Consider the following 132,549-nt stretch of genomic DNA (forward strand, 5'->3'; position numbering starts at 1 on the left):
GAGGAAATGGTTTATTTCACTTTATACATTACAGTCCATCGCTGATGGAAGCTAGCGAAGCAACTGAAGACAGAAAGCTGGAGGCAGGAATTGAAGCAGAGGCCATGGAGGAATGCTGCTTACTGTCTTCCTCTTTAAGGTTTGCTCAGTGTGCTTTCTTATTCAGCCCAGGCACTCCCTCACGCTAGTGGCACCACCCACAGTGGGCTGGGCCTTCTCACATTAAGCATTAATCCAGAAAATGCGCTACAGATGTGCCTACAGGCAATCTGATGTTGATAGTTCCTCAACTGCAATTTCTTTCTTCCCAGATAACTGGAGCTTGTTTCAAGTTGACAAAAAAAACTAACTAACACTGTGTGTGTGTGTGTTTGTGTGTGTATGTGATAGACAGTTGTTTGTGTTTCTATCATATGCCTGTATTGTTTGTGTGTATGTGTTGGTGTATTGTTTGTGCATCTGTGTTGTGAGCTGGGTGCACACATGAGTGTATGTGCTTTGGTTCTGTACGTGATATCTACTTTTTTTTTTTCATCTTCTCCATGTCTCTTAACTGTCCTCAAAGCTCTGACTTTGGATCTTATTATTCTCTTTGTTTCCTCCCTTAACTCCTCTCCTTTGCTGTTACTTCATCTTGTATTTCGCTTTGATGCTCCTCTCATTTCTCTGCAGTATGACAAAGAGAGAGGGAAGGAGAGCAGAAAAGACAGAGGCAGAGGGGACAGATAAGCTCCAGTCTTTCTCCCTTCACTGCCCCATCAGTCTTGGCCCTGAGTTCAAGTGCTGAGCTCTACCCACTGAGAACTCCAATGACTCAGTCAGCCAACACAGCAGGAAGCACAGCCTGCTCTCGGTACCCAAGTGCATCGGGTGTGAGCAGCCAAGGCTGTTAAACAGACTGCAGTTCTCCCAGGGACAGGCTGATCTTTCTCCAGAAAAAGAGGAGAAAGAACTGCTCGATGTCCCCATAAGAGTGCTGTGTCCCCATTCACAGTCAGCACTTTTACTGTTAACTTTCTCCATGAGGAAAGTCTGTCATTCCAGAACTGAGAAGCCAGATTGGAAGGGGAAAGGGAAAAAAAAAAAAAAGAAAGAAAGAAATAATTATGTGCCCAGCTCTTGGCAGTTGCACATTTTTTCTTCCGTTTTATGTTCCAAGTCATAATCCTACACATATAAAATTTAACCACCACTGCATTGTTAGCATTTTGCAGAGAGAATTCTTCAGCTATAGCACCAACCAATTTACTTGAAAGAATTGCAGGAGTCTGTTTACAGCCAACAGGCCCAGGTTGGCTTGTAATACTCCCGATGTACCTGGTGACAGGCACCCTGGCTTTTCCTCATTTGCTTCCTCGTCTATGTAGCTTGCAGGCTTATAGACGTGGTGGCTCTTTGATGAAAGCCCTCTCATAACTTCTTCTCAGGGAAGGCATCCGGGGTATTGCCATAAGAAATAGAAGAGAGATGCTGTTCTGGAAGCTCCCAGGCTGGGGTCAATCTAGCTCTTCGTTTGCTGTGTGGGTTACTTTTGGCCAGTCACTAAACCCCTCTGAGCCCCGCTTCTGATCCCTTCCATGGTAGATAGGAACAGCAGCCCATCTCTCAGGCTGTTGTGAGGATGGTACGGAATGTTAATGTTATATGTCCAGCACAAACAAGAGGCATGTCCTGTGCAAGACAGTATGTGTCTGTTTTATTCTTCATTGAACTCAAAGGCTGGAGTCTAGCAAGTATTTAGTGCCCATAAAATGGGTAAAAAAGCATAGGAGTCTTATATGGGTTATGGGTGAACCAGTTCCCTACGTCTGGCCTGAGATCAGACTCCACAGAGAATTCCCAGCTATGACTTTAAAATATTCCTTCTTTCTCCCTGCTTCCTAGATGTTCACACATCTTGCCATTGTGGGACTTTGAGAGCAGGGTACTGCAGAGAGTCTCCAGCAGTTAAGACTCTTTGACAGCAAAATCCCATTTATATTACCTTGAACACCAAACACTGAATGACACAATTGGCATGTCCATACCTGCAGTCATGGCTGCATCCAGGCTCCTGAGCCCATTATCACAGCTTTTTCCTTGACTTCTGCTTCCTGAACTGGTCTCATGATGGCTATCTTCAGAAGCAGTCCTACAGTCCTATTCCCAACGGTTTCAACTCAACCCAAGGGCTGACCAAAAGCTGCTCTGGTCTTCCTCTGTAAATAAAGTGTAAGGGGAGCACAGACACGTCTACTCAGTGGTGTGTGGTCAATGGCAACTTTTGCAAAGCAAGGACGGAATTCAGAAGCTTCAATAGACATAGGCAGGAAAGAAAGAAAGAAAGAAAGAAAGAAAGAAAGAAAGAAAGAAAGAAAGGAAGGAAGGAAGGAAGGAAGGAAGGAAGGAAGGAAGGAAGGAAGGAAGGAAGGAAGGAAGGAAGGAAGGAAGGAAGGAAGAGAAAAAGTCACCATGGTTATCACCATTGAAGCCATCACAAAAAAAAAAAAAAAAAACTTGCGATCCACTGATACTGCTTTTGGCCTGTGAGAGTGGCAGTTTGAATAAGAATGGGCCCCACATAGAATTATATAATTGAATTCATGGCCCCTAGTGTGTGGAACTGTTTGGGGAAGGTATGGCCTTGTTGGAAAGAGTGTGTCACTGAGGGCAGACTTTGAGGTTTCAAATACCTATGAAATTCCCAGCTATCTGTCTCTGACAACTGTTTGTGGATCAGATGCAAGCTTCCAGCTACGTACTGCTCCAACACCATGCCTGCCTGTCTGCTACCATGCTCCTCACCATGAGAGTCACGGATTCACCCTCTGAAACTATAAGAAAGCTTCCAATTAAATGCTTTCTCTTTTATACGTTGCCTTGGTCATTGTGCCTCTTCACAGCAATAGAAAAGAAGATAAAGTCTTTTAAAAGGGGTATAAAGTCTCAAGGTTCAGAGAATTGGCTGTCCCTAAACCATTCCCTGGGGCCTGAAAACTCTAATAAGCCTGCCTTCACTCTATGAGCTCCCCTCCACTGGAAGGTGAAGCCAGCCAAAGAACCTTGATTGAAATTCCTCCCCACCAAGGTACTGGAAAACAGGAGAGGGGTGTGCTCCCTAGGAGAAACAGGGGCAGTTGCTTGAGGAAGAGGAAAAGAGTGAAGTCAGGCAAACAAGGGAACCTCATTCCACAGCTTGGGTGAGTGAGCATAGGCATCAGGTAGGGCCTCGGGCACAAATGCAGATTTCAGCTCACCAAAAGCATTCTGTTTCCAAAGAATCTGTGGATACACATTTCCAGTCAACAAGCACATGCTTCTCTTCTGGAAAAAGCACTCATGTAGATTCCTATGTCAGAAGTTCCAAGCTATCCTGTACTCACCTCCGATGATTAAGCAGAAAGCAGAGAAAACCAAGTAAAATACTATTGATCCTTCTGTTCGAGATACTGCCATAGCGAAGGCTCAACAACACAAACCTCTTGAACCAGAGGCAGCATCTGAAGCTGGAAATGACCCTTCAGACCCTGCCCAGGATTGCTGCTTTTTATTCATCAGGCCGTGAAACCCTCCCAGCTCTACATAGCATCCCATGAGCACAGGAGACAAAGCCAATCAATCACAGAACTCTTTCCCCAACTCTTTAATGCTGCAGCCACGTATGCACTCACTGTCCACGATGGCTGTGTTAAGCTTCCTTATGTGCCCTGGCTGTCCAGATTCCAGGGTACTCATCCAGACACAAAGAAAAGCCTGCAGTGCCTCTCTCTATTCTAAATGCAGGCCTCCTCATAATACTCCCTCACTGAAATATATCAAGAAACCAAATGTCTTCCAATATATAAATGAATAAACCTGAGTAATATGTATGTACAATGGAGTATTGTTTAGCCTTTTAAAGGAAAGAAATTCTGGCATCTGCTGTACCACAGAGGAAACTTAAGCTCTAAGTGAAATAAGCTGCACACAAAATGATAAATAGTATAACTCACTTTAAATAAGGTCCCCGTGCAGACAGAAAAACACATGCTATCAGAGTCTGAAGGCTGAGAAAATGGAGAGTTCATATTTAATAGGCCTGGAGTTTCTAAGTGAAAGTTCTGGAGGTGGATAGGGATGGTGGCAGCTTCCCAGTGGTATCAGTGAATTGTGCCCAGACCAACGGAAACATCACAGAAGGGGAAGCCCAAAAGAATGTAAGAGCCAGAGCATAGAGGTGGGGGGGAATGCTGTGAAATTCTGTCTTCTGAACATGAAAGGGCTGCAGCTGGGGTTGCAAGCACAAAACTTGCACAAGATCAGCCAGGATATGGTGGAGCACATCTTTAATCCTGGCACCAGATCTCTGAGTTCAAGGCCAGCCTGGTCTGCAGAGTGAGCTCCAGGGCAGCCAGGACTACACAGAGAAGCCCTGACTTGAAAAACAAACAAACAAAGGCTTGTACAAGATCAAGCTAGCTAAAAGTCCAGCATGGGTAGGAAAGGGGCTGATGAGTCCCCACCCTGGCTGAGGAGTTCCACCCCTACCTGAGGCACAGTTACAGCTACTGCGGGAGGAAAAGTCACTTTTCTTTGGGCATATGGCCACTGGTAGGTTGTCTATTCCCAAGTGGTTGGCCCCATAATCATGCGCAGATGGGCACCACTAACTGGACTCAGGTGGGTATTTCAAAGGGTGGGGAGAATAGGAACTTAGTAAGGAAATGTGCTTTGGGGACTGTGGAGAGATGGAGGAAGGAAGGAGGAAGATATGGCCAAAATATATAATGTATGTATATATGTATGTATGTTTGTTTGTATGTAATTTTCAAAAAAAATAACATATTTAAAATAACTCATGGAAAACAAATTATCTTTAAGGTGATACAAATGACTTTGTATCATCAGCTTGGTATTCAAGTTCCTCATTGTTTCTCTCTGGCTTTGTCCCACTGTCTCTCATGTTTTCCCCTTACCCCCTTACCCTTGCTTCCCTCAGAAATGGATTGTGATAGCTACATGCCTTCTTTCCCGGGTCCTAGGAACACTTGATTCTTCTCCATCCTTGGGGTTCTGATCTTATGTTTACATCCTGCAGCTCTTCCTGTGAATACCCTTTCTTCTGTAATACTGGCTAGATTCCACGGAAGTGGAATATCTCACTTCCTAAGTTTTCATTCAGCACTTTGCCTTAGAGGCTCATCTGCATTCCCATTGTTCTAAGATGTCTTTCTCTTCTGCCATTTCACCTTGATATTGCAAAGTCACACTAAGCCCAGTGCACATAATCCATAAGAAATATTTCTTCATCATGCCCAAGTATCCAGAGTATTTGACACCAAACATCAGTAGGCGTGAGTTAACCTGAAAGTTTGTTTTAAAATGCAGGTTTTGGGGCCAGTGAGTTGGCTCATGGATAAAGGCACTTACTACCAACCTAGCCGCCTGAGTTTGAGTTATGGATCCCACTGTTGGAAGAAAAGAATCAACTCCTAAAGGTTGTCCTCTGGCTTCCACACATGGCATGTGTGAGCACACACAGAGACAGGTAAATAAATAGATGTAAAAAAATTACTTTAAATATAAGTTCTGGACCCACTCAGAAATTCAGATTGTTTGTCCAATATAGATGAGAAATACCATTCTAGAACCTAGAACTCTGTATAACTTTTAAACCCTAATCTATGAAAACATCAGCCTGAGGTTGAGAGAAACAAACCTCCAGCTTTAAGAAGAGTGCTACAGTGTGTATCCAGGTATAATGTTTCTTTAGATTGCACTGCATCTTTTATTTCACATCCAATCTACTTTATACTTAGTCCCAAGCAATTACTGTTAAATATTGTCATTGTGTAGCTTGTTTTCCTATAAATAGCATAATTATGAAATTTTCGCAGATGTTGCCACTTTCTACTTAATTGTCTACACCTGGGCTATTTTAACCACTGAGGTTATAAAGAGAGAACAGGCTCCTCTGCACTCAAGGAACAGCAGCCATGAAGTGAAACCTACCTGAGCCACCGATAGGTAGTTCTGCCCAGACGGTAACACCCAAACACTCATCTACTCATCTATTCGTTCAACTAATATTTGATGAGGTTTTTTTTTTTCCCCCGTATGTCATTACTGCATGATGCAAATGTACCCTGGGAATCTGGCTAAGGAAAAAGTTAATCTGCCAGTTAGAGCAGCAATGTCCATGATCTTAGAGGTTAATCTAGTAGCACTTGATAGAGGAAATTTCCAGTGAGATCTAAGGCAGGGAAACCTCCTGGTGTCTACTAATTACCCATGGTCTTTATGACTCCTCATTGTCTACCTGCTCCAAATCCTCTTGGCCATTGCTGGGCCAGAGTGACTGAGAAAAAGAAGTATGCTGACCCACCAGCTCTAGGCCATGTGTTATCTCTGGAGATCAGAAGAGGAGGCAGAGCCAGTTCTAACCCAACTATAAACTGAAAGCCGAGTGGAGGTAGCCACTAATGGACAGTTAACTGTGGAAACAAACCTCTGCTCACAGGCATGAAATAGTCTCTACTTTGGGTTGGCTGAGTAAGGACCACCTTTGATGTCTACAATGCCATTTGGGGTCCTGGATCAGGTAAAGAGCAGAGAGTGAACTGCACACCAACATTTGTTGTTCCTTGTTTCCTGTGGATGCAATACAACCAGCTGCCTCGCGCTCCTATTGATGTGCTTGGGACACCATGATCGATGACACCCTCACACTGTAAGCCAAAATAAACCCTTCCTTCTTTGAGATGTTTTTGTTGGGCATTTTGTTGCAGCAGTGAGACAAGTAACACAGGTTGTCATCAGAAGATGGGTGCTAATGCTGAAGAACCCCCAGGAGTGTTCTTTTCAGAGTTCTCATTTTCTTCTGAGCCCAGCTAGGTAAAACCACTGCTCTAGGGGATTATGAATTGAAAATATCACACTCCATCCCGATCCTTAGCCCTGGCCCTCCAGCTCCCTGGGACTCCAAACCTGTCCTTGATATATTCCCACATCTGGCATGACAGGATGAGGAATTGAGGACTGGCTGCATCTGACAGAAGAGGCGAAGAATCTCTGCTTGTTCCCATAACAGATGGGCACCTGTCAGAAAAGCCCTCAGGAAAAAAATGTGGTCTCTCAAGGTCTCCTGCCTGTAGACTTTAAATTTTTCCACTTCACCATGGCATGGCTATTAATTAATATTATTATTATCTTTCATTGAGATGGATGGGAATACTAATTGCTCCTCTCATTCAAATCTCTCCATAGTCATACTTATCTTTAGACAAATAACAACATAAAGACAAATGATTGATGCTCAGCATTTAGCACTCATTTGTAATTGAGTTGTCTGTGTTGATCTTCCTGCCACTGACCCAGGCTCTTTGCTTTGTTATTCTTCTTCACCATGTCTCTTTCCTTCTTCCACATTGCCTCCTTTCAGTGACCATAAGGTGATTTTCTTGGTTGGGAGCAGAGAAAAGGCGAAACCTCTTTGAAATAAGGCATGGCATAGTGGAAGAACAGTAGCTTTTTTCTCATAATATCAAATATAAAGCCAAGACCTAAACCTGTTTCTCCTCTTCCGTAAGTGTATGAACTTGAGATACTATTAGTTGTCCAAAGCTGCCTCCATTTAGTTACTAGCTTGACTAGTTACTTTTCTATCGCTGTCATTAGACACCATGACCATGAAAACATATAGAAGAAAGAGTTTATTGGGGGGCTTAGGGTTTTAGAGAGTGAATCCATCACCATCATGATCTCGAGTATAAAGCAGTCAGGCAGGCACAGTGCAGGAGCAGGAGCTGAGAGTTCACATCCTGATCCACAAACATGAGGATAACTGGGAATGGAGGCTCTTTCAAATCCCTACTCCTGTGACACACCTCTTCCATCAAGGCCACACCTCCTAACCTTTCCCAAACAGTTCCACCAAACACTCGAACATATGAGCCTGTGTGGGCCATTCTCATTCAAACCACCCCTTGTAAATACACAAAGACCCCTCAAATATGAACAAATAAAAGCCATTTGTTCAAGGTTTTCTATAGTTATGGGGATAGTCACCAATGCTTGCACCCAATTGAGATGCAGAGGAAGGCAGAGGGATGGGGGAGATTTAGAAGAGGAGAGTTTAGGAGCACCCTGACTGGGATTTAGCAACAGATACTGGAAGAGGCTCGCTCTCTTACTGAGTATCCTGTATGCTGTACGGATCCTGTATACTGCATGCTCTGGCAGGCACACACTTGAAGTTCTCTAGTTGGTCCTGAGCCCAAAGCAGGAGCAAACCTGTTCCTTAGAGAAGCTGTTTGTTGACTGAGTCCTGGCAGTTTGGAGTCTGAGTGATGCTGTGCTACGTGGTATGACCATTGTCTGTGTGAATGTTTGGTCTCTCAGGCACCTCTCCAATAAATTGAGGGTAAGAACAAAGCCTAACAGTGGATACGGAGAGAGCAACAAGACATGATACATAAACTTCTTAGTTTTACACCTAGCATCTGTTCATCCATTTAATAAGTGGCCTTTTTGTCTCTATTCTGATGATGGGAACACCATGGTAGACAGACAAGAAAAGTCTCTAAGCTTACATGGCTCCTCTTCTAGTGTTATTAGGACAACCCATAGAGTATCAAACAACAAAATAATGCCATGCCAAGATAAACGCTGGGGAAGAAATAAGGGATTGTGGGGGTGTATTCTACTGGGGAGTGAGAGGTTGTCACTTAGCTATAGAAAAGACCTTATATAAGTCATGGAGACAAACTTAACCACACAGTGGCCTCAGAGAAGAACCATCAAATAGCAAACTGGGCACATAGGCCCAACACATGGCATTTCAAAAACACTGTGAAGGCCAGGGTGGTTGCAATGTGTGTAACCATTGAAGAATAGTGAAGACAAAGTCTCAGAAAGGCAGGCATGCACAGATAGGCTACTGTGCATGCTCCATGGCTTTTACTTTAAAAGCAAGGGTTAAGAAAAGCCTTGTTGGTTGAAATGGTGCTGCCTGATTTTCCTTGAGGAGGCATCCACCCCAGAAAAGTCAGCAATATCAGAACAAAAGAACCATTCCAGGCATGTCTAGTTCAGCGGGTGACTGACTTTATTGGACTTCTCTGTGGCTGTGAGAAATACCATGGCCAGAAAGCAACTTAAAGAGGAAATGGTTTATTTCTTCTTATAGTTTGTAGTTCATCATTAAGAGAAGCTAAGGCAGGAATACACGGATGGAACCTGGAGCTACAAACTGAAGCAGAGGCCAGGGAGGAATGTTGCTTACCAGTTCCCTCTGGCTGTTCATCTACCTTTCATATAAAGCCCATGCCCACCTGCCCAGGTGTGACACTGCCCACAGTGGGCTAAGTCTTCACTCACCAGTCACCAATCAAAAAATGCCCCACGTATAGTCTGAAGGAGGCAGTTCCTCAATTGAGGCCCATTCCTCCCAGGTGACACTAGTTGATACTAGATGATAAAAACTGAACAGCTTACTTCCGAGAGCATGAGTGATTTGTATACAGCGGCAAGAGTGACCTCAGAGCAACTACACCACAAAACAAGTCCCAACATGAGTGACAACCTCCCCACAACTGCAAAGTTGAGGTGCCCCTGCCACCACCTTCATACCCTAGCACCATGTGCATCTGGAGCAGGATTATATGCATGTAGGGGACTGCTGTCAGGATCTGATGACCGCTCCCCTCCCCTCCTCCTATGAGGGAACATCCACTGGCTCAGTCTCGTGAGGACCCTGTGAGATCAACCACAGCTGCTGGTGGAAGACAGCATTGACCATGCCATGTCCCGAGGACAATGTCCACAGCAGATTCAGCAGTGAAGGAAGCCCAATCTGCAATTTTCATGCATGCTCCAGAGCTGTCGTGGCAGTCCAGCTTACCGGTAAGCTGCACCGGTAGCATCAGACATGGATGGGCATGACACAGTGCCTGTGGTAGAGGCTGAAGCCATAGAATCTGCCCGATGGGCAGGGCGCTCTGGGTTTGGCCAATGGAGGGGCCATAATTTTATCTTAATAGCTGTGCTCACCAACTGTGGGAGAGTTTGGAAATGAAAGAGGCAAACAGGAAAGGACTGTGGCTCGAGGGAAGGAGAGAAGACAACCTCAGCCAGCCTCTAGCTTATTTTAAAGACAGACAGGAAATAACTACAGTCCAGAGTCCTACATGCACACCTTCCCTTACTTTCCTGCCCTCTCCCTTCATACCTCGGAGCTATGCTTTTTCTCCCAGCTGCACGGCGCAGGCAGCTGCTGGGGGTGGAGAGAGGCATCCACAGGCCCTTCATCACCCCTCTTTCTCTTCCACGGAGCAGGAGACCAGGGTCTCCATGGCCAAATTTCCTAATTACCTTCACAGCAGCTCTCAGATGGCTGGTTGACACTCCTGGAAAAATGAAATGCATCTAGATGAGGAGGCCAAGCGGGGAGCTGGGCTGCTATTGGTCAGAGATAACTAGGCTGTTGTCCGAATCTCTCAGAAGGGGCTGTTGAGGAACATTAGCTAGATCTGCTGGCATTTTGCAGGCTGCAGCATGCAGAGAGATGGAATGAGCCAGGCGGGGGGACGTGGCGGTCATCAGAAACGAACTCTGCTGGGGCTGGGGCTACATGGGTGTCCTGGAGGCAAGGGGAGACAGAGATTGCAGCAAGTCTAGAAGCTACAGCAGATGTCTGATCTGTTTCTTTAGACAAAAGCACTCCTCCCTTGGGGGTGTAGTGAAAGAGCAGTTAACACTTCATTCTGATAGCCCAATTCGCCTCCCTGACCCTCCATTTCTCACTTGTAAGATGGATTACCAATGCTTTCTTGATGGTTGTGCTAAAGGCTCAGGGAATTCTTGTATATGAAAGCATCCCACAGGACTAGAGAGATCGCTCAGTGCTTAAAGCAGTTGCCACCCAAACTTGAGGACCAGAGTTCAGATTTCCAGAAACGCATGTTCCTGACAGTTAAGCATTGCAGTCTGTATAAAATTCCAGCTTCAGAAAGCACAAACTGGGGAATCCCCAGAGCAAGCCAAAATTAGCCATACCACTAAGCTCTGGGTTTGACTGAAGAACCCTGCCTCCACACATATGTGTACAAATTTGCGTGCATGCGGGCATACACATATGTGCACCCATATGCATACAAAACAACATGGATGTATACATTCATACCACAAACAGCAAATAAAAAATAGTAAAAAAAAAAAATAATATCTCATAAGTTTCTTGGGATGTTGACAGACGCACAGTAAATATGGCTCCATCTACCCTGCACGAACTCTTGTCTTTTTTTCCTGCTACTGTTGTTTGTTTTATTTTTCATTTTTGTTTTGTTGTTGTTGGGGGGGGTTGGTTTGGGGTTTTTTTTTTTGGTTTTTGGTTTTTGGTTTTTGGTTTTTCATTTTCTGGGGTTTTTTTTGGGGGGGGGAGAGTGGCTTGGTTTGGTTTGTTTTTTTGCACCATGACAGTATTTTAGGCTTTTATTTCAAAATCAAAAGAAATTCGTAGGTGGGTAAAGGTTCTGGATAGTGATAGGCACTGGTGTGCATGCAGTGCAAGGCCCTGCTGCTGCCCTTTACCCTGCCCCCGTCACTCACTCTCACTGGAATCATTCCTGAGAGGCCACCATGCCTTCATACCAACTCAGTATCCCAGATCCATCCTGGACTCCTGCAGCCAGAAATGGTTCCTGGCTGCATCTTCCAACCTCACTGTCCCCCAACCTCCCTGATGCCTCCCAATTCTTTGAAGCCATCAGAGGGATGACTATCAAGATCCTGCTTCAACACAATAGTAGCTAACGCTTGTTAGGTGTTTGCTGGGCACCAGACATTGTGTGGAGCATTTTCCATCCACTCTCCCACCTCATCATCAAATACACCCACAAAACAGGTCTTGTTAGGCTCCTTATTTACAAATAAGAAAAATGAGGCTCAGAAGAACTCAAATATTCCCTGAGAATGACAGTGAATAAATGGTTTCACACTCCTCACCTGCCTAACACAGCATGCTTAACCTAATCTCCATGTTGCGCTTGTATAATACCATCTCCCTACCATGTGTTCTGTACTTCCTCCAGTCTTATTTTCTTCTCCAGAGTTCATAATAACCCAGAAAATGAGAAAATTTCTTCTTTCTGCCATGCCCATTTCTCCACCACCAAGAAATGTGAATGACAAGTATGACATAAACTTAGCTTTACAAGAGGTCAAAGATCAGACATGGTATAGCAATAGAGCTTCTTCCCATCGACACAGACTCACCTACAGAAGAGAAATATCTACTAATGCTGTATGAGAACTTCTCTCTCTCTCTCGCTCTCTCATGCTTTCCCTTGTGCTCATACTCTCTTTCACTCTGTCTCACTCTCCCCCTACCGTGTGTGTGTGTGTCTGTGTGTGTCTGTGTGTGTATGTGTGCATGTCCATATGTGGGCATAATCTGTGTATGAAGATGCACTTGTGCCTGCATGGATAATCAATGAGCAACTTCTGGTATCATTTCTGAGGCACAGTCCACCTACCATTTGAGACAATGGCTCTGTCAGCTCAGAGCTTCACCAAGTATGCTAGGCACACTCACTTATTTCTACCTTGTCATCGTGACGTGCTTTTCCTGTGGGTCCTAGGGATTAAACCCAGGTCTCATGCTTACAAAGCAAGCACTTTACCAACTGAGCCACCTTCTTAGCCCTCACAGATTTGTTTCTGATTATGAAGTTAAACATTCACCTTTGGAATTAGAGTAGGAGAATTAACAACTGTCCATTATTGCCCTGACACTTATGGTGGTTTTTCTGAAGGATGAAGTGAAGGTACCTTCCCCAGATCAGTGCTGAAAACCCAGGAGAGAACAAAAGAGCTTTCTGAGCTGTCAGTCAAAACTCCATTTGGATCTCTGTCATGAACGCCTAGCCAAGATCTTGAGATGTGGTGGTCCTGAGTATAGCAGAAGAGGAAAGGCAAAAACTCATGGTCAGTAAGGACACAGCCTGGCTGTCCACTGGAAACTGGCTGGACCTGACACCTGGGTTTCACTGTGTAACCTTAAACAAAGAACCTTAGCCCTCTGAAGATAAACATTCTCCTTTGAAAAAATAGTGGTAGAACACATTTACAACACAAAACACACAGATGTACAACACAGCACACAAACACACACAACATACACATACACACGAACATGCATGCATACACTACCCTGTCATGAATACTGGAGGAAGTACAGAGTGTAAAGAATTTAGCCAGGTTCCAAATCAGGGAGAGCTCAGGATATGGTACCTTACAAGTCAGGAAGCTCCATTGGAGATTAAAAAAAAAAAAAAAAAAAAAATAACAATGAAGATATAGAAAGACCTAGACAAAGTATGGGCTTCTGCGTGATGTATCAGCAATGAAATGGATCGGAAAGGCCTAGCTTAGATTCCTAACCACCCCAGGTGCCCAGTGACAAGTGTCCACTGTTAAAGCCATGAAAGGGCTTTATGAGGAAAGTAGCCAGGCTACAGCAGGCTGCTCAGTCAACTTTGGGAATCTCTCTCCCCACCCACAATATCCTACCTGGAATTCCACAGTAGGACTAGAAGATTAACTGTTGCCCCCACATTCAATCTGTTTCCTCTTTGATGGCTTTCCTCTTCCCAATAGCTTCCTCCGTCCTTCTCCATCATCTGCAGGCTCCACCCACACCTAGCCACTTTCTGCCTTCTAACTACCTCCTGGCTCCCTGAAGATCCAGCTTTTAATCTTTCCCATTGGTTCATTTTCTTCTTATAAATTTAGCTCTGCCACCCTCTCCTAGGAGCAGTCTCAGAGGCCCCTCCAAGACAAAGATTAGAATGTTTTCAATATGGCCTAATTGTGCTTTGGGGAGCTGTGTGGGATGTCTCAACCCTTCCTCCCACCTCAGTGATAAACAGCAGCTTCTCATTTTCTCCTAGAGTTCCAGAGACCAACTCCCTCTCCATCCCAGAAGGCAACCATCCCCTCCAAACTGCTTCCTTCTCACTGAAGAGCACGTTGTTTCCTCTGTGCTCAGGTGTGGGCATGTCTGACCACTGCTACCAGAGCACACTGCTAACCATTGCACTCAGGTGTTGAAAATACCCCCAAACGGCAGTGAACAGCCTCCACCTCTGAGGCTGGCTGTAGAACTGTGCTGTTTCTGAAGTGGGTTCTGTAGGAATCTCACCATATTTCAATATGGAAGTGATTTCATTAGGGTGTCAGAGAAGAGATAAGATGTTGGCGAAAATATGAGTTGTGGTGGAAATTAGGAGACAGCGCCCATGTCGTCATTTCCAAGAGTCAGATTGCAAAGTGAGGTTACAGAGAACCGCTCTGAGCTGGCATGCGAGAAATAAATTGAAAATGAGAAACAAAAACGAGATAGGTGAGTAAGTCATCAAAAAGCTTAAGGGGTTAGCATTACACCCTCATCAGAGCCCACCATGCACTTGTCTTCCTTGCTCTATCACTTCATGTGAGTGAAATTAGCTACAGCAAATTGTTTACACCATCGTCATGGACAGACACTATAGTGCAGTTCTTACTTGAAAACTCGCTACTAGCCTAGATGTCCATCAAAAGATGCATGGTGGGGGCTGGAGAGATAGCACTTCAATTAAAAGCTCTGTTTTGGTTGTTCTTGTAGAAGATCCAGGTTCCATCCTCAGCACCCACATGGGTAGCCCACAATCCTCTGTAACTCTAGTTCCATAGAGTCTGATGTCCTCTTCTGGTCCCCATCGGCATGCACATGTGCAACGGGTCTGTACATGCAGAGAAACATCCATATACATAATTTTTTAAAAACCTTAAAATGCAGGATTTTTAAAATATGTTCTATCATAACATGAAAGCAAAAGGGTGAAGATTTGGGGGGTAAGTAAGAAACCAGCATGATGGGGACAGAAGAGGTGAGGAAGGATAGCAAGAGAGATAAATTTGAACAAAGTTCAATTATATATGTATATATGTGTGTGTGTGTGCAAACTCTCTGATAAAATAACTTTAATATTAATGTAGTATGTATACACATGGAGTTTTATTAAACCATAAAAAAAGAATGAAACTACTGTTTGTAGAAAATGGAGATCATCATCTTACATTAAGTAAGCCAAATGTCAAAAAAAACCCAAATAACATGTTTTTTTCTTATATGAAGAATGTGTGTGTGTGTGTGCATGTGTATGTGTGTGTGTGTGTGTATTGAAAGTTTATGAGTGATAGTGCAGAGAAAGAACAAGAGAGAATAATGGAGGCAGAGACAGAAAATAAGTATCACATGTTGTCTCTCATGTGCAGAATCTAAATTTTTTAAAACCCACCTAACAAATAAGAGTATAATAACCACTTGGGGACAGGAATGGGACTCATGGGAGAGGAGTTGGGAAATGGGAAGTAATAGGGGGTGAAGGTTCAGGATATCTGTGTGCTGTGCAAATACATTGAGGTTCATCATCTTTACTCATCTAAACCATAAAAAAAATAAACATTTTAACTATTTAAAACTGGGGAAACCTGGCCACTGAGTATTTGCTAGTGTACCACAGAGGAATGGTGGGGTGGTTATGAACACAGCGCCTATGCAAGGAAGCTTGGCAAGCTGTGGTTCCCTGCTGAGCCTCAGGTGCACAACCTGTATTAAGTAACCTTCAAGGAATTCATCCAGATGAAATGTTCTTATAGTTTATAATAAAATGTTCAACCTGTGGATGGGAAAGATAATTGTGAAATGCTGACTTCTGGATGTGGCACAGCCAGTCGCTGTGGTTATCTGCACAAGGTCAAGCCAGCAAAGTGTCATCATGGATAAGGGAAGGCTGTCCCAAAGGCCCCACCCCACAGTGGATGACCCTATGCCCATGTGCATATAGGAAGACTAATTGATTCAGGATTATTAATAATATTTTTTAAAAAGGGCATGGTACCCAGAGACAGGGTATGGGAGCATAAGGATGGTTGGGGAGGTAGTGATGTGTGTCATGTACAAGATACATTGTCAAATGTGTGGCATCTTCAAAAAATAGGTAAGATAGTATCTAAAAATAATTAATGAAGCTTATAACTCAAAAACATGTTCAACACAGTGTCAGGCCAAAGGAATAGAGCACAATAACCACCTCAGATGTCCTAGTAAGAGGCTGAAGGGCTCTTTTCCTGATATCCAGTCCAATTCACACTTGATCAGGTTAAAAGAGATGGGCAGGACACACAGCCGAGAATAGGAGCAAAGTAAAGTTGGAGGAAATATCTTCTCTCTCCTCTCTCCTCTTTCTCTCTCTCTCTCTCTCTCTCTCTCTCTCTCTCTCTCTCTCTTTCTCTGTTGGGGGGAGGGGGTTAATGAATATGTTTATGTGAGTTTGTGTGTTACAGTTTATTTCAGAAATTACCAAAATCAAGAAGAAAATCTCTACTATTTCTCATCTTTGCCAACTTACTATTAGAGTATTTATTTAAAAAAAAATAGAATTCAGAAACACAACTTATTCTAAGTGGATTCTTTTTCAATAACTGCCTGGTTTTGTTTTGTTTTGTTTTGTTTTGTTTTGTTTTCCTCTTCAGATGTTCAGAGGTGATTTCTACCACCATGAAGACACAGATAAAAAGAAAGTCGGTGTTTGGGTGTGAGCCCAGCCCGCCTTGTGAGCAGGGCGGTTATAAGGAGAAGATGGCTGTCGGCGAGGAAAGCTAATCCGTCGCCTTCCTGTCCAACCTTTACAAATTGTGCCCGTGTGGCAGACTTTGAATCACTTTCTCTAACAGCCTCCAAAAACAAATGCAAAATCTTTCAAGTTCATTCAAAGTCATTACAACACTTTCCAGAACTGAATCAATTACCATAACCTCTGTGGGTGTGTAAAATATGAAATTACCAGCACCCTTGCAGAGCTTCAGAATTGGTAAATTAGCAGAAATTGATTATGGGAGTTTGGGGAGCAGCCCCGGGTGGACTGAGTGTCTTGATGACAAACAGCGATGTATTGTTTGTGAGATTTAGTTTGATGGAATCATCTTGTCCGCTAATGACACTCTGCTTCGCTTGTCTCGGATGTCGCACTCTGACAAATTGACACCAAGGCTGATGTTTCCATGCTGTGATGGACAGCAACAAGGAGCTCTGATTGTCCTTGCAGACCTAGTATCCTTCTGTGTGGTAGCACAATCAAGATGAGAGCTTGCCCTCTTTAGCTGAGCTTACTGTGGCTTCTCCTGGACACTGCAGAGTCACACATTCAGAACAGGGGATATTTAGATTTTCAGCATGGAATAAATTTTTATTGTTTTGGTCGGTTGGTTTTGGTTTTTTAAGACAGGATTTCTCTGTGTAATATCCCTGGCTGTCTCAAACTCACTCTGTAGACTAGGCTGGCCTTGAACTCACAGAGCTCTGCCTGTCTCTGTCTCCTAAGTGCTGGATGTGCGCCACCATGCCTGGGAGTTTTTATTGTTCTTATTACTCATTTCTCATATCCTCTCCTTTGCTCCCACTTCTGTTTATCCAATTTCTATGTGTGTGTATTCACATGTGCATGTGGTGTGTGCATGCATAGTATGTAGAGACATCGGTGTCTTCCTCAATCACTATCCACATTAATTTTGAGATAGAGATCTCTCACTGAACTTGGAGGTCACTGATTTGACTAGACTGGCTGGCCTGCAAGCTCTGCTACCCCAATGATCAGATTACAGATACAAATCTACCTTTTGTGTGCCTACTGGGTATTAAACTCAGGTCCTCATGCTTGCATGCCAGGCACTGAATCCACTGAGCCATCTCTCTAATCTCTGTATTCACTATCTGAACCAAGCTTATCAGAGAGGGCAGGATCACTGTACCTTTAAAGTCCATATTCCCAGTGAATCCTCTCTTCAGGTCTCTACATTCTTGTTTTGATTTGTCTCAAAACAAGAGCATATACTCAAAGTTGCCATTGTGAGAGGTGAAAAACAAAAAATGGTGGCAAAAACCTTGAAGAATTAGAATCCCAAGACCTGTTGGATGTCTGGAGGGCTCCCCCTTTTTCATCCAGCCATAGCTGAATGAATGGTGCCAACCAGGAGCACTTTATTGAAACTGGAAAAGTCAGATCCTCCATTGGGCCTTTAACATTTGGAAGATGGGGATTTAGATCTGTGTGTCACGGGAGCTAAGTCACAGCATTCCACCACAAAGCATCACCGAGTCTTTAGGTCATGTCTCCAGAGCAGACCTCGTTCTTTCTCTTAAGATGTGTTTTTATTACTTTGAACGGTGTGTGTGTGTGTGTGTGTGTGTGTGTGTGCGCGCGCGCGCGCGCGCGCGCGCATTTTTCTATCTGCGGTTATGTGGATGTGAGTGCAGATTTTTTTTCATTTACATTTCTTTATAATTTATTCACTTTACATCACGATTGTACCCCCCTTCTCCTCTCCTCCCAGTCCCAGCCTCCCTCTCTCTTTTCCCATATTCCCTTTCCCTATTCCTCAGAAAGGGGGAGCCCTCTTCCCCTACCATCTGCCCCCAGCCTATCAAGTCTCATTAAGACTCCTTGTATCCTCTTCCTCTGTGGCCAGCAATGTTCCCCCTCCCCCAACTAAGGGGACGTGATTAAGGAGCAGGCAACAGAATCTAAGTCAGAGGCAGCCCCTGCCCCCTTTACTAGGAAAACCCACATGGAGGCTAAGCTGCCTATGGCCTACATCTGAGCAGGGGGTCTAGGTCCTCTTCATGCATTGTCATTGGTTGGTGCATCAGTCTCTGCAGGGACCCCTGGGCCCAGATTTGTTCACTCTGTTGTCTTCTTATGGAGCTCCTATCCACTCTGGGTGCTTCTTTTTCCCCACTCTTTCCTAAGACTCCCTGTGCTCTTCCCAAAGTTTGGCTGTGAGTCTTAGCATCTGCTTCAAAGAATGGCTACAGAAATTGTGGTACATTTACACAACAGAATACTACTCAGCTATTAAAAACAAAGAAATCATGAAATCTGAAGGCAATGGATGGAACTAGAAAAGATTGTCCTGAGTGTGGTAACCCAGAACCAGAAAGACACACATGGGACATACTCACTTATAAGCAGATACTAGCCATACAGAATAATCATATGACAACCCACAGACCTAAAGAAGCTAAATAAGGAAGACCCTGGAGAGGATGCTTAATTCTCATTCAGAAGGGCAAACAGAAGAGACACCAGAACTGTTGAAGACAGGGAACAGTACAGGCATGCAGATTCTTATGGAGGCCAGAGATGAGGGATCCTCGAGTTGTAGGGAGTTGTGAGCCACCTGACATGGATGCTAAGAATTGATCCTCTGGTCTAAGCTATCTTAACTCTGAGCCATCTCTCACCCAAAGATTTTCCATTTTTAATTATGTGTTTGTTGGGTGGAAGGGTCAGAGCACAGGCTCTCTCAGAGGCCACAAAGGCATCAGATTCCCCGGTTGTGAGCTGCCCATTGTACAAGCCCTCTTCAAGAGAAATACACACTCTTAACTGCTGAGCCATCTCTTCAGCCCCATCTTTATCAATCCTTCATTGTCCTGTACCATCTGAATAATCCTTATCTTTCCTTAAATGTCTCACTTTTAATCTTAACTTACTACAGTCCATTCCTGTGCTTACAAGCCAAATAACTTAAAAACAGTAAGCCCAGAGACTGTCAAAGCAATCAAACTGCCCTGGATAACAGGATCAGTATCCTCCACACACCCCTACTTTCTGCATGCTGAGCAGGAAGGGTCTAGGATTTGAAATCAGACCCAGATTTTAATTTTGACTCAACTACATGAGAATTTATTAGAGTCAGCTACCTCGTACTTCTGTGCCTTGACTTGCTCACCTGAGCAATGAAGATAAAACTGAAAGCCTTTCGGGCACATTTTGAAATGGCTCTGAGACAACAATCATAATCACAGTATGAGGAGAGAGAAATGGCTCAGTGCTTGTTGTACAAGCATGAAGACCCAAATGCAATCCTCAGCACTCACGCAAATGCTGAGAATAGTGGCCTGAGACTGTGATCCCAGAACTGAGGAAGTAGAAAGAGAGAGAGATCACTGGAGCTCTCTGGCCAGTTAACATAGATCAGGAAGCTTCAGGTTACTGCGAGACACTGACTCAAAAACAAGATGGAGCAATAGAGAAAGACAAGCAGTGTTTCCCTCTGATACCTATCCAAATGATCATTCATAGACACACAAGAACACACAAAAAAGCACAGCATAGGCACATAGTCGGTACTTAGTGACACTTTCCAAATCAGAAGACTATGACAGGATTGGGACTGTCCTTGCACAGTCCCACTGCGGGACTACTCATGGTGGGTGTAGCCACAGCCCACCTAACTTGATACAGAGCTGAAGTTCCTTGACCATCTGGAAAGCCTCATTTTCAGAAGAACTGCATGACTGGTATTGAAACCTGACTGTGTTCCCGTCCAGCCCTAATACATCCCTGATAGAGAGAACATCGAGTACCTCTAGGCAACAACCGGAAGCAGAAGGACAGACTGGAAAGATGCATCCCTATCAGCATGTGCACAAACAATCTTCCCCATCACTGCAGTCCCCACATCCCACTACCATCCAGCCATACTAAATCATGCCATCCCATGCCTGGAATACAAGAAAAGTCATAAATACAAGTTGAGTGATTCCCCACTGTCCTGATTTCGTCTCTATTGCAATGACAAACACGGTGGAAAAAAAAAAAGTAGAAGGAAAAGTATTTATTTTGGGGGGGGGCTTACAATTCCAAGTTACTTTCAGTCATTTTGAGAAATTTAAGGCAGGAAGGAACTCAAGCAGCCAGTCACAGTTTATCCACAGCCAGAAGCATAGAGAATATGCACTCTTGCCTTCCGCTTGCTTGCTTGCTTGCTTGCTTGCTTGCTTGCTTGTTTGCTACTCATCAAGATTTCTACATTCATACAGTCCCCGGCCCAGACCACAGAAAGGTGATTCCCAACACTGGGAATCCTACAACAATTAGCAATCAAATCAATCCCACAATAGACATGCCCACAGGCCAACCTGATCTAGTCAATTTCTCAACTGAGGCCTTCTTCCCAAGTGATCTAGGTTTTGGCAAGCTGGCAGTCAAAAGCTTCCCATCACACACACCAATTCACAAGCATTCTCCTTTCCCTAACAGCTTGAAGTTTAATAGACGTAGGAACACAATAACAGAAGAAACCATACAAAAAGGCAACCTATTGGTTGACCTTATTCACTGAATGCCAGGCAAGAGCTAGGTTTCAGGAGGACATGAGCAAGGTTGTTAAGGGCATAGACTGTCTTTCTGGAATGTTGGGAAAGATTAGATAGTAGCTACATTTAGGCAATGGTGAGAAGATGGAGGGAAAATGGAATTGGAGGTAGGCCTTGGAATGAGTTTCTCTGAGAGATGTTTAAGAAAGGGATTAAGAATGTGGATTCACATGACCTGTGTTCAAGACCTCATCCTGAACCCAGATGGTGAGGGAGAGCATTATCAGATGGATGAGCCAGCAAGCGCAAAATGCAACCAGCTCCCTTTGCTGGGGAGATGGTTCAGTTGATAAAATGCTTGTTTCATAAATGCAAGGACCTGAATTTGAGCCCCAGAACCCACATTAAAACAAAAGCACAAAAGTTAGGTGTGGTGCTATGCACTTGTCATCACAACACTGGGGAGATATAGGCAGATGGACCCTTGGAGCCCACTGGACAGCCAGCCTAGCCTATTTGGTAAGTTCCAGGCCAGTGAAAAACCTAGTCTCAAAAAGCAGAGTGGACAGTTCTAACAAAACAACATTTGGGCTTGGTCTCTAGCCTCCAAGTGTGTAAATGCACATGCAACTGACATACACACATATGCTCCACACCCATAAATACACACAGGCAAAGAAGCATTGCAATAATCCAGAGACCAAACTGTCAAAACATGAGCCTTCACAGCCATCTGCAATTACAGCTCAAGGGAATCTGAAATGTCTGGCTTCCTCAGACACCTGTATCCCCTCAACTCACCCCACAACACACACACACACACACACACACACACACATACACACACACACCTACATATAATTCAAAATTAGGGACTGAAAAAATACTCCTGTGATTCAGAGCACTTGTTGCTCTTCCAGAGGACCTGGCTCAATTCCCAGCACCCACATATTGGCTCACAACTAACTATAACTCCATTCCAAGGGATCTGATGCCTTCTTCTGGCCTCCGTGGGCATCAGAAATGCACACAGTGCACAGACATACATGCAGGCAAAACATTCATATGAATAAAATAAAATTAAAGCATTTTTTAAAAAATAATTCAAAAGTATTATGGGTAATAAAAGGTAATAAAAACGTAATAAAAATGTGCTACATTTATACAATAAATATTATTCTGCTGTTAAAAAAAATAAAATTTTTGAATTTTCAGGTAAATAAATATAGAATTATCCTGAGTGAAGTAATCCAGACTTTTTTTTCTTATATAGAGGGTGTTAGCTTTTAAGCTTTCCATTTGTCTGCTACAACCTGAATAACACAGAGATTATGTACATTGTAAGAGACTTGTTGAGCGTGGGATCTCAAGGAAGGGGAAATAGAATACATTGTTATGGAGAGACAAGAGGAAACTAGAATAGAAGAATTAAATGGAGAAGAGGGTGGAAGAGAAGAATGAAAGAGGGATACCTAACACTAACGGCCATTTGAAAAACCGTATGGAAACCAGATGACTGTAGAAACTTCCTAAAGGAGTAAAACCTACAATGCCGGACACTGAATGGTAGTTTGAATGAGAATGGCCCCCAAAGACTATTATATTTGAATGTTTGGTCCCCAGGGAGTGGTACTGCTTAAGAGGAATTTGAAGGGATCTTATTGCAGTAGGTGTGGTCTTGTTGGAGAAAGTGTGTCATTGGGTTGGGCTTTGAGGTTTCAAAAGCTCAAGTCAGTGCCAGTGTGTGTCTGTCTTCCTGCAGCCTGCAGATCCGGATGTCTAATCTACTTCTTATCTACTTCTCTAATACCATGTCACGTGAACCATGCTCCCCTCTATGATGGCGATGAACCAAACCTCTGAAACTGTAAAATGAAATAAAACTTCTAATTAAATATTTTCCTTCGTAAGAGTTTCCATGGTCTTGTCACAGGAATAGAGCAAGGACTAAGACACGTGGTAACATCTTATCAAGTTGTTGGCCAAACGGGCCTCATGGAAACTCCCAAACATCACAGACTATTGTCAAGGCTACTAGTTATTTTCTGAAACCTGGTGGTAAGGCTTTATTTATGAAGACAACATTTACACATTTCATCAATCACAGAGAAATCAAATTGGTGCCTAACTGTAAGCTTCACTCCTACTGACAAGTGTTCATGGTCCTGGAAGGTGTTCTGCCTGCTGGTAGGGGATAAGGGTAATTATTTGTATCTTCTAGTTGCAAACCCTGCGACCTAGAACAGTGGCCTGCCTGCAACAGTGGCACAAATGCTACAAAAGTGACCGACCACTTTCTGATTGAATTGAACTCTAGCTCACTTCATGAGCTAGAACCCACAGCTGACACTGATAAGTTGGCTAAGAACCTACGGCCTGGTGGGTCATGGCTATAGTAATACTACTATTTATTCTTCTAAAGGAGCATAACAATAAAATGACTCCTAAAGATATGCTGTTATACACATAGATCAGTGCATGCACAGCTAACAGAAAGCTTCTTCCAGTGGATAAGAACTCACTGAGAGACCAACAGCTGAATAACATGCAAAGAACAAGAGACTTTTGAGCACTCAGTCCTAAATGAGATATATTCATCAAAGCCCTATACCCAACGCCTGGGGACCAAAGCAGAAGTAGAAAGATTATAAGATCTAGAGGTGATAATTGACTGCAATAAAACAATGTCTTCCAGATACAACTGGACTGATGCATATACAAACTCAGAGAGACTTTGACAGCATGCACAAGGCTTGCACAGGTTCAAGCCAGATGTAGTTCTGGCAATGAGAGGGGAGAAGGAACATGGACTCCCACCCCATTGATAGCCACTGGCAAAGAAAAACTTCACTTTTCTTCAGTGGAGTCTCACTGCGTGTATTAACCAAACTTCAGGGCATGCCTATACTCAAGAGCAGTTGGCCAACACAAAACAAACAAAACAAACTTAATGGTATTTTTGTGGAATTTTTCTCATTTTGCTGTGGTTGGGATTTGTTTATCTTATTGACCTTTTGCTTGCTTATTTTTAATTTCCATTTTTGTATTTTGTGGAGGTTTGTGTATGCATGCTTCTTGTTTGTTGTTTTGGGTTGAGTTGGGCTGGGTTGGGTTGGGTATGTTTTTAAGAGAGAAAGAGAAAGATCATAAAATTAAGTAGGTAGGGAGCTGGAGAAGATCAGGGAGAAATTGGGGGAGGAGAAAGCATGATCAATACGTTGTATGAAAATAATTCCAGACAGGGGTTCTCTTTGTAGACTTGGCTGTACTGGACTCACTCACTTTGTAGAACAGGCGGGCCTCGAACTCACAGAGATATGCCGCCTATGCCTCCCAGAGTGCTGGAATTACAGGAACATACCACCCTGTCTCAAAAAATAATAATAATAATTCCAATAAAAATAAATCAAAAGAAAACAAGAAACAATACACATCTATGGGGCCCTTCCCATAAGCTCTCCTAAGATGGCGTGGGTCTGGGAGCTACTTTCTACAAGTTGTTCTTTCCCCTTTGAAAATCTAACTTTAGGACACTTTCTGATATAATTACATTCACTCCAAATGCGTACACACACCCCCAAGACACACACACACACACACACACACACACACACACATACTTTCAAGGAATTCTTAAGTTCTGATAGGGAAAAGCATGTGCACTTTGCCCTTCTGCTGTGGAGGCCATGTGACGCTCTGCTCTAGTTAATAAGCATCGTCTCCCTGCCCCCTACCTTCTGCCTTGCTCCTCTGAACACACTGCCTCTTCCCAAAGTATCCAATCACAGCCCTTTCCACCCTTCGCACCGTGGGGGAGCAGCCCTAGAATCTAGAGCAGGGACATGGTGCTTTCATCAGGAGAAACTCCACGGGCTCCTGACAGATCAGAGGGAAGAACTCTCTGCCTTTTCTCTCTGCTAACATAATGAGGGGATAACCTGGTATTTAAATTGCAGCCACAGTGGTAAATCTGCATTGTCAGCCTTCAATGTGATTTACAAAATAATTTAAAAATGCATGAGTCTTCTTCTTTATAAAACATAGGGGTGTGAAGTTAAATTCTAAATATTTTATCACCCAAGGTGAGCTCTTTGCCCCATGGCCATCACTCACGAAGCTTACTCCCTGGGAATGATGCTGAGACTTTCTGTTATCAAATGTTCAAGGGCTCTAGGGAAGTTGATTTTGCCTTTGGACATTGGAGTGCTCTGGTTCACCCTCTCTGTGGGCAGTGATGTCTGCAGGTGTCCCAGGAAGAGTCTAGTTCTTCATTAGAACTGAACAAAAGTCCGTTGACTTTTGAAGTTTCTCTGGCAACATGAGGTGAACCCAGGAAAGAGAACTTTAAGGACCCTTTGTTTTGCAGGACATAGCAAAAGCCCCAGCATTGTCACTACCTAAATAAAAAGGTTACATTTGGGCAAGGAGTGGCTAAGGACCTTCTTCAATCAGCAAAAAAAAAAAAAAAAAGAAAAGAAAGGTACTTGCTGCTTCGCCAAAAGGACCCAAATTCCGTTCCCAGGCAGCTCACAAGTGCCTGTAACTTCAACTCCAGGGGATCTGACATCTTCCAGCCTCCTGGGGCATGAAAACATGTGACATACGTTCACATACATACTACACATAAATAATTTTTTTTAATCTGGGAAGAAAGAAAATGCTGGGCCTAAAAGAAGCTTATTCTTTACATAAGCCTCCTACTCAGCAGCCAGGATTATCAGCCATTGAATAGAGCCTTTAGGATCAAGCTCCTACTTGGGAGAAAGCTGCCCACCCCACCTCTTTACGCCTTTTGTTTCAGCTAAAACTCCTAAGAGGAGCCAATCAAGATTATCAAGGCAATAGGTATCCTAGAGTGAATCTAGCTTATTACAATACTGAACTGAGCATGCCCAGAAGTGCTAGAATCTGTCAGCTTTCATTCTCAAAGACTTGTGACTTATAACCCAGAACAGCTTACACCAAGGAAGCTCACAAATGTGCCTGCCCCCACATATGCTTTCTTATATAAAAACCCATAGATTCGGTGCTAACGACCCTTACACTGCCCTCATTTGGAGAGAACAGTGCTCTGTGAGTAACCCCACTGCTCGCTTTCCTGCTGCAGGTCCCAACACTGTCTTCTGTCACCTTCTAGGTATGCTTTACCTTTCCTCATCCCCTCCAAGAGGTACAGCATTCCACTGGGTCACATGATTGTGTGCATGCACCCCTGAAGGAGCTACCTTGTATGTGGTGTTGTGGCCAGATGAACCTCGTTGGGACTCACAAAGTCATCTGGTGATGTTGGCTTGCTTCATAGCTCTGCCACTGAACCCACCAGTGGATCAGTCTCTTGTCACATCAAGAAGTAATGCGGTGTGTGGACACGTGGGGTCACCTGCTGAAGAGAGTGAAATAGCCCACTCAAGTGGAACAGGAGATGTTTCTAAAACTGTGGTCCTCACACCAGCAGCACCATCCTGGTCCCCAGGCCTCCTCCAAATGAACTGGGTCCGAATGTGGAGACAGAGGAAGAAGCCAGAAACCAACCTTGGTGGTTAGATTCCTTGGTGGTTTCTAAATACGGAGGAATAGAAACACAGAACTGCAGTGGTAGTCCAAAATCCTAATTCTCCAGTGAAATTCTTAAAGAGAACTCCTCAAAACACTGCTACGCACAAGTCCTACTCCCTGAGAGTCAGACTTAATTGAATAGCTGTGCATTGTGGATGTGGAAAGTCTTCTCTTATTCATTGTTCTAGTGCTGTGATGAGACACAATGACCAAGCAGCTCTTACAAAAGGAAGCATTTAATCTGGGGCTTGCTTACAGTTTCAGGGGTTTGTCATCGTGGCTGGGAGCATGGCAGCATGTAGGCAGACACAGTCCTAAAGAAGTGGCTGAAAGCTACATCCTGAACCGTAAGCAGCACAGAAAGAGAAAGACACTGTGCCTGGTGGGGGCTTTTGAAACCTATGCAAGAAGGAGGACCCTGGGTATGATGCTCAATCCTCATTCAGAAAAGCAAAAGGGAAATGGAGAAAAGAGGGAACAGGACAGGAGCTTACCACAGAAGGACTCTGAAAGACTCTACCCAGCAGGGTATTAAAGCAGATGCTTAAACTCATAGCCAAACTTTGGGCAGAGTGCAGGGAATCTTATGAAAGAAGGGGGAGATAGAAAGACCTGGGGGAGGGGGAAACAGGAGCTCCTCAAGGATGGCAACAGAACCAAAATATCTGGGCCCAGGGGTCTTTTCTGAGACTGATACTCCAACCAAGGCACAGATATAGCCCATGGCAGCTCAGTGTCCAAGTGGGTTCCCTAGTAAGGTGAACAGGGGCTGTCTCTGATGTGAACTCAGTGGCTGGCTCTTTGATCACCTCTCCCTGAGGAGGGAGCAGCCTTGCCAGGCCACAGAGGAAGACAATGCAGCCAGTACTGATGAGACCTGATAGGTTAGGGTCAGAAGGGGAAGAGGACCTCCCCTATCAGTAGACTGGGGAAGGGGTATTGGAGGAGAAGAGGGAGGGAGGGCAGGTTTGGGAGGGAATGAAATAGGGGGCTACAGCTGGGATACAAAGGGAATAAATTGTAATAAATAAAAAAATTAAAAAAACCTCAAAGACCATCCCTACCAATGTACTTCCTCCAACAAGGCCCTACCTCCTATTCCTCCCCTGACAGCTCATCAACTGGGGACTAAGCATGCAAATACATGAACCTTTGGGGGCCAATCTCTTTCAAACAAACAGGACTTCCCTAAATGATTTCCAAGTGCCTCTGTGCCCGACCACAATAACAGTACAGCAATGTTGGGTCCTTAGATGAGAGTGAACTTAGACCCACACTCTCCTCTGAGTGATTAGGTGCTCACCATTTCAGAAAATAGTTCATATTGGCTCTAAAAGCTGTATCTCCAAAGACACTAAAATTTCCTCCCGTGCTACTCCTCTTGTCATTAGAGCTGTCTTCAGATCAATGAAATCATCAGTTGTTTGACCCAGCTACAACCTTTTTTATCCTTCACTGTGTTACGTCTTTCCCACTCTCTCACCCATGCCCTAACCTCTCTCACTCAATGAAACCCCACTATAAGAAAATTGTCTAAGCCAGGTGTGGTGGTGGACACCTGTAATTCCAACAGTCAAGGAAGCAGAAGCAGGCAGTTCTCTGTGAACTTGAGGCCAGCCTGGTCTAAAAAGTGAGTCCAGGACAGTCAAGGCTACACAGAGAAACCCTGTCTTGAGAAAAGAAAGAAAGAAAGAAAGAAAGAAAGAAAGAAAGAAAGAAAGAAAGAAAGAAAGAGAAAAGAAAGAAAGTGTCTGAGATTAGTCAATCACACAGTAGCATGAATGTAGAGATGAGTATTGAATGCCAGATACCTAGCTCCACTTTCTGTACGCTCATAGGACCTGGGACAAGTCTCTCTGGGTCTTGGGGTATTCATCCCAAATGACTGAGAGTGTCACATTCTTAAGACTTCTCTAGCCAGGTGCAGTGCCACATGCTTGTAATCACAGCACTCTGGTGGGCAGAGCCAGGGAGATCTCTGTGAGTTTGAGGCCAGCCTGGTCTACAGAGTGAGTTCAGAAACCCTGTCTTAAACAAAAACCAAAAAATAAAAAATAAAAATAAAAAAACTTCTCTAGATCTCTCAGTCTAACCTAGGAAATGACTGCCTAATTGAAGTCAAGAACAAAAACAGGAAGGCAAGGAGGGAAAGAGAGGGTGGAAAAAGGATGGAGGAAAGAAAGAGGAGGGGATGAAGAGAAGAAAGAATAAAGGTGGAAGGAATGAGGAGAAGAAAAACTGGAAAGGGAAATTATAGAGTGGGAAGAAAAACAGGAGACAGGAGTAGAGAAGGGGAGGATGGAAGGAAGAAAAAAAGAAAGGAAGGAAGAAAGGAAGATTGGTTGGCTAGAAGGAGGGATATCAGAAAAAGATGGAGGAAGAGATCTTAAAGGCTTTTAAAAACTTTGTAATGCACCAAGCAAAATATTTTGAAAATCTAGACAACAACACTACTCTTTATATAGTTACTTATTACACAGCGCTGGTGTGCTGTTTGAATCACAAATTGCATGCTAATGGCCTAATTCATAAACCATTGACATTCTTTATGAGTCCTTAGCATTCAGAAATGAAGAATTTGTGTTCAAAATATAATTTGCATTGCAAAATTCAATAATTTAGTTTCTCATATTCATTAATGCCTAAAACCACAACACATAACTTATCCCATTCCAACTCCCTTCTTAGGACACTGGAAAAAGAAGTGTTGCAGCTGGGAAATCAAGCACCGCTTTTTATGGCTGTGTTTGGAACTGCACAGAGAGTCATCTCCAGGAGAAGTCATGCTGCCTTTTCTCTGGAGTCACTACTGAAGGATACTGACTGCCGCAGAGCCCAGAGACCTCACAGACAAATGTGATTTACTTAACCTTCCTGATCTCCGAAACCCCACCTTACACAAAATATCCTACAGAAAGAGGTGCGAATTTTCCAGAAACATGGTGGGGAAACTCAGTGAAATTGCCAGCATTATGTTGGTATAACAACTGTGAACCACACAGCTGGACACACTATAGAGCACTCAGTGAAAGGATGCTCTCACAGCCATGTGCGTATTGACAGCTTTAAATGGACTCGGTGAATTATAAAAAAATAAAAATAAAAAATAAAAAATAAAAAAGAGGGGAAGGAGGAAGTAAGAAGGGGGACCTATTGGATAGAACATAGATGTTTAAAGGTAGAAATGAAGGGTATGGATACGATACATTTCATTGTATATGTGTATGAAATTCTCAAGAACAAAGAAAAATTACCCTTAGAAAATGTTTGAGGCAAGTCTGAGTTATATGCCAAGATCTGGGATAACCTGAGCTACGTAGTGAAACCCTGTCTCAAATTTTTAAGAGTAAAATAAATTTAAGAAGTAAAAGCTCTAAGTACTCAATGTCTGACCTCAACATTATGACCAAAAATGGAAACTGATCATGGCTGGCTGTGTCAGGATTCCAGACTAGTGCCCAGCTTTCTGGAAATCCAAGAAGCTGTGCGCCTGCTACTCAGTTCCCAGCACCCAGCAAATCTCCACTTCTCAGAAAATCACCACTCACTCGTTCAACAGGAGTTTTCTGAGCACTGAGAATGGATGATCTATACCCAGGCAGCAGGGTTCCCCCATGACCAATGGAGCATTAGACTGAACAAGATCAATGACAAACAGGGAAATTACACAAAGATAAATAAGGCAAAAGTTAAATTGTGACTAGAGTTGCTACAATAAATACCAGGGTAGAGACTACTTGAGATGCAGGACACTGGATGAGCTGGTGAAGAACAGCCCCTCTCAGGACTGGAGACAACACTCAGTAGTTAAGAGCACTGACTCTTCTTTCTTTCTTTCTTTTAGTTCTTTAGTTTATTTTTTTAGTTCTTTATTTTATTTTTTACAATTTATCTTATATCTCTATTGTAACCCCCTCCCTCATATCCTCCCAGTCCCACCCTCCCTCCTTCTTCCTCCCTGTCCCCTTCCTCTAGTCCCTGAAGGAGGGACTCCCCAAAGCACCTGTACCTGCTTTGCTTCTATTCACTGTGCTTCCTTTCACTGAAGGGGAAATCTCCTTCCCTGCCCTCTGACCCTAGCTTGTCAAGTCTCTTCAGGACTGGCTAGATCCTCTGTGGCCTGGGAAGGCCACATTACCAAGAGGAAGTGATCAAAGAGCAGGCAACAGAGCTCATGACAGAGGTAGCCCCTGCTCCCCTTACTCGGAGACCCATGTGGAAACTGAGCTGCCTATCAGCTAAATATAGGCAGATGGTCTAGGTTCTCTCCATGCGTGGTCCTTAGTTGATGCCTCAGCCTCTGCAGGGCCCCCTAGGCTCGTATTTTTTAGCTATTGTGGTCTCCTTGCGGAGCTCCTGTCCCCTCCGGGTCCTTCTATCCACTCTGTGCCCTTCTTCAAATTCCAGCACCCACATGTGATTCACAAAACTGTCTGTAACTCAAATCCCAAGGCCATCTACTGGCCTCTTCTGGCCTCCAGCAGCACTGCATGCACATGTGTAAGCAGAACACTCATGCATACAAAATAAATAAATCTTTAAAAAAAAAATCTCAAGACAATCTCCCTACCATCTGAGGGAACATATGAACGGAGACCTAAAGGACTAAAAGGAGCCAGCAATCTGAAGATCCCAAGATGGAGCAGGCTGAGAAGAGGGAGGAGCAAATGCAGAAATTCTGAGGAAAACCCGCATTGGTGCCTTCATGGAAAACAACAGCCCTGTGGGTGGGCATGCTATGAGTGAGAGGAAATGAGGAGATGGGGGAGTGCTCGCATAGGGTCTTATATCACACTGTCAGGAAACAATGCAATATTTTCAGTAGGTGTCTTAATTACTTTCTCCTTGTTGTGATAAAATCCCCTGACTATAGCAGCCTAAGGAAAGAAGGTGCATATTTTGGCACACAGTTCAAGGCTCCATCCATGCTGGAGAAAATCAAGGCGACGGGAGCTTAAAGCCGCTGGCTACAGCATGGCATCCGCAATCAGGACACAGAAGTGAATGTGTGTAGAGCTGCTCAATTCTCTTGCTCCATTTTATACACGCCAGGAGTGAGAATGGTCCCAACCACAATCAAGATAAACACTCCCAAATCAAGTAATATAACCAAGAAAATCACCAATATGCTTGCCCCAAGGCCTGTCTCCCCGTGACTCTAGATTCTATCAAGTTGACAATTAACAGTAATGTCACAGTGGATAAGAGACATGATCTAATCTGTAGCTTTAAGATTCTCGCTGGGTACCTCACGGAGTCAAATTCTTAAATAAACTATAAAGCGCCTAATAAGAGCTCCTTGGAAAGGGGTCAGCTTGGGAAACCCACCCACAAAGAAAGCAGACTGTCTCCATTGCAGCCCCCGCCATGGGGTCCAGGCCAGAAAGCCGCTGCGCATGCCTCCCGCCCAGCGCCTCCCTAGAAAGCCTGAAGGTGACTCTCACTTTGAAACTTGTTCAACTTCTTCCTCCTTCTGTCCCTGCAAACTCGGCAGCCTTGCCGTGAGAGCAAGTCATTCATCAGCAAATCTAAAATATTTATTGTGCATATTTTAAAGGCCAAAGTGCTACATCATCGAGCTCTGCCCAGATGGGGACAAGGTTTCACAGTGCCAATGACTGAGATGAGGATGTGCCGGACAAAATTGCAGGCAATTAATCTGTGCAAATGGGATTCTTCAAAGGGGACTAGAGGACTCGCTTCAGACCACAGACAAACCAGCCCATAATGACCACCATTAAAATTTAACACAATTTGCTTATTTTAAGGAAACAGAATTCCTCATGTTCTTCACAGCAATCACTCATCCTGCTCCCACAGGGAAAACAGGAGAGGTCACAATGTGGAGGAAACAGGTTTGCTTGGAGAATGAATCTCGAGCCAAATCCCCGAAGGAGGGACTCCCCAAGCCACTGCACCTGACTTGTTTCCTTTGGAGTACAAAATGGGATGGCACCCATCAGTGTTTTTGTGGGTGCTGGATGAAGAGGTGATAATGGGCATTCATTTGGTCTTCAAAATCCTCCCTTACAAAATCTATGACTCTGTCAACACATGCTCAGACTTGGGATTACGCTGCTAACATCATCATCACCGTTGTTATTGTTGCTGTGGTTATGACTGGTCTTTGGGATTTGGGGAAATTGATTTCCATAAGATGGGATTCTTGCACTATTGTGTGTCTTCCCCCATTGGGTTCTTAAAGAAATTTGACATAGTAGCATGTGCTCACTACTCATAGCCACAGTCAAAGTCATGAGACAGCTACTCCCTTTGTGGTCAGCATCTTCACCATGCTCAGTGATTGACGTCATCTGTAGGTCAGGGTTTGCCTTAAAACTAAGGCTGGAACAAAGATGCTCTGAGGAGGCTCTGCAGGAGGGGATGTAGATAATAGAGGGTGGTGATCTGAGTGTTGCCTCTGCCCAGTCCCTGAGTCTTTCTGTCCCAGTGTCCCCTATCAATAAATTAGGAGACATACGAAAGGCATTTTCTTAGCATGGTGCTGAAACTGAATGCAGTCATGGAAACTAACGTGCCAGGAAGGGTTAAAAAGTACTGCATAAATACAAAGTATAGATCATTATTGTTTATTAAGTGAGAAAGAATATATTTTATTATTATTATGACTCATCTAGCCCTGAGGTGGTGGATAAATCAGAAAAATGTCAAATTGGAGTGAAACATGAGCCTCCAGAAACCAGGGTGCAGAGCTTCAATGGGGTATCTCTATATGTATATATTTTTTTCTTCTGCAATCTTTGCTGAAAGACATTTGAAGTGAAGTTAATAATTGAAATGTAATGAATAACTGCAGTTTAGGGTCCATAGCACAATCATAATTGCCAGTTTATTACTTTTTTAATATATTTGCCAAGTATTAATAATATTGAAATAATGCAAGAAGATCATGAGGAATAAATGAAATATATCATTTGTCAAGGAAAAAGGATTTCCAAACAGTAGGCACTGCGCTTATGAGTGCGGTGATGAATGCAGCATCGCCCTGAATCCTTCAGCGTGGGAAGACACCTGGAAGTTTGGGTCTCTACATAATTCTGGTGAGTCAAACAGAGGGGAGGAAAAGGTGGAGAAGATTTGCCCAATGTCAAGTTCCGGATCTAGAAATGACTTTTAATAAAAAGTCCCAGGCTTTTTGCTCAAGATCTTTCTGCTCTCAAACCTCTTTTTCCTTGCCATAAAAGAAAGAACAAAATATATTTACATGATGACACACATCTTTAATGATAGCACTGAAGAATGCCTAGGCAGAAGAATCATGAGTTCAAGGCCAGCCTAGGCTATATAGTGGGTTCAAAGTCAAGCTGGGCTACAAAGTATGACCATTTCTCAAAAATAAATAGATGAAATAAGATTGATATAAAAATATGAGAAGAATATGAAGAGATTGGAATAGGTCCTAAGCCACTACTCTTTTTATTATTTTTCTTGCCTAGGGACCAAATGTTCTGAAAGAGCTTCACCTGTATGCCTGTGTGTGTGTGTGTGTGTGTGGTGTGAGAGAGACAAAGACAGAGAGAGAGAGAGAGAGAGAGAGAGAGAGATTTTTCCAAGTCTTGTCCTCTGCTCAGGGAACATTGATCTGGGTGAAGAGGCTCCATTTTTCTACCTTAGCATCAGGCCATGAAATGGGCAAAGTGGTAGAGAATCTGTTACTAAGACTGGCAACAGAAAGGATGCCTAGTTCTGCAGCAATTTAATGTGCCAGGGCAGGATTGTACCGATGAGGGACCTCCACCTTCTTGAAGAGAAGGAGATGAGAGAATGGCTGGAAAGGATGTTGGAAACAGGACTGAGAAGAAAGGGGGGGGGGGGCGGCAATCAGGATGTAAAGTGAATAAATAAAATTTTTTAAGAACTAAAAGGAGGGGTCAGGCAGACAAACATCACTGTTTTTCAAACTGGGACCCCGCTATACCTGGGCCAACAGGAGGTACAACACTCCCTAAGGGAGGGTCTTCCCTCAGTCTTCTGTGGGAATGTTCCCCACAGACCTGCCCAGAGGTATGTCTACTAGTTGATTTCAGAATCAATCAAGTTTTTAACCAAAGTCAACCATCACAGGAAGACCCTTCACCAATCTGAGCCAGACACAGGAATGAGTCATCCCCTCTGGAAGGAGCTGTGGAACAGCAGGATCAGAGGAGAGGCAGCTGCAAAGCCAGGGGCCCTGGACAGATGCTCCACCAAGTGTGACCAGGTTGAGCATAAGAGATGCCCTAAGGACACAGTAATCAGCTCTTCTTTTGCCATCACCTCACCAACAGTGGCAGGACCTATTTCGGGTTGGAAAGTGGGATAACTAAACTGAATGCAGACTTTATCAATAGGACTAAGACTATGGCCTTAAGATAGAACCCTACAAGGTGGTGCTGGATAATATCTCATGGGGTGGGTGTGGCCAATTAAATCTCCAGAGAAGCTGGATGTGATAATTACAGAGACTCTGTAATCCCTACATCCAGGAGGTACTACAGGGTAATTAAGCATTTAAAACCAGCCTGCTACCGCAGATTCAAATCCAACCTCTGCTACCTGAGACTTTGTATCAAATAAATAAAGGGAGAAGAGGAGGAGGAGAAGGCAGAAAAGGCAACAGGGAGAAGAGAAGAAAAAAGGAAAAGAAGAAGGAGGAGAAAGAAGAATGGAAGGAGATGGAGAAGCAGAAGGTGAGAGACAGTTTAGCTGTTGGTGAGTTTCAAGCAAAGAAGGGGTCTTGACATAGCCAGGAAGTGGCCTTTTAAAACAGTTCCTCCCTTTGTTACCAGACAAAGCCACAGTATTGCATCTCACATCTTAAATGTATTTGACATTTCAGAAAATAATTAATGATGTTGCTTTTATTAATGTTTTAAAATATAAATTTAAAACATGACAAATGAGAAACAACAATCTGTTTTAATGAAATTTTTACTTCCGCCATCAATAAGTCATAGATCATAAAGAGCCCCGCGTGGGTCACAGCATCCTTTTCCTGTCTGTGTAGGAAGATCGTCTAACACAGGGAATGGTGTGGGAAAGATTTGGGGAGTCTGCAGGACTCAAGGAGACAGACTTGGGCTTCAGTGGGATGGGCCACCATGGAGTTGGCTTTGTTACTTTCTTTTGACAGTTTTCAAGAGATGCTTCATACAACTCCTGGGTAGAAATAGATCAATTCTTCTCTGCTTCCATTTTGTACAGAACTCAAGAAGATGGGTATTTTGTAATTCCAGCCCTTGGGATCATAAACCTGGACTGTATAGCAATCCCTGTCTCAAAAGAAAACGACAGTGGCTGGAGATGTAATCTAGTAGGTAGAAAGCTTGCCTGGCACACACAAAGCCTGGATCCGGTCTTCCACATTACACAAGCAGCCATGGCAGACCATACCTGTTAGCCCAACACTGGAGAAGTGGCTGCAACAGGATCAGAATTCAGCTCATCTTCTCCTACATAGAGAGTTTGAGACCAGCCTGAGCTATGTGAGACCCTGTCTCAAAACACAAACAAACAAAATCCAACATCTGAGGAAGCTATGGAATCCCTTGATGACTCACGGTAAAGTGACAGGGAGAGTACTGGAGTTTTAACCTGAAACCTCATAAATGCCAGGTGAGAGACGTATCCTCAGTTGCCACTCCCAGACCTCCTTCTCACTATTTCGAGACGGGGTCTCGGTAAGTTGTCCCAGACTTGTCATGAATTCACATTACACCCCAGATGGACCTTGAACTTATGATCTTACTGTCTAAGCTCCCAAGAAAGCTGACTTACCTTGTTTTAAATACATGAGGAAGAGGGAGAGGAGGAGAAGGGGGATGTAGCATAAAGAAGAGAGAGAAGGAAGAGAAAGAAGAAGAAAGAGGAGGGAAGAGAAGGTAAAAAACTTAAACCACCAGGCAAATGTTTAAAATTTTATTTTTACGTAATTCATAATAATTATCCATATTTATGGATTGTAGTGTGAATGTGATACACAAAGTGCAAATGATCAAGCCAGAATAACTAGCATCTTATTTCTTTACTTACTATAAGTTTCAAACTACTGTCTTCTAGTTGTTTATATCATCTATATGATAAACCTCAGTTAAACTCGCCTTTCTGCACTGTGGAGCATCATCATCTCAGGTTGTTATAAATCCCATGTCTCTCCTCTGACACCATCTTGGAAAATGTCTATCTTCAGTCTGGGATTCACAAAGAGCTGGCTTCCCTCCCTGTGAGCTAATGTGCAAAAATGTTCAATATGTAAGAACTCCTGACGGGGGTCCAACATTAAAAATGAATATTCCTTCTTCAGAATCTTCTCAAGCTGGTTCTGAGTGGGACAGGGTAGTGAGGTTATTAATATTGTCAATGTAACGGGATATAGCATCCCCCTAGAGACACACCTCTGTGCACATCTATGAAGGATTGTCTAATTAGCTTAGTTGTAGAAAACACACCCTAAACATTGGCAGCATCATTCCCCAGCACAGTCGTAGACTGTCTAAAAAGAAGGAACTGAGTTAAGTGCCAACATCCATTGCTCTCTGCTTCCTGTCTGTGGGCACAATGTGCCCCCTACTGCTGCCCTACACTCTTGATGCCATCTCTGTCATGGGTAGTATCCCCTCTCTCTAGTATCCTTCTCTTTTAAATGGCTTCTTGCCAGCTGTTTGGTCATAGCATTTCCATAGTGATGGAAAGTCAGGGTCTCTCAAAAGCACCCGCATCCTTGCATCTTGAGGAGTGGGGTGGGTAGTGAGGAAATTAAGCCTGGAGTTTGCAGGTGCTTTGGAGAAACTGGGAAGCCACAATCTGGAGTCACCTCGGGTTCAACTCCTCAATCCTTGCGGCTCTTCCCTGAATCCTCCCTCTGCACCAGAGAATCACAAGCTCTTGTCTTCTGAGGGCAGATTGGAATGCCAGAATGTATGGAGATTAATCACAGAATAATACAAACTGCCGCTTATCATCGCTCATATAGTTGACATAATTACCCTACAGGCAACATGAAAACGTTGTACTGCAGTAACTCCCAGCCAGGAGAAAAAGCAGCGTTGCTGATAACACAAAAGAGAGAAGAATACTGAACACAGCCCTTTGAAAACTTTTAATTAATTTTCACCCTTGCAGCGTAATTGATGTCAGTTCAAACTTCAGTGTTCCAAAGCCCTTGGCCTTGTTGCAGAGAAATCTAGGACCAGCATGAGCTGCTTACAAAGAAAGCCAGACCCTGGTCAGGGGTGAGAAGGGGGCAATAAAGTGGGTATTTTTTCATCTTTAAACACAGAATTTAGGCTGTGTCACTTGTCTATTTAAAATCCTTCCATAGGTCTCCATGGTCTGCCCTGTGAAACTGAAGACTAAGAGCTTTTGGTGTGGCTGAGACCCTCACAAGGGCTGGCTTGCCTTGTGCATTAGTGAACATCCCTGTTGGTGTGACCAGAGATCTGACCAACGGAAGCAAGGATTAATTTGTTTCACTGTTTGTGAAGACACGGTCCCTCACAGCAGGGAAGGCAGGAGAAGGCTGTTAAGACTGTGTCTTCAGCCTATAAGACTATCAAGCCTCCAGGCCTGCCCTCAGCGACCCTCTTCTGCCAGTGAGGCTCCACCTCCTAGAGGTCCCACAATCTGCCAAAGCAGCACCACCAGCAGGGGACCAGATGTTCAAAACGTGGGCCTATGCACATCTCACATTCAGGCCACACCTTACCCTCCACCACCCACATCAGACTTAATGGATTTCCTGCCATTTCTCCAATGCACCATTCTCCCAAACACTGCATAAGTGGGAGGCTGCCCATCCCCCTCCCAGACCCTTCACCTCCACCCACCCAGATGATATCATTGTTTTAATTACCCAGCTACCAGCTCCTCCCCAAAGCCCTCTCCTGCTCATCACAGACAAGGCTTCTGCCTAGGGCTCTCTCAGCTTTGTAGTTTCTTCTCTATCTCAGAACACACCGGACTATTGCATGAGGGTGTGGACTCCTTCCCCTCCTCTGCAAAGACATCCGGTGAGTGAAGCCCAGCATCTACAGTGTGTCCACAATTGAGTGTGTGTCCCTAGAATGCACTACATAGATACAAATCTGACACTTTGTTGAGGCCAACGGTAGAGGATCCTATGTTGTAAACCTCTTTGAAATGCTTTATCTTCCTTAGGGAATTACTCTAAGTCTTTAGTCAACTGACATACGTAACCCAAAAGTCTCTTTTTAACCTAGACTACCAGGAAGCCTCAAGCTAAATCTCCCGTTGCCAAAATATTGCAGAAGTATTAGCCTAGGGGTGGTGGTGGTTGTTGTTGTCATTAGTATTATTTTTTTCTCATTCAATTTATTTGTTGTTGATATTTTTTAGTTCCAATTTTCTGATCTCCTACTTATCCACCTTCACTGTTCAAGCTGCTTTAGACACAAGAGCGTGTTTTATCTCTCACTTCACAGAGAACATAGCAGTCAGATAAATAGCAAGTATGAACAGCAAACAAGGACTGAGCAATTATCTGTTGAGTATTAACTATGATCCTGGCATTACAGTGAGTCCCTGTATATGCAGAGGAGAAAAGGCATGGCTCCTTCACTCCGGGTCACCTCACTGTCTATCAGGGAGTGATTGCAACACAGAGCAGACACCACCATCACAGCCAAGTGCCCCGGGGTTTCTTGGAAGCAGGAAAAGTAGAACATTAGACTTCCTAGATAAGTAGGGGGAGTTAGGCTGTCTTCCATGGGCTTGAATACTTTGTCTCCAGCTGGTAATGGTATTTGTAGTGGTTGTGGGCCCTTTAAGAGGTGGGGCCTTACTGGAGGAAGTAGGTCTCTAGGAGCAAGACTTAGAGTTGCTGAAACCTTGTTCCACTCTCAGTCCTCTGTGCTTCCTGGTCAGCCAACATGGGAGCTGACTCAAGGTCCTGCCTCCACTCCAGCATCATGCCTTTCACATCATGAGACCATAAAAATAAACTTTTTCTCTCTTAATTTGCTTTTGCTGAGTATCATGGCACAAGAATAAGAATAGTAATGAAGATGGATAATATTTGAGCGAGGTCTTCATGGATGTGTGTGAGCTCACAAGGGGAAAAAGTAATATGTGCTGAACTTCAAAGATGCTGAGTGATTTGATCATAGAAGGACAGATGTGAATAGTGTGGATCTATGAATGAGTGACCTGTTGAGACAAAGAAGGGCCAGTGCCGAGACACACCTGGGCAGATTTTCCTCTCCAGGACCACTGGCCCTGTCTTCTTACATAAGGGGACCTCTTTCCAGCACTCAGAAGTTCCGTGGTAGCTGTTTCTGTGCCAAGAGTCTGAGAAAACACATCACAGCAAAAGTTATGGGAAGTTCAACGATGCGTTTAAATTAATTTGTACTTTTTTTCAACCCAATCAAGTCTACAGACATTTGAAAAATAGCTTCTCCTGGAAACATCCACTGTTCTCCTCCGAGATGTGAATAAAATATGAGTGTGTCTCTCCCGCACACTTACTCTGATCCCCAGCATTTGGGTTGCGCTCTCTCTCTCTCTCTCTCTCTCTCTCTCTCTCTCTCTCTCTCTCTCCAGCATCTTCCCCTGTGATGTTCATCATGGAAATGAAGCCTTGGCGACATGTATTCCCACCGGTGCTCTTGAGAGCTTCTCCCTCCATTAAGTCCATGTTGCTTCTTCCTTCTTTGGTCCCTCATTATTCCTTTCCTTTTGCTGTGTCCTCCACTGATAACACACTACCCAGTTTCTCTTGGCATGTTCACCTACTTGCATGTTCCTCAAGTCTTGCTCTGTATTGGAATCACCCAGAGTGTCAGCTGAAGCACAGGCTTCTTGGAACATCTCTTGAAGTGTCTAATGCAGGAGATCTTTCTAATGTGGAGCCTGAGGACTTGCATTTATTAAGAGTTCCCTGGTCATGCTGAAGCTTCTTGGCTAGGGACCACATTTGGATAATGACCAGCCTACATTATAGTTTTACCTTCCTTAGAATTTTCTTTGTTTTTGTTTTTTTTAAATTTGGGTTTTATTAATATGGTCCGGGCTGACATCAAACTCACTATGTAGCCAAGGATGACTGTGAGCTCTTGGTTCTCCTACCTCTACCTCTCAGGGGCTGGGACTGCAGGCATGTGCCACCATACTTCTCTTTATAAATAAAGATTTCAGAGACCGACATAGTTGGCACTTAAGAACTACTGACCTCGAATCAGCACACTATAGAAGCTGTGTTAGTTAACTTTATCATTGCTGTAACAAAATACCAACCAATAGCAACTGAAAGGGCTGTTTTGAGGGCCATGGTTTTGGAAGGAACAGTTGGCAAGGTTGGAAAGGAATAGTGGCAGGAACACGAGACAGCAGCCATGCTGGCTCTGCAGTTGGGAAGTAAAGAGATGGCTGCCGGTCCTCAGTTGAGTTCCTCTTTTCCCCTCTGTATCCATCTGCAATCTCACTTCACAAAGTTGTATTGGTCACACTCTGAGTGGCTTTCCCTTCCTCAGTCAAACCTATCTGGAACATCTTCACAGACACCCAGAGGTGTATTTATGTGATGATTCTAATCTGATAAAGATGACAATGAAGAGCAATCATTTGGGAAGTGTAATCTGGAACCCAGGCATGGTATTCTCAGAGTTTGTGCCTGGGGCACACCGTTGGGCCCTCTAAATGCGCCATAACAGCCCCAAGAGCAGGGTACACACCCTCTTCAGGCAGGGCAGCTAAGTGCAAGCTCATTCAACTGTCCCCAGTTCCTAAGCCTCCCCAAGGTACAGGGCTTAGACTGAAACTCAAGGACATGACTCAGTCCTTGGAGACCAGGCTTTCCTTCCTGTCTTATTTACAGCCAATTTCTGAGGGTGCAAGGTGCACTTCCTCAGGAAATTGAAACATTTTGGCTAACTATTCTGAGCAAATGTCGTGACCCAGGGTTTTCTGTCACCCAGCCTAGCACAGAGCCTTCAAGAGTTCACCTGGAGGACAGGACAAGAAGGAAGAAGACCATGGCTCTCTGGACAGTGGCGATATATTTGGGAGCAAGAAGGAGCTTTTGTGGAGACAGGATCTGGGCTGGGTGCCCCTTTCTGGGCCCTAAAAGTACCCAGGGCTTAGGGATCTTATCTTTCTTTCAACTTCATCCTCTGCACAGCGGGCTATGGAGGAGTTCGTAGCAACCTTCAAAACTTATGTTTCCTAGTTTTTGTTGCCCCTTGCATAAAGTGTGTGTGTGTGTGTGTGTGTGTGTGTGTGTGTGTTATCTCTTCGGAGGCTAAAGTCAAGTAACTTTCCTCAATTTCTTTACTTTTTTGAGACAAGGTCTCTCGTTAAATGTAGTACATTGATTTGCTGGCCAGTCACTGAGCTTCAGAATTTGCCTGTGTCTCCTCCACCGAAGGCTGGGTTACAGTCATATGCTTGCTACCAGGCCCAACTGTTTCATGATTTCTGGGACCTGAACTCAGGTCTCCATGATTGTGGGACAGTCATTTCACCAAGACATTTTCCTAAGCTCCTTACCTGTGAAGGTCTAATGGGACCTGTCCACGTATTGTGACTCTTTGTTGGGTAGGAGAGAGGCACAACCCACTGTTCAGAGTGGGTCTCCCCATCTTCACCAACCCAACCTAGAAACGCCCTCAGAGAACTTGCCAGAAGTCTATTCTAGCTCCTGTATTTAGCATCACGATGGGTCTCCAGCCCGTACTAGTAGCAGGACTTTAGAGTATGCATTTCGTACTTGAAGAAAAGTTTTCCAGAAAACCGCGAGAGGCCGGGGCCTCCGGAGCAGTGGTCCCACAGCCACACCCTTCCCTGCCTGTCCTGCCATCCTGAATCCTGGAGCATGTGTATACACAAACTGGCCTGCAGAGGGCTCTCGGCCCCGGCTGGCATAAGCACATTCTGCCATTTCCGCGAGGTAATGTCTAAAAACACACTCCTTAGAGCGTGCCCCCATCGGAAGCAGTGTGCGGCTGTGCGTGGATCTCTGTACCTCTCGTTTTCCTCCTTGTAGCCCCATCTCTCATCTCCCTCTTTCCTCTCCTCACAAACTCCCCATATGTTCCCAGGGGATCCTCTCCGGTAAATATTTGGAAAGGCTCAGGCTGTTGACAGAACAAGGCTCGCATGACGACTCGGCTCTGATACCATCCCAGCTGTTGGGTGTCGAGTGTCTAGGAAACAACAAACGAGAATCATCACCGGGCCAGCTGAGACCGCGGATCACACCCTCCGTTGCCCCCCCCCCGGGGAGGGGTGCTGTATGGGTGGTGCTGGACCCTTTTTCTGTTGGAGGGTGTGGGACCCTGTCACCACTGAAGAGCTTCCCAAAGCAGGACCCACCACAGTCTCAGGCTATGGCAGCCAAGGAACGGTCCCTCCCTGTGTGAGAAGGCTGGGGGCCCTTCATCGTGCCAGAAGCCTGGCCATGCTCTAGTGAGAAAAGTCAGTGGTGACACCAAACCCAGGCAGGGTAGTTTCTAGCTCTGAGCACTGTCTCCAGGGAGGCTCCCTTCCCTGTGGCAGGGCTCCGGTGAGCTCGGAACCCTCTACTCTTCGTGTGTTATACAACACAGTCCCTCTAGCAAAACGGCCTCCATTCTTCAGCAGCTCAGCGTTACCAGCTTGCAAGAGGCCATGTGGATCCTGCTGCTGACTGCTGACAGTCTCTTATGGAAGGAGGCGGGTGGGGAGGGCCATCGGATTTTCACCCGAGATTCTAACCACTCCTCCATTTGTGTGCAACTCTGTGCTCCTTATCAAAAAGCATCATCCAGGCTGGGTGAAGACTTTCCCGTGCAGCTGTTTTAGGTCTCCCCCCCACACCCTCCGTCAGGAACCCCCTCACCGATGCTCTGTAAGGAAGCTCCATAGTCAGGCACTGAGCAAGCACCCAATAAATGAACTAGTGACTAGATAAATCTTCACAGCCACAGTGAGCACGCTTACTCAGGAGGGGACTATGTTTTCCGAGCTGTGTCCATGCCAAGGCTCCGGCCAGGTGCAGACCCAAGCCTCCGAAACAGAGGGGCATGCTGCCACCCGTTCCTCCCTCCTCCTCCCTCCTTTGATGATAGAAACCTCTTCCCTCAGTACAGAGCACACCAGGATCCCAGCACACTTCCCAGGGCGCCACCCCAAGCTCTCCACAGATTTATACCCACTCTTCCCTGCCATCCACTCTACACAGCAGACCAAGGGCCCTTAAAGCCACCCTTCTCACCTGCTGAAGAACAAAAGGGGAAGAGCAACATCTGTGCCCAGCCTTAGAATGTGTATTCTGCAGAGCTGGAGAGACGGCTCGGCCGTTATGAGCACTGCTTGCTCTTCCAGATGATGCGGGTTCAATTCCCAGCACCCAACTGGTGGCGAACTCCAGTCCCCAGAGATTCAGGTCAATCTTCTGGCCTCTGCAGCCACCAGGCGTGTGTGCGGTGAACAGATATACATACAGCAAAATATTCATACACGTACAGTAAAATAATGTTTTAACTTAAAAATTATTTTAAAACTTGTGTTCCACTGGGCACTTCTGAGGCCCAAGTATTATGAGTTTGGGGTCTTTCTGTGAAGATGTTAGATGACAGCTGTGGAAAGAATCTGAATGCAGACCCGGGACCTGGCTGCCAGAAACAGCCAACCACAGGCTCTCAAATCCAAATGAAATTACAATAAGACAAAACAGAAGAGAACGGAGTATCAGCGGAACCCTGACATAGATTAAGTAGCCTTCACGTCTGGCTGTGATTACAGCATCTGCCCCTTCTCTCTCACATCATTCCCTCAGCTCCCTCTCATTGCCTTCAAGCACGCCGCTTTGTCCCCAGAGCAGGGCCTTCCTCCCGTGCCACCTGCCTGGTCTGCTGTTTCCCTGAACAGTCACCTACCACAAGACATGTCTCTCCTGGCATCACCTTACCACTGTGTCTTTCGCCTTGGCATTACCCACCGCCTGGTTTCTGTGTGCTCCTGGATCTTGTTCGCGGTCTGCTTCCCTATAGCGTGCTGAGGGTAGGGTCCTTTCTACCATCCCATCTTGTTCGAGGTCTGCTTCCCTGTAGTGTGGTGAGGGTAGGGGCCCTTTCTGCCACCCCATTCTTCTCATTGCATTTCCAGTCTGTGACAAAATTATCTGGAAAAAAAGCAATTCCAAGTTCTGATCCATTGTCGCAGGGAAATTAAGGCAGGAACTTGAATCAGCCAGTCACATCACAATCAGTCAAGAATCAGTCAATGAATGTATGCATGTGTGGGCTCAGCTCAATTTCTCTACTGAAATACATCCCGCTTTGGGGCTGGGTCATCCCACATTAACAGAGGCATTCAAGAAAATCAGCCACAGGCCAGCCTGATCCAGACAGTCCCTCAGAGATGGACTTTCCGGGTGATTTCACACTGTGCCAAGCTCACAAAACCCTGGCCCACTAATGTACCCCCAGGCGTGATGTCTTTCTTGACACATTACAGTCTGTAAACACTCGGTGAACAAATGAATGAATGTCTTTTCTTCAATGCTGTTGGTCCAACGGCTGTACACTGCTTGGTATAGTCCTTTCTGTCCACTCAGGGGGCTCCTCAGCCTCAACTCTATTGATATGTAGACCAGGAAGGCACTGCCTTCAACTGCTCTCCTCTACCTGTCCGTAGCACTACCGCCTCCAGCTGTAAGAACCAAAATCGTCTCTAGACAGAACCAAGAGCCCTAGTGTGGAGAGCAGCACCCACGCTGAGAACATCTGCACTGTCTCCCTACCTTGAGATACTCCATGATTTTAACAAATATCCTTAGCCCTAGTTATTCCTCCAGCACAATTCCACCATGTGACCAGCAGATGGCAGCAAAGACCATCCTTCTACTAAAATAGCCTCAGCAAAAACTTTCTGCTGCTGGAGAGCTGCCAGCCTCTGGCAGGGTTTGTTGGCTGGCAGGGGCTACCTAGACTCTGTGTTTATACTTTTCCTGAAGAAACAGAAGATGCCTCATATCCTAGATCCAGGGACAAAGAAGTGAGTGGTATAGGTGTTGGCAGGAAAACATTGAATTGTTTTGGAATTCCTAGAGTTTCACTTCCATTGCAACCCTTTGCTTCTATGTGCCTCTGGGGCAGTTAATATAAGCTGCCTGTGCCTGAGTTTCCTAATTTATATCTTGCTAATTCTACATCCATTGTAATACCTGTTTCCCATGCCTCTCTCCTATCCTGTCAGCTCAGCGACCAGGACTGGTCCATAGTCATTGCCCCTCCGTCTTTCAAGTGTCTGCTGACTGAACGGTTTGTAGTAAGTACTCACTGAGCATCAGCTGTGAAGATAATGTCACCATGCTGATGTCATATGAGGGATAATGACATAAGGATGAAGACGTCATGTTGAGGATGATGCTATTATGGCTGAAGATTACAGTGCTCTGATAAGGCTGATGTCATGCTGAGAATGACAGTGATGTCATGGAGTTGGTAGTGTCACTGTAGCTGTTTGAATAAGAATGGCCCCATAGACTCGTATGTTTGAGTGCTTGATCCTCAGTTGGTGGAACTGTTTGGGAAGGATTAGGAGGTGTGGCCATGTTGGAGGAGGTGTCATGGGGGGTGAGCTTTGGGGTCTCCAAAGCCCACCCCATTTTCAGGTAGCTCTCTCTGCCTTCTACTTTTGAAAAAAAATGTAAGCACTCAGCTACTGCCCCATTGCTATGCCTGCCTGCCTGCCCACCTGCCTGTCACCATGCTTCCTGCCATGATGGTCACGGACTCTAACATGACCATCACTCTGAAACTGTGAGCCCCGACCTTAACATTTCCTTTTGTACATTTCCTTGGTCGTGGCGTTTTGTCACAACAATAGAAGAGTAACCAAGACCGTCCTTAGGATGCTGGTGTCCCGCAAGGGCAGTGATGGCACTGGTGGCTATGATGGTGTCATTTGATGTCATGTGAGGATGGTGACAGTGAGATATGATGTCATGATGCTGAGAGCGGTGTTGTCATCCGATTACCCCTGCTGATGACTCACTGGCAACTCCCAGAGCACCTTCAGCCCAAGGCTCCCCGCCTCCCATCTCTGCCAGGCCCCACCCACACAGAGAGCTCCTCCTGTCAGGCTTGTGGACGGCTCATGGCTGGCCTTCAGGTTGAGCACAGACACAGAGGAGACCATCCAAGCGGTAGATTTCAGTTTTGAGAGCTGTTACTGACTTTGGCTGCCACCTGCCCCTCTTCTTCTGGGGATCTCTGGGCAACCCTGGAGAAGACCAACACTGCCTGCCTGAGTGGGCCAAGGGGTCTCTAGTGTCTGGGAGTTAGAATTAGGCAGGACTCTTCTCAACTCCTCCACTTCCCTCCTCCACTCTCCATTTCCCTCTTCTACTCCCCTATTCCCTCCTTCACCCTCCTCCACTCACCTCCTTCACCCTCCCCACTTTCCTCCTCCATCCCCTCCCTTGCTCCCCTCCCTCCCCCAGCCTCTCTGCTGCCCCCTCCTTTTGAGCCCAGGCCACCTGCAGCCCTAGGCCCACTACAGAGGACACCCCAGGCTGAGGCAATCCCAAGCCTCGGCCATCCCAACCAGCCCCAAGGCATGGGGTGGCCCACCAAGCTGAAGTGGTCTGCCGCCACAAGCTATCCTGATGCCCCACAAGCCGTGGTGACCCGCTGTCGCCCCTCCAACCCCTTTCGGCAGAGGAGAATCCGAATGGCGCGCGCACGCGAGCGCACACACACACACACGCGCACACACACACACACACACACACACACACACCCTAAGAGCTATGTTTAAGCCAATTAAATACATACTAGCAAGGGGCTGCCAGTTCCCTGTCCTCTCTCAGGGCAGTCAGTCCCTCCTCTCCCTACGGCTCTGGAGGCAGGAGACAAAATGGCCTCTGCGGCTCAGCAGGAGCTGTCCATGGTGACCCTTCCTCCCTCAGCCTGTGGGAATCAGAAACTTTCCTGCCTCAGAAAGCCTAATGCCTGCTGCCGCTCTCCTGCAAGCTATCCATAAGGCAACTCTTTCTACTTCAGCCTACTGCCTCCACAGTGGACTCTTTGTAAAGTTTGGACACATTGTATACTTTATAACCCCTCAAGGCAGAAAAGTGGCCAGACCGCTGCCTGAGGAAGCTCCAGCAGCCCAGCTCTTCATCCCCCGACCTCTGTAACTGTCATCTCCAGCCCCTCAGCAGGACTCATCCCGGATTATGCAAACATGAGGTGACAAGAACTAGACAAAAACACACCAATCACTGAGCAGGAAAACTGACCAATCCCTGAACAGCAAAGCCCACCAATCCCTGAGCTCCCCAAAGCTCAGGACTTGGAATCCATACTCCAGAAATCCCTGCCTCGGAAAGCCCCGCCCCGTAAGGTTTCCTATACAAAGGCTATATCTGTCCAGTTCCCCGCTGCCTTCTCCCGGGAGCAGAGGCAGCCACTCTTGGATTCATCCCTCCTTTTCTGGATTCTTCCCTTTCTCTTTTAAGAGATTTACTGCCTGCTATGACTCACTCATAGAGGAAGAAGAAGAGAAGAAAGAAGTAGACGTGGAGCTTAAGCTCCTTGGCTCCTCAGCTCATCAAGCGTTTCGGCAACCCTCCTCTGTGAGCTGCAACAGCTGGAGAAGGGGAGGAGCTCAGGCTTCTTGGCTCCTCAGCTCAACAAGGGCTGGGGCAACGCTCCTCTGGGAGATGCAATGTCTCTGTTGGGGAGGCCTTCTCTCAGAGCTGTGTGGTTCCTGGGCTCCCGTAGGACACCCCTGGGACTCTGTCCCACCTCAGAGCTGGAATACCTTCCCAGCACTTGGAGCTGTGACTCAGATTTGAGGCCTTGGAGTTGTGAGTTTCCCAGACACCTTCCCACCCAATCAGGAAGCAGGCCAACAAAAAATAACATCTTTTTCCCCTTCCCCACACCTTCTCCATCCTCCGCCATCCCTACTTCCCTCCTCCACTTCCTCTACTTCCCCCTCAACTCCCCTCTCCCCCCACACTGGCTGGTGTGACCCATTCAGGGGACCTTCTCTCCCTGGTGCTGGGACCCCACTGTGCCCTCCGGTCTGTGTCCAGGTTGTGTGAAGTTCAAGGCAGCATCTCAGATCCACCCAGCATTCTCTCACAAAGAAGCTGATACAAAGGGCGGGGCTGAGGACAAAATGAAGCCGGAGGAGGCAGTGTAGGGCAGAGTTGCAAAGCTCCAAGGATTGGCATTTATTTCAGCTGATATGGGTTCCACACTCCCTCTCCTCTTCCGGTCCACCAGACTTACACTCATGCACACATCACCACAGAGTGGACAGCCCAGATAGCACAAAGACAGCATCGAGAGATTGCTCAACCACTACAGGCCACCAGTGGCCTTCAAGTCAGTGCAAGAAAAGGTTGCCATCCACTGAGACAGGTCCAAAAGACTGTGTCTCCCGGGCTGACGAAACTCAGATGGCTTGGTCCTGCTTCTGTCGCAGGCTGAGCACACGAGCAGCTGTCAGAAAGGCCACCCCAGTAAGCAGCTCAGATACAAAGCTAATCCAGCCCAGGGCCAGGGACCAGCCAAAGCGTATGTCCACCTGATCCAGCAGGGCCCTCTCCTCCAGGAGACATACTGCCTCTCGGAAGGCGGCCGCTGAGTATGCAATGTAGATGCTGATTCCAGTGAGGGTCACCATGGCTGCAGAGAAAGATAAGGACAGTCATTGAGAGCCTCCTGACCAGCTCCTCCTCCACCCAGCTCCCTCCTCTTCCCTCCTCCACACCTTCAGCTTCCTTCCTCCTTCTTCTTCTATCTCCTCCTCTTCCTCCTCCTCCCTCTTGCTCCTCTAACGTTTATCTCCATTGTGAATGAGAACTAGAAAGAAGCTTTGTCTTCAAAGGCTGATTGGCTGATTAAAACTTCAATAATGTGGAGGGTTGTACAAAAGGACTTACAGTATCATCAGGGAGCACCCAAGTCCTGTAGCAGCATTCTCCCCATCTTGCTATAACTCACCTACCCAATGGATTAGAAAAGTGTCTTGATTCGTGGTTTTATTTTGTTGCTATAAAACGTTCCTGGAATTGCTACTTCACTGGAACATGATATTTGTGAAGACCTAAATCTATGTTCCCAGATCATGGCCATTAAAATTCAGCTCCAGAAAAAAGAAAAGAAAAAACAACCCACACATATATTCTTTTGACATAAGAGCTGGGGTTTTTTTTTCCCATATACCTCCTTTTTCTCTACCTCTGTCCTCTCTCAACTCTTACCTTCCTCCTTTTCTCCCTCATCTTCCTCCCCTCTACCTTCATCTCCCTCCTCTTTCTCCTTTACTTCCTCCTCCCTCTCTTCTTTCTCCCCTCCTCCTCCCCCTCTCTGTTGTGAATGACTATCCTTCACAACAGCTAAACTGCTGCCATCATCAGGAATTCTTCTGGGCCTGCTCCCATAAGATCACCACAGCTGGGCTGGAGAGGCAGGCAGGGGCCTAGGACCATCATCTGAGTATCTAGCCATCACCACTGTATACAATTCTACCCTAATTGCTTATGGTCGTGGGGGAAGGGCTAGAGGATATTGGGAGAGGGGAAAGAGGGAGCTTCATCCACACAGCCATGGGGAGAGTCTCCAGTCAGACCTTCCAACGTGTCTGCTTTAAGGTCATCTATGCTCCTGTCTATAACCCCTCACCCATGGTTCTGTAGTAAGCCTCATAAATTCACTGGTTCCCCTAGTCAACTTCCCCTGGTGGACTCAGACCTCATTGGGACCTAAGAAGGAATCCCAGGGAGAAATGTTAGCAACACCCTCCTGTCTCTCTCCCCCTCTTCCTTCATATTCTCCACACTCTATAACACATGCACACCACACACACACACACACGCCTTTATCTTCTCATCTTTTTCTCCCCCCTTTACCTTTCACCTCCTCCCTCATCCTCCTCCCCTCTACCTTCCTCTTTCTCCCTCACTTCCTCTTCTTTCTCCCCTTCTTCCCTTCTTCTCCCCATCTCCCTCTGTTGTGCAGGACTGTCCTCCACAACAGCCAAACTGCTACCATCATCAGGAGTTCTGCTGGGCCTGCCTTCCCTCACCTATCCTATTCCCCCAACCCAGCCAGGGGTCTCCCCAGAACTGTCCCTGCCTGCTGCAGCCCCCTTCACCCCTCCCAGAATGAACACTTCCTGGCTACCTCTAGATGAGCCTGAGCAGGATGAGGCTCCTGCAATGTCACAGCTTCACAGGACATGTCACAGTTTGCAGCTTTCCTTTTGGGTCTCTCTTCAGGCTGTGAGTCCTAGAGGGTGGTCCCCAAGCATGCTTTTCTCTCCCATGGCACCTACTGTGCTGACAGCACAGTAGGTCTTCATAAGATAGTGGCTCAGTGTTGCATGGTCCAGGATGGTGGTAACTGGCCACACCTTGGTTCTGACATTTTGTTTTGGTTTTGTAGTGCTGGAGATGGAACCCAGGGCCTTGCACATGCTAAGCAAATGCTCTTACTAGCTCCATTCCAGCCTCTTATGTGGCATTTTACTTTGAAGTATCATTAAGTGAATAACTCATTCTTTGATGGTACGAGCCATACAATCTGGTTTGTGCCTCCAGATCAGAAAGGACCACCATCAGAGTCTTACCTGAGGGTCCTGATGTGAGAATTAGCCACTGAGCCAAGACCATGAAAAACCATGGGTGGATAATCCGTCACATTTTCTGTACCTTCCTTGATTCTCTTCCTCGAAGGTTCCCAAGGAAACATCTTTCTTGTGTTCATGCTCCTGCCCTCGAGCCCTTGATCCCTCACATGCCCACATAGCTCTCTCTCTTCTCTCTCCCTCTGTATCCTCTGTATGTGCGTGTGCATGTGTGTGTGTGTGTGTGTTTGTGTGTGTGTGTGTGTGTGTGTGTGTGTGTATGGTGGAGCAGCTTAATAAGCCATTGAACACATGTCACCACACACAGCCTTCACTCCATAAGTGAAACACCTAGATCTACCCCCTTAGCCACATTTGAGTGCAGGGTCTATGGGTGCTACCTGTAATCGCAAGAATGGACAACAGGTCTCTGAACTGATTACCCCTGCTGAATGAGGGGAGGGCCATTCAACCAGCACACCCCCAGACCCAGAGGCATCTCCACTCATGTTTATTGTCCCACTGTGAGCTCTGTTCACTGAGAACCTGCAGCCAAGTGAAATCATGTACAGCACATCCTTCTGTGCCGGGTCAGTCTGATTTCCCACGTCAGAACTGCTGCTCAGCAGAAGGAGCAAAGGCAGTAGGTGCCAGAAACTGAACCAGAAGCCAAGGCCATCATTGGAGGACCAGGCAGAGGTGGCAGACAGCTTTGCAGCAAGATGCTAGAGATGGCTCCCAGGGCTGTGTCCCCTCACCTTTCTCTTCCTTCCCTGGAACCACAGACCTGAGGAGCTCAAGACTGAAGCCACTGCCCTTTCCACCTCCTCTCACAAGGGGGAAAGCCCTTCCAGAAGCTGAGGCCTGCCCTGAAGAAGGCTAGGCACAGCACTTGCCACCCATGGAGCTGCAGAGCCTGGGCCCCCGACAGGTTGAAACCTACCTCCAAAGAGAAAGAGGATCCCAGTGAGAAGCAGAAGGAGGTGGGCTCGGAGAAGGAAGCTCAGGAACCCAGTCATCCCCCCAAACACCATCACGATCAGACTGAATGGCAACAAGATCACAAATGTCCCGTGCATAGCTAAGGAGGAGAGGGGAACAGGCACGGGGGTTACTCATATTTAGTGTTCAATCATTTATATACATTTACCACAAACCCACAATAGCAGGACTACCACAACTAGTTCTGATAAGAACGGCAGGGATTCCTGTGTGCATGGTCTGTACTGCGAGATCATTGGACTTTCTATGACCCCTAGAGGGCAGTGTTATATTATTTACTTATTATCTCAGTGTGAAATCAAGGACCTGATATTCTAATGAGTATGCAAATAAACAAATAAGTCTCCGAAATAAACATCAAGGCTCCTCCTAAGTTGAGGGCAACGGCGAATGGGTGAGCCAGTGAGTAGGCAGAGGAAATGGAGAAAGGCCATTTTATAAAACCCCTATACCCATATTCTGGCCCTGTCCCCAAATTACAGACACCTCGTAAATCTGAAGCACAATGACTCATTTTATTTGGGGAGGTGGATCTAATTTCATCCCACATCCCAGAAGAAATTACACACCCCAAAACCTTGGTGATCTTAATAATAAACAATCACACAGGACCAGAGAGATGGTTTCGTGGGAAAAAGCACCTGCCACATGGGCCTGAATTTTATATTTGACATAAACATGGAAGGAGAGAGCCAGCTCCACAAAGTTGTCCTCAGGCCTCACCACACCACACACAGCACACATACAGAGTAATGAGAAAGATTTTAAAACTCCATAATACAGGCAGTCTCTGATGATCTGGGGGCTTGACTGTGGTGTGAAAATTACCCTTTCAATTTTGACCTTTTATGTGGGTGCTAGAGATTCGAACTCAAGACCTCACACTTGTGCCAAAAGCTCTTTACTCACTAAGCTAGCTCCTCAGCCCTTCAGGACGTATTAAATTCAGCAGATGAATACACAGTGTCTGCTATGAGCCTAGCTCCATGGTCCAGGAACAAAAATGAACAACTCACAGACAGTACCCCCTGTGGATGAACTGACTGACTGCACACAGAACTATCATCTAGACTGCAGAGCCGTACAATAAACAAGGCCATTAAACCAACCACCTCAGCACAGGCCCACACCAGCACCGAGCCGAGCTGGGATGAGGGTGCCCCTCAATTGTCTGAGGATCTGCCAAGCACCGGGTGCCTGCACTCCCCTTCCCAGGGCCTCCAGCGTCTGCCCCATCGTCTGAAAGCCCAGGGGCCATGGCAAGCTGGGATGTAGCTTTGCAAACCTCAGTATTCTCATATGTCAGAGGGCCAACAAAATAACCCAAGCTGTGTGTTGAGGACTCAGTACATAAAAATAAAAAAAATAAAAATAAAAAAGAACCAAAAGAAAATCATCCAGGGGGCGGGGAGGTAACTCTATCCACTAAGCGCCTGCTGTGCAAACATAGGGACCTGAGTTTGGAAAAGTGGGGTGCAGCAGCATGGATCTGTAACCCCAGCACTGGGGATGTGGAAAGATGGATTCTCTTTTGTTTTGTTTTCTGAGACAGGGTTTCTCTGTGTAGCCCTGGCTGTCCTGGAACTCGCTCTGAAGACCAAGCTGGCCTCAAACTCAGAAACTTCATTGCCTCAGTCCCTTGAGTGCTGGGGTTACAGGTGTGCACCACCCCTGGCAGGTTGGAAAGATGGATTCTTGCAGCTGGCGGCCAGTCAGCGGAACTAGATTGGTGAGCGTCTGAGTCAATGAGAAACTGTCTCAGAAATCCGAGGTAGAGAGCAGGCCAGAGCCTGAGAAGGACATGCGTGGCAGCAGGGGCTGGGGACAGACGTGGAGACAGCTACAGGTGCAGATGGGCTTCTGAGGAAGCCAGCACGGTGAGGCCCAAGTCAAAACTTACTCTTTGAAAACTGCCTGCAGCTTCCAGATCGAACACCCACCAGCTGCATAGCAGAAAGGCTCGGGTGACAGCTCTGGGGATGCAGATCTGCACAAGGCTTCCTGTCAGCCGGGAAGCTGTGCTCCTTCCCCAGCACCAAGTAAAATTAGGCACGGTTCTCAAAAATAAATAAAATAAATAAATAAATAATAAAAAAATAAGGAGTGTGGCAAACTAAAACGATAACTCAGCATTTAAGAGGAGCAGCAGCTCTTCCAGAGGAGCTAGGTTCGAGTCCAAGCACCCACATGGCAAGTACCAACCATTTGTAACTCCAGTTCTGATGGGGCCCAACCCCCACGAGCACTGCACACAGGTCAAAACACCCAAATGCAAAATAAAAATCATCATCATCATCGTCTCAAAAAAAAAAAATAATTAAACCAGGCATCGTGGCACATGCCTATAATCCCAGCAGCTGGGAGGTAGAGGGAGGATCAGAAATTCAAGGTCATCCTCAGCTACATACTGCATGCCCGGCCAGCCTGGGCTACACAAGACCCTGCCCAAACAGAAAACATCAGGGATTTATTTGCTATGCTTCAGAGTCAGGTGTGTTTGGAAACACAGTCCCTGTTCCCACTGCAGGGTCAGTCCCACCTCAGAGCAGCCACTTTCGGGCAGCGACCCTGGCTGACAACACTGGCTGAACCTCCACCTTCCATCTCTTTGCTTTTCCTGCTGTGAGTGTTTTTGCCACTTAACGTGGGTTTCACAGCCCATCACGTAACCTGAGGACCTCAACGTGAGATCTGCAACCTGGTCTTCAGTGTTGCTCTTTCCAGATAAAGTCATTCACACATTCTGAGGACATGGGCGTGTCTTTCTTACTTAAATGTATCCATTTAATGTAGGGGTAGCATGCTGTGGTGAACCTGGAAGTCAGGGGTCAACCTCGTGGGGTTGGTGCTCTCCTCCTGCCGATACAAGGATGTTGTGGTTTGAGTACGAACTGCTCCCCCACAAGCTCATTTGAACACTTTGTCCCCAGCTGGAGGCAATGTGTGGGAAGGCTGAGGAACCATTGGAAGGTGGAGCTCTGCCAGAAGAGGTCCAGTGAGCTTTGAGGTTTTCCAGCCTGGCTCCATCTTCTACTCAGTTTTTGCTTCTTTAGGTGGGTGCTGTGTGACCAGCCAGCCTCCTGCTCCTACCGTCACACCTGCCTGCCTCCACCCCTGCCTGCTGCCTCCATGCCTTCCACATCATGATGAACTCTATGCTCCTGGAATCGTGAGCCAAAGTAAGACTTTTCTCCAAGTGGTCTTTGTCGTGGGTATTCTAGTACAACGGAAAAGAAACTAATGCTCATGGGTTCTAGGGATGAAACTTGGGTCACAAGGCTGGTGAGGCAAGTGCCGATGCCCACTGAGCCATCTCTTGGACTCAGGCATGTTTACTTGTTAATTGCATCATTTACCACACTACCATACCTTGGGTGATATAGAGTATGAGTATGTATATACCAAGAGTAGGTGCCCAGTAGATGGTAACTATGGTGACCATGCTATCATTACATCACAGACGGTTGTGTGCTGTGACTATAGACACTGGCTATGGTTAGGATAATTGTCTCTAAAGCTTGGTCCCCAGCTTGGCCCTGGGTGATGAGAACAGTGGGATCTAGGGTGTGGGGCGAAGTGTGAAATCAGTGAGGGTGTGCCTTCCAAAGACCCTGAGGGCCCCAGCCTCTTCCTCATTCTTACATCCTGGCTCTGAAGTGAGCAGTTTCTCCCGGGCAAGTGTTCCCCCCACAGCTCCCAAATGATGGGCCCAAATGAGAGCACAGTGTGACCTTCAAATCCATGAGCAAAAGTAAATGAGTAAATCGTGTCAGGTGTCCTAATAGGGGAACGCTGACTAATCCAGCTGAGTGACACTGCAAACAGTGCCACGTAACACTGTGTAAGTTCCATGTCCATTCCTCCTTGCAGCTCGATGTTCTAGCACATTAATCTTTTCTTCTTGCAGGCTACATAATTTTCCTTAACGTTATGTACACACATAAATGTCTAGTCATTCTCTATCCAACAACGCACTTAGGGTTTCCTCCCCACACCCCCCGCAGCTTCAGATAAGCACAGAGTACCTCAATCTAGAAGCATCACAGACATCCTAGAAGTGAGCCAACGTTTTAAGTTTTTTAAACATGGGATTAGTTGTCTTTCCAAAGACACCCCAGAAAGGCTGCCTTCACACCCAAGCCCTCAAACTCCCAAAGAATTGAGGTGCTGTGCTAGTCAGGTCTCCACTGCTGTGACTAAATATCTGAGAGACAGAAAAAAAGAAAAAAGGTTTATTTGAGCTCAGAGTTTCCAAGGCGTTAGTCCATGCTCGCTCCCCTGGCTCCCTGGCTCTCAGGCTGGTGACTGGGCAGAACAGTCATAGCAGAGAAGAGCTACTCATCTCTGGGCAGCCAAGAAGCAGAGGGGAAGGAAGAAGCCAATGACACAGCACTCCACAGCCACTTCCTCCAACTGTTTCTCTTAAAGCTAATTCAGCTCAAACCCATCCCCAGATTCATCCACAGATCCAGCTGCTGCCTTACCATTTGTGACCTCTCTGCCCTCACCATTCAGCGACCTCTCCCTACCCTCACTACTTGGGGAATCTCTCCATAGACTAAGACCATAAGAGAAGGTTCTGTATTTAAACCAGGACACTGCTGGCCTCTGGCCTTGCCCACTGTCTGCACACCCCTTGCCTGCAGTGTCACTCCAAGGAAATCACACATTAATTCCCTCCTGGGCCCAGAGTTTCTTGACATTACATGTTTTATGTCCTCCTCTCTGGTTCTGTGCCCACAGTTCTATTCTCATTTTACACCCCAGCTTCATTTTAATTTTCCACTCTACTGCAGCAGCCCTGCATCCAGAATGCCAGGAAACCAACCTGGTGATTTGTTTTCCCCTAATCTCACCTCCTCAAAGATGGCCAGGCCAGGCCCCTAGCTCTCAGTTAGCCTCCAATGCCAGCCTGTTTTGCCAGGGAAGCATTTGGTCCTCTGAGTACTCATCTGACCAGCTTGATCATGGTCACCGCCTCAAAAGAGACACAGCTGAAGACAGGCCTGGCAAGAGTACATGTGTGTACCTGTATGTGTTTACATGTTTCTGTGTGCACAGGTCTGAGTGCACCTATGTAGTGTGTCAACCTCAGGTGTCATTTCTAAGAACATCCTTCGGTTTTGTTTATGAGACGGGTTCTCTCGTCAGCCTGGAACTCAGGGATCAGCTAGGCTGGCTGGCCAGAGAACCCCAGGGTCCACCTGTCTCTTGCCTGTCTGCCTACCCATACTAGGATGACAAGCCTGTGCCACAGCTGGTGGAGGTTTTTAAAGGGGGTTATGAATTCTGTTTTGGTTTGGCTTCGGTTGTTGTTTGGGTTTGTAGGTTCTGGGTATCGAACTCAGGTCCTCACGCTGTCATGGTAAGTACCCTACCAATTGAACCAGCTCCCCAGGCCTCTGGTCTTCTTGTACACACGTTGTACTGAAATGTGACTCACCCAGCACCATTCCAGTGAGTAGAGGTCAATGGCCAGGGTTCAAAGTCCCAGATCTGCCGGCTGCTGTGTACACTTAAGTGACTCGCCTACCCTCTCTCTGCCATATGTTTCTGGGTGTGATAATATGTATATTGACCACCTCATGGGTGGGCTGTTGTGGAGATTAAATTAGTTGATATGTGTGAAGAGATCAGAGAAGTATTTGTCCTAAAGAAGTTAGCTATCACATGATAGTCAATGTCGGACAGATAGCCCAATGGTAGGAGTAAAACAAGGATATACTAAATAAATCAGTGGATCACGGTGGGGAGATGGCTCAGTGGGTGAAATGCTTGCTATGCTAGGGCGAGGACCTGAACCCAGCACCCAGCAATCCACACCAAAAGCAGGTGTGGCAGCACCCACTTGAACCCTATAGGTTGGGCAGGTGGGAAATCTGGTGGGAGGGGCTCGCTGCCAGCCACCCAGCCTAAACAGGAAACTCTAGGTTCAGTGAGAGAGCCTGTCTCAAAAACTGAGGTGTAAATAGATAGAGGGGAAAACCCGACATCAACCCTTGGCCTCTACAAGTATATGCCTAGCGTGGACATCTTACCATGTTTCCATAGGCTCCAGGGACAAAACTCAAATCCTCAGGCTTGCACAGCAAACACTTCACCCACTGAGCCATCCTGCCAGCCCCAGAAATCTCTACAAATAAATAAATCTCCAATTATTTCTTTCGTTTTACAGGTGAGAGCTTGAGGCTCAGGAATGTAATAAAGATCTGGCATTAACTGGGCTCCTTCTGTATACCCTTCTGTATAGAACTATGCCTGGACCTTTGCATACAGGTTTTCACTTCCTCCCAGAATAGCTCACTTAAGGACATGGGTAACTGCAAAGAATTCACATGGCTGGGTAAGTTGAAGTCAAGAGTCCCGACTTGCTATGCCTTGTCTTTGAGGGGCTGATTATTAAGAGTGGCCATAGGTTCATGCCTTTAACCCCATCACCCAGAGGCAGAGGCAGGAGGATTTCTGAGTTCATGGCCAGCCTGATCTACAGAGTGAGTTCCAGGACAACCAGGACTACACAGAGAGACTGTCTCTGGGAGGGAAAAGAAATAAAGAATAGTAATGGCTACATACCAGCCATTACTAAAAAGATACATAGTGTCTTTTTAGCTTTGGCCAACTGGCTCAACACACAGGCATATGACCCAATCTGGCCCAATGAGATACCTACAAGTTTTTGTGACGCAGAAGCCCCTCCCTGCTGGGCTACAGGACTCAGCTCCAAACAAACCCCCATTCAAAGCAAAGCTCTCAGAGGGAGGAAAAGAGAGATAGTTCCAGCTATCCCAACATAGTGGGTCTCCTCAAATATGTGGGCCAGCCATTCTCCCCTTTAAGTTGGCATAATTGCTGTTTCTGGCATTTCTACTGAAATATTCCTGGCTGACATCCCTAGTTCATTCTCTGTCCACTGAGCACTTGAAGAGCAAAAGCACTTGCCCAGGGTAACAAGCCTCTGACACGAAGGGTTGTGACCCTGAGTGCTGAACTGGTTGGTTTTCATCTGGGAAGAGTCTTAATAAGGAATTATCTAGATCTGTTTTGCCTGTGGGCCTGTCTGTAGGGATTCATCTTGCTTGTTGGTTGAGGGTGAGAAGATCCACCTGAATGTGGAAAGCATTATTTCATGTATGGGGTTCTGGATGATATAAATGAGAAAAAGCTAGCTGAGTACTAGCAAGCAACCAAAAATCCACCCATCCCTCTTTGATCTTGACTGTGGACGCAATTCTCTAAGTTCCTGCCTTGACTTCCTCTCACAACCATAGACTGGAAACTGGAACTGTAAGCCAAATAAACCCTTTATTCCCTAAGCTGCTTTTTGTCTGGGTGTTTGTCACAGTAACAGAAATCAAACTAGAGCAGATGGCTTTTTCGGTCCCCTGGATGGAAGAGGTAAGGAGTTAGGCCATCTGTTCCTGGACTGTATGAGTCTGCTCACAATCCTCCTCCCAGATGGCCAAATGGAAGCAAGAGGCAGTGGTGCTGGGGTCAAATGCAGTGGCCCCTTGGCAGGCTTGGGTTTTCTGCCCACTAGGATGAGCTTAGGGGGTGACTAAGAACAACACTGTTGTCAGCCCGTCTCGCTAGCCTGTGTAGCAGATCTTTAAGTGGCCGAAAAATCTTTACATCATAGAGAGCTTGGACCAAACACAAAATTCATTTATGAGGAAAAACCAATTCTGAGAAAAAGCTCTCTCTGGGAGTGATTGCAATGAGTGTGCAGTCCAAAGGGGCAACTTGCCCTCATTCCTGGATAATACAATGGAAACAACAGCAGCCTCAGCTCCTGGATGTATATGTAACCAAGCACCCAGTACCCTGGACTTATTAAAAGCAACTCTCAAATTCCATCCTCACCATAAGATTAGAAGGCGGCCATCGAGACGGCTCAATGCGTGAAGCGCTTGATATTGAAACATGCTGACCTGAGCACAATCCCCAGAACCCACGTAAAGGTGGGAGGAGAGAGCCAGTTCTTGAAGCTGTCCTCTGATCTATACACACACAATAACAATAAACATAACTTTAAAAGCTCTCTGTGTAATGGGAAGGTTTAAAAAAAAAAAAGATTAGAAAGGACATGACATGAAATAGCTTAGGCCCAGACAGGTGGATGAAATGCTCAGGGTCACACATATAGCTGGTGCTTAGACCAACATCCAAGCTGAAGAGCTAAGTAAAGCCAAGAAGCTGCGGAGTGACACTCCTGCCTGTTTCTCAAGCTCAGGGAACAAGTAGGGCTGTGGCGGCAGCAAGTGCAAAGGAAAGCCAGCCCAGTGTCAGCAGGGCAAGATGACTGAATGACAGCACCCAGCCTTTGAAAAGGGTCACCAATGTGCCTACTGATAAAAAGGAGTCTGGACGGGGCTTTAGTGGGGAAAGTGAATGATTGCTGAGAGCTAGTCATGAGTCCGTCAAGCCCTTCCTTGAGGCAACAGGTCGCCCTGCACGTACACGACTGAAAAGCAAAGTGAGGTCCTAAGTGATGTTTGTTTTGTTCACACAATGTCTTGTTTTGTTGTTGTTAGTATTTTCTCCCACAGTGCTGGGGATAGAACCCAGGTCTTTGTGCATGGTAGGCAAGTCACTGAGCTATACCTCCAGAACTTTTAAAACCACTAGTTTAACTTAAGTTTCTCAGGCTAACACTGAACTCACATTGGAGCTCAGAAGTCATTAAACTTTTGGTCTTCCTGCCTCAGCTCCAAAGTGTTTCATGTATTTTCATTCCCACTTGTGGGGTCCTGACAGCACTCCTTAAAAATTTGACATCTCATTTTGATCAGTGTGGAAATGAGGCTTAGAAAGGCCAAGAAACCTATTCCAGGGCTAAGAGGGCCAGAGAAGGCACAGAACTGTGCTAGAACTGCCAAGAGCAAGGTCAGATTTGGGGAATTTTGTGAGCTGAGAATTTTTAACTGGTCATAGTGAAATCAAGCCCTTTATACCACAGAATTGGGCTAATACTATAAATCAAGGGCTTATTTTTTTCCAAGAGAGCTATTGTTGAATCTTTCCAAGAATGCTACTGTACTTGGGAAAAACAGTTCTGATCCATTTACCTATTTCTACATCCATCCATTTATTCACTTGTCCACCCACCTAGTCATTCACTTATCTATCCATCCAGTCACTCGCTCATCCATCCATCCAGTCACTCACCCATGCATCTATTTAGTCATTCACTCATCCAGTCATTCATCCAACCTCCCACCTGTTCATTCACAAGTCCATATACTCTCTTTCATATAATGTATATACATATATATATATTGATCCATAATGTAGCTTGCATTCACTCTCACATTTGTTCAGCAGACCTTTGCTTTGTGATCTGCTGTCTGCCAGGGTGTTCTGAATACTGGCAATTCAACAGTGGGCAAGATAGAAATAATCCCTGTCTTCACAGGGTTTACAGTCCAATGAAAGAGTCAGATTCTACACGCAAAAAAAAAGCCAAATGACCTGTGCAGTGAGAAAGAATTAGCCAAGCTAAGCTGGTGGGTGGGAGCAGAGAGCCACCAGGAAGAGGAGTCAGCATGTGCAAAGTCCTATGGAAGGAGGAAGCTGGGGTGCAGGGGGAAGCAGTAAGGAAGAAACGGGAGGCAGGCTAAGGGTCACTTCCTAAGCCTCAGGCAGTCTGTCCAAGCCCACCCACATCCAAGGTCTATGAATGCTCACCTCGCTTTCCACTCAGATCCCCTCTAAGAGACCCTTCCTGGACTCAGTTTCCAAGTGAAAGCCAAAAATGGAGGTGATATCCAGGCCTGGAGCTGAATATAATCCCAGCTGCTCAAGTGGCTGAGGCAGGAGAATCGCAAGGCCTAACAGAGCCACGGAGTATGCTCAAGGTCAGGCTCGAAAACTTAGTGACATTCTTCTCAAAATAAAAGCTAAAAAGGGAGCAAGGGCTGGAGATGGAGTTCAGGGTAGAGCATTTGCCTGTGTGAACATGGCCCTGGATTTAATACCCAGCACTGAAGTGGAGAGAAGAGGGAGGTACCAACTTCACAGGGTGGATGTGAGACTCAAGGACAGCAATGAAAAGCTCTTGGCTGAGTGTATGCCCTAAGTTTCTATAAATAAAATTACTCCCTTTGTTTCCCTCCTTCCACAAGTGCCATCGTTCAGCCCTTTTTTCTCTCTTATATTGAGCCTCACTTCTCTAAGGAGTTCTGGGCGCCTGGGAGAGGTGCTAGGAAAATCAGACACCATTGCTGCATGCAATGGCCCTTCAGACAAAAGGCTGTTTTCATCCTCCTAAGTACCTGCTGTGAATCAACCCACACGCTTTCTGCTTACAAGCTGGCCCTTGGTCTACGAGACAAGACCTTTCAGCATTCAGCACCAAAAGACACCTGCTTGGGCTCACCTTCATTCATGTTGATTGCCACTTAAAAGCAATTGCTTGTGTACTGAGTACCTTTCTTCAGCCAGTCCATGAGGGCCTGAAGGGAACTGCTCGGATCTGAGCTCTCTCTCAGTCTCCAAGCTGCTTGGTGCACAGGACTGTCGGTTGGTTGGATGAATTTTGCACACCTTCTAGGTAGAGCAAGAGTGGCCCCGCCCCCAGGCATAACCACACCCGCTTCTCAGGCCCTCTGGTCAAAAGCCACCCACCGCCTCCACGACCACCGCAGTTGGGAACCCAAGAAGAGAATCAAAAGTGAGAGGCCGAAAGGGACTGTCCCCTCCATCCATATCCATTATCCCCAGACTTACTGAGAAGCTGTCGGCTGGAGTCGCTGACCGTCACATTCCCCTGCCAGAAGGGGTTCATCAGCGGCGTGCAGGAGCTCTGGACTGGTAGGGAAAAGGAATTCACGGACAGAACCCCGGCTTTCTCCCCATACACCCACAAAGCCTCCCTAGATGTCTTCCACCCAAGAAAGCAAGGGGAGCGTCGTTCATTTGTGAGCCGAGCTGGGCACCTAGCACTTTCTCAGGTCAGCCTCTCTGGCCATCCCCCCAGTGCCCCTAAGCTGTGGCACTGTGAGCTTGGAGGTTGAGAGAAGCGTTTGAGCCAAGCAACAGGTCGCGGGGTTGCAGAAACAGCACCCCAGCGAGAACGTGGACCCTTACCCCGGCAAGTCCGCCACAGTCCAGAGTGGGAGCTCAGAGACTCTGGCTGGCTGCGGTTGGCGGGCCCCCGATCCTGCGCCCCAGGGCCGCTCCTCTCCAGCCTCTCGGTGTCGATGATGTACCAGAAGTCCGTGCCGATGGCCGCCGCCAGCAGCACGAAGCTGAGCGCCCCGCTCAGTGCCGCCGCGCCCGCCAGAGCGCCCAGACGCACCCGCATCTCCCAGCGCAGGGCCCCGAGGCGCCGGCTCCTGCCCACGCTCCCCGTCCGTTCGCTGCCCCCCAGATTCTCCAGCGTGGATCTGGAGCCCGGCTCAAACTCTGGCTCCACCACCCTCACCTGAGCGATCCCACTCGCACGTGCTCCGGCTCGGGCCGGCGATCTCAGGGCTCCCTGTCCCCGCAGACCTCCGCCCCGGGGCCTTTCGACCCTCCTCGGAACACCGGCCCCACGCCAGCCAGCACCGTCGCCTCCTTCTCACTCAGCTCCAGCCCGCGCCCGCCCGGCTCTCAGTCCCAGAATCTTCTACCTTGTAGCTCTGCACTTTTCTGCCCAGACCCCTGCTACTGCCTCCGTTTCCCTGCCTCACTCTCCACGAACCCCTCCAGCCGCTCCCCACCTCCGTCGGGGCCGCGCCCTAGTCGCCCTCCGCCCTCCTTGTTCTACCACACTTCTGCCTTGGCCCTCCAGGTCAGCCCGGGTCTACCTTCGCTTCTCACAGCTCCAGTGCAAGACCAGTGCTCTGAAACCTCAGAAAGACTGTGCTCCCAAGCCTGCAGGCTGGACCGAGGGAGGTACCAAGTGGGCGGTGCTGGAGAGAGGGCGGACTTCCGATACTAGGGATGGGGGTGTCATTGTCTAGTCTGGGGTTACATATTCTCCTGCAATTCCTTCTCCTGAAGCGATTTTGATTCCAAAATCCACCTTCAAATAATTTTTCTGGACTGGCTATAAAGGAAAAAAGGTGGGGTTTTTGTTTTGTTTTGTTTTGTTTTGTTTTGTTTGTACAGAAGTTCTTTGAAGCAATAGGGAAAATTAGGTTCTGTGATTCAATGTCTTCATCAACACAGCCACCACCTCTCTCACCACTAGCACCACCACCCTCTCCTGCACTCCTCCACCTCCCTCACCACCGCCACCATCATCTTTACCATCACCCTAACGATCTCCACCATTGCTCTCACTCCATCACCATTACCACTACATCTCAACCCTCACCCCACCATCACCACCAATCACCACCAAAAACCATCCCACCCTGACCCCACCATCTTCCTCACCAAAAATCAACCATCCCCACCATCACCAACAACCATTCCCACCATCAGCAGCACCACAACAACCGTCATCACTACTGTCACCAGCAGCAGCACAAACACCATGACCATTCTCTTCTTTGCCATCATCAGTGTTATCAACCCTACCATGCTCTTGTCAGCACAGAACTTTTCCTTCCTTCAAGAAATACTTCCAAAGCCACCATGTCTGACAGCGTCTGACACAAGGGCCCATGCTGGGAAGAAAGGCATGAGGAGCCCAAACATAACCCAGTCTTCCCAGTCCTTCTAAAGCTAGACACACAGAGAAATCACTCCTGTGTGCATGGCTGTGGGAGTGAAGGAAGCAGATTCGAAGAGCCAGAGATGGCCTGTCATGAGGGCTGCAGCTGTCAATGGTCCCTCATCGCTGCCTTATTGGCTGAGAGATCAAAACCTTGATGCTGTTTTTTGATACATTCTCAAAGAACTGTCATGCTAAAGTCCAAAAGTGAATAGGCTTTGATGATCAAGCCCAGGATCATCAAAGTGTGCTTAGAACATCCTGAGTGGTGGTAGTGGGGGTGAGTAGCTAGAGGGGAGGTCTCAGTCTCTTTAAGGAAGTGACATTGATCCTGAGACATGCAGAAGACACCAGCCTATTGCGCCTGTGAAAGTTTTGATACATTCCAGAGAAGGGGCAAGAATCTGGTGAGGGAAAGGTGCAGAAGGAGTGAGATGAGAAGGGTAGAGGGTTGTGGTATACAGACCTGCAGGCTCATGAGGGGAGCTTGGGCTTTCAGGGCTCACCTGTCTGGCAGCTTAAATCATTGAACAGCCTAAAGTAGGAGACGGAAATGTTCTAACTTACATGGTGGTGGTGGTGGAGTCACCCAAAAACCTTCAATATCTGTAATATTCATCTAATGGCAAGAAGCAAGAACAGTTGAAGTGAAGGGACTGGGGATGTTGCTCAGCAAGTAAAAGCCCTTGCTGTGCAAGGATCCGAGTTCAAATCCCCAGAATGCACATAAAAAGACAGACAGGGTCATATGCACTGTAAACCCAGCTCTGGGTAGGAAGGGCAAAGACCCAAGGATTGCCAGGGCTTGCTGATTGCCAGCCTAACTCCTAACTCAGTGAGAAACCCAGTCTGAAAACAACAAGGCAATGTGCACCTGACTTCGCCGCATCTCCAGTCTCCACGTCATGTATGAGAATGTGCACCTACACATACACACACAATGTTATCTTTGTTTTTGGTTATTTGGTGTTTCAAGCCAGGGTTTCTCTGTGTAGCCTTGGCTGTCCTGGACTCACTTTGTAGACCAGGCTAGCCTCAAATTCACAGAGATCTGCCTGCCTTTGCCTCCCCAAGGGCTGAGATTACAGGCATGCACCACCACGCCCAGCAACACACACACACAAATCAAAGGAGCTGAGAAGGTATAGTAAAAGCATCAAGGGGTCCAGGTAACTTGGACTAGGCTAATGACCTGGTGATCAGGGAAGGAAGTGTATGGACTGTTTTAAATCAAGAGGTTAAAATTGATAAGGCCATCAGTAAATTAATGTGGAGAAGTATGCTGTTGTTGTTTTCCTCATTCCCAAAGCCATCTTAATCTTCATCTTTCTCACCCTCACCTTCATCCTCAGCAGCAGCAGCATGCATGCTACCCAGGAAACCCCAATTAGACCCTCAACTTCACTTGCTCTTGGTCAGCTTTCTAAAAGTCACTAATTGTAGAAGCCACAGAGCCAGGCAATGCATTCCTCGTCTCCCGCAAGCTTTGACACCTCAGACTAAAAACCACCTAATGAGTTAAGCACTGTTCCTGTGCAAATGTTTATCTCTCCTGTCCTCTGGGGCAAGTGACTTTTCTCTGCATTCCCTGGTCCTCAGGGAAAGTAACCTCTTTTGAGCTTTCTCTGTCCCCTGAATAAAAGACACCTTTGTATCCCAAGCTATCACGGCAGAACAAACTGTCCTTGGGAGGACATCAGTCATTAGACTTTTTAGTCAGTTGCTTTTCTTCAGTTTTATAGAACCCAGAACACAACTTGGAGACAGCAGCAGCCCCTGAAATTTGTAAGCACAATAATTTTTAATTGGCCGTTGCCTGCCTTTCTGAAATGCCTCCACACAACTGCCTACATATGCCTCATGCTGGCAACCCCTGCAGAAGATGGTCTTAGTTGGTGATAATGGTAAGTTCCGTCTTCTAGCATTCCACACATCTTTATTCTTAGGATAGCAGTTTGGCCTTTCTGTTGGACTTGGACTCATGGTTGCAAGCTAACAGAGCCATCAACTGCAAACGGCATCTCCTTATCTGCACCATTCTGCCCCATCATCCTCAACCACCATCTTCCATAAGATCCATCTTTCTTGTCAGTGCTGCGTGTTCTAATGCATGTTTGCACGTACATGTGTGCATGTGGGTGTGTTAGTGCATGTGTGCATGTATGTGAGTGTGCATGTACACAAGTGCGTGTGTGTGCACTTATGTGTGTGTACATATGTGCTCACCTGTGCATATACATGTGAAAACCAGAAGTCAACTTTGAGTGTCTTCCTCCAACATGTTCCATCATATTTGCTGAGACAGGGTCTCTTAATGAATCTGAGCTGCACTGTTGGAAGCTAGCCTGCCTGGCCGGTGAGCCCCACAGACCCACCTGTCTCTGCCATGCAACTAGCACTGGGGTTACAGGTGAACTTGGCCACATTCAGCTTTTACATGGGTGCAAAATGATTTCAAAATCAAGTCCTGAGCCTAAACTGCAGGCACTTAACACACGGACCCATTTTCCCACCCTCAGCTTTGCTTCTAAACTCTGCCACACTTTTACCATCATTTTCACTTGATACATGACCAAAATGATAAAAAGATTCACAACAATAACTTCACAAAGGTAAAACTCAACTACATCCCAGGTCATTTTTCTCCTTCCTTTCTCTCTCTCTCTCTCTCTCTCTCTCTCTCTCTCTCTCCCAGGTCATTTTTCTCCTTCCTCTCTCTCTCTCTCTCTCTCTCTCTCTCTCTCTCTCTCTCTCTCTCCTTCCTCCCCTTCTTCTTATCCCCTTCCCCCTCTCCCTCTCCCTTTTCTTCCCCACCTCTCACTTGACTTCAGGCTTTACTCTTCAGTTTGACTCTCTCTCGTGGCACTGGAGACACTCCTTACAGCCCAGCAGCCCAACAGAAGAATGGTCTTTCTCAGTGGTGCCAAACAGGTTTTCAGAAATAGGAAGCTCATTGGTCCATTTTTTTGATTGAATGTTCATCTTTGTTTGCTTGTTTGTTTGTTTGTTTGTTTGTTTTTTGAGACAGGGTTTCTCTGTGTAGCCTTGGCTGTCCTGGACTCACTTTGTAGACCAAGCTGGCCTCAAACTCACAGAAATCTGCCTGTCTCTGCCTCCCAGAGTGCTGGGATTACAGGTGTGTGCCACGATGCCCAGCTTCTTGAAAGCTCATGTTTTCTGGTTACATGAGTCACCCCTATGGCTCTGAAGAATGTGATATGCTGGTGGCCACACTTGGGTGACCTGTGCAAAGTGTCACCATAACCATTTAAGCTGAGGGGTCAGGGCTGCAGGGATAGACAATAAGAACACCATATGCCCAATTATATTAAAATTTAAGATTTATGCTGCATGTTTGTCACATAGAGATCACCAAAGCCAGACATGGCAGTGCATTCCTATAATCCCAACACTCAGGAGGCTGAGATAGGAAGATCAGGAGTTCAAGGCCAGCTTCCAACATATAAAGAGTTCAAGGCTGGCCTGGAAAAATGAAATAATATCGCTACTCACAAAAGGATATATATGAGATATACTTTTTTTTATATAAAAGGTGTGTGTGGTGTGTTTGTCTGAAGTTCAAATCTAACTAGGTATTGTGCATTTTATATGGTGAACCTAGTTGGCTCCAGGAGGAAAACCAAGATATATCTATACCAGAACCAACAATGTGGACAATCATGGGTAAATCTACTAGATACCCCTTATATATAACATGAACATGTTCCCTAGCGGACTCCTTGCCTGTAGAAAACATCGTTAGAGGTTTCTATGCAAAGATAACTTTGTAGGCTTTGAAAAGTCCATTTTCCCTGAAGGGTTTTAACATAATCTAGTCAAACTGTGCCCAGCCACTCTGAAGGGAACAGCCAGTGATGCTTCTTAATGATGCTGAGTTGTGTTTGGGGGAGATCATATCAAACGCTGCATAGCACCATGACTCAGCCATCCACTGCAGCACCCTGGTCAAACATGATGAGTCCTGGAGCAGAAACCAAGCACCAGCCCACTGAAGGTGAAAGTGTTCCCAGACACACTGCTGGTCGGCGACAGAGAGAGGGAGAGCAGCATGGGTTCCAGAGGTTAGGCCGGCATCTTAAACCAGTGTCCAGCAGGCTGTGTGAGCCCTGAGAACTTGCTTCCCTGAGCCTTGATTTCCTCACCAGCCTGGAAGGACAACTTAGAGATGTGGGAGGAAGTCCTGTGTGGAGCTTCAGGCCAACGTCATGACAGGTTGTGGAATGTACCACTGACAGTGGAAAGAGGAGAAGAAGAGGAAGGAAGGGATGATATCAGAACAGACAGTGGTGATGATCAACTTGGTTAGATCTGGAATCTGCCAAAAACACCTCTGGGTGAGTCTGTGAGGGTACTTATGGGGAGGATTCCCTGGGAGAGGGTAACACCTTCCAGCTATGAGAGCAGATGTAAGGAGGAAAAGATCTGAACAAAACGAAAACAAAATAAAGCAGAAACAGAAACAGCCACCACAGCTGCAGCCATCACTGTCCTGCACTGACCTCAGAACCCAGCTTCTTAGGTCTTCTAATGTCGGCTGACGACTAATGGCTCTCAAGAGATCTCACAGCCCCTTGGCACTGCACTGGCATGCTGAAACACACAGCTTCGTGGACCGCACTGCTCTGGGTTCTAAGCCTCTAGTGAACAGATGGAAGTGTTGATCTACCCGGCCCATATTATGTACAACAGTTTGATAAGTCTCCGTGTGTAACATATCTTCATTCCATCAGTTCTTCTCTCTAAGGAACCCAAACACCAAAGTGGAGTCAGTCTTTTGCCCCGAAGCCTGGCACATCACAGAGAGGTCATATATGTTTGAGTCAACAGGACCTGGGCTGGCTCTCATCTTGCTTACCAGCATGTGAACCTGGACAGGCCACTTTTCTTGCAGCCTTAGTTTCTCCATCTGTAAAGTTCTGGTTGGCAGTGTCCTCCCAATCACAGGACCCTCTTCCCAGTGTCCAGTCTTAGTATGAGGGTACTAGTCACTGGCCACCCTGATCCTTATGACCTCCTCTGAACTCATTAGAATTGAAAGTGTTGTTTGCAGGGAAGGCTGTAGGCTCAAGTCCCGGAGCCTGTGAATTTAGGGAGAACATTAGTCATCCACACACAGGTGCTAGGCTCAGGCTAGCTGCGGCTATCACCACCTGCTTTCTTTCTCTTCAGATCCAAGGAGTGCGAGGCAGAAGTGGACACTGCTGTGCCACTCTGTGAGTGTGCAGCTTGCTGACTCCCTCATCCAAGAGAAGGCTCCATCCCTCCAGATAGAGTCTCCTCCATCGGGAAAGCCCATCTGCACACAGGTGCGCATCTGTAGTCACAGCCAAACTCTTGGGCATGATGAACAAGGTTACCCTGCCCCGTGCTATCTTCTAGCATCACCTGGCGGTACCAGTGCCCCTGGGCAGCTCCAAATCCTGGCTTGCTCCTCCAGCCTCACTTACCCAATCTGGACGTATGAAATTCCTTCTCATCTGTGGGCCTTTGAAGTACTGGCTCCTTAGACTACAGTGTTCTTGAAATGTCTGCCTCTACTACCACCTGCTGGATTGGATCATTCTGGAGGTGGCATGGTGGGGGGTGAGGAGCTGGCAACAAGCCAGCAAGTGAGAAGATGGGGTTCCATGTTCTTCCTACAGCCCTTCGTGGTAGTACATGCCTGCAATCCCAGCATTAAAGAGGTAGAAGCAAGAGGATCAGGAGCCCAAGATTATCCTCAGCAATATAGCAAGTTGGAGACCACATAAGGCTCTGCCTTAAACAAAAAATAAAGAAGCTGGAGATATAGTGTGTTTGATCAAGTGCTTGCTCTTGATCCTCAGAACCCACAAGGAAAAAAAAAGCATGGAGGTGCATTCTTGTAATCCCAGTACTGAGGAGGCAGACATGAGTGGATCCCTGGGGCTCCCTGGCCTTCTCTGCCAGATCCAGGCCAATGATGACTCTGTCAAAACACCATAGTGCCTGATAAAAGCCGACCAAGGTTGTCCTTTAGCCATAAGTGCACACATGTGCACATGCACCACTCACACATGCATCAGCACACATACTTGAACGTACATAAACACACACAAGCACACACACAACACAAAGACACCTCGTCCTGGGTTTATAGGTACAAGAGTCTTACAGCATTTGGGGTCAGGGTAGATCAGAGGGGCATGTGCCCAGGCAGCTACTGATTCTAAGTGGTCTGTTCTTATGACATGTGGGCTGCTTTATATGCAAGGTTCTGGCTCCATGACAACAAAGAAAAGTAACTAAGACCAATCTCATGGTGTAGACCTGTCATCCAGCTGTGCTTTAGGCTGAACCAGGAAGGTCATAAGTTCAAGGCTAGCTTGGGCAACTTAGCAAGAGCCTATCTCAATTTCTTTTTAAGTGGAGGAAGCTGAGGAGTAAACATTAACCTAGTTTGTTAATGCTCAGCTCAACCACTAACACTGCAAAAATAAAAACTAAAATAAATAAAAAGGAAGGAAAGAAGATAAAAGTCATAATTCAAAGGCCTGTGACTCTTGTATATTTAGGTTTCCCCCCTTTCCCCCAAAAAACTGATCCTGCATTTAATTCTTAGGGACTAGAGGCAGCTTTCCTCGGAGGACAGATGATGGGAGTGGCTGCTTTTCCCTGGAGGATGCAGGAGCTAAGGAAGAGAGTTTTCACCAGAGAATGGGAAAAGAGGGTGATTGGAGAACCCAGAGAGGGCAAGGGTTGTTTGTTTGCTTGTTTGGCTAATTAGTTGGTTGGATAACAAGTTCAAGATCATCCTCAGCTACAGTGAGCTTGAGCCCAGCCTGGTTTGCTCAAGATCCAGCCTAGAAAAAAAAAAAAAACTAATCAATGAATCAAACAATCAGAAAATGTCAACTTGGGGTAGTGGCTTCACCAAGGTTGGCTGAGATGGGGTTGATGCCCACCTAGTCTCCTGAAGGCTCCACTTTCAGTTCTCACTGATAACATCATGGCCCCCTCCTGCTGAGGTGGGAAGGCAAAGGTTCATTCAGTTACCACCCCAGAAGCAGCTCCTAACCTTGCCTGGGTGGACTGGAGAATAAACAGCCCCATAGTCTCCTGGAGGGTGCTGAGGCTCAGAGGCACAGGCCACTCCAGCTTCCAGAGGGCTCAGTGAGTCCCCAAATGTCCGAAGCAGGAACCTGTTAGCACTGAACACCACAAAAGCTGGCCTGGTGGTGCAGGCCTTTCATCACAGCTGCTAAGAAGGCTGAGGCAAGAGAACCAAGAGTTCAAGGCTAACCCAGGCAACTTAGTGAGAGTCTCTGAAAATAACAAGTAAAAGGAGAGCCAGTAAGCAGGGCACAGTGGCACATGCCTACAATCCCAGCACTCTGGGAGAGAGAGAGGGTGGATCTCTGAAAGGCTAACCAGATTACAGAGTGAGATTCTGTCTCAGAACACCCAAATGAGACAGAAGCAGGAGAATCTTTGTGAATTCCAGGCCAACCTGGTCTACAAAGCAAATTCCAGGCCAGATGGGGATATTTGGTGACCTCCTGTCTCTAAAACAAAACAAACCACTCTACCAGGGCTGGGCATGTGGCCAGCAGCAGAATGCTTGCCTAGCATGTACAGGGAGGGCCCTGGATTCCATTCCTACTCAGCCTAAGACAGATGCTGTCATCTCCCACATAACCCCACCAAGCCCTGCCCAATAACCAGTAGTTCAAGACCAGCTTGCTGCTGCATTTTGGTCTGCTTCACCAACCTGTAAATTCCATGAACGAATGCAATAGACCTTGTAGAACCACTCCAGGATTCATGTCCCCTGTCCCTCTTCTTCCTCTCCTCCTGTTGTCTGTATCCTCGTTCTCTTTCTCTTCCTCCCCTTCATCTCCCTCCTTTTCTTCTTCCCTCACATTTCTGAACATTTTTCCCTGTCGTGGCTATTGGCCATAATTTTGATCAATTAAGTTGCAATGGAGTGTTCCAGGAAGACTTCCACAGGGAGCTGGGAACACAGGGAAGAGAGGGCCTTTTGTTTAGCAGGATTATGGTGACCATCCTTCAACCATTAGAATAAACCATCATGCAGCTGGCAAAACAGAACGCCTTAGAAAATGAGCCTTTGGCAGCACCATTGAGGAGCTACCCCATCCCTGAAGTGCCCACCCCCAAATTCCATCAGAGCATTAAAAACTAAACCTCTTGTGAGAAGAGCTGGCCCAGTGTTCCGCACACGGGCCGCGGTAGGTGTCTGGGTACCGGGCACAGTAAGCTTGGCACGCGTCAGGGTTCTGCTTCTTCCCGAGTGTCAGCCAGGTTCCTGCCTGGAAAAGGCTGGTGGGGGTTCAGTGTTCCCCTCGCCTAGGAATTTAGCTTCCCGGTAACCTGGAGAGTATTCCATAGCATTGCCAGTATAAATAATAGGTGGCCATTAATTGATCGATAATATGGAATACAGGTTGCTTTTCCCATTTTCGCAATGTTAGTGATGTCAAAGTGTCTCTCCTCTGAATGATTTGGGTTTTGGGAAAGTTTGCCTTTGAAGAAATGGTCGCCGTGAGACACTGCCTCCAACAACTTGAGAAAATAAACTACCTTCACGCAATTGGATGGGACGAGGGTTCTGCTTGCCAGCCAGTCCTACTCTGATCCTTAAAACCTAGGCACTTTCTGTTTCTTACTTATTTTATTTCGATATTCTGAAACTGTATTCCAGGTAACCTCCACTGGCCTCAAACTGGCAAGTTCAAGGCTGACCTTGAATTCCTGATCCTCCTGCCTCCACAAGTGTTGCCATCACAAAGACAGTGTGGCACTTTCTTGTTTGTTTGTTTGTTTGTTTCAAGACGGTTTCTCTGTGTAGCCTTGGCTGTCCTGGACTCATTTTATAGACCGGGCTAGTCTGAAACTCACAGATCTGCCTGCTTCTACCTTCCTGAGTACTGGGACTGCAGGCATGCACCACCGTGCCCGGCTGTAACATGACACTTTCAATGCACTTAAAAAAAAAAAAAAAAAAAAAACTATAGAAAAGATACCATACTAAGAACTAGCCATTACTTGGGAAAATCTTCACTGGTGATCAAATATGAATTAAAAAAAAATTTTTTTTCAAAAAAAAAAATTAAACCTCTTATCTTAGGGGTGTCTGGTACTTAAAACTGGACGCACTGTGAATTGTCAGACAGGGACAATATTATCCTCATCCAGCTCATCTCACTACCTTTTAGGAATGTCCACAACACACTTATTGTAGATGTGCAATAAGATGATCTGTTGACTTCGTAAATGAATAAATAAACTCTGCCAAAAAAAAAAAAAAAAAAAAAAAGAAAGAAAGAAAGAAAGGCTCTTGCTGCCAGCACAATGCCTACTTTGTAAGGCAAACCCTTAGGAAGCCGACCGAGGGCTCTCCAAGTTATAGCCAGGAGAGCTTCAGTTATTAAGACTGCCACACTGTTTACCTGGGGTCATGACGCTCTGCTGGTCAGTTGAAAAGTCCTGACTCACACAGAGCCATTTCAGCTTGAGCCTTCTCTTCCCATTAGATGCCTCCAGAGAAGACACTTTCCACAGCCTGTGTGATGTAATCACCTTGGAATAAAAAGGGATCACGGACCTACATCCCATTTTCACATAACTTGCCTGTCATAATGCCAGGAGATAAAAAGCTGGACCTACTTTCTCTCCATTCCGCAGGCTCTTCCAAATTGGATGGTCCAGAGAGAAGATACTGGCAGGTGCCATGTGGCAGATGGGAGAGCTTAAACTGGGAGCTCAGACTGCAGCCAGAACTAGTTACCTCTCTGAGCCTTGGTTTCTCTATCTGTAAGAAGAGCTAAGAAATGTCCTTTCCTGGAAATTCATGCCAGCAACATCTGTGTGTGTGTGTGTCTGCATGTGCACAATAGTGTTCATGAGTAAAGGATAAGTACAGGCATGCATGTGTCATAGCACATTTGAGAAGGGCAGGGGACAACCTCAAAAATCAATCCACCTTGCCCCTTGTTTGAGATAGAGTCTCTTGCTGTTGATCATTGCGTGGGCCAGACTAGCTGGCATGGAGAGTCTTCTGAGAGTCTCATCTCTCCATGCTAACACTGGAATTACAGACCATGTCAGGCTTTCCGTGGGTTCTGGGGAACCTGAACTCTGCTGCTTGTGTTTGTTCATTAAGTAACTTATCTATTGAGCACATCCTTGGCTCCACAACCACTAAGGTGCAAGTTTCACTGTGGCAGGCACCTATAGGGACTCTCCCTTATGAATCCTTATGTCAAGCTTATGAAAGATGTCTACTAATACACAGGAGTACCAAAGAGAACACTAGGGCTCAGAGAGGTTGACAAGTGGATGAGCATCACACAGCTCTGGAGAAAAGGAGTTACTCAAACACGAGTTTGTCTAAATCTAGAGGCACACTTGGAATGCTGATCTGGTTCCATATCTTTGTATTATAGTAGCGTGAAGTCAGACTGACATGTAAGAGATGGTTGGCCACCACAGATTAACATGCGCTCACCAGCAAAAGTTTAGTAGAAAAACTGGGAAGACTTTAAGAACAGTAGAGAATATCCCTCGCTTCAGAGCTCACTTCCAGCCCATATTAGCTGAATGGCATTAGACAACCATGTCATTCTCTAACCATCATGGTTCTTCTTCAGTAAATGAATAAATATAAATACAAATATGAAATATAGATTTGGGAGCTATAAAGCATAAGCAATGTAAAAGCCCATCACCTTGGAGATGGATAAAGAAGCTGTGGCCAGCCCATGCAGCAGAGTGACTAGAAAAATTAATAAAGTGCTGACACGTGGACAGCATGGGTGAATTACAACACCATCATTCCAAGTGCAAGAAGACAATGTCAAAAAACATCTAGGCCTGGAGAGATGATTCGGTGGTTAACAGCAGTTGCTGCTCTTGCAGAGGGCCCAGGTTTAGTTCCCAGCACCCACATAGTAGCTTACAACTATCTGTAACTCCAGTTCTGGGTATCTGATGTCCTCTTCTGACTTCCACAGGCAGCAGGCACGCACATGGTGCACAGATGTACTTGCAGACAAAACATCCACACACATAAAATTAAAATAAATGATTCATTTTTTAAATGACCCAGAGGAAACAGACTAATTAACAGCTGCTTGGGGACATAGAGAAGATGAAGAATGGCTGTAAGTGGACTTGAAGGTGATCTGGGGAGTGACACAAATGCTTTCTAAATAGACTATAGTCATAGGATACTAATCATTGAATCATTTGGATACACACACATCCAAAACCCAGTGTCTGCCTTACCCAGACCTGAATGAGGCGAGGGCGGCAGGGAGAGGCTCTCGAGTAACGGCGATGGGGAGACATCGTGGTTGAAGTAGCCGTGACTGAGAGGAGTAGAATAACCACTGTGCAATGAAAATGCCGGGTTGCAAATGTTGCTCCACGGCTAGGGCACTTGTTCAGCATACACAAAGCCTGACTTCTGTGCCCCAAATCATATAAACCAGGTATGGTGACACACACCAGTGACCCCAGTATGCCAGAGGTAGAGGCAGGAGCACCAGAAGTTCAAGGTCATCCACAGTTATATAATTGAAGAGCAATCTGGGCTACATGACACCCTGTGGAAAGAAATAATGAGAGATGGGGGAAGGAATGGGAGAGGGCAAGAGAGGGTAGGGAAAGACAGATGAAGAGAGAGGGCGGGAGGAAGAACACAAAAGGAAATGCCTGTTATATTTATATCTCTGATGCCCTCCACGGCATTGATAGTTTACAGTCAGCACAACAGTCCAGGGAGCAGCTATGGTTGCTGTTAGAGAACCTGTAGTGTCTGCACTCACTGCTGGCCTCAGAATACAGGCTGCTGCTGCAGTGGGGCCTGCTCTCTTCCACAGCCTTGGTTTCCAGCAAGCCAGGAGACTCAGTGTCTCCATCAGTATGGAAGGGATCTTGGCCTCAGGATTGCAAGGACCTGGGAAGACAAGTGAAGAGCTGACTGAGTTCCAGGTGGCCCAGGGGAACAGATGGTCAATGATTTAACCTCAGTTATAAGCTTGGAGTGTATCCTAGCAAGTTCACACAGCTGCTGAAATATGAGCTGACATTCAAACCCAGGCCTGACTCAGAGCTCGAAGCCATTGCTGGTGCCCAGGTATTAATCTGAGTGATTAGGTCTGACATCGACTCCTACCAGAACCTTGGACAGTGGCCAGCCCACACCAGCTACTGAAAGTATTTACAATTCTAGAGGAGACCTATGTCCTTACACATCGCTAATGCCAGAAGTACCACATCAGTACCCAGCATTGTCTCCCACCAGCTCTCCAAGGCCCTCTCAGATGAGGGCAAATGAGGTCATGCCAGAAATCCACTGATCAAGATTCTGTGTGCTGCAGGGATGGCGGGTGAAGGACCGGAATCAGAACCCAGCTGGGTCCTGCTGCCTTGACACAGACAGCCTCCAGGGACACTGCATGCCTTCCCCAGCCAGGTTTTCCAAGGACAGATGACAAGAAATGGATTTGTCCCTTCTTCCTAAGGGAGAGCCATAAGAAGTTAGAGAAAAGGGCAGAGAAAGATAGTCCAGCATCTTCTCTTCTCCGACCTTCTCTGATCACCACTACTCTGCATCTCTCTGAGCTCTGGTTCGTTATAACCAAGCATTATGTCATCTCAGACCTCTGGTCTAGCCTCACCCAGCATCTCCTTTCTGAACACTGGTCTAACCTCTCCCAACACCTCCTTTAGAGCTGCAGTTTCTCCTCACTGTGGAACTTCCTCTCTGACATCTGGCCAATGGCTGCATCACTCTGATTCTCTTGCCTCATGCTAGCATTCCTATGACCACATTTAGCTCCCTTTAGCATCCAACAAATATCTCCACCTCGAAAGCCTCCATCTAGCTTTACCTCCAAAGTCGTCTTTACTTTATCAAATAATATCTTCCCAATTTTTAGAGTTGAGCTGTGGACATCTTTTGTGTGTCATGGTTCTGTCCTCCATGGGCCCTAACTGCATATGGACTCAAAGTGACTTATGTGTCAGAGGTAAAGAAAGTTACAGGCAGTGGTACCGTTCCTGACAGTTTCTGTGTTGGAAGGCTGGTCTCCAGGATGGTAATGTTCAGGTAGTAGACTTGTAAGCGGTTGGAAGTCTCAGGTCTCCAAGGGAATGCTTTCAGAAGAGTTAGTGTACCTCCAGTGATTTTAGTTTTATGGTGATGGGACTGGACCCAGGACCTCGCAAAAGCTAGGCGAGCGTCTCAGCATTGAATCACAAACCCAGCACTCTGAGAGGAGTTTTCATACCAGGAGCAAATCCAGGAATGCTACCCACTCTAGATTCCTGTTGGAAATGGGCTGCTTTCTCCCCATGTACTCCTACCACCACTACCTACCATGATGCCGTGCAGCCAGGGACCCTTTCCAGGACCTGCAGGCTCTATGCCCTGGAGCCTCCAGGCCGGCTAGCTCAATAAACGGCTTTACTTTGTAAACTTAAGCAGCCTCCTGTGAAATGAGTGACTCAGACAAAGTCATAAAAACAACAGGGATTTCCTGGGCAGAGTGGCACACACCTGTCAATCCCAGGATACTTGTGGGGGACCGGGGAGAGCAGGGGTAAGAACATTGAAGGTTCAAGGGTAGATTGGGCTTCACAACCATATCCAATCTCAAAATCAGAGTAGAGATTCCAACCCACGTTCATTTGGTCTCCATGTATGGATGGAGACTATTCTATGTTGTCAGTTTGACTGTTCAGGAATCAACTAAGAAGCACACCTCTAAACACACTTGTGAAGGATTGTCTTGGTTAGGAAAATAGAAATAGGAAGACCCACCTGAATATGAGTGATGCTTTCCACTGGCAGCCCATATATAAGAAGACCAAAGGGAAGAAGTTTGGCTTTTTGCCTGTCTGCCTTTGCATCATGCAGGCAAGTTCGCCCACTTCTACAGGTCTCCAAGAACCCCCCAGGCCTTCAGTACCAGAATAGGGCTGCTGAGACATGCAGCCTCGAGTACGGAGCAATTACTGGGTTCTCAGCCTCTTCTATGTGCAGATGGCATTGTTAGGCTACTCATTGTTGCTGTTTTGGTTTTTTTTTTTGTTTGTTTGTTGGTTGGTTGGTTTGTTCTTTTTGTTTTGTTTTGTTTTGCTTTTTGTTTTTGAGACAAAGTTTCTCTGTGTAGCCTGTCTGTCCTGGACTCACTTTGTAGACCAGGCTGGCCTCAAACTAACAGGGATAGCCTGCCTCTGCCTCCCTGAGTGCTAGAAATACCATGGACTATTTGTTTAATATTGTGTAAGACAATCAAACACCCTTGAGAAAATGCATTCATTCTGTGGGTTCTGTTCCTCTAGAGAAATCCTAACACTATGCTAACACAAGGACAGAGAAGTCAAGAAGCAAACCATCAAAATAAGGCTTTAAGGAAAGCCAAGTTGTGCAAGGCAGACTGGGCATGCTGGGATGGGCTGCAGGATGCCTGGCTCCTCTCTGCACCATCGTCCCAGAGGTGTGTCTATAAACACCAAGCCAGGGAAGGAGCCTAAGCAGCCAGTCAGTGTGTGTCCCCAGAGCACCGCAGGCCAAGTGCAGACACACATCTTCAAGGCTTCAAGAACTAGGCCACTTCCTCCAGCTCAGTCATGCTGGATCCTATGAGCCCTGGTCTCCCCACTGAGAAATGGACATGGTGGCTGACCACTGGGGTCAACAAGCTGGCCTCTCCCTGATCCACCTCCTTGCTCTCTCTGGCCCTGGAATTGCTGTAGTTTTGTTATGTTTTGTTTACTAGACTATCTTTACAACGTTTCAGGGTCCTGGCAAACTGAGGGGACAGTAGCAGATTTCCCCTACACCCCTGTGCCACTGTGCCTAGCTCCCCCCTTTATTCACATCTCTATCAGAGGGCTTCAGTGGCTACACTAGGACCCTTGACCCATGGCTGTCCCCCAGAGCCTGAAGTTTTGTTCAGAAGCACTTTCTCAAAATTTCTACAGCAAGCAAGGGTAATAAAGCGTCTAGACACAGGCCAGACAACCCTGCCGCATCCACCCTCTGCAGAGACTCACAGTCTGCACAGAATCCCCCAGAGGATGGCAGTGAGACTCCTGGGTCGCTGGGCTGGGAGTGAGCAGAAAGGCACACTATAAAAACAGCATGCTGTTCTTTAAGCTTGGGAGAAAGGGGAAATAAAAGCTAGGGCCCTGCAACCAGACGAACCCCATTAACCTGTCAGGACTATGTCTTCCTAGTGTCTTCAGGCGCTGGAGCTTGAGAACTGGAGGCTGCTGTTGTGGCCGAGGATGCCCCCTTCTTCCCCAGCCTCCACACCGTATAAGGAGTGTTAAAGTGACAAAGTACTCAGTAGTGAGCACTGCCTGCAAGGCTGTGCCCTGGTCTAGAGCCATGCTGATGCCATAAACCCTGTGAAGACTTCGATAATATTGCCATCTGTGGGGTGGGGGTAGGGCATCATATGCTTGCATGCCTATGAAAACCAGAGGACAGCCTGTGGTGTCGCTCTTCAGGATGCTGTTGACCTGGGGGTTTTGTTTGTTTGTTTGTTTGTTTGTTTGTTTTTGTCATTGTTTGTTGGTTGGTGATGGTTCTATCACTGACCTGGAACTCGCCAATTCAGTTAGGCTGGCTGGCAAGTGAGCCCCCAGAGATCTTCCTGTCCCTGCCATCCCAGCACTGAGGTAACACCAAGCTTGGCTGTAAAAAAAGAAATGGTGGGGTTTGGGAGCCAGAGAGATGGCTCCGTGCTTAAAGCATCTGCTGCTCTTGCAGAGGGCCCCAGTTTGGTTCCCAAAATCCACATGGCGGCTCACAGCTATCTTTAACTCCAGTTCCAGGGCATCTGGAGTTGTGGCCTCTTCTGGTCTCCGCAGGCAGGGACACGAATATGGCGCACACACATAAAAACAAAACACTCGTGCCCTTAAAATAAGTCTTTAATTTTTTCATGTATTTAATTGAATTGATAATTCTATTCACTTTATTTGGTGTATGTGCGCATGGATGCATGCCACATGCGTGCAGGGGTCAGACGATGGCTTGCAAGCATCAGTTTTCTCTTCTCCCTATGTGGATCCCTGGGATCTAACTCAGGTCATTTCAGCTTGGTAGCAAGTGCCTTTACCCACTAAGCCATCTTGCTGGCCCACACCTAGATTTTACATGGGCTCTGAGACCTGAACTCAGATCCCCATGCTTGCATGGCAGGCACTTTTACTCACTGCCTTTTCTCTCTATCCCTGATCCTATCTTATAGACAAGGAGACTGAGGCTTGGAACCAGTACAAAAGAGCCCACTGCAGCTTTTGGAGTTTTACTGTAGCTCCAACCCACAGACTGAGTACTACTGAGATGAAAGTTCAAAGGGGGACCCTGTGCCTCCAGTCCTTATGCCAGCCCCTCTCAGACCAGGTGAGTGCTGGGTCTGATCTGGTCACAGGTGACATAGAAAGGGTGGCACCCAACACCTGTTGACCAAAGGTCAATTTTTCTTTTGCTGTGACAGAGAACCTGGCACAAACAACTTAAAAAGGGAGGAAAGGTTTGTCTTGGCTCATGGTTTCAGACCTGCCAGTTCACAATGGTGAAGAGGGCAGCAAGGAGCAGCTTACATCATAGCAGACAGGAAACAGAGCAATTAAGGCTTGCTGCAGTGGCTATCACCTTTAATCCCAGCACTCAGGAGGCAGTGGCAGGCAGATCTCTGTAAGCTCAAGACCAGCCTGGTCTACAGAGTGAGTTCCAGGACAGCCAAGGCTATACAAAGAAACACTATCTCAGAAGAGAGAGAGAGAGAGAGAGAGAGAGAGAGAGAGAGAGAGAGAGAGAGAGAGAGAGCCTAGTCAGGATATGGGTCCCAAGGACACATCCCTGATAAACTACTTTCTCTGACTAGGCCCCAGCTAACTTTCCATCCCTCCCAATAATGCCATCATATTACAAAGATGGCAAGAGATGAACCCATTGATTAGGTCTTCTCTTCTTTCTTCCTTCAGTTCTTCCTTCCTCCCTTCCTCCCTTCCTTCCTTTTTTTCTTTCCTTTTAAAGAAAATCAGAAAGTCCCCTGCATTGTGTCACCTGATGTGTCTGAGGTCTTGCAAGCCTGGCTTCCTTCTGTCCTCCTACAGATGGACAGTGGAGGCTAATTTGGAGGCTCCAGCAAAAGGAGAGCAGCTTCTCATCTGCCCTTGAGAAAGACTACTTCTTCTCTATCAAGAATGGCATCCTCTTGACAGAGGATACAACATGGTGAGGGAGAAAAGAGACACCTGCCCAGTCAGCCATATTTGTGGATCAACCCTGGTGACCAGTGTGTTGGGAACAAGCAAAAGAAACTTATTCTAAGTACTACCATTTCATTTTCAGACTTCATTTGATCAAAGGGAGAAACTAAGTTCAAGGTCCCAGGCCCTTGGGGAGCTGGGGACTTCCCAAGAGCTGAACAGCTTCTGTTGTAAGGAAACAGTTGTCTGAGTCCTGATGTCACAGGGACAGCTTGTAAGGAAACAGTTGCCTGAGTTCAGCCATCTCAAGAACAACTTCTCCATCTTGCTGGCATCATGTGCCCAGGCCCAGAAACCTACTTCTATCCTGATTGATGGACACTCCCTTGCTCAGCTCCCTTATGTCAAAATATGATTGGACAATGCTACAGCTCTCCCTGCTCCCCCTGGCTTTACCGTTTCATCCTTTAAATATGCTGAACAATCAGCTCGTGAGTCTATTCTGTGGCCCTGATCAGTCAGTGGTGGTTCGATTAAATGTTTGCCATCTGCATTGACCTTATCTTTGAGTTATGTTGGGTGTAAGTGGATCCCACAACAAGTGGAGTGACAGATGAACCCAACAGATTCGCCTCACATATGGATCCCCTGTGATCTGATCCTCTCTGGAATACTCGCAGACACCCTCAGAGGTATGCTAACTTGACCACTGAGATTTTAGCCTTCATGAGCTCAAACCCCTGGTACCCACTGTCCCCTGATTCCAGGAACTAGGCCAACCACCTTCATGAATGCTCTCAGTAGAACCACACGCCTTGGCTCACAGGCACTGCTGCTGTGAGTTCATTCTACAGGATTATAAAGGAGGATTGAATAAGCTACTGAAAAAGCAGTGCTTGGCAATATGATGCAACAGGTATATAATCATTATTGCTTATAAAGCACCATGTGTCAGGCTGTATGCTGTCTTTGGGCAGGGTGAGCAGGGAACCATGAGAAACAAGCACAAACACGTCTCCTGCACCCACATATGGGCTGTTGCTGTGGTTTGAGAGTGAACTGTTACCCAAAGACTCCATAGCCAGTGGGGATCTCTGAGGTGGAGCCTTCCTGGAGGAATTGGGTCACTGGGGTGGACACTGAGGCCTTATAGCCCAGCCCCACTTCCTGTTCACTGGCTGCTCCTGCCGTAGATACAATGTGACTAACTGGCCCCTGCCAGGATGAGCTCTGTCTGTCTGTCTGTCTGCAACTGTGAGTCCAAACAAACTCTCCATCTTAAATTGCTTGTGTGGTAGTTTTCAATCACTGAAGAGAGAAGGTAACTAAAGCAGATGCACTCTCAGGATAGGCTGGGACTGGAGATCATCCAGTCAACATGTGGACACACCGAGGGTCAGCCCTTGCCTCTCCGTTTGTCATGGAATCCTTGTGATTACCCTCAAGGAGCAGGTGTCACTTTGAGGCCAGGACAAAATGCTTTCAGGATGGCCTAGCTACTTTTTTCATAGTGACAAAATGCCTGAGAAAAGGAACTTAAGAAAAGAAGGGTTTGTTTGTGCTCTGAGTGCAAAGGTACGGCTTATGGTGGTGAGGAGGGCTCCTCAGCAAGGGCGTGGGGCAGCGAGTCACATCCACCACGAGGGAGCAGAGCAAGACGAGTGCTGGGGCTCAGCTCACTGTCTCCCTTTTATTCAAACCAGGACTCCAGCCAGTAGGATAGCACTGCCCACCTTCGGGTGTCTTCTCACCTCAGTCAGTCCTTCTTGGACATGCCCTCCCAAACCCTCCCAGAAACCTGCTTCCACAACGATCCTTTCACGGTAAATCCCATCAAGTTGAGGTCCAAAAACAAACCATCCAGTGTGTAACATCGGAATGTCTCCCTTCACAGTGACAGTGTGCCTGGGTTCTGACACAAAACAGAACACTCCAGGCTGGAATCCAGTGTCTCGGTTTCCATGACACCCATTTTTACAGATACCTCCATGGGAAGAAAGGTGGTTTTTCATATCAGTAGCAGCATAGAGAGTTCTGTCTAAAATCACTTTAACAAGGATGATTTAAGCAAAAATATTACATAAGTAACTAGGCTCTGGGCTTGGGAAGCATATAAAGGGTATCTGGGAATGACTGTATAAACCTTACAGTGTTGCTGTTGCTGTGCATAATGAGAGCCACTAGGCATTGGTGGCTATCTATCTCTTTTTTGTTTGTCTGTTTGGTTGGTTGGTTGGTTTTGGTTTTTTGAGACAGAATTTCTCTGTGTCTCTATCTATCTGTTTAATAGGGGTTTTGAAACAGACTCTGGATATGTAGCCCAGGTTGGGCTTGAACCTGTGATCATCCTTTCTCAACCTCTCAAACATTAGGATTCTATAATATTCCATTGTAATGGTTAATACTGATTGTCAACATGATAGGATCTAGAATCTTCTAAGCTACACGCTTCTGAGCATGCCTATGAAGGATTATCTAGATTAGGTTCATTAAAGAGGTAGGATTTCTGTCACTGCAATGACAGCGATCAAAGTGGCCCGTAGAGAGAGCCGAGGAGGCCTGGTGCAGTAGCATCGACAGTAGCCGCCCCAAACTGGGCCCACCACGGCAGAGACAGCTCAAAGCAGCCCACCACCACAGCAGAGAAAGACCTGGCAGAAACAGCACCACAAGCCACAGCAGCTGTCCCAGGCCTTGGCAGAGAGAGTGGACCATCACAAAACACGGCAGCACGCCCCAAGCCATCTGGCTACCCCCCAAGCCGTGGTGGCTCACTTCTTCCCCCAAGCTGTGGTGGCCCACTGCCCCCCCAAGCCTCCCTAGCTATGCCAGTATACCCCCCCAGGAGCTATGTCTAGCCCTTGAGCAGTGCGCCACTAAGATTTCAAGTGGCCACTGCCAGCCCCTCCTCCCCACCCTGAGGCTGTAGAGACAGAAGACAAAATGGCAGCTCCTGTCAGCACCTCAGCAGGAGCTGTCTATGGTGACTTTTCATGTCTCTGCCTACTACTATGGAAATCAATACCTTTTCTGCCTCAGAATGCCTACTGCTGCTGCCATGAGAGCTGTCCATGATGATGACAACCTTTCCTGCTTCAGCCTACTGCCTTCACAGTGATTCTGTAAATTTTGGACACTTTGTATACTTTATAACCCCTCAAGGCAGAAAAGTGGCCAGACCTGAGCTCCAGCAGCCTGGCTCCCAACTACCCCCAGACCTCTGTAACTGTCATCTCCAACCTCTCAGTAGGACTCATCCTGGATTGTGCAAATATGGGGTGAAAAGTCTGGACAAAACCCACCAATCCATGAGCAGGAAAACTGACCCATTCATGAGCCTCCCACTAAAACCCACCAATCCCTGAGCAGGAGAACTGACCAATCCCTGAATAGGAAAGCCCACCAAACCCTGAGCTCCCCAAACTCAGTACTTGAAATCCCAGCAATCCACATTCTGGAAATCCCTGCCCGAGAAAACTCTGCCCTCTGCAAAATCCTATATAAAGGCTGTGCCTACCCAGTTCCGTGCTGCCTTCCCCAGAGAGCAGAGGCAGCCACTCATGGATTCATCTGCTTCAGGGATGAGGAAACTGAGACTCTGAGACATTAGTAACTTGCTCCAGGCCTCATGGCTTGTATTTTTAGGAGTCCCAGACCCCAAAATTCAAGACTTTGCCTCTTCCATGCTTTCTTCCCTGAGTATGTGAGGAGCCCAGGCTGGGTGCCTCAGCTCCCCTGCGACCTCAGCATTCCAGCCTCCTCTGTTTAGCCCCTTTATTTGTGAGGACAATTCAGTGATCTGAGTCCTGGTTGCCTGAGTCCCGCTCCCTCCAGCCCCACTGCCCAAAGCCTCCGGCTCCTTCTGAGTTCCTCCTCTGCTTTCTCCTGAAGCTCAGCACTGCTGTCTGGAACACATTTTCCCAACTGAGAAAGAAGAAATCGAAAATTTTGTTTTTGCACAAGCCACCCTTTTCACCCATGGCTGAAATCCCCCTGCAGAACAATAATATCCAAAGCCATCTGGGAATCAAGCTGGGAACCTGAATCTGTATTTCCTGAACCCACACCGTGAGCTAGAAACTGCCTTTGGCCTGGCTAGGGACAGTAGGGATGAGAGGGACTGGAGACAGGCATGGAGGAATTGGCGCTCCAGGGCCCACTCCCCACCCCTAAACAAGTGAGCCTCAGTTTCCTGATCTTAAAAAAGGAACCCTTCAGAAAGTTGAAAGAAGTAGAGCTGCCATGCCTTAGAACATAGCAGGCACAGAGCCTTGTGCGTAGGGCCTGTGTGTCCAATGGATGTGAGAGGCTATTCCCTAAGCAGAGCTCTGGAAGCTAACCCTGGAAGATGCAACCCTCCCTGCAAGCCTGCAAGCCTGCCACCCTGCATCGATTAGATTTAGCTTGCAAAATGTTCCTGAGATGAAAGGAGCTGCCAGGGAGCCAGATAATCAAAGCTTCTTTGTGACCTGAAGTCCCTAGCTTATCACTGGCTGGAAAAGAGAAAATGAGAGGTGGAGAGAGAGGAGGAAATTATAAAAGACAGCAGGATAGGATGAGCCTTGGCAGCAGCATCCCTTTGCATTCTCTGAGTAGTACACATGGTCGGGGTGGAACCCAAGGAGAAGAGTGCAGGGTGAAGGCAAGGTGTTAGCCTGCCCATCTCACTCCGCGAGGGTAAGGCTAACTCCCAGGCCTGCCCAAGGCCAGGCTTCAGAGTCTCACGCCTTGCCTTCCTTCCGACGCGCAGGGTCTTTTCTGGTCATATTTGATTCCTTTCTCCATCCTGATGTCTGCTTCCCATCTGCCCAGTCGGTCGGCGTTTTACCCCGCCTCCGCCTGTCCCTGCATGTTCCCTATACAGTGCAGCTATGGAATCAAAGGAATGCTGGGCAGCTGATGGGCTACAGTTTCCCCAAGAATTCGGCTCCAGAGAGGCTCCCTGGGCTACAGCAGACGTCCTAACCCCATGTATATACAGCCAGCCCTAAGTGAACTCAGTGGGCTGATTTCTTACCAAATTAAACATACGTTCCTTGTGATCCTGCAGGATCCATTGTATTTCCTTGGTTTTCACTCAAATGAACATTTACTTCCACACAAAAGTCAGCACAGTGATATTTATAGTAGCTTTTTTCATAATGACCAAAACCTAAAGAAAGCAAAATGTCCTTCAGTGGAGAATAGAGTGCTGGCTTTCCAAATAATGGGAATTTATTCAGCGTTGAAAGGGATTGGGCTACAAAGCCATGAGAAGAAATGGAAGAAACTCAGATACAAATGACTAAGTGAAAGAAACCATCCTTCAAAGGTTACATGTTGCAAGGTTCCCACTCTAGATTAGAGGGATACAGTTAAAACTTTGGTGTTAAAAGTCCATGGGAGGCTGAGATAACTAGGCAGAGCCAGGAGGACTTTCAGAGCAGTGACACTGTTCTGTGTGATACCATAGTAGTAGATACATGGTCCAAACCCTAAGATGAACATCACCAAGAGAGAACCCTGTGTAAACTATGGTCTTCGGTGACAGCAGTATGTTGAACAGCTTCATTGTAGCAAGGCTGGTGGGAGCAGCGCTGCTGGAATGCGTGGAGACTCTGAAGTAAGGGGGAAGATCTATCTCTGTCTTTTCTGCTCTTCAATAAGCCTCAAATTGCCCTTAAAGGAAAGCTTTCTGGACTGGGGCAATAACCTAAAGTAAAGTTATTGCTGTGAAGCAAGAGGATCAGGTCCGATTTCCAGGATCCCCGCCCAGAGGTTTATCTCCACAGTGATTGCAGATTCTGTCACGTTGACAACCTATAATAATCATTGTAAGCAATGATTGTTGGAGGAGCCAGAGCACCCTCCAGTCCACCATGGCGCTCCTCCCTGTCTCTGCACCCACCAGTGATGCGCCCTTGCTAGACACTCCCAAAACTGTGCAAAGATCTGACACAAAATGGGGAGAGTAGAGGGAGATGGCTGAAACCGATCAAAACTACTCACAATGTTCTACCAGCATCAGTAAGCTCCCGGGGGTGACCCAGGAAGGAGAGCAGAACGGGCTGGTGACAACTGAAACTAGATATTACTCTCCCAAAACCAGACTCTGGAAGGAACAGGATGACTTCTCCTCATTTCTCAACGGAACATGTTGATCCATCCAGATGTCAATAAATAGCTAAACCCTCTCCTTCCCACTAAGCTGGCTGTGGCCCCATCTCTCTTCCCAGAGGCCTCCAAGGCATCAGTGCCCCCAGCGGTACACAGTAGTATAGCTCTAAGATCTTTATTTGTTCATTTTACAACCTGATTGCAGCTCCCCTCCTCTCCTCCCAGTCTCCTTCCACACACACCCACCCCCATTCTCCTCTCTCCTGCTCTTCAGATTAGAGGAAGTTCCCCCATGGGTACCAACCCACCCTGGCACATTAAGTTGCTGAAGAACTAGGTGCATCCTCTCCCACTGAGGCCAGACAAGGCAGCCCAATTGGAAGAAACAGATCAAAGGCATGCCTCAGAGTCAGAGAAAGCCGATGCTCCAGTTGCTGGGGACCCACACGAAGACCAAGCTGTGTGTCTGCTGCATTTGTGCAGTGGGCCCAAGACCAATCCTCTTTGGCTGGTAGTTCAGTCTCTGTGAGCTCCCATGAGCTCACGTTAGATGACTCTGTAGATCTTCTTGGGGGGGGGGTCCTTGACCCCTCCAGCTCCCTCAGTCTTTCCCCTAATTCTTCCATAGGACTTCCCGAGCACTGTCTAATTTTGGCTATGTGTCTCTGCATCTGTTTCCATCAGCTGCTGGGTGAAGCCTCTCAGAGGAGTTATGCTAGGCTCCTGTCTACAAGGATAGCAGAGTGACATTAATAGTGGCAGGGACTGGTTCTCTCCCATGGGATGGGTCTCAAACAGGGCGAGTTTCTGTTTGGCCATTCCCTCAATCTCTGTTCCATCTTTGTCCCTGCATATCTTGTAGGCTGGACAAATTTGGGGTCAAAGGTTTTGTGGGTGGGTTGGTGTCCTTATCCTTCCACTAAAAGTCTTGCCTGGCTACAGGAGGAGGCTACTTCAGGCTTCATATTCCCTGCTGCTAGGAGTCTTAGCTAAAGAGGCCTCCACAGACTTCCTGGGGCCTTCCCTATCCCAGGTCTCTGGCAAATTCCAGATATGACTCCCACCTCCAATTTCCATCCTCTCACCCAGCACCCTTCTCTCTACTCCTAATCCCCACCCCTATTCTCCTACCCTGTTCCCTCCCTCCATTCACCTTCAATGTCTAGTTTATTGACTCTTCTGAGTGCGATTTCTCCTAAGCATCCTCCCTTGGGCCTTCCTTGTTACTCAACCTCTTTGGCTCTGTGGATTGTAGCATGGTTATCCTGTACTTTATGGCTAATATCTACTTATAGGTGAATACATACTATGCATGAATTTCTGGGTCTGGGTTACCTCACTAAGGACAATATTTTCTAACTCCACCCATTTGCCTGCAAATTGCATATCTTTGTTTTTAATAGCTGAGTAGTATTCCACTGTGTAAATGTACCATAATTTTCTTTATCTGTTCTTTGCTTGAGGAACATGTAGGTTATTTCCAGATTCTGGCTGTTATGAATAAAGCTGCTATGAACATAGTTGAGCAAGTTTCCTTGTGGTATGGTAGAGCACCTTTTGAGTATATGTCATGGCAAGGAGTGGTATAGTCTCCTCCTACATCAATCATTAATCAAGAATTGCCCCACAGACTTGCCTACAAGCCAGTCATACAGAGACATCTTCTCAACTGAGGCTCCCTCTTCCCACGGGACTCTATCTTATATCAACTTAACACAAAAATTAACTAGCACACATGGAATAGATCATTACATATTATTAAGTCTTCTTCAGTTGGTGGACATTTGCATTGCTTCCTCTCTGGAGAGTGGAATGGTGTTAATACCAAGGTTTGAGTGACAGCATTTGTCTGTCTATACACTGTTCACACAGATTCCTTGGTTGTTCTTATTTTGTCCTTTGAGACAGGGTCTTGTGTAGGCTAGGCTAGCCTCAAACAAATTATTTAGCTGAAAATGACCTTGAAATCCTGATCCTCCATCCTCGATCTGCCAAGTGCTCGCACCCCTCCGGTTTATGCATTGCTGGGGATAGGACTCTTGGCCTCATACATGCCTAGCAAGCACTCTACCAACTGAGCTACACCCCCAGTTCTGTACCTTACTTTCTACAAAAATTTTAACTGTATGGTACTGTAACTTGCTTCCTGGGTGAAATAACACGAGTCACTGACATGAGGGTAGGTACTGCACGTTACCATGTGCAGTGAAGAGACACTGTCTGTGATCTCTGTGTTCTGTGTCATTCCCTCTCAGACATACATCAAGGTAGGAGTTGTTTTCTGTATGCAAGAAATTAGAAGATGGGCCTTAATGAAGCTACCCAAGTGCCTGCCCGAGAAAAGATCTCGCAATCAGGTATTGAAGAAATGGATGGAGTTCAAGGATGGCTGAGCAGGGGATTTGAACCCATGTCTGTGCATAAAGATGCGCCTATGGCTTCTCACTTCTCCACGGGCATTCAGGGGCCAAGGTAACAATCACTTTACATTTAAAGCAGTTTCAGGAAGCAATGTGCAGAATTACAACCACATGCCTTCAGCAGTCCTGGGGACAAGCTTGCTCTCCTGGGCAACATCGGCTTCCTGGGCTGACAGAAAGCGAAGGGCTTTTCAGAAAGGTCACTGTGGAATAACAAAGCTAATACCAATCACCTGATAGCAATTTCTTGAAAGCTGGTTTCCACCTCACATCTGCCCTTTTGTCTACACCTTCCCTCTGCTACAGGCACAGTCTGCTCTTGTGGGAGTAAGAGCAGTGCAGCACCTGATGTTTTAACTCTTGTCTTGCCAAGTCTGAGAAAGCTGCTTAGAAGAAAGAAAGTCCCTGGGACAGAGAAAGGCCTGGTGCTGCAAGACCTGGCCCAGTGCCTGGACATGTCAGAGTCTGGAGTCCACACCCAGCTCTGCTGCTTGCTACTGTGGACTGAGCAAGCCACCACTCTGTGCCTCAGAAGTTTGTGGGGTCAGGATAACTTAGGGAGCCACAGAGAAGGCTCGGTGCATAAAAATGCTTACTACAAAGCCTGGCAACCTGACTTCTGTAAAAAAGCCAAGTAAAAATCTGGATAGATGGACTCCCATCTGCGATCTCAGCACTGCCACAGGGACACAGAGACAGAGGCAGGAGAATTGGCTGGAAGCTCCAGAGGCCAGCTAATCCTGGAGTGAGCAGTACAGTGGCAGAAGCAAGACAGACACTGTAACCTATGGCATTTGCTATTTTTGTTCTTCTTTCTTCCACCCTCCCTCACCCCCTTTCTTCTTTTTTCAACCCCCTAACACTAGCAATGAGAGAAAAAAGAATAGAGATGAAAGGAAAATGATCCCTGAATTAAGTCAGGGGTTAGAAAGGCGGTGACATTATCATTATGCTACTTCCTGTTGATTAGAGGCACCGAGCTTTTTGGGACAAGTTTGATCCTCCAACAGGATATCTAATTTCTACTTGTTGTTTTCTTCTTTGTGCATGACTACTTAACAAACAAACAGTCTACCACAACCAACCAACAATGCACTCCACCTCTCGGGGCCCCAGCATTTAGGTGCCCTCTAAAAACTCCCCAGAATTCCACGTGTCGCATAACAGCAGAAACTATCTTCAGCTGGCAAAACCACACCTTTGCGAAAGCATGAGGCAAAGCATAGTCAGCTGTTGTGGACAGTGTGAATCAGCCCCATATCCCACACCTGGGATTAAAATTAAAATATACTCCAATTTCTGTGGTTTTGTTTGTTTGTTTGTTGTTTTTTTTTTTTTTTTTTTTTTTAAGAAACTGAAACCTCAAAATTCTCACTGCAGACTCTGCCTCCACAACACGGAAAAGAAAACTTCCAAGAGTTATTCACTGACTTCCACACACATGCAGTGGCATGCACAAATCCACACCCACACACAAAAGAGAGGAAACTGGGAAAGGGGGGACAACTAAAGAGATGGCTCAGGAGTTAAGATCACAGATCTTGTGGGCTTCTTTGATCCTGGAGAAATGCTTGCTTTTTAAGTTGGAGTTGGAGGATGCCTGAGAGATGACGCTGGCAACCGACTCTCCAGTAAATGCCTCAAGAAATCATGGGATATGGATAACAGCACTGTCTGTAGATCTTTCTGTGCTGATGGAAATGCCCTAGCGATAAGCTGTACCACATGACAGCCATCAGCCACCAGCCCACATGTGACCACTGAGGCTTTGCCATGAGACTACATCACTAACCATGGAACTGAGTCCATTGTTCACCTTCAAGGTGAAATGTACAGGCCATCCATGGCTTGCAGCCACCTTATCAGATTGCACATCTCTGAGGATGTCATTTCCTTCTCATGAATGGCTCCTGCAAGAGGTATGGTCACATCATGGGAAGGAGAAGAGGCCCTGTATGAAATACAGCTGGGGCAGTGGGCCTTTGGAATGTTACTAAGCTTTGTCGTGCTTCCAGGTGTTAGAATGCAGATGTTAACACTGGTTTACATGTCTGATTGGTTTATCCTGAGAAGTCAATGAATTGTAGACATGAAGCTCACGGAACTGAATCGTGTCTGGCACCTGGCCAACAGCACACAGGCCTTTTGTCAGCTTAGTTGAAATTCTCCCCTTGATACGTAAAGTGGTGCACACCTCCCGGCACTCAGGAGGCAGAGGCAGGTTGACATGCATTCCAGGCCAGCCTGCTCCACAAAGTGAGTCCAGGATTGCCAGGGCTGCACAGAGAAACTCTGTCTCAAAGAACAGAACAAAAACAAAAAGAGAGAACGAGAAAAAGGATTTCTATTCTTATGAGCAGATAACTCAAATCATAGCTGCCTCCCCTACTGCTCCACAAGGATAGGTGTGTCGTCTGTGTTACCCTGCATGGCACTGCCAGCATGTAACATGTGTCTCCCCACAGAAGGTGCATCCAATAAGGAATGAATCGCTGTATGGATGATGTTAACCAATCATGGAGCTGCATAGTCGATAAATTAGGGGCTTCTAGGGGTGAGAAGAGCTAGTCAGACTTCTCACATGAAAATGCCTGAATGAGTTTGCAGTGGATGTGAAAGCAATAGAAACGCTTTATCGGTGTCTTATACAAATGGACGTTTATTGTCACCTTACTTACAGGCTGAGGGGCGAGAGGCACAGGAGTACAGGGTTGAGGCTGAGTGCTCAGAGACCTCCCAGCTGACCTGCTATAACATCTCTCAGGTGGGGCTTTAGGGCACACGAGAGTAGACACACAAAAATGTGGATGGAATTGTTTTGAAAATGAGATCTTTCCTAAGATTCCCTGCACTCTGCCCAAAGGTTGCTCATAAGTCTCAGCATCTGCATTGATAGTCTGCAGGGCAGTTCAGAGGTCCTCTGTGTCGGGATCCTGACTTGTTCCCCCTTTTCTCCTTATTCTGATGTCCAGCCTCTTTGCCTTTCTGGATAGGAATTGAGCATTTTAGCAAGAGTTCTCCCTCTTGATTAGTTTCTTTAGGTGTACAGATTTTAGTAGGTTTATCCTATATTATGAAAGAAGTGGGAAGATCTGGAGAGGACAATAACTCCACAAGGAGAGCAACAGAACCAAAAAATCTGAGCACAGGGATCTTTCCTGAGATTGATACTCCAACCAAAGACTATGAATGGAGATAACCTAAGACCCCTGCACAGATGTAGCCCATGGCAGTTCAGTATCCAAGTGAGTTCCATTATAATAGGAACAGGGACTGTCTCTGACATGAACTGATTGGCCTGCTCTTTAATTACCTCCCCCTGAGGGGGAAGCAGCATTATCAGGCCACAGAAGAAGACACTGCAGCCACTCCTGATGAGACCTAATTGACTAGGATCAGAAGGAAGGAAAAGAAGACTTCCCCTACCAGTGGACTTGGGGAAGGGCATGCATGCAGAGTGTGAAGGAAGGGAGGGATTGGGACAGGAGGAGGGAGGGAACCACAGGGGGGATACAAAGTGAATAAAGTGTAATTAATAAAGAATTTAAAAAAAAAAGAAAATGAAATCTTAAAACCAAACCCATAATCTTAGTGTTGGAGTAAGGTCTGATGCTTTCTATTTGTTAATTGCTTACCCCAGGGATTCTTAGCCAACTCTCATGTACCCCAAGTATTGCTGTTAACCTGCCTAAAACATTATTCCTGATTGGTTAATTAAAAAGGCCTGTACTTGGGCAGAGCAGAAGGAGAGAGGCATGGCTCTCCCATACTTTGAGGACAGGAGAATCATGGGAAAGAGAAAGGAAGATGGGGAAAGAGGAAAAGGAAGACGCCACCATAGGTTAGGTGAAAAGAGAAACAAGTGGGCTGAAAGGAAGGACTCCAAAAACAGCATGGACAAAAGAAGCGACCCAGATGAAGGCTAAGCAAGTATTTCTGGAATTATGGATGGGAAATAGGCCAGCTAGGAACAGCATTGGATGAGGGCTGGGAGATGAATGGGGAGGTTATTGAGGTAGAATTATCTGCCCCGCCCAAGGTGTTATAAGGCAAATCTAAAATTCAACACGTATCTATGTCTTATTGATTATGATAGCGGGTTAGATGATAGTTATCTAACCACCAAAATAATTATAGGGCTGATAATAAACATTTTAGCCCAATACCATCAAATTTATTGCATCCTAGCACTTGGGAGGTAAAGATCATCCTAAGCTACATAGCAACCTAAGCTATGTAATAGCTTGTCTTAAAAAAAACTTGCAGGGCATGGTGACACACACATTTAATCCCAGCAATTGGGGGACAGAGGCAAGGCTGTCACGTTATACACAGGGAGTTCCAGAATAGCCAGGACTATATAACCCTATCTAAAACAAACAAAATTTCTTTAGAAGGAAGGAAGGAAGGAAGGAAGGAAGGAAGGAAGGAAGGAAGGAAGGAAAGAAAGAAGGAAAGAAGGAAGGAAAAGAAAAGAAAGAAAGAGAAAGGAGAAAGAAAAGAGTTCTTGGCTGGTCTGGCCTTATAACCCCAGCTACTTGAGAGGCTGTGGAAGGAGAACCTCAAGCTCAAGACACAAGACCTTGTCTGCAAATAAAGCAGAAGAGAGCTAGGACACAGCAGTAAAGCACTTGCCTGGCATTCACAAGACTGGTTCAAATCCCATTACCAGAAGAAAGGAGGGAAGGAGGGAGAGAGCCCACTCCCTTTGACATACTTCCTCCAACAAGGCCACAACTACTTCAACAATGCCACATTTCCCAACAGTGCCACTCCCTATGTGCCCATGGGAGTCATTTTCATTCAAACAACCATAGCAGGGAAAATATTTGTTCTTCCAGGATAGATGTGCTGTAGAAAACAGTAAAGGAGAAGGATAGGGCATACCTATATGGGAATGTAGCTCTAAGTAGGATGGTCAAGGAAGGTCTCCAGGCTAAAACAGGCCTGGAGAAGGTGAAGCAAGGCAGGTGGGTATCAAGGAATGGAGCTTCTCGGCCAATTTGGAGGAATGAGAAGGGCCTGTGGCTGGGACAGGAGAGGCAGCAAGTCCAGTGTAGCTACCACACTGATAGATGTGTTGAGATTCAGAGGGGCGGCTGCGGAGAATTCTAACTTTTGCTTTAAAATTCTCACTCCAGCCTAGGGCAGTGATGCACACCTGTAATCTCAGCACTTGGGAAGTGGAAGCATGACGATCAGGAGTTCAAGGGCCGGGTTGGCTACAGCCTGAGTTGGAGACCAGCTCGAGCCAAACCTAAATGAGCCCGTGTCACTAACAACAAAAACAATATTAAAAATAAATATAAAGAGACAGCTGTGGTGGCACACCTGTGATCCCAGCACTCGGGAGTACTGTGAGTTCAAGGCCAGCCTGCTCTACAAAATGAGTCCAGGACAGCCAAGGCTACACAGAGAAACCCTGTCTCAAAAACACAAAATAAACAGATAGGTAGACAGACAGACAGACGGATGATAGATAAAAAGGATCACTCAGAAAGGACTAGGGCCAAAATTTGATCCCAATACATCTGGTGGCTCAAAACTTTGGGCTATTTCAAAAAACACAGCCTGTTTTCTTTTTTTAGGAAGTCCTTTTTCATGTTTGTATTGTTGGTCACCCTATCAACTCTCATGTTTTATCATAAGTAACCATGAAATTGCTGTTGACTCACTTCTGTTCTGAAAAGACAAATCTTGGTTTAAATGTAACTAAATAAAGGGAGGACAGCTAAGGTGAGGGGAAGCAAAAGAGTGTGTGTGTGTGTGTGTGTGTGTGTGTGTGTGTGTGCACATGCTCAGACCAGAGTGTGCATTCTACATGTGGTCCTGTATGAGTGCATATGTCTGTGTGTTCACTGACCTATGGTCTATAAGTAGATCCAGATCTTGCACGCCCTGTGTGTGTGTGTGTGTGTGTGTGTGTGTGTGTGTGTGTGTGTACATCATTGTGAACTATGTTCTCAAAGGCTCCCCAGATCCCCCTTATACACAGAAGAACAATCCAGAGAGTTTTCACAATGGACCAAAAGCTGTGATCCTGTGTAGCTTCACATCTTTATTTTTCCCAATAAAATATTTTTCCTCAGGTTTATTCCATTTGAGCCAGGTTGACTTCCATGCTTAGCACAGTCCTGCTCCAGGCCCTTTGCCCAGTCGTTTTCTTCTATACATAATGCTCTCTACCAAAGCAAGCTATCTGGCAGGCTGAGACAGATCGTGACCAGCCTGGGCTACATCATGAGTTCCAGGAAAAGCCTGGCCTACACAGAGAAATAGTCTTAAAAACAACAACAATCAGAATGGTTTCTGCTAAGCACTTGCTCAGCTCTCTCCTTGCTTGCTTCCCTCAGCCTCTGCTCCTGATATTGCAGTCAGGCCTTCCGAGACCACCTGACCACTCTCTACCCAGCACGCTGTACTTTTTAAAACATATCTGCTTACTCTCTGGCCTGAGAGCTGGGGCCTGTCTGTCTGCTCTTTGTTTTAGCCCCCTTTCCTCCTGCACCACACCTAGCCCATAATCTGACACCATCTTCTCTTTGATAGATATTTGCTTGGAATAAATGTCTCTCATTATCTGTCTATCCCGGTCTAACCCAGGAGGGTATACATGTGTGCTCATCTGCAGGTGTTGCTATGCCTGACTGAGCCTCTACACTCACGTGTCTTGGTGTGGGGAGGTCTGCTCAGGATTGCACAAACAGCAAGAAAATAGCAACGGAAAGCACTGTCTTCTGCAAAGTTGGTTGGGGCACTTTGGGATAGCCCAAAATCCTGCTGCTTTGTTTACCAGGAAGATGTGACTGAGCATGATGGTCACTTCATTCTGTGACAGCACTGCTCTGCTTACAGGGAACAGGTATGAGAATTCACCCAGGCCCGGGGTGTCCATGGGCTCTGTCTACCCTGTCTTCTTCCACAATTATCCACATTTCTTCTTTGAGTCCTGGCTTTCAGAAGCCCTGAAAATCCAGAAAAGAAAAGAAAGCAACCATCAAATGGGCTACTGGAGAACAAATGAAGTCTGTGAGATTCACGTTTGTCTCTGCTGCAGTTTGGTTAGAAGTGTCCCTAGAAATGAGCATGTATTGAAAGCCTGGTCCCCTATGCAAGTGGCGTTCAAAGGTGGAACTTTCAGGTGAGCCTGTGTGTTAGTGTCTGGGCGGGAAGGGCTCAGCTGCCTTCCCAGAAGGATTCATCCACTGATGGACTTATAATCCAGCTGGTGGAACCTTCTGGAGGTGGGACTAGGTAGTCTCAGGACCTTGAGTCTTCAGGGTCTAGCTCTTGCCCTATCCCCCACCTCCCATTATCTATGCTTTGCCTCACCCAGGTCCAAAGCAATGGAGCTAGGAATACTGGGTCTCTGAAACCATGAGCCAAAATAAATAATTCTTCAGTTAGGTTGAGTTTCTTGGGTATTTGTCACAGTCACATAAATAAATGACTAATACAGCCTCCAGCCTTAGGCACTTAGCACTTTCAGCATTCTGAGCAGGAGAAAGTTCATGTAAAGTGTGGTATTTGCATCATGTGTTTTTTCATGCTAGACTCCAACTTAGAAAAGAGCTGGAATCACCATGTTGATGAGTAGATGTATTCGTGCCTGCCAACTGCTTATAAGAATACTAAACATAGGGTATAGGTAACAGTGAGAAGAAGCAGGGAGTGTATTGTCTAACACACAGGCTCTGGATTCCTCACCCTCCAATTTGAACATAATTCCCCAGTAGCTGAGGTAGCTGAGTGGCCCTTCCAACCTGCCTGCCTGGCAGGAATGAGGACATGCTAAGCTTGAGACACGTGTGCTCCTCCCCTTGACTGTCAGATTATTGAAACAGTTGACGCCAAGATTTGAATTTCCCCAACAATCTCAAGCTGGGAGGAGACAAAAGCTAAAGCCAGAGACCAACCAGAGGGTTAACTTGTCTTCCAGAAAGAGATTTACAACTTTTCTGAAAGTCTTGCAGGAGAGATGGGAACCACATCTTGGCCAGGACTGCATAGCTGCGCATAACTATAGCTCTCTGCTTAAAAATAAATGTGCTATCAGCACCCCGAAGTACGCTTGGGTAGGCCATTGTATGTCTTTGTCTTCTGTTTTTTACTATTGCTTGTTTCATCGGTAAACTTAGGAACAGTGGCCAAACCTGGCTTATTGGGGCTCTGATCTTTAATGATTCTGGTAATACCTAAAGCAAATCATTTAACTTTTTTTTTTTGTGATGGGCTCTCTACACTGCTGAGATCCTTAGCTCTGTTTAAATTCTTTACAGGAGGGAGTTCCCACACCCAAATGCACAGGTGTCCCCACTCTGGCCGGCCATCTGAGCAACCCAACCAGGTGACAGCTGTGCCTCATGCTGCCACCTCCCGGCTGAGCAAGAGCAACAGGTGTTGGCTGGCGGCCACCGCGTGCGCATGCGCGACCCAAGCCTGCTTGGACCACGCCTGCGCAGACCGTCTGTCATGGCGGCTTTCTTAGTCCCACAGCAAGGGTTTGGCGTGGAACTTCAGCCCAGGGTCATGACGGGTAAGCCCCGGGAGAGGCGGCGGGACCCGGCAGGACCCGGGGAGCGTTTTGGTCTCGAGAGCCAAGCTTCCACGACCTTGAAGCCTGAACCCCAATTCCTCCCTCAGCCTCAGTTTCCCCGTCTGTATGGGACCTCTTCTCGGATTCAGTATGGGATGAGGCAGCACCCACTTGATGCAGGATTCGGAAGGGAAAGAGAAGCCGTGTCAGTGACTGGCTTCTTCAGAGGGCAGTGGTTAGCTCACAAGTCAGAGTGGGCGGCCGCGAAGGGAGGCGGTCCCTGGAGCCCCTGACGCCACCGGGTAGTCAGCCTTTTCCCTGCGCCTCTGGGCCCTGAGTTCTCCAGCTTCTTGCCTTTCCCTTATCCAGCTCCTTTATTTGTTTCGTTTTTATTTTTTAGAAACAGGGTCTCTCTATGTAGCCTTGGCTGTCCTGGACTCGCTTTGTAGACCATGCTGATCTCGAACTCACAGAGATCTCTGCATCCTGAGTACTAGGATTACAGGCCTGTCGGCAACTAATTTTTGATTATCCAGTGGAAGTGCATCTCACCTGCCAGGGAGCAGGGGAGTCCCAACCCTCTGATCCCAGAAGACTGGTTTGGGGAACAACACTGGCTTCAGGCCATTAAAGAAAAAATTTAGTGGGAATCCAGCACTGTGGTCTTGGAAGTGCCTAGAACACCTGCCAGTTGCCATACAGAAATGAATTTGTAGCCTGTACCCTGGGTACTTTTTCAGCAGTACCCAGGAGGAATCGGAATACCTGACATTTTCTGGTGGAAACTGCATTTGCTATTTCCAAGTAGAGAGACTGGCTCAAGGCCCTTATCCATCTTCCCAGCACACTCTTCTATTACCGTGATCCTGTAGTATTTATTGTTTACTGCTGGGTCCTGAAAGGAGTGCTTGTCTTGTTTAATCCTCGCACAGGACCTGAAAGAGACAGGAGCACTGCCCTGTTCCCAGAATGCTAGCTCCCAGGAGAGTCCCTTAAAGGAGACTCTTGACCTGGGACCTTCATCTCAGGCCACATTTCCTGGAAAATCTGATTACTTGAAACTTTTAAGCAGAAGAAATTGACTAGAAATTAACAATGAATTTGTTTTCCATCTATTTGTAAGATAATTGGTCTTTATATAACTCCCATTTTCAGAAAGCAATGAGCATTCATTCTCTGAGGTGTAATTTTTTTTTTTTTTTGCACCATTCCAACACATGCTATCCTTTTATTCATGTTTATTGTTCCCAGAGAAAGCAGAGAGGATTTTTTTGGACAAGAAATAAAGAGAAACACTGTAGGCAGGAGTCTTGTCTTCCATCCAGAACTAGGGGAGCCAGTGTGCCTGGAACTAGTCGGTGGGTTAGGTCTAGGCTGTGTTTCCTGTGCCCTCATCTTGTTTTGTTGCCACTGGTTTTGGTGGTGGCTGAGGATTTCTTTCTTTTGGTTCACATGCTTCCCAGCCCCAGCTCACAACCTGCTTGCCTTTTTGCTAGTTTATCATGTTGTGAAGGAAAACGAAAGCCTGGAGAACAACTTTCTGTTTTGTTATCTTCGCCATTCCCTGGAATCATCTGAATGCAGGAGCTCCTGCTGTGGGCAGTTGGAGCATAAAGACGTCTGAACTATAATAATAAAATTTTAAATGTTCCATCTTCCAGTTTGAAAAAAAATGGAGGTTCTAAAAGGTTTGGTGATACACAGCTAATAACCACACCAACCAGCTAGAAACTGTCCCTGTAGGGAGGGGATAACGGCAGGTTTGAGTCTAACACTTGAGAACAACCTCAGGACAAAGAAGTTGCTGCTGTTTTATAGCTGTTGTACTTGAAAGACTGCTGAGCACTCTACGTCCACTTCCCCCCACTCCCACACTTCTGCAAGATGGAAATGTGGCTGACAGAACAGGACCAGAGAGCAAGATGATTTTTCTCCCAAGGTCCATAGCTGGGCAGTGGGGCACCAGAGCTTATACCCAGCTACTCAGCTTCAAAGCCCATCAGACTTCTGCTGGGCTTCTGTTATATAGAGAGTCTCTGTTTGTTTGTTGTTGTTTTTGAGACAGGGTTTCTCAGTGTGGCCCTGGCAGTCATGGAACTCACTCTGTAGGCCAGGCTGGCCTCAAGCTCACAGAGATCTGCCTGCCTCTGCCTCCTTAGTGCTGGGAATTACAGGCATATGCCACCACCACCACCCCCCAAAAAAAAAAACTGGGTTTCAGGTATTAAATAGATGGTCTCTCCTATTAGATAGATGGTCTCATTGGGTAGGTGGTCTCTGTTATTAGGAAGACACTCTGTGCTATTAGTTGGTCTCTGTTATTGGGTAGGTGGTCTCTGTTAACAGATGGTCTCTATTACTAGATACATGTTATATATTACTAGACAGTGTGAATATACATGGCAAAGTACTAGTTTTCCATCAGTCCAAGTGGTGGCTATATGATGGTTTATTATGCTGTTTCCCCAGCTATCTTGACTATTTGAAAAATGCTGGTAGCACAGACGTGTCACCTCACTAAGATCACAAACTCAAGCTTGTCTGGACTACAGAATAGGTTAAGGCCAGTCTGTCACAAAAGCGGGGCTGGGGATATAGCTCAGTGGTGGAGAGCTCGCCTAGCCAGGGCTAGGCCTTGGACGCATCCTCAGCACCACAGAGCAGGAGGGAGGGAGGGAAGTGTAAGGGGAAGAGCTTCCAGGCTTCCCTTGGCTGCCTGGTGTTCCCTCTCGGGTCCACCATCAGGACTCGCTCTTCCCTCTCAGGTGCATCCCAGGAATAACATGGGCCCAGCCATGGATGAGGTCACCTTCAAAAGCGACCCTGTGCTGTCAGATGTCCACCTGTACACCCCCAACCAGAGACACCTCATGGTGCGGCTGAATGGCATGGGGCAGCCAGGTAAGATCCAGGCCTGATCGGAACAGCTTAGTGCCTGGTGGAGCCCACTTTTTCTCCTCTCTTTTTCTCATATTTCTTTTGGGGGTAAAGACTGAGTTGGTTAGCTGTCATTGTTATGTCACCTTTTTTTTTTTTTTAATTAAAACTTTATTGCAAAAACTGACAAAATTCATATATAAAATTTAATGCAACCTAAAGTTTATATGTTTCAATGAAATTCTGTACAGTTAGCCATTCTGTATACAGAATAGCCATTCTGGAACTGGGGAGCTTCACATTGGGTTTTATGATTTCACCATTAAATATTTTCCTTTTTTTCCCCCACTTAACCTCCATCAACAAATAAAAATCTGAGATACAGTTAAAACTAAGAACAATGAACTTTATGTTTTCTTTGGGGAATCAAGTGTCCTTTGTCGACATTCAGCATGCCTTCCTTCTCTGAAAACCTGCTGAGTATCCCATGCTGACCTAGGTCAGGAATGCAGAAATGAGAGAACCCACAGTTGATGGTGCCAGGGCTATGTGACCATAGGCCCCATGCAGTCACTTTCCTCCTGTGCCTGGCTGACTCGTCCCCTCCTTCCTCGACTTCCGGTCTTTTTTTCTGCACAGCCTTGCTGACCCCTCTTCCTGCAGCCAGGCATAGCTTCTGCAAGTGCAAACCCAGCCATGGTACTGCCCTGACTTGGATTCCCCACTGGTCCCCCATGGCTCTAAGGAACATGTGGCCTTCTATTGGGCCTATGAACCTTAGCCATTGTACCCAGCCTAGTCATCCTTCCCTCCTTGGTGTCTGTGGCCCCTTCAGTAACTGTCCTAATTGGATGACACATTATACCAGACATTTGCCAACCATGGCCTGTGTGGCCAAACCTGGTCCTGCTTTGTTTTCATAAATAATGTTCTGCTGAAACACCACCAGGCCTGCTTGTTTGTGTGCTTCTGTGACTTCAGATGGGTGGGTAGTTGCAGCAGACATCATGCAGCTCAAAGAGCTTATGATACTCGTTTCTAGACCTGCTGAAGAAAAGATCTGCTGGCCCCAGCCTTACATGGTTGCCACTGTGTGTCTTAACAAAATAGTTTTATTGTGTCAGGGAGCTCACAGTCTGTAATTACCTTGTTTACTTTGATGTTTCACCACTACAACCCCTAGACGTAAATAAGCCCCCTAAGATGCTGCATTCTGGTTTGTATCCCCAGCACCTACTGCTGTACTCAGTGCACGTTTGTGGGTGGGTGGGTAGAGAGATGAATAGATGGAAGGGTGGCAGATGGTGGATAGGTCAGATGAATGACTAGATAATTGGGTAGATGGTGGGTGGATGAATAGATAGATGGAAGATGGGTGGATGGATGGGTGAAATGAATGGTCAGTTTGGATAAATGAATAGCTGTATGGATGGGTGGTGGGTAAGCAAATGGGTGGGTGGTAGTAGATGGTTAAGACAGATGAATGGATAGGTAGATAGATTAATAATTGATAGATCGCTGGGTAGATAGATGATGGATGGATGGATGGATAGACAGACAGGCAGACAAATGGGTAGATAGATGAGTAGATAGGTAAGTAAAATGCATGGATAGGTAGATGAAGATGATGGTGGGTTTGTAGATCCATGGTTGGGCAGGTGGGTAGATGGCTGCTCAGAACTTGTAGGATGTAATACTATAGAAGCCTGAAGGACAGTCAAATGACTAAGTACCAAAAGCTAGAAAAGATCTGTGTAAAGAGCTAAGGAAGGCCTCCCAGGAAGAGGAAGTGGCCAGAAAGGCAGCAAGGACTGTCATCAGGTTTCCCATGTCCCCTGGGCCCAATGATGTTCACAGTGCATTTTCCTGGGAGAAGGTAGGGAACAGCGAGCTGTGCCTGATGTACAGTCAGGCGAGGGAACAGAGGTAGAGAGGACTGGAGACTCCAAGCCAGCCTCTTTGTTCATGGCCTTGGCCTTGACCATGGCCTTGGCCAGCATGAGGGTAGATGCTCTCGTTCCCGGGATGCAAGTGTGGAAACAGGCTCAGAGTAGACAGGTGGATACATTCTAAAGTCCTCACTCTTTTTGTCTCTGGCACACCTCCTCTGGTACATGTAGTCTTACTGAAATCCTTCTCAGTGATTTTCTGGCCACCCGGTCTATGTTCTTAACCTACTCTTCTTAAGAAGCACTTGAAGTACCAGGCAGACTGCGTTCGTATCCTGCCTCGGCTACTTAGCAAGCTCGCTTACCCCTGAGCCTCAGTTTCCATGTCTGTGAGATGGCTGGTATGCTGTCTTCACAGTGACTCTGAAGATAATCACATGACACAGGCCAGGCACCTGCACAGATGCTCCCTCACCTGACACTGCTGCTCTGGTGGCCTTGGCTGCCCAGATGCTCACTGCTGAATGCAACAAGCCTCTGCTGCTGAGCCTGTGCACCCCACCTGCCTGTAAAAGTATCTCCAGTTAGCAGAGTGCTTGCCTAGCACACACAGCCTGGGTTTGAACCCAGAACCACATACAACTGGGTGCAGTGGTCCTTGTGTATGACCCAAATACTGAGTTGTAAAATCAGGAAGATTTAAAGGTCACCCTCGACTACTTAGTGAGTTTGAGGCTAGCTTGGGCTCCATGGGACCCTGTCTCCAAAGAAAAACTGAAGTTTCTCCAGTTGGCAGTTAGGCTTACCAAAGCAGAGGAAAGGGACAGGCGCCTGGGTGCTGCTCACTCTGTGTTTCTCGCTTTCAGTCTTCCTGTCCCAGTTCAAGCTCCTGTGGAGTCAGGACTCTCGGACAGACTCAGGGGCTGAGGACAATGGTCCCCAAGATGTCTCCACACAGGAGACACCTCCTGCTGGGTCAGGAAGTGGCCACAGTCATGAGGATTTGTCCCTCCAGGCTGGGGATGACAGCACCATCCAGGAAGGGTTGAGTGTTCCCCTGGACGAGGATGGGGACCTGGATGTGGTACGAAGACCCCGGGCTTCTGACCCCAACCCAGCAGAGCCCGCAAGACACAAGGTACACCCCGTGATTCTAGCACAGGAAGAAGATGACCTCGTGGGAGACCAAGAGCATGAGAGCTGCCCTCACAGCATCATCAACATAGGTAAATAAAGACCTTTGGCCTCCACGGCACTGTCACAGTGGCTCTTGGGGCACGATAGAGGTGTGGGTGTCGGCTCTGAGTTCAGAGCTGGGAACAGGTGGGCTGCTGCCTGCAGAGTCTCTCTTAACAGCTTCCCGTTGCCCTCAGGACAGAATACAGACAACTCAGCTTAGAAAGCTGGGGAGACACTGTCCTCTCACCTCTCACCACCATTGACCCTTATGACCTCAGACTCTTCCATGTTCTCCTCACTTCTGTATCTCTGCTGGGCTGCACTTTCGCCCTCAGGTGCTTGCTAAGTGCCTCAGGTCCTAGCTCAGGTATCACTTCCTCCAGAAAGCCCTATTCCTGCCTCCCACTCTCTTGTTCTCTAACACGGTGTGCAGGAGTAGGGGTCAGGACAGAGTTTATGGGATGCTTGGCTAGGCTCAGTGCAGACAGGAAGCCATGGGAAATTCAGCAGCCTCAGTATGGAGTGGAGAGGGTGTGTCCGTTCTCGGCAACCTGGACTAGGCCAAGCAAATGGGTTGGAAGCTGGGGTTGGAGGGCAATGAGAAGAAGAGGCGATAGACCCAAGAAAGGGGTCTTGGCAAACAGCAACAACACTATGAGTCCTGCTGCCAGGACTCTGCCAGTCAGAGCAGGGGTCATGACCCCAGGTATTGTGTGACACTGTTTCGGAGAAGACATGAATACACACCTACTCATCCCGGATAGGGAACCGATGACAGAGTAAAAGCAAGGATACCATCAAAGTCTAACTTAGTGAACCAGTGGGTTTTATTGGGTTTCCTGTGAGACTGTGGGTGAGAGGTGGCTTACAGGAGCAGAAATGTCTCCAGATAGCTACATCATCAAAGCCCACCCCAGCACGGGGAGTGTCTCACAAGGACTGTAACCCTGAGCCCTGCACAGGGCAGAAATGGCAGCTGCCCGCCCCTTGGTCAAGCTTACTCCCTTTAATCTGTATTGTTCTATAGCCACCGTCTAACATTTACTGTTTCTGATATTCCTGGGGGCCACCAGGATCCAAGGCACACCTGCTCCAGCACCCAACAAAACCCTAATATTTTTAACATTAATAGAAGACCAGTAAATCTGTACTTCAGCTTGGGTGCTTTCAGTCTCCCTGGTTCTAGTTTGCTTTTTGTTGCTGTGGTAAACACCATGATGAAAAGCACCTCAGGGAAAAGAGGCTTTTTCTGGCTCTTGTGTCAGCCCATCACTGAGGGCAGTGAGGGCAGGAACCGTGGAGGAGCACTGCTTATTGGCCAACTCCTGGGTGTATATTTGGCTGCCTTTCTTGATTGCCGATTGGTGTAGTAAATCCAGCCACCATGGGTCGTGGACTGTATAAGAACGGGGAACAAGCCAGAAAGCATCATTCCTCCCTAGTCTCTGCTTCAGTCCCTGCCTCCAAGTTCCTGTCTTATGTGCCTTCCCTGTCTTCCCCTCATGACGGATTGTGGTGTAGGAGTGTAAGCCAAATAAATTGTTTTGGGCTAGTGTTTTATCACAGCAATGGAAAAGTAAACTAGAATGTTCCCCCTCCCCTCCAGGACCAGAGTAGCAAAGTGTGTCATTCCACTGTGACTCTGGCCTCCGGTGTCTGCTAGGAACAAATTCCCACAGGAAAGTCGGGTATATGGCAGCCTCCCTGGCTGCCCCTTCTACTGCTTTCCTGAGGCCTTGGGGCTTGAAACATTCTTCTTTCTCAGTCGGGCTCACCTGCCCCAGGACAGCATTAAGTTTCTGGAGCGGTGACTCTTGCATCACCGTCACCACAGCACTGTCCTCCACCATAGGTGACATCTGCAGGGCTGGGTCATCCACCCTCATAGTGCAGGCAGCCTTGGCAGGCTCCCGGCCGCTCACCCTGGGCCTTGCCACCTCTACATGGAGTCCAGGATGCAGCTCTCACAGGGTGGCAGTGATTGATTGGCAGACTCGAGGTTTGGTTGTAAAATCCTCTTTGGTTTAAACTTGACTTTAGAAAAACATTTTGACTTAATATGTTGTTTGTTTTTTGTTTTTTTTTTTTTCTTGAGCTATGCATTTTCCTGGCCCACCTCCAGTGAGCACACATGTATGAGGGCTGGGGCCATTGATGAGACCAGCACTTTCTAGCCACCTGCTGAGCCTGCTTCCTACCTAGCATGGTCTGGCTGTACCATGCACAAGGTTATCTGTGCTCAAACGAAGGAACTGGGGATCAGGCTCCAAACTGCTAAGGGTCAAGTTACCCAGCAGGAGAGTGAAAACTCCAGCACTTGTGAGTGGCTGGCTGACCAAGAGCCCATGTTCTCCCTCAGGGGAGCTGACTTCCCAGGTCCACACTCTCCAAGTTCTGGGGTGCAACTGGTCTCTGCATCTGTAAAATGGAGTTACCAGATCCAACAGATCTCAGGGTGTGAGCCCCGGGCTGGCTCATGGGTATCCATACACACATGCTCAGTGAAGGAATGTGTCATCGTAGGTTGGTGGGTGACTTTCTGTTCTAATTCTCAACTGGTGGCACATGTTGAACCTGGCATGCCTCTTCTCCTTTCAAAAGAAATATAGGTTGTGTAGTCCCTTCCAACCAGCAGCCAAGGTAGAGACAGCTACTGTTTGGGTTTTGTTCTGGTTTCATTTTGTTTAGTGCGTGCGTGCGTGTGTGTGTGTGTACATGCACGCATGCACACATGCATGTTACGACACACATAGGTCAGAGGACAACTTTGTGGAGGTGATTCTCTCCTCCACCTCTTTGTAGGTTCCAGGGGTTGCACTCATTTGTCACGCTTGCCCAACAAGCACTTTGCAGGAGGGGCCATCTCACAAGCGCCAGGTTTTGTCTTGTCGTTTAGAAGGGCCTGGCTCTTCAGTCCTCCTGCGGGGTTGCAGCTGTGAGCCACCACACCCAGTTTACCCCTCTGCTCTTGTTAGGAAACTATGTTTTAGCTTGTGTGAGTTTGGCAGGCTCTAGAACTGCTCCGCTGTGTTTATTTGTTTAAACCTCGCACAGCCCATTTGCAACCATTTAGAATATAGTGAGTTCCGGGCCAACCTGGGCTACAGTGTGAGACTCCATCTCAAAAGGGGGGGCGGGGTGAAGGAAACATGGGTGAGTTTTAATGTCATGGTACAGTGTTTTGCAGTGTTTCTTTTTTTCCTTCATCTCATGTTTCCATTCCTTTCCACCATCAGAAGTTTGTTTTGGGATATTTTGGTCTTCAGTGTTTAACAATCACCCTTCTCATGAACTTTTTTTTTTTTTAAGATATAAATTGAAAATCACTGTATTAGCTTCTGGTACGGTTATAGTATAAGAACATATTGTGGAAGGAACTGCATTTATTATTAGCATCTAAAATATATTTCAGTTTTTAAGATGGAGGTTCAGGTGCTGAGATGGGTACTTTCGATGGGTTCAGACCTGATGTGCCTTGGCCCCTAGGACACATGGCAGTCATCCTTAAGGGGAGTGGTCCACATACCTGGCCTCAGTGATGCACCCACCTGCTCCCCCCTGGTGGTGCAGTCCATGCCTCTGCTTCTCTTTTGGCTGTTTAACTCTGCCCCATCTAGCCAGCTAGCAGACTGCCACATTACCTGTACCTCTGTTTTCTGTCCGCCTTCATTTCACCAGGGACGTTTCTTTCTTGGTTTCTATCCTGTCCAGAGCATACCATGGCCACGCCCCTGGAGGATGTAGGCAAGCAGGTAGGTAGGCCCCGTGCACTCCTGTGGCCCCGGCGGGTCTCTCCTGAGCTCTGACTCACGTGTGGCTCTCTGTCCTCTCTCTTGCAGGTGTGGCGGGGTGCCCTGCTGCTGGCAGACTATATCCTGTTCCGAAGGGACCTCTTCCAGGGACGCACCGTGCTGGAGCTTGGCGCGGGCACAGGGCTCGCCAGCATTGTGGCGGCCACCATGGCGCACACTGTGTACTGTACAGGTAACAGCCTACCTGGACAGTGGGGGGGGCTCCATGATTTACACCAACCGTGAAAGGAGCGAGGCCTCCAGGAGCTAGGCTGCTGCTGATTCCCCAGCTTCTCTCCAAATGGCCCTCGGCACCCAGCCACCACACTGCACCCTGCAGCCACTGGGGTGCACGAGACCACTGGGCATGCAGTGTCCAGTGCCTTTCTCTACTCACCCTCCAAGGAAGTGCAGACGTCTTGGAAAACCCTAGGCCGTGCTCTTTGTAGGGATCCCACACTGGTTTACCATCTGTACCTGATGATAGAAACAAGGCTTGTTCTTAGGAGAAAATGTGAAGCAGAAAAGAAAATTACTCATAATTTTACAGTCCCAGAGCAGTTCAACAGTATGCAGTGTATTAGGCATCTACTGTGGGCCAGATGTATTCCAAAAGGTAAACAAGTACTAGCCCCAGCACTCACAAAGAAACTTACTTCTAACCATTCGTATATGAATGTGTGCATGTTTGTTATCGACTAGTCTTGTGTAAGTTATCATCTTTTTTCCTCTTACATATTCTCATTTTTAAAAAAAGATTTTTTTTTTTCAAGACAGGCTCACTATGTTTTTCACTATGTTCCAGCTGACCTGGAACTCACTGTGTAAAACAGGCTAGTCTTAAACTCAGAGATAACATCTGCCTCTGCCTCCCAAAGTGCTGGGATTAAAGGTATGCTCCACCATGCCCAGCATTATATTATATTATATTATATTATATTATATTATATTATATTATATTATATTATATTATATTATTTACAACTGTGTGTGTGTCTTTGTGTTGGAGTATGTGCATATGAGGACGGTGTCCTCAGAGGGCATCAGGTTCCTTGGAGCTGGAATTACAATCGGCTGTGAACCACCTGATGTTGGTACTGGGAAGCAAACTTGGGTCCTCGGCAAGAAGAGTGTGACATCTTAACCTCGGGGCCATCTTTCCACCACCCTTTAGAGCACACTCTTAAGAAATAACTTAAATCTCTGTAAATAATTACTTTATACTATGTGAGTGCACACACACACACACACACACACACACACACACACACACATACAGTCAGCCAAAATTCTTGAAAAGGACTTTTAAGAACATGTTCCTGTGTCCTTAAAAATTATTCTAAATGTGACTCTTAATAACTAGGTCATCTTAATCAGTTTGCTTAACCCTTTTGCCAAGCATGCTAGCCACCTTGTTCTTCCTCACAGTTGTCAACTGCAACAGTGAACACCTTTGTACCTCATCTAATAGTCCTTGAGTGATGTGCTGATACTTTGTGTGGCAAACTGATGACTCTTTCAGTATTCAAATTTGAAATGACATCGGGCTTACACAGAAGTTCCTTAAGTAATTCAGAATGTTCATGTACTCTTCATTCAGCTTCCAGAGATGTTAACACCTTAAATGACCATAGCACAGCAGTCCAGCCATTGGTGGTTACTCTCCATGAAAAACACTGGAGACGGGTATCTTAGCAGCCCATATGTCATGGTGCACCCTTCTGTCATTCCAGATGTCGGCACAGACCTCCTGGCCATGTGCCAACGAAACGTTACCCTCAATAGCCACCTGGCTGCCACGAAAGGTGAGGGTGAGTAGTGGAGGGTTGGGGGCACCTGGGAATCACCCAGTGGGCCCACTGAGTAGCATCCCTTTGCATCAGATGGAGGGAAGGTTCCAGGTGTTTCTGTGGGATTATAGCTTCTGAGCATAGATGATCTGGCCTTGGGCACGGTGGGGCCTTCCTCACATCCCTGGGCTGGCACCAAGTTCTTCCCCTCTTCCATGCATTTTGCTCATCTTGTTAGTGTTACCCTAATCACGCAGTCTTGAGTCATCCACTAATCTCCCAGTCGCTCTTCAGGTGGCCAGTCTCCAGGGATGGGGACCAGGACTCTCAGATTTTTATATTCCCTGTAAAAATGTGGCAAGAGAAGGGGGTGTGGGAGAGAAGGCTGTAGGAACTGAGAAAAGATAGCTGTCTGGGCAGATGGTGAGGAAGAATGGGAGTCAGGGCGCTCTTTTTCCCATTGCTGTGCAGTTTGGGAGTTCTGTCTCTGCTTTCTCAGGTGGTGTGGTCAAGGTCAAGGAGCTAGACTGGCTGAAGGACGACCTCTGCACAGGTTTGTGCTTCTTGCGGTGTCCCTCGGTTCAGGGGCTCCTCTGTGGCCTAACCGAGCCACAGAGTCCTGGCTGCCTCTCCAGCCCCCCTCTGGTGGAAGGTTCCCTCCACAGGCTTCTGAGCCCCAGCTCTTCTCTGAACACCTGCCACATGCTGGGCCGTTGGCCACATGACGCTGTTGACACCTCCCAGGGTCACTGCAGGGGAATCAGTTCTGAGTGGGAGTAGAGAGCAGCACTCAGAGGGGCCAGGGTGTGACCACAAGGCTCTGACCTCTGTGTCCTAAACTGCGTCCCAGAAAGCACAGTGAGTGGGTGGGAGAGACTGAGTCCTTCCAGAGACGATGCCAGATATGATGTTTACCATTTATACCGGGCTTCCTTTTTCCCTGTCAGTGAGGAAACTGGCCAAGCACCTGACACCTGCCAAGCACACTGCTGTGAGACTTTGACCCTCGACCTTCCCAGCCATCTTCTGAGAGGTTTTAGTAGCCTTTCTGTAAACACAAGAACTGAAGCCTAGAGTGAAGTGACCAGTTTCCTGGTGTCACACAGTGAATAGATTTGGCTGGTGATTGACATGTAATGTCCTAACAGGGCTCCTGGCCAAGGGGCAAGTGAGGATGGAACCCAGTTGCCCCTCACTGATGGGAAAGGTGCCTCTTAAGTGTGTGGCTGTTCCTAAGGTACAGGTCAGTCTGTCTCCAGCCTCCTCTCTCTCTTCCTTTTCCTCTTTTTCTAAGACAAAGGCTCATTAGGTAGCCGTGGCTGGCCCGAAACTCAATATGTAGACCAGGCTGGTGTAGCACTCGCAAAGATCTGCCTGCCTCTGCCCCCTGAATGCTAGCATCGCTAGGGTGTACTACCACACCCAGCTCAGCCTTGTCTCTTGTACTGAAGCCTCTTTGACCAGTTTGCAGTAAAAGCTGGTGGCCAACAGAGGAGGGAACGGACTACTCAGTCTTCTCTCTTTGGTAGATCCCAAAGTGCCCTTTAGCTGGTCTGAAGAAGACATCGCTGACCTGTATGATCATGCCACTGTGGTGTTCGCGGCCGAAGGTGAGGTGCTTCTCTGTCATCTTATGTCCTTGTCATTCCCTGTGTCACACAGTATCCCCTCACATGCTCTGCATGCTTTGCATCCTGTATCCTTGTCACTGCGTGTATCACAGTATCCCTGGTGTAAAGGGCATGGGGTTCTCATGCTCTCAATTAAGCAGCAGGGAAACCACGAGTGTTAAGCTCAGGGTTGTTTCCTCAGCAGAGTTGATGCACTCCTGTTTTCTACCCAGAAGTCTGGGTGTAGTTAAGAGCCTGGTGACCTGTGCCACACTGAATCACTAGAGTGTTGTGTTTATCCTTCCCTTCTCTAGAACTTTATCTTGAGCATTGTTTCTCAGTAGAACCTATCCCCAGGGGAGATGCCACATACACTTTGTAGCTTGGTGACCTCTAGGATGACGTAGATGACACATGCATAGGTAAGAGGTCACATGTACTTTACAGAGGAGTTTTGATGTAGTCCCTTTCTAAGCTTTATTGCCACTTTATTGCCCAAAGTGGTACTGGACATAAAATATGTCCAAACTACCCTGCCTGCTAACAGACTAGAAGTTTGAATCAACCAGCTAAGTGGTTAGTTAGTTAGTTAACTAAGTGGTGTTGAACTGGATTTCCTTCTTGTCTCACATGAATAGTTACTCTGCCAGCCCTAGTGTCTGCAGGGACCCCCAAACCCTTGCTTGTTCCGAGTGATTTCTTCAGGGAGATAATTTAGCACCTGCCCTGCACTGGGAGGCACCAGCAGCCCAAACACTGACTACTCGTGACTCATACAGCTTCATCGTCACGAGGAAGATGAGTTTGTTAAGAGCAGTTTATGGACAGACAGTGCCCAGCTGTGTTTCCCCAAAGTCACTCCCCGCAGCTTGCCAAGCTCCTGTTTTGTGTGGCCGCCAGTCCTCAGCAGAATTCGCAAAGACCTGGCTTTAGATTATTGCCCAGGGTCCGGGGGAGGTGACTAAAGGCTCAGACATGTAAAACACACACAAATCCACACATATTCTGGGAAAGTCACATGTTCATGCCTGCTCCATCCTTGCCCTTGTGAATGTCTCAGCAAACACTGTGTAGCTGTGAGGAGGCTGGCTTGGATTTGCTGTGGTCTGCCATGTGGAACAGCTAACAGCAGCTTGCTGTGAGAGACAGCCAGGACCTAGAGAACCAGCCTCACTGAACTCTTAGAGATATCCTAGAAGCATCTTTCCAGAACATTCCTCCACAGCAGCAACTGTTTGTGATGATAAGGATCCACTCTGTGGTGTTTCCATGGGTTTCTCTGGAAAATAAACTGTCCCCTAACACTTTTCTTTCCCCAGTGTTCTATGATGATGACTTAACAGATGCCCTGTTTAACACGCTCTCCCGACTCGTCCACAGACTAAAAAATGCCTGTACCGCCATTCTGTCGGTGGAAAAAAGGTGAGCTCTGCCTCCCGAACCCACATCCTTCACTGTAGTATCACTGTACTCACTGCGTCTGTCATACACCTCGTTTGTTCTGGGCCAGGACTCACTCCTCATTGTACTCTCTCATTCAGTCTGTATTAAACTCTGTCAGTCACGGGCAGCCTGGCCCCACTTTCAAGTGGAGCAGGTTAGGCTGGGAAACCTTAGGGTTCTGGTCTCCAAGCCACAGTGAAATACACTTCCTGTTGTCTTCTACTTGCTAAGGCCATTGTCATTAAGGTGTGCCATTAGCATCACTTGTACTTTTTCTATGGAAAGGAAGTTTTCTGTGTTCCTGTGTCTTTAACAAAGTGTAAAAATGAAACTTTGAAATGGTTAATAATAAAAATAGGAATGAAGGGATTCCTTTGTGGACTACATAATCCTTCATACTGTCATTGTGCCATCTGCTAAGATCCTTGTGGAATGTCTCTCTGCTTCAGCTTTGCCTCTTCCATACCAGATTTTCCTGAAAGCTAACCATTCTTGGGCTGTCATCACAGCACTGTTTATCCTTCAGATACACAGTAGAAGGAAGGGCCCTCATTTTGATCCTCACTCTATAGACTGTAAACAAGAGACGTAGGGCAGATGGGAAAAGCTAAATTCTGTAAGTGATGTTTAAAGAGTTAGTTTGGCTGGGCATAGTGGCCCATAGCACTTGGGCGATGCAGCGGGGACTGGCAGCTCCAGGCCAGCATCGTGAATTTCAGGCCACTCTAAGCTACCAAACAAGAGCCAAAGAGTTGTTAATTTCATTTTGAGGAGAATTGTTACCTTTTCCAGATATGTGCAGACATATTTGCTAGTGAAAAGATGGGGTGTCTGGCATTTGCTGTTAGTGAGGGACGTGGGAGGGATTATGGGAACACAGGGGCCCAGAGTCAGCAGTGGCCGCACTGGCCAGTGGCTTCATGGCAATTTCTTATACAGTTCTCGCTTACTTGGATGCTTGAGATTTTTCACGATAGGACATTTGGGGGGGGGGGGAGGGTCATGAGATAGTTTAACAGGTGAAGTATTTGCTATATAAGATGAGCGTCACCAATAGCCATGAAAATGGTGTGGTGGGCTCCAGATCACAAGCCTGGTTCAAATATGAGAGAGGCCTTGTCTCAGCATATATGATAGAAGAAATGTCATCCTCTGGCCTCCACACTTATACATGCACACACATACATAAAAACACATGTATGTTACATACCTGTGCGAAAAGACAAAGGAGAAGCAAATGAAAAGGTTGAATTCAAGGTCAGTCACTTTAACAGATTCTGGTGTCAATAGGTACAAATGGCAGAAACAGAAAACTGCTCACTCGCTCTCATCTCATCACCTCTCATCTCTGTACTTCCTGGCAAGGTCCTTTGCTCCCAACATGTCTGTGCCTCCCTTTGCCACAGAATCTTGTTCCCTCATCCCATAGATAGTACCCAACCCACAGTACCCAACCAGCAGATCTGCCCAGAATCCATTTGCAGCAACTGGTGAGATGATAGCCATCTGTCTTTCCAGAGTGCCATCCTGGCAGGTGATGTAAGCTTCCTATAACTACATCTGTGAAGAAGAGCCAGTAGCCATCTGGAAACGTAGGCATCCATGCAGGCTCAGGAAGGAATTTTCTCAAAGGCTGGAGGGAGAGTAGACACTTAAGGCCAGCCTCAAGACATGCGCTGAGCAGGAAGCAAGCTGTGGGGGTGCAGCAGAGCCCTTCCTGGTCGTGATGAGTGTGTTGCTGCTGGTCAATCCACAGGTTCAACTTCACACTGAGACACTTGGACGTCACGTGTGAAGCCTACGATCACTTCCGTGCCTCCCTGGACTCGCTGGAGAAGCTGGCTGACGGCAGGCTGCGCTTCGTGGTGGAGCCTGTGGAGGCCTCCTTCCCGCAGCTGCTCGTCTACGAGCGCATCCGGCAGCTGGTAGATGCAGCCCCATGAGAGCAGTGGGAAGCAAAGCAAAGGGCCTGCCCTGGAGAAGCTGCAGGCTAAACGCTGTCACTGATCCCTGGGGGAGGGGGATGTCAACCGACTCTGCAGTCACCCGGCCAGAGCAGCTCTGAGCCAAAGTCTTATGTTCTTTCTCTGGGCAGTTAAGACTCCAGAAGAAGCTAGAGTGCAGGCATCAGTTACTTTCCTCCTTGCTGAGGCAACATATTTGACCAAAGCAACTTCAGGAAGGTTTATTCTGGCTCATATTTCAAGAGGCCGTAGGAGCAGGTGGCAGCTGGTCACACTGTGTCCACTCTCAGGAAGCAGTGTCCAGGAAGTGGGGCTAGCCTGCACACGGAGATCTATTTCCTCTTCCTCCTGCAAGGCGCCACCTCTTAAAGGTTTCACAGCCTTCCCAACCAGTGTGTCCAGATGGGAGCCAAGTGTTCGTGCATGGGAGCTTGTGGGAGACACTCCAGATTCACAGACAACAAGGCAGAAGGGCATCTGGGGAGCGCTCAGTCAGTGGGAAGGATCTGGGCGGGCTTGCAGGTGGCAAGGCAGAGCCTAGGGGATACCTGGGAACAGTCACTCGAGGAAGGGAGAGTTGGTTTTGGCCTGCAGTTGAGGGTGCAGTCCATCATGGTGGAGGTCATAGCTGCGGGAATAGAGACAGCTGCCCCCCTGGCATCTGCAGTCCCAGCAGGCAGAGGTGGATGGTGGCCCTCAGCTCCCTTTCTCCTTTTGTGTTAAGTCAAGGTTCCCAGCTTTTGGGATAATGTCACCCACTGAGGATGAGGCTTCCCACCTTAATTGACCAATCTAGAAACTCCATCACAGACATGCACAGTTTTGCCTCTTGGTGATTCTAGATCCTGTGTAGTTGACAATTTTGTGCTAATGGCTGTGTGTGCTCTGAGGAGACTTGCCCCTCTGGCCAAGCTCGAAGACTCTTAGCAGGCTCTTGCTGACCCTCCTGTAGTTGTAGCCAGCATGTGCTTAGAGCCACACACCTTTTGTCCACTGTCTTAGTTAACGTACCCAGCCGGGAACTGGCAGATCTGAGACGTCACCGCACAGCCAAGGCACCTGCTATTACAGCATTAAACCCAGCACTTAGCATCAATTTGAAAACCCAAAATTATCCTGAAAATTACCAGGAGCTGGATTCACAGGAGTCCATCTGGCATCTTTTGTCCTCTTTGCCTTTTGGCTGTGGAGATCAGGCCTCATTCTCAGGAGTGGAAGACAGTGGCAGAAGGAGGGGCCAGTTTTCTCATGCTCCCTCCTTTGTTCCGACTTAGGAAATGGAGGAGCTGCAAACCACAGTGGTTAAGCACTCCTGCCCCCGCCCCCGCCCCGGAACCATGGCGAGACTGTGGCCATCTGCTGCCATTCCTTCAGTCTCGTGACCATGTGACATGCCAGTATTGGACCGTTCTAGACTTGGTCTACCCAGCCACTGTGTGACCATATAATTGCCGGAGCCTCAAAACCAGGAAAGAGACCCATGTCTGCCTGATGTCAAGTGGCCCTGCTTTGTAAGTTCTCAGCCCCTTTCACTTCTTTGTGTTGCAGGAGCTCTGGAAGATCATCGTGGAACCCACAGCATGAGGCACCTGTGTGACTGCTTGACTATTATCTTAATGCATTTCAAATAAAAACAGCCCTCTCCAGTCATGCATTGAGATGCTATGGTTTTAAACTCAGTGAGTGGCCATGCGTGGGCCAAGCTGGTTTCCTGGGGCCTATCACTGCCTGCAGCGGTAGCCCAAAAGTACTGCCCAGAGTGTGGTGGCCTAGTTGTCTCACAGCTCCCAAGTGCTCCCCGAGCCACTTGGTCAAAGTAAGCAAATGCTCTGTCTGTCTGCACTCTGGTTATTTTCATGGTGCACTTCCCTGTGGGGGACCATGGCCCTGTCATCACTTTTCACACTCCCTCTGCTAATAGGACTAGCCACTTTGCCCAGCGTGTATGAGGTCCTGGATGCCATGGAAAGTTATAGAGGTGGGCTGAGATCAAGCTAGGTTGGTGGGGTGCTTGTCTAGCAGAAACACAGAACCCTGGAATTCATCCCTAGGACCACAGAAATTGGATGTGGCAGTAGAAAGCTATAATGCCAGTATTATGAGGGGTCCACACAGGTCAGGCCAATAGAAAGTCTAAATTAAGGTGGGTGTGGTGAAATACACCTTTAATCCTGGCATTCAGGAGGCAGAGGCAAGCTCATCTCTGATCTCAGGGCCAGCCTGGTACAGAGTTCAGGACAGCCAGGGCTACACAGAGAAACCCTGTCTTGAAAAACTTTAAAAAGAAAAAAAAAATTAACCAGCCAGTGACTACATTGAATTTTGGAGACCCAAACGCAGTACCGAGCGTTTCTCAGTGTGAGCTTTTAAGCACAAAACCCACATCCTGGGTTGACACACCTCAGTCAGCAAGAACAGCCAGAAGCAGAGCTACAGAAGCCAGAAGGCAGGGTTAGTACTTTCTCAGAACTATGGACTTGTTACCTTAGGTATTTGTTCTCATTTGGGTAGATGTTGGTTTCTACATGCTGGGTTCTGAAGCCTGAATGGTACTTCCATGACCGCATCAGTTGTGCCAAGGTTGAGGCAGGAGAATGAAAGTTCAGGGTTGGGCTGAAGAAGTGGCTGCCTGTAGCAGAGCATGAGGGCCTGAGATCGTATCCTCAACACTGACAAAATCTAGCCACAGCCCTGCAAAGGGGAGTGGGGTGCTAAAGACAGCTCATTGGCCATCCAACCAAGCCAGACCAGTGAGCTCTGGGTCCTGTGAGGTCCCTTGTCTCAAAATATAGTAGAGAGCAATCGAGCACACCTGACCCCAGCCTCTGCCCCACATGTGCTGATAGGCACTGGAGAGAACAGGCAAACCCTTGAAGCTCACTGGTCAGCCAGTCTAGCCAGTTCAATGAGCTTCAGCTTCAGTGAGAATAAAGGCAGAGAGCAACAGAGAAAAGCCACCCAGCATCAACCTCTGGCCTCCACACACGTGTGCATGTGCACGTGTATCTGTGTTAGCAAGTATATGCTAAAATGCACACACCCAGAGTCTCTGCCTCCGAAAATCCAAAAATGACCCTCACAAAGGACCAGCATTGTGTCACACTTTTAATCCCAGCACTTGAGACAGAGGGAGGCAGATCTATGTGAATTTGAGGCCAGCCAGAAGCACAGAGAGTACAAAGAGAGCCAGAGCTACAGAGACCCTATCTCAAAAAAACAAGTGCCAGGGCTACGTAGAAAAAGACCCTATCTCAAAAAGAAAAACAAAAAAAAACAAAAAAAAAAACGAAGTCCAGTGCCCTTCTCTGGGGATCAGCCCCCCCCCATGTGTAATTGGCCCCCAGCACTAGAGGCCCCCAGCATCTTCACCAGCTCATGAGGGCAGGCCACTTTTAGTTTTAACCACTTGTCCTAAGAGCCTGCTCCTGACGCAGCCCATAACTGCTCTTGGCTGTAATTCACAGCGCCATCAGAGCGTCGTGTCCCGGTCCAGCCTCTTGTGTTTTACAGCCTCCAGAGAGCCTCTGCCAGAGCATACTTGCAGTGATATTTCAGAATCATCAAACCATTGAGGTGCATGCTAGGTAATTAAGCCAGGTCCTTGGACTCCATTTTTTTTTCTTGACACATTCTAACATGTTCAGGGAAATATATGGCCCAAGGAGCTGATGTGGCTGCCCAACTATAGCCTGAACAGAAAAGATTTGTTCAACAAATCGTGGTGCTATATCCCCCTGCTCCCCCACCAGCTTCCCAGATGACCGTGTGTGGATCAGCAAGGGTCCAGATGCTGCCATTTCTAACCTGGTTCCTAGACACGGCCTCCCTCTGTAATTAAGTGTGTCCGTTATATACTCCATGACGCTGACTCAGAGCATGTGGGCAATGCCAAGCCTGCAGTTTGTTGTTCCTGGTCACAGACACACTCAAGGGCTGGGGATTTGAGTCAGTTGCTGTCATGCAAAAGGGCTCAGTCTCCAGCACTGTGTAAAACTGAGCACATGTCTTTAATCCCAGCACTGGGAAGGTGGAAGGGAGACAACCAGAAGTTCAGGATCAGCTCTGACTCTCGAAAGTTTGAGGCTAGCCTGAGCTGCGTGAAATAGCCATGCAGGCTCAGCCGGGGTAAGCACGAAGACCTGAATTGGGTCCCCAGGCATGATGGCACATACAAGTCTGGGGGAGCAGAGGCAGGAGGATCTTTGGGGCTCACAGGCCAGACAGCCTTGCTGCTTGGTGAGTTTCAGGCCAGTGAGAGACCACTTCAAGAAACAAGACTGGAGAGACAGCTCAGCAGCTAGGATCACTGGCTGCTGGTGCAGAGATGAGTTGGAGTCCCACCATCTCACAGCCTTCCATAACTCTAGTTCTAGGGGATCTGATGCCCTCTCCCTCTTCTGACTCCTGCGGGCAGTATACACACATGCTGTGTATGTGCACATGCAGGCAAAGCACTTGTATACATAAAAATTTAATGTTAAATATTAAAAGAAACAAGATAGGGACCAGTGAAATGCCTTAGCAGGTAAAGGCACTGAGTTCCCTGAGTTCAATCCCCCAGGAACCATATGGTAGGAGAGACCCAGCCCCTGCAAGCTGTCCTCTGACCTCCACCTACATGCCACAGCACATGTGTCCACATACATATACATACACAGTGTGTAAATTAATAAAATTTAAGAAAAACATGCTAGGTGTTGTCCTGTGGTGTAGAACAACACTCAAGGTTGACCTCTGGCCTCAACATGAACATGGACACACATGAACACATAAGCCAACAACAACCACCACCCCAAATATATATATATGTACATATGTAAGTATGTATGTATGTATTTGCTGGTCAGGATGCACGCACATGCACCTATAATCCCAGCATCTGGGAGATGAAGACTAGAAGTCCAAAGCCAGCCTCCACCACATAGGAAGTTCAAGGTCAGCCTACATGAGACCATGTCTCAATAGTAATACATACCTGCTCTAAGTGGGTAGACTTAGCTCCATATCCTAGATGTGCTACATACCACCCAGGTGGGCTCTGGCAAGTGTCCTGGCCTCTCTTAATCTCAAATTCATCTGTAAAAGTAAGATCCCTTTCTCCAAGGCACCATGAGGATCGCCAATGGGTGATGGAGGTTCTGACACAGGATCTTTCAGTGGGTGACAGGTACTGTTCTACGGTGGTTTATCCATCTTGGGACATTCTTTTCTTGTTCTATGCTGTTTCACTGCCTGGTATCATGGCCTCCTATACAAAAAGGTCCCCAGTCCCAAAAGAAACTTAAGAAATAGTGACACAGTCTTTAATCCCAGCACTTGGGAGGCAGAGGCAGGCAGATCTCTGTGAGTTCAAGGCCAGCCTGATCTACAGAGTGAGTTCCAGGACACAGGGAAACAAACTTGAGCTGTCAAATGGAACAGCCTGATCTCACTTCTATGCTCTCCGCTTTCCACAGAAATCACTCTGAGGCCTGGCTGTATGTGGCTCAGTTTGATTCTCATGGGCTCACAGACTCTTGTCAGTCCCACCTGATGTTCAGAGAATCTGATTTGTGCATTGGCAGGAAGATACTGATGGAGAATTAGCAGCAGTATATGAAGCCGGGACAGGGGTATAGCCACCCGCAGTAATTAAAGGGAGTAAGAGGGGCTGGAGATGATTCAGGTGGTAGAGTTTGCGAGCATGCATCTCAGAGACCAAGCACAGCAGTGCACAGCTGTGTGTGATCCCAGTACTCGGGAACAACAGAGGCAAGAGAATCTGTTCAAAGTCCTATGCGGGGAGGTGGAAGCCAGCCTGGGACACAGAAGGCACATCTCAGGAAGGACAACATGACTTCGGCCACCTAGTCAAAACGGGTTTGCCCCAGGAAGGACTTGGTGTCTCTGGGCAGCACTGATGACTAAAGCACAGCTGAGTGGTCTGGAGCAATTGCTCTGCAGTTAAGCGTACTGACTGCTCTTCTAGAAGGCCTGGCTTCGCTCTCCAGCACCCACACTGGCAAATCAAAATGGCCTGGAACTCCAGTTCCCAGAGAGCCAGTGTCCTCTTCTGGACTCGGTGCACTGCACACACACACAGACATGCACGTGAATATAAATGAAAATACGTTTTTAAAAACCCACCTAGCTTTATTCTTACATTGCTGTAGGGAGTAAAGCCTTCATAATTCAAAAATTTGGCAAACCTTATCTTCTTAAGGCTCAGGACTCAGACAAAAGATCAATGTGTCCTCCCCACCCCCAATACTTGAATAACTTGGTTTGGTGAACCCACCTGAAGAATAGTGGCCCAGGCTTGCGGGCACAGCTGTGCTCATGACGCAAACTCACTGTTAGCAACTGTTCACCCACGAGCCTCACCTCCAGGGAAACCTGGCTTCAGCCAGCCTAGAACTCCTGGAAAGATGAGGATGCACCCGGAATCCAAGCACTGAGGAGGCTGAGGCAGGAGCATTGTCAGCTGTAGACTAGCCTGGCTACAGAGTGAGACAGGCCCTGTGTCAGTTAATAAAAAGAGGCCAGTCATGGTGGTGTAGACAGCACTTGGAAGGCAGAGCCAGGTGGATGTCTGAGAGTTTGAAGCCAGCTTGGTATACATAGTTTCAGGACCACACACACACACAAAGACAGACAGAGAGAGAGAGAGAGAGAGAGAGAGAGAGAGAGAGAGAGAGAAAGAGAAATATTCCCTATCTAAAAGGAAAAAAGAGAGTTGGAGAATCAAGGTAACTGTGATACCAACGCCCTCTCTGTGTGGCTCCCTTTAGTTCTTACTTTCAAGACACTGTAACCGCTTGAGAACAGAAACTGTTGTGAAACACGCTGTGGGTGCTGGTAATTGAGCCTGGGTCCTCTGGAAGAGCAGCCAGTGCTCTCAGCTGCTGAGCCATCATTCCAACCCTCTGAGTTGTTTGTTTGTTTGTTTGTTTGTTTGTTTGTTTGTTTTTACTGATCAAAATGATAAAATATTGGGAGGCAGAGGCAGGCAGATCCCTGAGTTCGAGGCCAGCCTGATCTACATAGTGCCAGGACAGCCAGGGCTACAAAGAGAAGCCCTGTCTGTGGGGATGGATAAAAATAAACTTACTACACACACCCCAAAAGCAATCCTCTACCAAATGACAGGTTTCAAGACATGTGGGTCAAAATAATCATTCTTTTGAAAGAAATACAGCTCTTAGCCAATTTAGAAAAACAAAAACAGTTTTGGCCCGAAGATTCTAGAAAGAGGTTGGTAGACCAGTTCTCAGATGGGTGTGGGGCTGCAAGATCCTGCAACACTCTGAGTCCCAGAGTATGTAAAACGAGTCAGTCAGGGATTTCACAGCCAGCCTGAGATAGAGACCCCCGGGACTGGCCTTGGTGTTCACGTTTTAGCCGGATGCTGTAGTCATTCTACACATGTCTATCAGAATCTGTGTGTGTTGGAACTACATAGACATGGGGGAGGTCTTCCACATCTCACAGGGAGCCACACCCAACAGGCACTGATGAAAGTGCAGATAGTCCCTGACATGGGACTCCACTCCAGCCCCACCAGTGATATGTTGTTTTGCTACGCTGTTAGGATATTGGGCAAATGAGGTGGTACTCAGTGCTGTCGGTTGGCATATTTTCAACTTAACAGCAGGTCTGTGGAGACAGGACTTGACAGTCAATTGAGGAGCAGCTGTCCACACATACCATAATGCCAAGGAGCGCGAGAAGAGTAACGCAATGCCCACAAGTGAGGTGCAAGGTGACCTGAGACCAAAACCTTGACAAGAATGTTTCTCTACACCATTGATGAGAATGTACGCGTTTTTACAGTGCCATAAAACTAAAGCCACGATATGTTTTTCTGAATGGGATGACAGACCCCATGGAAACGATGTTTTTGCCCTGGGTTTACATCCCAGAGTAATCGTATCTCATCATTCCACCCCACCCCCATTACCTACAAAACTTCTGGGTTTTCATGTCCTTTGGTGAACATGTTTTCCTGTCTAGTCCTTCACTGGTAAAGTAAGGACTTTGATATGTGTTCACTCTCAGTTTTTTTTAAACAGAATCTCATGTAGCTCAAGCTGGCCTCAAACTCCCTAGATAGCTGAGAATGACCTTAAACTTATAATTCTCCTGCCTCCACCTCCTGAGTGCTAGGATTATAGATCCATCAGCTCATCTGTTTTATGCGGTGCTGGGGATCAAATCCAGGGCTTCTTGGGTGCTAGGCAAGCCCTCTGCCAACAGAACTGTAGTCCTAGCCCTAGACTTTGTTCTTGATGCCACCTTTGAGACCACCAGACTGCTAGAGATGAGTCTCCTCCCCTAAGGCCCAAGGCTGGAGAACAACTCCCTCACCCAGTGCTCCTTTCGGTACCTGGAACAGTCTTTACCACGAGGTGGCATCCTAACCTCATGAATCAAGAGTGGGCTACATCAGGAAAGTCATCTGGAGGCTCTGACCTTGACAAAAGTGAGTTCCCAGAGATTCTCGAGAGGCCGTCACTGTCATGATTATATCGTACAGTTGTCTAGCACTAGCTCTGTGCACCTTAACACCAGCTACTCCCTAATTCAGATCACACCCTCCAGTCTTAAGCATTTACCAGCTGTTGGTCTCAGTAACCTAACACCTTGCCCATTTCATTTCTGGCTGTGCTGGGAAGAGATGATGATGATAATGATGGTGGTAGTGATGCTGGTGCTGGTGATCATTATTATGATAATGCTAATGATGGTCATGATGGTCGTCATGATGATGGTTATGTAGTGATCACCTAGTAGTGAAAGCACCCAAGGATTTATACAGACTACACAACACACTATCTCTAAGCTGCATCCCCAAACCCTGCACCCATTCAAGAAGCTGGCAAGCTAGGACCCAGAGGCCTGCATGGACTAACCGAGGTCATGGAGCTTGGAAATTGCAAGTATGTAGTCTAAACCCAGGTCCATCATCTTGAAAACAAAAGTCCAGGGTCTTCCTCATTCCACCTGCCTGGGAAGGCTACTGTAGGTCTGCAAGAGGTCGGGGGCCATGTGGGTAAGAGACCTGGCTATGCCAATTGTCCTAGGATAAGAGAAAAGCTTTTTTTTTTTTTTTTTTTTTTTTTCAGAAATAAGATGTGGCCCCAGCCTTTTTCTTACTTCTGTTGGATTCAGGAAACAAGTGTTGAAAGGTAGGAGCCTTTGTTGGGAGCTTTAGTGTCTCACCCAGGAAAAAGCCAAGTCCCACAGACAGATGGTAGAATTTCCAGCTTCCTTGGACTGACTGCAATCAGTGGCTTGGATGCTAGGGTGAAAGACAATGTGAGGTCTCCTCCCATGTCCTTTTTTTCTACGGTTTCCTGAGAAGTGGAAGGGCTTCATGGCTAAATCATAGTATATAACATCCAAATTTAAGCCACCCCAACACATATTCCTCTGATCTCAGTGTCCTGGCCTCTAGTACTTCTTTGTCATGGTTGCATTTGGTAATGTAAGCACAATATCTAACATGCAAGCTGCCATAGAACTTAAGACATGGTAGATTATACCACCACCATCACCATCACCATCCTCATCGCCATCACAACCATCATCATGATGATCATCATGATCATCATTAGCATTACCATAATAATGATCACCATCACCATCAGCAGCAGCACCACTACTTCCACCACCATCACCGCCACCATCATCACCACCTCCACCACCATCACCAGCAGCATGGTGATGGTTTGAATGAGAATAGGCCTCATAGGCTCATATGTTTGAATGCCTGGAGTTGGTGGGCTGCTTAGGAAGAATTAGGAGGTATGGTCTTATTGGAGGAAGTATGACACTGGGGACAAACTCTGAGGTTTCAAAAGTCCACTCAAAGCCTGGTATCTCCTGTCCCTTTTTCCCTTTCTCTTTCCCTTTCCTCTTCCTCTCTCGGACTTGTGCTTGTGGATCAGAGGTAAGATCTCAGCTACTGCCCAGCACCATTCCTGCCCACCTGATACCATGCTCACCACCAGAGATCATGGACCCTAACTCTCTGGATCCATGATTCCTCCAATTAAGTACTTTCTTTTATATGTTGTCTCAGTCATAGTGTTTTGTCACACCATAGAAAAGGACCTAAGGCAATCATCATCATCACCCAATGTTTCATGTCTATTAACTGACTATATTTAGGTGATGGAAATTCCCCAAGTAGGTGCCTCACTCAAAAGTTAATGATGGTAAAACAATCTCACTTATCTAACTGCTTTGCCTTAGTGTTACTTGATTGATGAGGTGGGTTATTTTCGGGGGAAAAAAATCAGCCAAGTTCTTAAGAGCATTATCACTGAAAGGTTTCTATGGCAACACACACCTGAATGTTCCAGAGGGAGGGCACACAGGGAGGAGTTCAGAAAAATCACAAGATGGGGTCCTCCCACTCCTCTGTTTCTGGCTGTGTTCCTCCAGCCGCAACTGTTCCACCCCTGGGTGAGAAACTGGCTTCATTCAAAACTCTTCAAAACCTTGGCACAGCCCTGTGGAAGAAGTGCTATTCTTGCCCCCTTCCTATAGACATAAAAGGGAGGCTTGGAGAGATTAGAGCCCGGCCAAGGTGAGTCGGCTAATCAGGTCCTAGTGAGTTGGACCTTTGAGATTTTACTTGTCAAACTAGAGGTGTATGGCTGGAGCAAGTTTCTCAGGATCATGCTAGACTGTGCACTGACCTATGTTTAGCATCTTAGCAGAGTATCTCCCTTCACCCACCATCATAGTAGTGAGTGTCCCCAAAGCATAGGCATTGTATTGCTCAAAACTCCTCCTGAGGCTGGCAAGATGGCTCAGAGAGTAAAGGTACTTGCTGCCAAGCCTGATGACCTGTGTTCAGATCCTCAACACCTGCGCAAAAACACCTTAGCATGATGTACATGCCTATCACCCCTGTGCCTAGGGAATGGAGGCAGAGCCCATGGACCCGATGGCCAGCAAGAATGGGCAGAACAATGAATGACCCCCAGGTTCAGGGAAAGCCTTGTGTCTTAGTTATTTTTCTATTGCTGTGAAGAGATACTATGCTCAAGGCTACCTATAAATGGAAGCTTGCTTACAGTTTCAGAGGATTAGTCCATGACCATCATAGTGGGGAGCTTAACAGCCGGAAGGCAGACATGGTGCTGGAGAAGGAGCTGAGAGCTACACCCTGAACTGCAGGTAGCAGGCAGAGAGAGAGACCCTGTTTCAAAAACTAAAGAGTGATTAAGGAAAACATCTGACATCAGTCTCCGAGCTACACATGTATATCTTCACACACATATATGCTCACACACATGTTTAGTCTCTCACACATACAGGATCATGTACATACATCACACACCCATACTGTAGTGATATGAAAGAGACTGTTCCTCATAGGTTCAGAAATGTGAACACTTGGTCCCCAGTTGTGACATGGTTTGGGGAGGTTTAGGAGGTGTAACTTTGGAGAAATTATGTCACTTGGACTTTAAGAATCAAAGATCCTCAGCCAAGGCTACACAGAGAAACCCTATTTCAAGAAAGAAAAAGAAGAAGAAGAAGAAGAAGAAGAAGAAGAAGAAGAAGAAGAAGAAGAAGAAGAAGAAGAAGAAGAAGAAGAAGAATCAAAGGTCCAGCTTCCTTCCGGTTTGTCCTCTGCTTCTTGCTTGCCATTGAGGATGTGCACCCTTGCCCCAGAGCCATGCCTGAAACTTTCCCCCCTGCTTCCTCAGCATGATGGATTTCTATCCCTCTGACACCCTAGGTTCAAATAAACTCTTTCTTCTAAAGTCACCTCCGCCATGACATTTTATTGCAGCAACAGAAAATAACTAACATACACATACCACTCACCATACACACACCCCACACCACATACTCACCACATACATACACCATACACACACACACACACACACTCACCACATACACACCACACATACCACACACACTCTCCCACACACACCTAACACACCTAAACAAAGAAATGAAAACCACAAGAGAGAGAAAGCCACTGACCCTCAGCATTCTTTGTCTTGGCACAGCCACCTGTCCCCTGTTGCTCTGAAAGTCTGCCTAGGGGCTCCTTTTGGCCTCTTGAACCTCCTCAGTCTGAAGGATCAGGAGAAGTCCTGAGGGGGGTTGGCCAGTGAGTAGTGGTGGGTAGCTGAAGTCCTCCAGCTCCCTTCCTCCTGGGTGGGCTGACTGGGGTGAGTATTCCACACTGGCCCCAGCATTCCCATGAAGATGGAATCCCAGTTCCCCTCCCCAGTCATTGGCTAGGGAATCTGAATGCCAACATCAACTCAAAAAGTCTCCCACAAATAAACCACTCAAGTGCTCGTCTCAAGGTCACCTGCTTCTTCAGGAAGACAAATTGTAATTGTGATATAGTAATACTCACCACATTAGCTAGCCTCATTCGGAACTTCCTGCCTGTCAGCCATCCTAGTCCACACCACAAATTCTAAGACATTTCTGTCACATAACACACAATACATTGCACCCACATGCATTATAACAATCAGCCCCACTTTGTTGATCAGAGCTTACTGAGGCTTGGAGATCCTAGGTGATCAGTGTAAACCCACACAGTATTTTAAAAAATGTTTCTTTTTCATTCTGTATACTTGTCTGTGTATGGATATGTGCATGTGGGTGGGGGTAGCTGCAGGGACCAGACGAGGGCATTGGATCTTCTACAGCTGGAGTTAAAGGCAACTGTGAGCTGCCAGATGTGAGTGTTGAGAACTGGGGAGTTCCAAGGGCAGTGCATTTGCTTGACCACCGAGCCATCTCTCCAGCCCCTTATACAAGTCTTTATACAGCTAGAAATATGAGCTCAGATTTGTATAACTACACAGTTCAAGGGCATATGCTTTGTGTCTGGTGGGGGAGTTGTTTGTGTTTTGTCTCTCCTTGTGTGTATAGGAGGGATGGGGAGAAGACAGAATGTTTGGATTTTCTGATCCTGTGCGATAAAAGCTCCAACTTGGCCTGGGTTTTAGCTGCTGTGAAATTTCAGCAGCAAGGTTCTGGACAGCTCCCCAGGGCAGCCACTTTCCAGGGAGGGGAGCTGTAAGACAGCAGACCGATTAGTAAGCATAAATACATTATTCCCTGTGTGACAAATGGCATCAGGAAAAAAAAAAATGTCCTCCAGGAGCTCACGAGACACGTCAGGCTGTTCTTTCCAGCAGTGATGATTGAAGGAAGGTCTTCAAGTGTCCAGACAAATGCTCTCCCACTCAGCATCATGTTTAGCCCTCCAGCAGTGAAGATGACACTGGGAATCATATCCCATCTGACCTGAGACTCCCTAGGGATGTAAAGATGGTGCTAGACTTACAATGGGGTTTAAAGGACAACCCCCTTCTCCCAACCCCCACCAGCAGGGCCACGAAACAGACCCAAAGTTTCCAGAAAACTGCTGTTCATGGAATTCTGGAAAGCAGCCAATCTCCATTACAAACCGTGGAACATGGAGGTTGCAAAAACAGATAACTCCCACCCTGAAGTTTGGAAAAACAGTTTACTCAAAAAAGCAGTTTCTGAGCCTATCAAAGTCAGACCTTCCCACAACTCCCTGTTCTCAACTACAAAAACCTATTCTCAACCCTATGTGGTATGTTCTCCAGACCCCCCTCCTCCCATCCTCCCCCCCATATAAGGAGCCACAGAGTTTGGAGACATCAGCCTCTCACACTAATGAAAGTTTGCTCTTGATGTTTTGAGGGTGAACCAGGTATTTTATTTTCCTTTATTTTATTTTATTTTATATTTTATTTTATTTTATTTTCCTCCACTGTCCAAAATAACATACCTCAATCCTACCCGGTGTGAGAGCTAAACCTAGCCTGCCTTAAACATGCTCAGAAGACTTGCATCAGACCACATTTGGGTAGTCACCTAACACAGCCTCTCACACTCAAGAGCTGACTATCTCATCTGTTGAATATTGCATTGAACGTAAATAACATACCTGTGTTGAGCTTGCTATCAGCACACACAACTGAGCGTGAACCTGGCCTGCAGAATGTCAGAGACACTGAACTAATGTTACTGGCTGTGATTCAGGGATGCCGAAGCTATGGGGCCATCAGTTTCTGTCTGGGGCACTGCAGATTGCTGCTGCCCAGTGTCACGAGGCCATTACATCATGTTAACCTGAAAATATATATCAAAGTTCAAAAATCACTGTACAGTTTCTATTGGATGCATATTGCTTTGATCCTATCATAAAGTGAAAAACTATAAACTGACCTGTGGCAACTTGGAGACTGACTGCATTGTCAGGCATTTGTGGTAGGTGTGACGAGGACATCTCCAGGCACAAGACAAAAGGACCTAGTGTGTGCCTAGCATCTCCCATGTTCTTGGAATCCCATACACATTGGTGAGTGCACCTCGTCTGCTTACTGACATTTCAAGACAGCCATGGCTGCCCTGTTGTCTGCACAGCAGCAGGAGGCATGGCCCAACTGCAATTATTCCAGTGTGTTCTGTGCTGGGGTGGGGACAACACAGTTCTTCCCTGGCCTGCTCTCTCCTCCCCGGCTCGCTCTTTTCAAGACAGAAACTCTCACTAGCCCAGGCTGACCTTGGACTGGTGGGAATCCTCCTGCTTCGGCCACTCAAATTCTCATATTACAAATAGTGTGTGCCACTCAAGTTTTGAGAGGTTTGGGGTGAGCATCTGGGGGTGGAGAGGGTAGGATTGAGCAAGGTCTCATGTAGCTCAGGCTGGCCTAAAACTTGAGGGTGACACTTGAACCTCTTATACCCACTTCCTGAGCGCTGGAATTAAAAGTATGCACCTGGCTCATGGAGTGCTGAGAATAAAATCCAGAACTTCAAACAAGCTAGGTAAGGGCTCTAGCAACTGAATCTCCCCAGCCTTCTGCCATGGTGTCCCTCTCTAGCTGGAAGCTCTGAAAAGTCCCAGTTATCACGGTAACACCAGAAGAAAGCAATGACATATGGGTGCCATGCCAGTTGACCAGCAGCTTCTACAAGGTATAGCCCAACTATAAATGCTGTTGGGTCTTACTGGGTCTCTCAGATAAGAAAAGGAAGAGGCAGCCCAGGTCTCCTAGGACCCTAGCCATGGAGGCAAGATGCATGGGAATAAAAGGAAAACCCATGCAAGGCTCTGTCTTCATACTCAGGCCTCAGCTAAAATGTCACATGGCTCCAGATGACTGAAGCACTGCCCAGCCCTGAGTAAGTTCTCTTATATTTCTTCCTCCTGAGCACTTAAAAAAAAATAGAGCCAGTCTTGCTGGTATACACTTTTAATTCCAGCACTCAGAAGGGAGAGGCAGGTGGATCACTGTGTGTTCAAGGCCAGCCTGATCTACAAAGTGAGTCCAGGACAGCCAGAGCTACTATTCAGAGAAACCTGTCCTGAAAAACAAAAGGGGGTGGGGGTGCCTAGTTTTTTCTTCAAGACAGTCCTATTCTATAGCCCAGACTGGCCTAGAACTTACTACATAGCTCAAACTTGAGGCAACCCTCCTGCCTCCTGAGTATTGCAAGAGTATGCCACTGCAGCCAGCTCTCCTTCTGAGCACCTATTAGAAACTAATTCCCTTAGTTACAAAATTCTACCTTTTCACATACTGTATCCCAACTCCTGATAGGGGTACTTCCAGAGGGAGGCTTCTGGGGACAGAGCCTCAAATCCCAAAGTTAGCACCTAAAACAGAATAGTTACTAAATGCATTAAGTGTTGTGTGGATGAAAAATAATAATAATCAAGACGCTGGAGAGTAGTTAAGAGTGCTTCCTGTTCTGCAGAGGACTCTTGGTTCCTAGCACCAATATTGGGTGACTTACAGCTGCCTGTGGTTCCAGCTGCAGGGAATCAAACATCCTTTTCTTGCCTCTGGGGGTGCACATGCATGGTACCCACAGAAAGACAGATGCATATGCAAATAAATAAAAATAATTAAATAAGTGAGTGAACTGGTTTGACTGAGAGTGGCCCCATAGGCTCATATGCTTGAATACTTGGTCCCCAGTTGGTGGGGTTGTTTGGAAAGGATTAGGGGGTGTTGGAGGAGGTGTGTGGGTGGGCTTTAAAATCCCAGGCCATTTCCAGGTATCTCTCTATCTCAAGATGTGAGCTCTCAGCTACTGCTCTAGGGCCATGTCTGCCTGCCTGCTACCGTATGCCCTGCCGTGATGCTCAGGAACCTAAAACCTAAGTCTCAAATAAACTTTCCTCTGCAAGTTGCCCCAGTCATGGTAACTTATCACAGGAATAGAAAAGTAACTAAGGCAGTGAGTGAATTAATGAACTCTAGTCATCCTTCCGAATCAAGGAGGCAGCCTACTAGAACTATGCAACAAAAGCTGTACTTGTGAAGTCAGATAGGGTAGCCGCCCCCCCCCCCCCCCCCCCCCCGTAATCCCAGTATTCAGGAGGCAAAGGCTGAAGGACCACCACAAGCTCAAAGCCAGCCTGGGCTACATAGTAGCCTCTAGGCCAGCTATGACTACATAGAGAGACCTTTTCTCAAAAAAAGTTATAATGTGTCTGTTCCCGCTAGGGGCCAGGAGAAATGTCTCTCTTTTATACCAGTGACCCATTATATTGCATACTCTTTACTGCAACTAAACAATTAACAATATTAACCATTTTTAACAGTTTTCAAGTAAACAGTGGAGCTATGTAAGCATAGTCACAGTGTTGTACACTGAGCCATAACTATCCATTTCCTCACCACCCCCTGGAAACCACACATACACACAAACAGAGACCGGTTGGGGGGAGAGAGAGAGAGAAACCAG

The 132,549-nt window shown here is 46.9% G+C and overlaps 2 protein-coding genes across 6 annotated transcripts; one reads left to right on the forward strand and one right to left on the reverse strand.

Annotated features, from left to right (window-relative positions):
• Positions 1–48,876: 48,876 nt before the first annotated feature.
• On the reverse strand, positions 48,877–64,170 carry Tmem114 (transmembrane protein 114). Its single transcript, XM_021644980.2, has 4 exons — positions 63,389–64,170; positions 63,029–63,109; positions 52,245–52,382; positions 48,877–49,359 (listed from the first exon to the last, which is right to left on the reverse strand). Exons 1-4 carry the CDS (start codon positions 63,603–63,605, stop codon positions 49,127–49,129), a joined length of 669 nt encoding a protein of 222 aa, XP_021500655.1. The 5' UTR covers positions 63,606–64,170; the 3' UTR covers positions 48,877–49,126.
• Positions 64,171–99,130: 34,960 nt separating this feature from the next.
• Positions 99,131–117,432, forward strand: Mettl22 (methyltransferase 22, Kin17 lysine). Of its 5 annotated transcripts, none has more exons than XM_021644987.2 (11): positions 99,131–99,239; positions 102,005–102,140; positions 104,872–105,231; positions 108,863–108,936; positions 109,024–109,168; positions 110,709–110,786; positions 111,265–111,318; positions 112,295–112,375; positions 113,695–113,797; positions 115,575–115,743; positions 117,331–117,432. In XM_021644987.2, exons 2-11 carry the CDS (start codon positions 102,023–102,025, stop codon positions 117,364–117,366), a joined length of 1,218 nt encoding a protein of 405 aa, XP_021500662.1. In that variant the 5' UTR covers positions 99,131–99,239; positions 102,005–102,022; the 3' UTR covers positions 117,367–117,432. The 5 variants fall into 5 exon arrangements, with proteins under 5 accessions (XP_021500662.1, XP_021500663.1, XP_021500664.1 ...); XM_021644988.2 differs by having other exon boundaries at positions 110,709–110,780; XM_021644989.2 differs by having other exon boundaries at positions 108,896–108,936.
• Positions 117,433–132,549: the final 15,117 nt, after the last annotated feature.

Source organism: Meriones unguiculatus, chromosome 11 (genome assembly GCF_030254825.1).
Source record: "Meriones unguiculatus strain TT.TT164.6M chromosome 11, Bangor_MerUng_6.1, whole genome shotgun sequence".
Classification (NCBI taxonomy): Eukaryota; Metazoa; Chordata; class Mammalia; order Rodentia; family Muridae; genus Meriones; species Meriones unguiculatus.

Bases quoted from the DNA above. Each gene is read 5' to 3' on its own strand.
- Tmem114 (XM_021644980.2), bottom strand. From the start codon at position 63,605: ATGCGGGTGCGTCTGGGCGCTCTGGCGGGCGCGGCGGCACTGAGCGGG. The intron at 52,383-63,028 runs GTAAGTCTGGGG...TCTCCTCCTTAG, and splicing joins CTCCAGCCGACAGCTTCTCA to CTATGCACGGGACATTTGTG. The intron at 49,360-52,244 runs GTAGGTTTCAAC...CTTTCTCTGCAG, and splicing joins GATCCTCTTTCTCTTTGGAG to CCATGGTGACCCTCACTGGA.
- Mettl22 (XM_021644987.2), top strand. From the start codon at position 102,023: ATGGGCCCAGCCATGGATGAGGTCACCTTCAAAAGCGACCCTGTGCTG. The intron at 111,319-112,294 runs GTTTGTGCTTCT...TCTCTTTGGTAG, and splicing joins GAAGGACGACCTCTGCACAG to ATCCCAAAGTGCCCTTTAGC. The intron at 112,376-113,694 runs GTGAGGTGCTTC...TTCTTTCCCCAG, and splicing joins TGTGGTGTTCGCGGCCGAAG to TGTTCTATGATGATGACTTA.